This window comes from Diorhabda sublineata, chromosome 5 (genome assembly GCF_026230105.1).
Source record: "Diorhabda sublineata isolate icDioSubl1.1 chromosome 5, icDioSubl1.1, whole genome shotgun sequence".
Taxonomy (NCBI): domain Eukaryota; kingdom Metazoa; phylum Arthropoda; class Insecta; order Coleoptera; family Chrysomelidae; genus Diorhabda; species Diorhabda sublineata.
The window spans coordinates 28,228,756-28,350,694 of NC_079478.1; the positions used below are offsets into that span (position 1 = coordinate 28,228,756).

A 121,939-nucleotide genomic window follows, 5' to 3' on the forward strand; every position below is an offset into this window, starting at 1 on the left:
CTCATTACTAAACACTTATCTAATCTATTCTAATGCACCTTGGTTTACTTTTTTACTATCCCGATGTGTTCATCATAACATCAAATTATTTATTGACTTTTGCTGTTAAACCACCGTTTATTTATTTCCAACTGCTTTCTAGATAATTTGGATTCTTAAGCTAGTGGAAATGACTTTGAAACTGTTCATGAAAACAGTCACAACATAATGTAAACAGCCTATAAAAACAATACGAGGAATTGCCTTATACACATAATAGAATAGCAGCGGCTTCACGGTCTTTATCAGTGGACGAGTTCGTGCCAATATATTTCATTGAGAATTCAAGCAATCAACGTAACGGACCTATTATACTATATCCAGGCCAATGTAGCTACACCCTCAAGGGAGTTTTGAAATTGTAAACAGTGTCATATTATTTACTGAGTCATTCAATTATTAGAATTTAATATATAGGATTGGGAGAAGATAACTGAATATAGTTATGTCAATAGGAAATTATTAAATCATCTAATTACAGTCGAACAGTGCAAGCTTCAATGGAGCATCACTATGAATTATAACTAATTATTTCACTTCACAAATACCAACGAATTAGGGGGGAAAGCATGTTTTTAGTAGAATTTAGAAGATAGATTTTGGAAGAGTTTGATAATTTGTTTAATATTTTTTCACATCTTTATTTATTAGAATTTATTACTATAATCATACTTCACATGACTATTTACAACTTATATTTTGACTTATTTTTGTAGTATCTTATTTTTCCCCTGATTTTTGTGGACACGACGCGACGTTTCGCTCTTCTTTCGATACTCAGTGATTTCAATACCTAAAAAATCACAGAAAAGAAGGATATTTAGAAATTCAATGAAACAGTTATGTTCACCGTTCATTTCTACATTATGGAAACCATTTGATTATTTTGGAAAAAACATTCGAGTAGACTAGAAGTTTTTAGGGTAAAATATAAACTCCATACTAATCTATCAACATTTTTTTGAAAATATACATATTCTACTAAAATATGAACACAACTGACAAAATCGCGTAATTTTGATATTATATATTCCACAGTTGATGGAAAAAACATCACTGACACCTTTGCGTTACAAAAATTATTAAAAATAACAGATAATTCAATATTATTCAATTCAATTCATATCTTTTGTTTGGATGAAAAGCGTTAGATAATTCATGTACTAACGTTTCAAACATAAGGGTGAAATTAATTTTGCTTCATAATGCTGCAGGCTGCACATTCTAGTCTAACATCATGTTGAAGTAGGATTTTCTACAAAACTTTACAGAACACTCAAGGATTTTCCATCATAAATTACGGCCTTCAATCAGTCAGTTTTGGAGCGACTCTTAAAAGATTTACAAGCCTCCAAACTATATTATTAATAATGGTAGTGATAATGAGAGTAATTCATGTTGTTTCAATTCAATGATAATTTCTTGACATAAATTTTTTTCTAATGGATTCTATTTCACTAAAACTTTGGAATTAATAAACGTAGAATTATGCGATCATAATGATTGTATTTGTTATTGTAAATACTAATAAAAGCTAGAAATATATACTGTTTAACAAAATTTATTTTTGAATTAAGTTCATTCCATACATCTTCCTGTAAACAGAAATCTAAATATTAGCCAGTTATATTACATTATAATCAGTATATTTTTTATCAATATTTTTTTGAGAGGTACTTTTCAAATCAAGAATAATATTCAATAGAAAATAAAATGAAAGATACTCTTAAGTTTCCAATATACTTTTAGTATGTACCTTGGGGGCCTGGAAGCCACATTAGGTTTGTTTTTTTGCTAGTGCATTTAGAACTTGTTCATCCACTAGTTTGGATGTGTAAACAAAAGCTTTCGGAACCGCTTGGCTATATGAGATAATGTAGATGAAGTTTTTAGACAGGTCTCTATCCAAACACTCCTGAACACATTTGTTTATTGCTAGTAACTCTAATTGAATAATGGTAAGTGATGTCCCTAGAGATATGGAGAGCTTGTCCAGTCCAAGTGCTTGCGCTAGCTTCGAACCGTCTGTGTACTTCTTGGGTGAACTATCAGATTTCCTGGCTTCAGTTTTACTGTCTGTGGGAATCGCTAAATGCCTCTTTCTTCACTATGATGGGAAGAGGAGACAGGCAGCCTTTAAGGCTATTGTAGAGCAGGTTGACATTGCACCTGTAATACGTAGAAAAGTCACCCTATGATCCTTGTTTAGTATTTTTTGAGATGTTGTTTTTCAGTTTTCGACCACCAAACAAGCTCTGCATCTGCGATAATGGGTTTGATGATTGTTTGGTATATCCAGAATATCATTTAGGATGTAGTCCCCTTTAGTAGTTACAGTAAATATCGTTCCCGGATATTCAACGTCATCTGTGTTTACATGACCCTTTTAAAAGAGAGATCCATTAACAAACTATTTCATCAACTATCAAAATCGTTCTCGTAATAAATTATTGAGTAAATAACAAAGGTACTATGCACCTGGCAATGAAACCATTGTTGTATGTGGTGTACAGTTAATTGAAACTTATTAAATTATATACCTACTTTCAAAATACAAATAGTTTCTAATACAAAATATTTACAATTTATCTATGTACACAATATTCCTTCCGCCATCCCTGATATATACACTAAAAATTGTCATCCTGATGATGGACTTTTAAGACTCGAGGCCTTTTCTAATTATTCTCAAAGACAACTATTATTCAACGTTCATATCCTCAAGCATTTTCGCGCTTATGGTGTTCATGCATGGAGACAGATAGGACAGGATGAGGTTACATTAATTAATATATCAAACTCCAAACATAGAGATAGCAATTAAGCAATTACTAATTAATATTTTTAACATTTTTATCGTTTTAGAATGGAGTTTTACAATTGATTTGAAATATTTTAATACGAGGGCTGCTACTTAAGATGTACAAATTAAAACAAACATTTATAATTGGATGTGGCTTTATTGTTTTTCAAAATATTCTCCATCAAGATCAATACACTTTTACATGCGTTTGAACCAACTGTAAAATCATTTTTCCATTTTCGATCAGAGTACCTCCAAAACAATGCTCGCATTGTCGTGTCGTGATAGAGATTGCGGTTGGTTTCTTTTATTTTTTCGAAAACTTCTGGCAAATGCTGATATACATTCTGGTTAAATTAAAAAAAAACTCCAACTGAGTGCTATAAATTGTTGCAAAGGGGCCTATGGGGTCAAATATCTTGCGCGTGTTTTTGAGTGGTGTAAACGCTTTAGTGACGGCCTAGAGAGCACTGAAGATTACCAGGGCTCAGGACGCCTTGTGACTGTTTCAACTCCGGAAATAGTAACCAAAATCAACCAAATTGTGCGTGCAGATCTACTAATGAGCATCAGGATAATTGTCAAGGATCTAACCGCTGATAAAGAAACGGTTAGAAAAGTTTTACACGATGAATTACACATGACAAAAGTCTGTGCGAAGTTGGTGCCAAAAAATCTGACTCCTGACCAATGGCTCTTGCGTCAACGGGTTTGTTCAGATTTCCTTGAAAGGTTAGAAAAAGATCTACTTTGAAAGGGTTCTGATTCGAGTCGATGAAAGCAGTAAAGCAAAAAACGGCTCCTAATGGCCTCCCCAAAGAACATTACCAGCATTGCTTCCATCAATGGAAAAAACCTGAAGGAATAAGACCCTTTTTCATAACCAGTCTCGTTATTTAATAGCCAGACTTCATAAATCAGAGCTGCAAATAATTTATTACCAATACAATCAGCTAGAGTATACGAAAAATAGTATTTCCATTGTATGGACTGAAAGTACAAAAATAAAGATAGCAGCTTTTCAGAAAACGCGGTAATTGTTTATTTTAATGAGTAATGTAGAAAATTGAATTCCAAAGTCTATGGACACATTATTCAATTATGAAATCTACTATCTATAAAACATAAAGTAGACATATCTCAGTAACGATCGAAGATACAAAAATAAAACGAAAAATGACCGTTAGGGAACAATATTATGAAATCTCCAAGAAGTAAATTAATCTTTGTCCAAGAATTGCGTAGTTCTTTCTTTATAAGAAAATTATGTAATCGGAAAACGGAAAACAAAACGTAGGAATAAACATATTGGGGAATATAGGAAAATAAATTGTTACTTATTTAAATATTTCAAATCCCAATTAACCTACTGGACACTACTTTCGTCGCAGTTCTGCTACAATATTAATTGTTGCAGATGGTAACATCACTTCAATTAAGCGTCAGCGTGGATGAATATCCACGACTGTGGCCAGTAGCTACATTGAGGAATCATTCCAAAATCAACGTAGCCAATCAAAACTGTGAATTCGATTGAGTACAGCGAAACTAATAATGCTATAAACATTATTCCATAAACATCAACAATATCATGCACCAATACTGTGATACAATTATGTATATAAATCTACCTAAATAATTGTAAAAAAATAACTTCTGTGAAATTTCTATTTTATAACTCCCATAGTTCACATGAATAATTCTCTAATTACAACCCACTTCACTAAATTTTTAATTTTTGTTTTTCGTTATGATTGGTCGTAAAAAAAATAATGTATGCTTCTCGTATTCTATGGCTATTCATTATGACACTTGCCGAGGCTCTTGTAGTAATTTTCTCATTGCATAATATTCTAATTTAGTGTAATTTTAATAAATTGTGGCTTTCATAAAAAAATTTTTTTTATTCTTTCATCAACTGTACAAGATAATTTAATGCCACAAGAGCGTTGAAGGGAGATTGAAAAAACATTTCAAATAAAGTACCACAAGAACCTAATTTTAGTTGAATACAGAATTAAAAATTAATGCACGATTATCTATAAATATAGTAATATGAAGTGTATACTTTTTTCTCAGAATCTAATTTTCTCAGACTATCAAAGAAAAATTTCCATTACGTAAAAGAACATCCTCAGCCAACAATTCACATTGGGCACGGAACAGTTTTCATAATTGTTTTCCACGAAACCGCAGTGGCCATCTTTTTAATTTGAACAACGCTTTCCAATGATGCACAGCCTACTTCAATTCACTTCTGCCATTGTCATGCATATCGTGCTCGTGGGTATTGTTCTTCATTAATTGTTTTCTTTTTCCCCCGTTTTTTCTTTTTTTATTTTTCAATTTTTGATAAGGCGGATTCGACTGCTAAGCGATATCATAGATAACTGAAGGTAGGGTATATTGCTTTGATGGAACTGTTACTGAACAAGAATTTGTTGTATTATATCAGTTCGTTCTTTGATGAACTAGCACTAGAACTAACAATCTGCAATCATATCCATTCCTAGTGTATATCGACAACATATATCTACAAGAACAAGTACAGCATGCTTCCTAGAGACAAAAATAAGGTGCTAAATATATGTAATGCATCGTAGTAGAAATATCAAGATATATTTCTACAGTTTGGAAACATTATACTGATAATCATGAACGTAATTATTCTGAAAGGGGTTGACCATATCTTCTATATCATCATTCACCCCTCTGCAACAACTTGTGTGATTTTTCTAAGGCTTTTGATTGTGTTAATCATAATATTTTAACTTACAAATTGCAGTATGTACTACGGTTTCAGGGAAACACCTCTCGTATGGCTTAAGTCATACCTTACCAACAGAAGGGTTGATACAACAATGTCTTCTTGGAAGCCAATAGAATGTGGTGTGCTCCAAGGCTCATTACTAGGCCCTATTTTGTTTATTCTGTTTATAAACGACATCACCTATCTAGATATCAGTGGTAAAACATGTCTATTTGCAGACAACACTAGTTTCTCTAATCTAATCACTCTCTAATCACTAATCACTCTTAAATCATGGTGCGGTTCTAATCTTCAATGTCTCAACGTTTCTAAAACTAAAGTTTTATCATATAAAAACACATTGCTGCCTTTTTTATTGATTTAAATCATTGACGCCATTGAATCTGTGAAATTTTTAGGGCTTGCTGTGAATAATTCCTTGAAATGAGATTTAAGTATTGCTGCCTTATTCAAAGTTCCTTCTGTTTTGCGCTGAGATCAATTTCCAAAAAACTGAACTTATCCACCTCCTTAACAGTTTATTATGCCCTTATTGAGTCGCATCTTCCCTTCTGGGGTACGTGATGCGATTCAATTCGAGCGAATCTTGAAACTACAACAGAGAGCTGTTAGATATTTACTCGGACTAAACAGCAGGGCTCACTGCAGGGGCTTCTTTAAAAGATAAAAAAATTTTGACTCTTCCTTTCTTATTCATCTTTGAATCCGTTTGCCTAATTCGTAAGCACGCAATTTCAGAAAGGTCGTTGCACGGCTATCCACTTAAGAACGCGCAGCACAACCTTTACCTACCTACTCCACGTTCAGAATTAGTTGAGGGCTTAATATTTTACATTTAAAAATAAATGCATAATTACTTGACACGGCAATTAAAATCAAATCGATATCATTTTTTCTTGCATTCTGCAATAATTTAAGAGCATATTTACTGGAAAGTGCCTTCTATTCTAACACTAATATTCAATTCCGGGCATGCTGCATACTGGTTTAATTTTTGCTATGGACTCATATACTATTTATTACCTATAATGTTGTAACTCATTGTGATTTTCTCCTGTATATTGAAATTTTATTTGTATCTTCATTTAGTTATTTTCATGTTTTTTTTTAGTTTTTACAAGCTTTTGCCTACAGATTGTAACAATTTTTTTTTGAAAATAAAACATTTCTCTCTCTCTCTCTCTCATTTCAATAATCTCGTAAGCTCAAACGTTATGTGAGCGTTATTCCGCTTATTTTAGTTGCTCTATTGTGTCAACTCGTGGGTTACTTGCTATTTTTCATACAATGACAACATCAAGTAGAGTAGTTGTCTTCAGTTTTCCATAGCCAACGGAGTAATCGCTCTGAAATCGATTTGAAATGTTACTTAAGATAAAACATCTTAAGTGATGTTCACTCTGGTCCATTCGATGGTTCATCACTGAAAATTCTGTATTGTATATCTAATTGTTGAACATAACTTTGCCGAGATTTTATTGCTGGATAAAATTAACGTAATTATAAATTATCGGAGAAAACACATTCAAAACAATCTATTCAGAAATTTTATCAAAACAAACCTGGAAGAATTGTTTATTGGAAGACGCATCCATAAAATAATATAAACAAATTAGTTAAACTCTATATGAATATTGATATGATTATACAGTTATTTGATGTACACAGAGACCAACGTGAAGGTATTTCTCTTCGGTGCTATTGGCACAAATATAGCAGTTCATACAGTATGTAACATTAGTCCAGTAAAATAAGTAGGATATATTTTGAGTGTATTTGTTCGTGTGAAAAATCCCAGTGCTTATCATTTGTCTTCGACTTTTCCTGAGGACCATTTATGAATATAAAAAAAACATCCACATATTAGATGCATCGCGATCCTCGTGTTATCTCAACTGTTATTTCTATTTCCGTGAAGTTTTATTTCGCCTTGTATGTTTCCAGGTATCTATGAAACATATTTCACGTCTTTAGTCTAATCTCCATAAATAAGTATTGAACCACTATTCTCAATAATTAATTAACTCTAAAAATCCTTTCTACTGCTCTAGCTTTTTTCCATACCGAATTATTATCAATTTTCAAACCATGTAGTTGAAACAATTTACTTGTAGTAAATAGTTGTTGTAAAACTCGTAGTTTTGTTTCGTTTCTATTACAAATTGCGTTTTTGCCACTTACCAACATCATCTTTCTTTCTTTCCATCTTTGGTTGTATTTATGTCATGTAATTATGCAATGTTTAGAAAATTAGCCCCCTCCATACTGCTTTTTTCCACTCCATAAATCGTAGGTCATTTATTTCCAACATATTTTAGTTGTTCCTCAAAAAACTGACAATAATGTTTTCTCCTTCACATCCTAAACAGTTTTCATACTATATTCCGTGGGGGTATTGTCTCGTAACCACTAAAGTTTGCTTATATGACTAATTTTACTCACCTTAATCAATGTACTAATCTTCTTTCATTTCAATTGAAAGAAGCTATATCCTACAACATTCTGGGCAACTAAATCTACAATAATTTTTAGAAGTTACCTAATTTTAATACCAATAATCACTATGGTATGAAAATTAAAAAGCTCAACATATGGTTTTAATTTAGGTTGTACTTCTAAACATTTCCCTATATCAAGTCCTCAGGATAACTTCTAAAATAATATTATTCATGATATGAAGCGGTCAGAGCCACATTATATAATAACAAAATGACAATCCCATCTCTATAATCTCAACCAACTTCGGTTTGCGTCGTGTCCCCATGAATTATGATATTGCTCTTTAAAAGAGGGGTGTTTTAATAGCTCGCGGATAGTGGGTGTCTATTTGTTTTCTCTGGAATGAAGAAATATGCAGAGGACAATGTGTAATTGAAATTATAATTTGAAATAGCGAGAGAAATGGTGGGAACAGTTATTAATTCTTTTGAAAGCATCGTCGTATCTCGACGAACAAAAGTGTGGTAGCGCACGTTCAGAAACGTAATTCTAGAAATCGCGACATCGAAAAGAAAACTTCGCTTGGCTTCGGGGTATATACCAAAGGGGAACACAGAGAGGAATCAGTAGTAAACATAAACAAAAATGTTATTGAACTGATTTTCTCTTAACAAACATATCCTACATCACAAAGCCTGTTGATAGGCAAAAAATATGAGTTTTCAATTAATTTTTAAATTCTCATCGCTTTTATTGTGAAATTGAAGTAGTTAGGCATTGATTCTCACAGGGTATATATTTATAAATTTCTCAAATGGATAAAATAATACATTTCAATGGAACTTTTTTAATATTAACATAGTAAGATTGTCTTTGGGAAAGATAAATATGGAAATATCAAGAAAAAGCAAAATATCTTCCAAATTAATATTAAGTAGTCCACCCTGTACATTTTTACGATTTTTTCGAAACTACTAGCAACATCTTGATCAAATTTTATGCAAATATGTTTTGGTAGCTTTACACCCTATGAATTTGTTTTTATATAAGATTCTCATAGAGGGTTTTCATTACACGCTTTGTACAAAGCAGAATTAATCATAACTTTTTTTGAGGATAGATCTGAAGGCGAAGATCTCTGGCAGCTACAGCCATTCCACATTCTGAACTTTCTAAGAGGAATGGAATTAACAGATCAGCTGTAAACATTGGGTTTCCTAGTTTCGCATCAGCTATGAGGTGATTCAAGTGATATTGTTTTCTCTCTTCCAATTCTCTACCTTTGGCTATTCCCTTAAGATACGTAAAAAGTGTAGACCAAACGACCTAAATCGCAAGAACGAGGAGATCAATGAATCGGAGATTCTGCACCTCTACCAATCCATCGATTGGAAAACTGGTCACTTAACCAATTACGACACCCTTTATAAAAGTGCAGTGGAGCTCCATCGTGCATAAAATATTAGAGATCGTCACTAGTTTAGTGTTAAATTTTCTGATAACAAATCTAGATACGAGGATATATTGAAAAATTCTTATCCTACTATAGAACCAAAGAAAATTTCAATGTCAAAATATTTTATTACTCAACATATTCTCCTCTTAATTGGAAACATTTATTACAGCAAACCTGCAACGTATCTAAACCTAAAAAAATGTTTCATCTTGCTCTGCAAACCAGACCTCCACAGCTTTTATTACCTCTTCGCTGGAAGAAAATTTAATACCTTTTAAACTTTTTTCAGTTGAGGAAAGAGATGATAGTCGGATGGAACCAAATCTGGTGAATAAGGGGGGTGTTCTTGTAATTTTCAAAATTACTAAAACACGAATTTTTTTCATATAAACATGAGATTTGTGTGCAGGGGCGTTGTCCTGCAAAAACAAAACACCTTTGAATAGCTTTCTGCGTCTTTTCTCTCTAATTTTCTCCCGTAGCGTGGTCAGTAATGTTGAATAGTAATCTCCAGTTATTATTCTACCCTTATCCAAAAAAATTATGATTACTCCATGGCAATCCCAAAGAACTTTTCCAGCAGATTTTTGGTCACGAAACTTCTTAGGTCTTGAAGAACCAAAGTGTTGCCATCGATTGTTGTTTGTTTCTGGATCGTAGAAATTTACCCAAGTCTCATCCATAGTAACAATTCGATTTAAGAAATCTACATCGTTTTCAAATCGAGCACTGATCGAACGCGATGCTTCTACCCTTGCACGCTTTTGGTCCAAATTGACGTGAACTATATGATGAATGCTTTATGATGAAATATTCAGTGCTTCAGATATCCGTTTTAGCCCAATTCGACGGTCTGATAAAATCATGTCATGAACTGCATCGATATTTTCGGGGACTGACACAGAAACTGGCCTTCCCGATCGGTCATCAATTTACCTCTTTTGAAGCTTGTAGTCCAATTTATTACGGTCGCATACAATGGACATTGATCACCAAGGGCATTTAGTATATCTTCGTAAATCTGCTTACCTTTTTACCCTTCTGAATACAGGTACTTGATGATAGCTCGATACACCAATTTTTCGATTTTAACAATTTTGGTGGACATCTTTTTTCTTTTAATTTATTGCGTAACTCTGATTTACTATTCTGACGTCAAACTTTACACTGACACTTCTAATAAGTTATTGTTCGTTGCTATGGTAACGCAATATTTTATATTATATATATATATATATATATATATATATATATATATATATATTAGCACGCGATTCTTTGTTACCTTTTGTTACCTAAAGTTGCTGCCAAAATATTAACTTTGAATTAGTTCTACTGATGTGAGACCCTTTTTACTTGAGGATTCTCAACATACCAGTAGTGTGGATATAGAAGTTTAGCATATCTTGTCGCGTAAAGGTGCCTTTGTATGTGAAAAAATACATTTAAAAAAATTTGTGTCTGGCGGTTTTTTCTTTTAATGTAAAAATCCACTCTCACCAGTAGATAGTCTGGCAAGAGCGGTTGGATTTGTCTGTGATGATAAGAAGGCTACCGCACTTTAGTATCCTCAAGTACTTGAAGAAGTTTTTATTGTCATATTCCTTAATTGCAGGACCATGATCAAAATTCAGTGTCTGAAGACGATAACTTTGTTATCGAATCAACAGTGTGTTCAGAACAAAGAGAAAGTAACATGTTATTCGAAATTAATGCGTCTGTTTACATTTAGATATCAACTACCTTCTCAATGTTAGGAATCGTGATAAAACGTTTTCATGGAGCACATTCACCTTTTTCGGAAATATGCGGATGTGGAGAGGTAGGGAGAAAAAAGTTGTTGACAAGCCAAAATGATATGAAATTTGTCACTGCTTGTCTCAAATAATTATTAGATAGGTGTAGGGAATATGCCTAAGTTAAGAAGATCCTTCCATAAAACACAGTTAAAATCGACTTTTTGTTTCTGCTTGATACAAGAAATTGCTTTTATGACAGAAACAATTTTATCATTTTTATATTTTAGATTAAGCAAACTATGCACAGCCTAATATTTTTTGTTCATCTTAATCAGTATTTGCTCTTCCGCGTTTGTATGGCCCGTACTAAATTTTTTCTATGATGGTTCTTTTTTGTTTCTATATTTTTTTGCTTTTATATTTTTTCCTTGAAGGAAACCATCAATGATTTACTATTGATGGCCTTTTTCCTATTTCTTTCTTTCACTTGCTTTTTTCAAGTAAGTTTTGTTCTACGTTTTCTCTGCTACCACCACTCAATTTCTCATTCTCATATTGTTGTTCTGTCATATTCCATATTTTGTTTGTTTTACGATCTCGTTCTAAAATTCCTTGTTGAACTCCATCTTCTTCTCGAGTTATTTCTTCGTTATTTTTCATAGTTACCCTTTTACCTTCTATCTCCCTTTCTTCCCCTGATGTGAAAATTTCAGTGTCATTGTCAACTGTGTCATTAGACAAAGATACGCTATCGCTTGCACTGTCACTATCACTATCAATTAAGACCACATTTTCTTATGTTTTGGTTTTCGTTGTTTTGGTGGTTTTCGAAATATATTTCCTTCAAAACTTTGTTAGTAGCTCCTTCGCTGACGTGATCCTGAGACCCTGGCAGTAGTGAAATATATTTAAAGTTATCGACTATTCTCCTGCCATTAATTTTCGAAAACCCTGTTTGTTCCAAATTTCCAAATCTGTTTAACTTCTGGAAAAAATTTCTTCAATTGGTAATTCTGTTAAAATACTTAGAGTAAAAGCGAGATGGGGAATCGTCTCGGGATTAAATGGATATATCCCCGTAGCAGAAAAACCAGATGCTATATTTTTTGGAGTTATGTCTAAGTCCCAAATAAGCGAAAATATCTCACCAAATCTCTAGTTATACTTCTTTAGTTGTGACGTGTTCAGTATGAAAATACTTGCTTATCCCAATATTTAAAAGCTTCGAAAACTACTTTGTCCATGGGTCGTATTACTCGGAAGGCAAAACAGTGTAATGTCATATGAGTCATCGATAATTAGATCTCAATCGTCATGTTTCCTTTTTGCGTAATGAGAATAAGGATTCCCGGTGGTAAATGGTCGCACCGCTATAGTCTTATCCTTTGCTCTTCGAATAAATAGCTGGAGGAATTATTTGTCCACTAATGTTGACGTAGGAAACCACTGTGATATTTTCTCCGTGCTCTGTGGCCGTAAAGTGCATTTGATTTGCTCCTTTTTCAGCCAGAGCAATTTGTTCTTGATACAAAGTTAACTTACATCCCTTCTCATCTACGTTGTATATCGTTTCTGGCTTATCCATTCAATCGAACTCCCTTAAAAATTTACCAAGTTTGTCGAAGTTATTTTTTCAAGACGGAGTTTTATGACTATGGCTATTTTGAATGGTCAACAAAGCTTGTTGAAGATATTTCTTGATCCGCTGTAATCGAAGTTATCCTTCACAATATACCTATTCAACGTTTCAGTTCTAGCCGGATCAAGATTTTGCACCCTGCTAATAGTGATTTCCAAATGACGATTTTAGAACGCATTCATTTAATACCGACCAGATAATCGTTTGTCGTGTGAAAAGATATGAGGTATGAGGTTTTTCTCGCAGTAGTTGAGAATAAATTTTCGTAGAATCCGGTTGGTTGAAGAATAACCTACTTTAGCTAGTCGTATGATTGGGCTTCATTTTCGGCACTCAACACCGTTTTCTATCGAAGTGGCTGCTTTTTATTCATATGCTTACGCATGAAACGACTTGGAGTTTTTCTAGATATGTTAAATCTTTTCGAGACGGAGTTGACTCTCCATTTTGAATGGCCCATAAGGCTTGTTGAAGATTTTTCTCGGTCCACGGTAATCACAAACCCTTGCTGTTATGGAGCGACATATGCAAAAAGCTTTATTTAAAAAATGTTAATTTTATTTAGTCATGGACATATTAACAACTATGTAGTAAAGTAATATTTCCTCTTATTTTTAAACAAATTTTCAAGTAATGTTATGAAAAAATACACTCAAATAATCACAAGGGAACACACTTTAAAAAGCTGTTTTTACCATCACGTAAACACTTCACTACCAACTATGGTACTGTGGCAAAAATCAGATTTTTTTTTTATAATACACACTTAGGAAGAGAGCCTAGGCCACGACTCCCAGTCTCAAAGTAAATTAAGATCAGGGTTAAAATGCCGCAAATGGTGTCGATTAACACTTGCTATGCCATCTGTAGCACAAGCAAGTAGAAAATTACGAGGTGTCAGCATATAACTAACATGGGCATATACACTTAACTTATGTCATACTAGTTGAAATAGCTGCATCGTATGTAACATCAGTTGATGTAAATTTTGCAATGTGACATTAAGAATACAACGGAATTGAAAGATATAATAGATGAAGCTGGAACTCTTAATGAGTATAGAGAAGAAACTATCATTCCGAATCCACTCTGTAGAATTGAAAATTCTCCATAAAAAACGATGCAGCCCAGTTATAGAACCATTTTTCTTTAATAAGTCTACATGTACGTGAAATACGTATAACATTCCTTTCAAAAATATTCTATTGCCAATCAATTGAGTTTTCTACTACACATTGTATGATTTATATCATAATTATATTTGCTACTTTATTAAAATTTGCTATGAAATAGCTCTTCCCACTAGTCTTTCTTACGTTTTCATCTTTGTAAAAACGAAATTCCCAATTCCACTATACATAGCAGCATCTTTTTCATTTTCAACAATGCATTTCAAGAATATTTTGTATGAAAGTTAATAAGAGAGTATCCATTACAATCAAAAAGAAATGCATCATAATGGCGCTGAAAGGCGCCAAAGAAAAAGAATACGAAAAAATAAAAAGACCAAAATGATGCAGTAAGGCAAAACTTTCGTATTAATTCAGCCGATGGCTATCTGACTTCTTGTTGGAGATTTATAGATATATTCTTTTCCTTATACTTTTTTAAGTTCCTTTTTTTGTCTGTCAGGAGCGATTTTTGATTAAAAATCACGAATGCATACATAAAAGGACATTATGACTGATATTCAATCCGTACCCATAGCCTTTTGAGTTTTCGCTACGACAAACAAGGTGCGTATTAATTCTTTGAGGTTTGTTGAATAATTCCGTCAGATAACAGAAAAATATTTGATTAAAGTATGGATACCGACTGTGGTTCAATTGTAGTTGTTGTTTATTTTGCTTTAATTTAGTCACTCACAAAATATATGCTATAATAATTTCTCATTAGTTTTGACATGAACTCGCGCATTAAAACTGCACACACAAATTGGATCACTAACATTTTTTTCCTAACTTCTACCTTTTTGACGTTTGTCTAAAATATGAGGTAGTATGTTCAATGGAATTATGATTACTGAATCATTGAGAATGTTGTTTTGGGGAATATATTTTATCAATCTATTTCATCGCGAATGCCAGTATTTGTGTGACCCAAAGCAGTCAGTGAAGGTCGTGAAGTCAACCATCCACCTCCGTAAACAATAATACCAAAATTGAGGAAATCGTGTCGGTATCTCAGGGAGGCTCTAAAGATCTCTCATGAATCAACCCAAAATCTTTTCTTTTTGGTATGAAACGTATAAATGCTAGACTCGTACCAAAAAACAACTTAGCTGAGGACCCTACAATGCATCATAACTGAGGACAAGCCTTGGTTTTATAAGTATGATGTCGATATTGTTAGGGAATAGCACTCGAAAGTCGGTTGAAAATCGTGATGCTCATCGTTCTCTTCGATTAACGTGATTGGTTCACAGTGGGTCAAACGTTTACATAAAGAATACTACTTGGTCGTCTACATGTACCAATTCATCGTAAACAACCAAATTTGTGGGCAGACAATTCATAAATTGTTCACCGCTTTAGATTCCAGTGAGATTTTGACTATTTTTTTTTTGTCCAAACACGAAACGAGAGTCCCTGACCTCCAGAACCCTAAGAAAAGCAGAAAAACTTTTTTAAATTTTGAGAATAAGGGACTATAAATCAATATTAATAAGACAAAGTTCATGGCTGAGATCATAGAGCGCAGGGCTAGACATGTGGATGAAAATATTACAATTGGCCATTATACCTTGGAGCCTCGATAAACCTCGATAAAAGGGCGTATAATGCTTGCCTATCGATGTTATTTAGGACTGTCAAAATACTTACACAAAACGAGTCTCTCAAAAAGTGCAAAGATCAAAATCTTTGGAACGTTAGTTGTACCAATTTTATTGACCGGAAAACTGGACTCTAAAGAATAACGGGAAAGAAGTTTCGAGAGAAAGATACTGAAAAAAAATTACGGGGCTATCCAAAAAATTTATATCTGGAGGCGTAGATATATCTTTGAGCTCTACAACTTACAGATTAGGATTAGGAAACAGACTACTACAAGACCCTAATTCAATAAATTTTATAATGTGGAACAATGAATCACAGTTTATCATGTGGAGTTATTAGAAAGAAGTCATTCAAATTGACAAATCCGGAAGAAAATTTGTTTGTATAAGAGTTGTTTATAGTGAAATTGTGAAATTTATATTTTAGAGTACATATTAATACGATAATAGCATTCAGGGAATGAGATTTCTGCTTAGGATTTGGAGCAGAAAATTGACAATAGGTTAAGTTCCGCCACATATATTTTTGGAAGTATCTTAACATTGAGCTTGATCTCTGTCTTATTTATGATGCACCCACTATCAAATTGAAACTGATGAATACCTTTTTTGACCCTTTCTTCAAATCAAAATATGAATTCAAGAGTGTATAATTCAAGAAAATGCAGTTGCATTTCATTAGTTGTATAGCATGTGTCTATATTTCATTCTTACCAATCTCTATTCACAACAAAATAAATTATGGATCAATTTATGGAAGAGCCAAGTACATAGTTAGACTGTAATTACTGTTTATGGAAGAAGAATTCTTATAGTGTCGGTCAATTTGTTTTAAACACTTTCCATATTTGGTAAAAGTATTGTACATGCTAAAAAGTTATAAGCCTCTCTTTGACATTAAGCTATACTTTTCCCGAATGAGCACTAGATAACAATTAACAATTTGATTCCTCTTATCTATAAATAAAACCCATGTTTAGTGGGAGTACTGTATTTTCATCACCACGCTTCATGACTTTTTATCTTGAGTTTAATGGAACTTCTCCATAAAAACTCATCTTTAAACTTTTACTAAATACATTAACGAAAAGACGACAATATTAGCAAACTTTTTCCGCCCATTCACAACTCCATTCCCATTTCCTAGTTTTGATTCCTACGTAATCTTCTTCGCAACCATTATCGTCGGTTGGGGTTTTCTCTTTACCGCATCTACCATTTCTAAGTATTTCCACCAAATCTCAAAATTTACGATTATTATATTTTGTAAAGTGAAATATTTGCAATATACTAAATATTCTCAATATTCTATGTTTTTGTGAATCAAATCGCATTTTCTGTAGGTTGTTTATAAAAAGAAGTACGTGTTGCACTATTACCCTAAACAAATCTATCAACATATCTTTTAAACTGTACATGTCTGCATATATTTTCAGATTATCATCATTCAACCGTGATTACAACTAACAAAAATACTTAATTCAGTACTGAATCGATTTTTGAAAATTGAGAATAATACAAAATCATTTGTATGGAATATTTTTTATATGTTGATAAGTCTGAATCTGTTGAACCGTGACTAATATAGATATACACGAATTCGAGAGAGCCACGTCCCGATATCAAAATGGATTGAGTATAGCAACGCTTGGTGATTAAAAATTTGCGTTTAAAACAAGTCAACGCAAATTCACAAAGATTTAGACTGATGAAAAATCGCGTGGTAACGAATTTCTTCGAATAGTATAATGATATGTATGGTAAATCAGAGCATGAAAAAACTACTTTGTGCATCGCATTAAAAATGCTGAAACGTCGATGTGTTATGTGGGTCAGGGATGTGGCAAAGGGATTACCCTTCATATATGTTGTTGTATCATTGTTTCATATCTCAATTTTGATTCTGATAATTTTCTAATTATAAACGCTGTAAAATGGAAGATTCGACTAGGATCTTTGCTGAAATTTTTTAGTCAACACTAGTTAGTTAATTATTATTGCAATTTGGAAAAGGTGAAACACCATTACAAGGCTTCAATAGAATCAAAACAGTAAATTTACTTTACTTGTACATGCTTAATGGTGGAAAATAAAACAAAGATTCACTATATTGCTGAAATATTAGACAAACACGATATGAAACTGTACATAAGACGAAAATATGTTCTGGAGTTTTTTGTCAAGCACCTATCTATAGATCTCTATCCACGCTACTGCCTAAGAGGCGTTGTCATTGCCGGAAATCGCGACATGGTGTAAATTATTTTCGCGCCATTCGCCTCGAAAGCTTTTCGCAGCTTTCGCTCTATAATCTTCGATTAAGAATCGAGCTTTACAACTCGCGAATGAGTAAGTCCTTACTTAAAGCAGGTATATTGTCATCGACGTCTTTGAAAATCAGATTGTTAACGAATTGGATTAAAATATTATAGTCGAATTGAGAAAATTCTGAGAACACGCAGCTGCCTTGCTTCAAGTAACAATAAAAATATACAAACGAGAACAAATTATGATACAGTTTTTGAAATTACCAATAAGTAGTACTTCTATTTGACAAAACCATGAAAATGGGTGTTTATACATGGTATTCCGGGACGCGATGCAAAAAATTTGGGAGTGAGGAGGTGATGTTAAAAAGATGCTGTGACAAGAAAAAACATTTTTCTTAGGACCACTAGTTATAGGCATTTAAAGTAGCGAAATCAGTACTTATATTTAAGTATATTTTCTAGGTTATACATTCGAACATTATGAATTTTTAGAGGATGATTATGTATAAAACAAATGCTTCGACAATTGATTCAAACGCATTCAAAAGTGTATTGGTCTCAATGGAGAGTATATTATATATAGTGAAATGTTACTAATTGCTTGAGCAAAGTGTTAATGTCAATTGAGCAGGCAGAATGAATTAAGTTTGAATTTCTGGAACCGTTCTTGATTCATACTGAATACACTCCCTACATCACCACTACACCAACACTCACAATTACACTTACGCGCGTTTCGGTAACCAAGTTATTGTCTTCAGAGACTGAAGGTAAGTTATTCAGTGGTGGTGTAAACTGTGTATTCAGTATGCAGATTAAATTCAAATAACATTATTTTTCACTTATGTAAAAAGGTCGGAGTTTGTTAATATTACTTTACCATATGATGGATCGTTTTTATCATTTTATATCATTTATTTTGTCTTTAATTTACTTTTTTTGTAATTCTAGGTATATGACTGTTCTACTCCTAAGAAAATCAGCAATTGTCATATTTTTTTGTAATATTATTCTCACACATCAAGATTTTTTAGAGGTAAGTCCATAATTTATTAATATACAAATAAGATTAAATAGCTAACTACAAAGGAATTTCTTGAAATCTTTGGAGTAAAATGTCAATATAATATCCAATTTTCAGATTTTATTCTAAGAAATTTTCTCCAGTTTCTAATAACAACTTATATATTTGACCTCCCTCGCAGTAAAATGAAAAAAAAACAGTGTTTATAATTCACAGAAACGGGAAAGTAGCTGTTTAGTATATTCAACATTTAGAAATAAACTCCGTCGCTGTAGGTGGCTAGCGGCAAGCAGCGCAATGGCAGCTCTAGCGAGGCCCCTGGAGAAACCTTATCAATTATTAAACAGCCTCAGAGTCTTAAGTAAAACAATAATTTAGACGGTGGTGTAATAGGAAAATAAAAAGCCGTGGGCCCTATATCGGCGGCCGGCGTTGCTCGCCAACCGTCCTTTCGAATCTATATACATAGAAATTAATATGCCGGAGCATTTGTAGCACCAGATGTTTCTCTCTCGCCTTCTAATTTTTGCATAAACATTCTGACACTCGCTATGGAATAAGAAGGTGATTAAATCTATAGGGTAGACAAGTAAAAAAATTACACGTTCAACATGAGAAATTGATTTTAAAATGCTACATAATGTGAATTAATTTTCCAATTACTCATTCGCACAGTAGGATATCTTTGTCAATAGAGATATTTTAATGGCATTGTAGGCAAACGCCGCTCAATTGAGTACATATATTTATTATCTAGTTTTATTCATCAAAGCTAGGAGTTTACTGCTTTTGTACATTTTTAATTTCACGTATATAATGAAAAGTTTACAAATTGCAAATATTACAGCCGTGAAAATGTTTTTATTATATCTTTATCCATCATATAACAGGTCCTAAAGTCTGAATAGAAATTGAAATTATCAAGAAGAAAATATCCAAATATTATAAAAATACTCGTAAAGTATTGCACTCATCTTCTAGACTTGATGTATTTATTCAAAAATAATTCAGTGTCTCGTCCTTACTCTAAAGCTACATCAATAATATCAATATTTTATGCTAGTCATCGTTATTACACCAATTTCTGAATTTTTGGCTTGGAGATTAAAGATCGCATTTCGAGAGAGTATAAAGTTTTGTCAGTCCAAAGGGTTTTTAGATATGCCTCACTATAACAAACATTGTTGTAAAACTTTCCTAGTCTGTAAGTAGTCCTACGTCCTGTAAGTTGAAATATGCTCATGTTATTGTTTGTTTTATTGGTTTTTTAGATAATCAGTTCATCAAATAATTTCTAGACTTATCTACAGTAAATATTAGGAAATAAGTTACTAGCGGTTTGCTTTGATTAGAAAATATATTAATAGGAAAATAGTATTAAATTTCTGCAGTTGAATGAACTTTGAAGTGGCATATTGCTTTAAACCAACTTCCTAAAACATTTTTGTGTTCTTATAAACTCTGAGAATAATTTTTTTCTGGTGGTTTTAATGCAACTCCAAAAGATCTGGCAAGACACTACTGTAGCATTCAATAATGATTGGTATGATTAGAATCGTTATTAACAATGAAGTAATACAATGTATTTCTAGTGTGAGCATAAATAGACTTTAGTGTGGTAAAGTATACTACCAGGATTCATATGAACCTAACGGAAGAAAGCATCACAAATTTTCCATGTGCATCTTATCCCACAAACTCTTTCACTTACAAATGTTTGTTTATTTATCAAAATGATATATATGATTAAATAAATTGTTTCAAGGCAACGCCATATATTAAGTCATTGTACTTATGTTTTGCCGCCGAGACATTAAGAAAAAATTATTACCGTTTGCACACTATAAATAGTATAAATGTAAGTGACCCCTTGTATAATATCAATTCAGTATTGCATAATTCCTCAGTCTTTGTTTAAATAAACGTAATATTTGTTATATCGGTTAAATGGAATCTATCTAAATATTTGACCTTGTAGATGGTATTTGAATAGTAAGCTATCAGCTTACATTCCCAATTACAATTTTTTTTAAAGAGAACAAAAACTATCAAGCAATACCAGATAATTTTTGCAATTAATCACCGATTATACGAACTTCTTCTTTCAACTACTTGAGAAAACGGAACTTTTAAGAAATTATCTTAATCATACTATAAGGCTTTTAGCATAAATTTGAAAGTTATTTTACTGATGTTGAATATTTAATAAGAAGTTAATGAACCTTTTACATCGTCTAAAGAGTTGAGCATGAAAAGATCTAATTTGAAATGATGCGGTTATTTCTCGTACAACTCACGATTTTGTTGTATTTAAAATAATTGTAATTTTTTTCCACCTCGGAAAATGGTTATAGAGAATGAATTTTTTAAGGAGGCATTTTCTAACTTGCAAGGTCTACCAAAAATTTTCTGTGCTTTCAGCTTTTCATTATAATTTATTAATAGAAAAAAAGACGAAAAATTAATATTCCAGCAAATTATTATAAATTCAAATACCACTTTTTTATGTATACGTCGAATTTGACTCGAATAGGTATAGAAAATCATCTTTCCAAAATATCTGTTTATGAAGGAGATCTTGAACTGCTAGTAAAACGTGAACGGGGTGAGAGAGGAAAGGTTGAAGGGGTGGCAGTGGCAGCTGCAACGTGCAATTAAACCAGTGATTCTCAAAAGTGGTCTAGGTACACCCCCAGGGGTTCACGGAAAGCTTTACAACAGGAGTGTACTTGAATTTCCATAGTTTGATCTGATTTTTTAACAAGTTGGTAATTTGGTGCGAATGTATCAACTATAACTAGTAATAAGTATTTTGAAAGCGTCCTGTATATGTTTTCTATTTAAACGAATATTTGCTAAATGTACCCAACAGATGTTTTATGCTATTAAACTTCTGCTTGAGATTTTTTATTCCTTCCTGTAGTTAAAAGGTAATTAGATTGGAAGACTGCAATCATTATCAAAGAATTGAATAATTGGTAGATGTTGAGAAATAATTGAACCATGTACCAGTAGACATATTATGTGAAAAATTAAGTTAATCATCCAAAACGAAGATTTGGGTGAAACTATAAAAATAAGCGGAGGAATAACCACTATATGCCCATGAAAGTTGTTGTCAAAAATATGAAATTTCCATTAGGAAAAAAATTGTATCTTTTGAGGACAAGAATCTGATAAAGCAAAAGAAGCAGCGAAGTGTCTATTGGCACCCTTCACGAAAAAATCCATGACACTAATTTCGCCCATAGAGACACGGGCATTTTTAAAGAAATCAGCCGAATGAAGCTTTATCCGTGTCTCTAATTTCAGCCGTTAATGTTACAATAATGAACTCATGGATGAATTCTATCCACGGATAAATTCCATCCAAGGGCAAATATCATCCTCGGATAAATACGAGATAAAATCTCGGCGGGTGTAATTTGGGCGCTAACCATCCTTCTTTACCTGTCTGACCAAGAAGGGTAGATAATCTCATATGTATTTTCGGCGCTAAGAAGTTTCAGGTAGGTCGAGTCATAAAATAACCCAATAGAGGGAAAGTTGATAGATTTTTAAGTAGATTAGGTTAGTTTAGGTTAGATTAGGTTAGGTTAGGTTAGGTTAGGTTAGGTTAGGTTAGGTTAGGTTAGGTTAGGTTATGTTAGGTTAGATTATGTAAATCTCGTATTTTATATGTAATATGTACTTAAGTACTAAATAAAAATATAAAGAAATATAAAATTTACTTTATTCTGTACAGTGTTACAAAAATGTTGTGAGGAAACTTTATTAAAGGCAGATTTTTCATTAAAAAAAGTGCAAAGTAACCCCCTCTAACGGTAAATTTTTTCAGACCTTAAGTGATAATAGGTCATTCTCTTATAGGAAAATCTAAAAATACAAAAATATATCTTATTATAAATGTCGGTGATTAATAAATAACTGTATTTCATAAATCATGTACTTCAGTCGGTTAGCGCCCAAAATACACATAGGATTAAAATGACCCTTCGGTCTTGGCGCCTAGTTTACATGTTGTAAAAAGTACATTAATCCTTTAGCGCCCAAATTACATCCACCCATGAAATCTTACATACTCGTATATGCCATTTCTAATCCCAATATATTTTTTCATTCATTTAGAATGAATTATACAAAAAATTTATTAATAAATAATTGATTATAAAAATAACCTTAGTAATAATGAATTGATGATAGTGCTATGTATATCTCGTAATTTATTATCTGACTCTTATTCTAAGCTTGCTGATAGTGAACAACGTTACACGAGTGACTAATATCCGTGGCAATTGGATACGCATGATTAGGTTAGGTTAATTGAGTTTCAAAATTTCCGTGTTTTTAAGATGAAAATTACACCACGGTTATGTTCCGTGGAGGGTGGTAAAAATGACTGTAGTTGCAAAACTCATAAACAAATTGCTGGCATAACAGATTTACAAACACTAAGAAAAATATCATGTCAGTTGTTATTTGTTATAATTCAATTTAAAATTCTATTCACCTGATTAACGTTAAAAAAATTAGTCCAAGAATTGTAATTATCAATACTACAATGGAGCAAATATATAAACACATAGAAGAGAATGTCGACTGCTAATTCACCATGCAAGAGTTGAAAGATTTCATAACAAGAGAACATATTTCATATTAAAAGACTAGTAGAAAACGACTCGTTGACCGCTATCACGACACTACTTCCGCATTTTGTAATAAAGGGAAAATTAAGTTTGCAAAAACGTCACGAATTTCATGAATCAGCAGAAATATTTAAAAACGTCAATGATGACTCCAATCATATAATCCTAGCAGGTGTAGCATGTATTTTGTCTTTATATGCAAAAATTAAAGACTTGACTATATTGAGATACGATTTACAATGTGTTAATTTATCATCATTACCACCTACAATTGATACCTCATTTGTACACCTGAAAATACTGTACCTGCAGACCCAGATGTGGTTAGGAAAAGACATAAATATTTGAGATTGGGTGTGGAAGTATATCAATAACATTTTCATACTAATAATGATAAACTGATTACCAGTACCGTATAATCTACTGCAAATGTTATTTTGTAATTGCAAGAAAAGGTGTGGAGTGAGGATGTCCGAGGAGTGGTAGCATGTTTGCAGTGTAACGAAAATAGTTTCCTTAATACTTTACCCACTATTAAAATAACTGAAATGAAAAAGAATATTTGATGTAGATCAATTATATAATATGCAATGCGAGGTTTGTATGATTTTGACGATCCAGGCGCTCCAAATTGCGTCTCATATTGTTCAAAGCATAGTACATTTCGGATGATAAATGTACAACTGAATTCTAATTTCGGGAACCTTTGGTAATATTGAACTGACACACTGCTTACATTACCATTACACCATCACTCACAATTACACTGGCTGACAATAAACTTATATTCAGTCTCTGAAGACAATAACTTGGTTATCAAAACGCGCGTCAAACAGTGTAGTGGTAGTGTAAATAGTGTATCAAACTGAATGTATAGTAATAAGACAAACTACACACACTATTTACTGCTATTACTATTACTTACTATTTACTAAGCAAACTCAAAATCACAAAGTCTGACGCTCGCTCCGATTACCAAGTCATCGATTACGGATTGTGAACAACATACGGCTCTTCGAGAGTAAGACAGTGTAATTGTAGGAATGGTGTTCTACTGATAGTGAATAGTAATCAATAAATAAATACATTTCAAATTCGTAAATTGGATTGTGTGTGAAGATTTTCCACATGTTTTATAGGTGCTACTAAAAGGTTAATCCTTTATTTATAATTCGAGTATGAATGTAAAATCTATTTTTAGAACTATAAACCAAGACCTGGTCTACCAAAACCACTCAACGATTGGTTAACGTACGTACAAGAGCATAAAACCGATTTCAACTTCATTAATAACATAGTTAAGAGACGTGGAGAGGAACTAGATTACTACGATGAAACAGAAGAAGTAAGCAATAATAAGGTAAGTGAGCAGTCTATTGACAATCAAGTTTAGGTTCTGTTATTAATATAAGCTCATTCTCCTCGACATCTTCAAATTAACAATTTTTTTTTCAATAGGATTGTCAGTAGCAATAAAAAAATTTTTGTCTTTGAAATAGATAATTGTTGATAATTGATTAGAATTCGATTCCACGAATATATTTTGCAACTGTTTTAAGTTTATTTTTTGTTGCAGTATTAAGAGTATTGAGATTTACTGATTCTACAGTCAAAATCTGTCTGAGGTGCGTTTTGATAACCAATTTATCGTTTCCAGAATATAAGCGCATCAGACAGTGTAATTATGGTGTTTGTTTACTACGGAAAGGACTATTTTCATAAACTAGGAGGAGATTGATTGAATAATTGGTTAATAAAGACAAAATTGCTATTGGAAAGTTATCGATTAAATAATGTCTCAACAAAAAAAGAAGGTTTTAGATGAGGCCTAATCTTTGAACTTATCGAACACCTAAAATCCTACGATGTATTACGTAATTGTGGCAGATCTACTTCAGTTTAGACCTAACGTGGTACCTGCGCCCCACAGGGGGGGCAATTTAAAATTTGAGTCGATGCTAGATTTCAGTGCGAAATTAAATTATTAGTTGTAATCTGGCTTGACGAGACCAAAATATCAAATGGATATTTGACGTCGTCAAGTAATCGTCCATGCGACAGACAAAGGCTCCGCGAGTAAACCCAGACTTTTCGCTGTAGTATTTCACAGCTTTTAGTTGGTGTTAATTTGAAATAAGTGTCCTTGAAAATTGTTATAAAATCTTCTTTATTCAATAAATATCTATTGTATAAATATAATTAGTATGTACTCCATTTTGTTTCTTTATCTTAGAAAAACTAAATATTTTCTGTTCGACAAATATTTTTTGTGTGGATCAGTTCTTTGATTATGAATATTTCGGTTTTTAGTATACAATTTACTTTAGAGATATCTACTACACCCTATCAAACGTCTAGTCTAACAACTTTTGGACCTCATTATCAAAGAACTATGCCTCTTGACCGTTAAACCAAATAATTCTTTTAAATTTAATTTTGTCACTTTTAACAATATCACTAAATAACTTCGTCACCGTCCTTGTGATAATGCTCTGAAAGGGACCAGATATGTGCTATTCGCTTTCTTCAGTGATCTACTGTCAAAACTTTCAGCTGCCATCTCGTGCACAGTTTTTTTGTAATTTTTTGTAATAAAGCCTTTCAATAATAATTTAATAAACTACATATCTTGAAAACTGTGGTAACTCCATCGTCTAAAGTGAAGCGCCTGGTCCAGTGAATTTCCTCATTAACTTTTTGGTTCGATACTTTCTGATAAACCTTCGACCTTTATTCATTGACAAGGATAAACATGCACTCTCACAGACACCATATTAGTCGATTACAGATTGACTTGGCGTAATGGCGATCTTGTGAGAGAGTAACAAAGAGTAGCCGAATAGCAAAACGTGTCCAGCTTAGGGTTTGGCCTCTCTAGTTTTTCCCAGTCTTCTTCTAAGTTTAGTTATAGTTTGAATTTTCCTGCGATCCCGATAATAAATGTGCTAACAATACTTCCAATAAAAAACTTCTATAAATTCTACAGAAATCTTAGAAATCTCTATGTATAAAAACAATAGTTGATATATGTAGAATAATATAAAAATAATTGAAAACTCGCTTATAATTGTGAAAGTTCTATTTTTTTCAATCAAATTGATGCTATCCATATCTCATAATATAATATATTGTTTATTTTTGTAGCTGTTGGGAAGTAATGATGACGAATATAATGATGATCCGCCTAAGAATGACATATATCCACATAACAGCCGAGAAATAAAAGAAAATGCATCCCAAAAATTTGCACAAACCCTTAGTAGAAATAACAATGACAGAAAACAGTTTAAAGAAAAAAATAAATCTAACATTTCCAACAGAATGAGAAGAGAATCTTCTAAAAACTCATTTTTCCAAAAAAGTAACAAATTAGAAATAGAATCCAATGGAAAACTTGGAGAAATTGATCGAGTTGGTGACAAATATCCTAATCAGTTCAGAAACAAAGATCAAGAAGAGAAACGAGAAATACAAATAGACATTCTAAATAACGGGAAGTTAATAAAATCTGTTAAAGAATCTGACAAAGATTCAAAATCCATTGTACTAGATATCGATGCGTTACGAAGTCCTCAAAATGAATTACTTGAAACTGGGATTTCCACCAAAAAACGCAATAATGCAGTCATAGACATGCACGTTAAACCACTTCAAAAAAGTTTAATTTCAGATAACTCACAGCAAGATATAATAGATCGCGAAGGAGCTATAAATTATAATAACTTATTTACTGTTAATAAAGATCTTAATACTGACAGAAGCGTACCTAAAAATACACTCGTCTATCATGTAACTCTATCAAACATCAACGAGGCTGTTAAAGATGCGGCTGCCGCTTCATCTCATGACTTCTACCAGAATAATTTTAGAGATATGTCCAAATACTGGACTGATTCAGAGAAAAATCAGCTTCGGAATGGCATTCAATTTGCCCATAACACCGTTGATCTAAAAAACATGATACAAAGTATTCCAAAAACTGATTCAAAAATTAATGATGGTTTTGAACCTGTTAAAAGCATTGTAGTAGATCACAATCGAGATAAAGAGGTCCCCAAGCAAATACAGCTACATCAATCATATGTGAAGAGAAACTCGCAAACAGTCACTGCTCAATATAAAGAAAATACGGGAATATCAGAAAGTAGTATGACGACCTTAGAACTTACTGATATGAATCAAGAGAAAGGAGAACTAACTACAGAAGCAGAGATGAAAATACTTTTGAGCCAACATCAAATGCAACCTCATGAACATATCAGTAGAGATACTGATGAAATAAGAGTGGATACAAAAGAAGCAGAAGAAGATGATCATGCTATGGTCATTGAACCAGTGAGCGAAGAGAGTAATCATGAATTATTTCATCATCATAAACAACCTGAAACTGAAAATGTTCATCATGGCGATGAAAATATCAATAACCACATTGATATTAATATAATACAACCACAGCAAGAAGAAGATAAACTTATAAATCGACCAGAACATACACATGGAAATGACCTAGAAGATCAAAAAGATACTAGTATAGAGGAGAGAATGGAGCTTGAAAAAGAAATTCCACTCGAAGAAGAAATCAAGAATGAAAAAGAACTTGAAGGGGAAATTACCAATGGAGATATTGACACGGATGAAGAAAATCTCAATGGAAAAAGACTGGAAGAAGAAGTTATTAGGAAACATAAGATAAAAGATGAAGAGAGTCGTACAGGTAACGGCCAAGATAAAGCTATAAGTAAAGAGGAAACGATTGAAGAAATAAAACAAGAAGTTTTAAATAATGAATGCAGTGAGGAAGGTAACACAGATGATCTCAATTTTGAACAAGATCATATTCAAAGCGCCAATGAAGGGGAGCTTATTGGGAAATATGGCCATAAGCAAAATAAAGGTAATAAGGGACCTAAAGTGAAAGTACAGGTGGATGTTAGCAAATATGCAAACAATGAAGATGAAGCTAAAAAAAGGAATGTGAATAATCATTTTCCTCATCATAATACACATCACAAATATCAAAATAAATGGCCCAACGATTGCGAAGGTAAAAATTGTTATACGCATTCCAGTAAACTGAATGAAAACCAACAAATGGAAAATGATAACAACAATAAACAACTCCCATTCAAAAGTGTGCGTTCAAATAAGAAAAAAATCAAATCTCATTATTCTAGAAAACTTAAATCGGTTAATTATATTTACGATACGGATATAGAAGCTCCTAGCGATGAAGAATATGTAGAAGATGAGGTTTCTTCAGAACAAAGTCGGTTAGCAAATATCGATAAAAAAGATGCAGTAGAAGGTGACTACGGAGATGAGGAAGATTCGTTTATCACGAGAAGAAATGATACGAACAAAATTGTAAAACTGACCAAAAATTCATTTGCCAATCCAAGAATTATATCTTCACATGAAGATGATTATGATAGTGACTATTACGATGAAGAAGCCCCAACAACTAAAAATAAGAGTAACATCAGAGATAACTCTCATGAAAGCACTGCAAAATATCGATCAAGAGAACAATCGGCGGATTTCGGAAGGCGAAGGCAGCACAAACTAAAATTGATACCGAAAACAAAAAAAGGCGGCGCCAAGCATCATGATGCGTACAACGATAAAGAATACTATGTCCGAGAACCAAGGTCTCAAGCTGGCTTCGAGGATTTTCAGCAGTTACCAAAATTCGTAATGAATGACCGATTAACAGAAGAAAATTTGAGAAAACGATCTCTAAATTCCAAACAAGAAGTTACACCTAACAAATTTCCCTTATCATCAAAAGGTTTTTTCACAGGAAGCTCCAAACAAAACGAGTTCAAGAGGAGTGATCTGAACAATGGAGATATTTCAGATAAAATTTCTGTTGCTCCTGGTATAGATAAAGCTAGTACGGATAATTTAGCTACTATTACAACTATTGGAAATAATAGTAATAACGGAACAGACAGTGCCTTGACACTTTTCGATTTCCATGATTTACCAGGAGTAAGTGTAACATCAACTACTGTTTCTACTACTACAATTACAGACTGTGAAGACAGTAAAATTGCCGTTGGTGGTATTTGTGAAACGGAAAAATTCAATAGAAGTAATTTAGATATAACTACGATGTTGTCCATTATACCTGAAGTCCAAATGGAATTGGTGAGTTGAACAGTGATTTGCTAATTTTATATTGAAGTATGTGTAAGAATATTGAGGGCAACAGAATTGCGAGATGTTTTTTTCTCAAACACAATGAAAGTCAAAGTTTTACAAACTACATTTGAATATTCATTTTTAAAAAGACATAATTCACATTCAATAGTTTTTCAGAATAAATTACTACCCCTTGTAAGCAAAAAAATGAGATTACAGCACACGGGGTAGTTTTACTACAAAAATTCAGGGATAATATAAATTGAGGTGAATAAATTTTAACATTTTCCAAAAATTACTGTCAATTTATGTTCGGTTTCATCAAAGATTCTAGTATATTATCAAAGAGTCACAACAATAATAGAACATTCGATAACTGCGTAATTATACAGGAAAGAATTGCCCATGTAATAATATCAAATTTCATACAGAAGTATATACCAATATTTTATTATTGCTTTACAATGTTTTCTATCGATTGGGAGTATCAAAATTTAGCATACATTTTGAGTTTTTTTGAATCTTAGTATGTAATATGGCTGATATTTTGGTAGTATTTACATTATTGTCAGATCTTTCTTTATTTGCTCTTGATTGTTTGAAGAAATCCAAATGTTACTGCACCTGAGCTTCTAGATAGACTTATTCACTAAAAAAATTAATAGAAACTTTATCCTTTAAAAGTCCCTTTTCTAATGGTAGAGAATAGAGCATCTCTCTAAGAGTGGGCAACTAAAGACAGTATATGGACAAACCCCAATTTGTCTAACGTGTTATTAAGTACTCAATATCGATTTGGACTAGTATGTTTCAATCGTTTAACGGTAACGATTCAGTCATTACCAAGGAAAGAAGTCATACGATTTGAGAATGTGTGAGCGTTGGCGAAACAATGACCTTATTTTACTAGACAGTTTCATAGAGATATTTCGTAAAGTAATACTATCCAACAACCAATCGTTATTTCGTACGCCACAGCTAAAGGTCCTGGGTTGTTTCTGCACTATAATTATCGTTCGCAGATTCGCTTTTGACTTCTTAGATTAGCATGGCATTGATATTTTGCAAGAGCAGCCAGTTCAATCCCCGGCTCTTAATTCTATAGGACATATATAGGATATTTAGGAGTTCCTATTCTAAGGATAGAAAATAGAGCATCTCTCTAAAGGTGGGTACTAAAACACATTTTATGGGCAAACACCAAATGGATTAACGTGTTAGGACTCAGAATAATCTTTTGAAATGTAAATTCCATCAGAAATTTCTTAACCATATTCATTTTCGTAGTGAAAGAGTTTAACAAGACTACTATGGTGGTATGCACATCTAAAAATTCAAAAATTCAAAGAAGATATAAAATTGATTAGTGAACAAATTAGGCACTTCGAAAACATAATATAGAAATGAAATCAGATACGATAAGTGATCCTTTTGTTCATGACAACAAGCTATGAGATTTTCCAAATATATTTTGAAGCATCCCCAATTGCTCAGTTCTTCCAACCTGATAGACAATTTAAAATACTGACTTAATGAACTCACGTTTAACACCAATAAATTTAAATACGCCGAATCATTAAAGATTCCTGCTAAAGAAGAAAGACCAATTATTTTGTCATCTACTATTCCATTCAATAGATTAATCTTTTTTGGATATTGGATGTGGAATTCTCTCATCCAACGGGGATTGTTTTCTGAGAGGAATCTACAGTTATGCCGAATCACGTTTCCATCAATAAAAATAGGGGAGCGTATAGTAAAACATAACCTTATTTCAGAAAATTTGGATCGTCACGATCGTAAAATTTTAGAACCAACATTACTATAAATAAATAGATGTCATTCTCATTACAGGTGCTTGCGAAACATCCATTTCTATGGACATTTGTCTATCAAACATTTAACGATTTGTTATTCTTACAATTCCTAATTTTGATAAATCTATCAAGGTAGCAGCTTAGTTAAACAAGTAATTGTTGATCTTTTTATGGGATTTCGGTTATGATATAAACGTTTTTGTTGACTATCAATAAAATCTCAATTTGTTCTTCCTTGAATAAACACCAATATTCATGGTTATTCAAAACTTTCATATTGTAACACTATCGATCTATTATTTCAACTTCGGCGAAGACATTTTAAGATAGCTATAATTCCAAAAATATGTCAAATAGTTGTAGGAAACATCATACCAAATATTCAGTATTTTTGAGGATTTTGTAAGTGATTAAATACATGCCGATCTCTAAGAGATAACCGAGTTTATTATAAGTAAACTGAAAACTAACTGACAACAATGTAAATACCAATTTAATAAAGACCTTATTACAAAGTCCTTACAAACATAAATTCATTAAAATCTTGCAAACTTTTTCCGAGGTAATTGAGGTGTTTTATACTTAAAACAAAATAAATAAAAAATGTTGTACTACGTTGTATAGTATAGTGAAATGCTGTAAACAGATTAACTTCCTATATTGCACCTTGTTCTTTATTAATATTTTTATAGACATAATTATAGATAATTTCAATTATTTCCACTTTTCATTTCTATGATTATCTAGTATGAAATAAAGACAATAACTCCATGGAATTGTTTAATGTTCAAGGTATTTTCCTGTACTATTTTTACTATTTAACAGATCTCGAATATATTAGCGGAAACAGTGCTGTTAATTTTAAAAATCGATATATGTTACGAAAATGCTATTCTGTATGGTTTCAATACTGCTTACGTCGATGTATAACATATTCGCAAAATAGTGAACGTTAGGAGTGTTATGCCATTGTAGATAAAATTAATCATTTTTGGAAGATTAAGTGAAAATGCATATCATCCTACATTTAGCATACCGGTTAACATGAGGCAGACTACAGTTCAGTACTAAAATGAAATATTGGCAGTTCATAGAGTAGTTAAAACAAATTATACAAACACTTTTTTTTGATTTTAGAATGTATTTATCCATATTAAAGTTTAAGTGTTCAAACTTATATTATGGAATTTCGAAATTCATTTTATTTCTTCCAATTTCTAACTCAATGTCTTTATAATTTTCGGCTAATTTTTTATTTGAAACAGCAATATCCTTTCTTTGGCTTTATGTCTTTTCAATTGTCTCCAATATATTATTTATTTATATTATATATATTTGCTATGTCACTTAAAAGAGGTAGTTATCTAGATTTTTTTAATTTTCTTATGAATTTACATTTTTAATCCCAGCGTTACTTTTTTCTATATTTTCAATGTGAATCGATGATCCTCTGTTGAACCTGACTATGTTTGGTCCACTACAGACATTACACCAGAATTTATTGGAAGCTTAGCTTCTACAATACCTTCAAATCCGGTTAATGTAACCCTTCCTCAAACAAATCCATCCCTATCTTCTAATTTTATTATCGAGTAGAGTTTATCATTTATTTAATTTCTGTAATCATGCATTCGTAAAATATATACTAACACATTTCCCAAAAAAAGTATCCTCCTCCATTCTTCCCCATTCTTCCACAGTCAATTTTGGTCCATTATCAGTGACTTCAATGTATTTGTAGTGATTTCCATTTATTTTCCAATTAATTTTCGCCCAAAATTTGATTGATTGCTCGAAATCTAAATACATAATAACTTTCCATTTCTTCAAATTGTTTATCAGGCGTTTTTTTTTGTAGTTTCTCAACAATATGTGTATGTATAGAAAATAGAAAAAAGCCGATTTTTTATTATACATTTAATATTCGGTACTTATCATTTGATTGAGGCATTACCAAATTCATCCATTCTTTAAAATAAATAAAAATATTATATAAACAAACCAATGAAATATATTTGAAACAAAGAACCTTAATTGATAATATTTTACTATCTACTAATTTTCTTAATATAAGTGAAACTGTTGACAACTTTTTCTCATCCGATTATTCATAATACAATTTTTAACTAGTTGTTACGAATAGTTATACAGAATAACCCCATAAGGTCGTTTTTGTCTCGTAAACTGATGATTCAGGTTTTTTTATTAAACATGATCTGCTCAAATTCAACGAGGTAATATTTTTTCTGTTTTAGATAAATAATGCTACAAATACATCTGAGCCAAAAGAAAAGTTTGAGAAATTAGATGAATCGCTTTCTGGAGAGTTACCAATTTTTTTAGTTAACAGTATATATGATCATATAAAAAATGATGAAACTTTCAAGACACGCTTGTATAAAGGAATGAAGCGACGTTATGAAAAAGTAAGAATGAATTTGTTTCAAATTTCTTCAAGATTCTGGATTTCTGGAGCACTCGCGCCTCGAACATTTCTGGCATATTTTCCAGAAATTGTTGAAACTATTATTGCGTTCCCTTTAGCTGACTTTATGCGCTCTAAAAAAAGTAGGTTAATGTGCCATTAGTTGCTGAATTACGAAAGTGCACCGGTAGAATGAGTAAAACTCTCATTGGGTGAGTTCTTTCAATCCGACTTAGTTCTTTTGACGTTGATGAACCTATGTTTTTTTTGCAGTAGGTCTTCTTATTTATTGCGTGTCTTTTATAAAGAAAAATGATTCGCGGTCATAAAACTGTTAAGTAAGCTAGATTTGGAATTTCTATAGAAAATGATTTCATATTAAACCCGCCGTGGATAGACCAAAGATAAGAAAATATAGAAAATATGAATGGATATTTTAGATCGTCGAAGTGACGTACCTAGGGAACATAGCTTCCGGCTATGCGAAGATTTCGAATCTTTGGTATGCTTAATCTTCCGTACTTTGCTGCAATTTACGTACACAAAGTTTCAATATTTTGAAACACATACCTGGTGTCAAACTAATTCTAAAAAATGCGAAAGACCCAGGGAACACTGAGAAATATTACTCGATTACGGAAGAGAACAGGACTGTTGGCCAACTGATTTAGCAGAGATACATACCCTTATTAAGATTTTGTATTTGGTAAGGGTTAAAAAGCAAAATATCTAAATACCACATAATTGTGAAAATGTGATGGTTTCGCTCCAAAATATTTTTATTTGAGGAAGTCGAGCGGAAAATTTCACTTTTTGATGCGAAAGTTTGTTATTTATGTTGTAAGTCCGGGAAGTGATTTAGTACGGTACAAGATGTTTATGGACGAAGGATATTTTAAATTAAAAGCAAAATTATATTAAAATATGAAGTGTCATATATGACCATTTTACTGAAAAATAGCTCCTTTGATAATACTCTTGTTATTTAGAAAAATTGAAATCAACAAAACTATAAAAGTATTATTAAGAAAACGTGAATGTAAGAAACAAATTACTCATCAAATAACTATCCTTAGTGGAGATATTGAAATGAATGTAATAATATCTGTGAAATAAAATCCCTTTATTCAGATGTCCCTCTAATAATGTCGTCAGAAACATGTATTCTGAAATCATTTCAATTTCAATTCATTAGAAAAACTTGGATTTGATCTCAGATAATTGCGGTTTTGTGAAGAAATTATTCATCAACTAGGTTCGAAAATTCTAATGCAAAATTTTATTTTATGATGAGAATATGTTCACATCAAATCTTGTGGTGAATTAAAAAAATTGTGGATATTTAAATGATAAGAATTTACGTCGAATTATCGATATCGAATGACCACGAAAACCTTTAGACATCAATTTTTCAACTTCTTCATATAGGTACTTGTAGTACTTAGCAAGGTTTATAAGAGTAACTTCGCATATGATTGTAAATTGATTCCGCCATAAGTCAGTAGAAATGTTCGCGTTTAGGATATTGTCAAACACGCAATGAACAACATTAATATTTGCCTCCTCATAACTTCCTTATTTTTAATTATTTTGGCTTTGAAAAAAAAATTATTTTTGGCAATTATGTACAACTTCAAACACCCTATAAAATAACCAACAAAGTACGGAGACCCTGGAACATATATGTAAGAAGTAACGATTGGAATAATTTTTCTATGGGTCCTAACATGTTCGAAAAATTCTAAGAAATATTTATTTCAAGTTACAGTTTACTGGATTAAATGAAAATCTAATAATTTGCCCATGGTTCATCATTTATAATTCAAATTCTTGTTGACAGTTACCACCACTTAGGTCAGATGATATACAAGTTGTTACGCAAGAGCAAAACAGAAAAATGCTTAATATCATGGAAAATATCATTAATAAGCTCGAATGGAACTCAAATTGTCAAACAATACCAAAAAGATACAAACAGTATTTGAAATCCATTACTAAAGTTCAAACTTACGATGCTCTTACCAAAACGAAGCAAATGGAAGAAATAGATTTTGATGATACTCAGAATGCTAGGAATTTCCTGTTTCCCCACGATGGCGACGGTATTTTCCACATATGTTTAATAAATATATACTGTGCCGCCAGATAGGTGAAGCGAATCTTGTAAAAGATAGAAAAATATCGATTTAAATGTATTTTTTAGAGGGTTCAGCCCTCTTGATTAAAAAATAATCTCCAACATATTATTCGTTGTGAAAAATTAAGTATTTGGAAATGATAAAATAACTCACTTGCTTTCATACAGTAAAGTTATGGCAATAAGCTGTTCATAATCAATATTTATACTATAAAAAACTTCAAATATCAATTTTCAAATGATTACATAATTACAAATGAAACATTGATATTTGTAATAAAATGGAAAGTTAAATCCATAATAATAATAATAATCTGTGAGAATAAACAATCAAACACCACTTTATTAGGCTTGTAAAAACAATTTAACATTAGAGGAAAAAGTTTTTGTTATTCAGTTATTACAGTTATTTAGTATTTGTATTCGATGAAAATTGTTAATGCTTTGTTTATTGAAATGTATCCAAATACTCCAATTAACAGAACTGCTTGCCGTTCGGTTAAGGGATTTATGATAAGAAAGATAAAAAGCTTATGTTGAAACTTATCTGAATACTTCAAATGTTTCAAATTCATAAGATGCAGATCCAGAAATGTAAATTAGAATTTTTGGATAATTGATAAAGAAAACGGATGCCCAGCTCACTTTACACAAAAGATCACTGGTCCGCTTAATTAATAATCAATATGGTGAAATATGGTTTGGGAAAATGAGTGTAGAATGTATATCACCAAATGTATTCCAATAATGTGTATTTTTATATGAGGAAAAGTAGAATAGTTTATCAAGACATTCAGAACGATACTGAAATAATAAAAAATAGAATAACTCGCGCAGTTCAATAAATTACACTATAGAATAAGTACAGGCAGTTTCGGGACATTTTCTTACATTAAATCTGAAATTTTTCATTCACTTCCATTCTATCATCACGATTTTGTGCCAGAGCAGAATAATAAACACACTTGAATTTTTTATACATTGAAAATTTCAAATTATCATATTCAAATCAAATTTTGGCAAAAATAGGGGCCTGGATACTGCTACTAAACATTTTCCCAATAAATGTTCCTCATATTTGTCACATAAAAGACACTTTACAGCAAAATAGGTATTTTGGAACATTTGTGAGACATACTTGATTTTTCAAAACTCAAATTATTGGAATTAGTCGTTTCACCTAACTGAGAATATTATATATGTTTTTATACTTCGTTGGTAACAAATACTATAGTTCAAATCAGAAGCTCATCTCACTTTTTGTCTATTATTATAAAGGTATCATCAGTGTAATCTTTATTTTACGTAGATTTCAACGAAAACCACTTTATGTGTCCATGAGTTGCTTTACTTTTTTGTGCCTTTTCAAAACTTATAACAGTCATAAGTTTTCATTGATATTTTTATTCATGTATATTTACATCCAGATTCGTTTCTTTCAGGAACTTCAAGCAGCGCTCTAGCACAGAAAGCCAAAATACTTAAAGATATGCTGGATAAATTTGAACAACTACCTCCTGATTGCAAAGCTCGAGCAGAACCTGTAAAAAAATATGTGGAGGAACATTTAATAATGTTAGATCACGTTAATAATCTTATTAGATCACAAAAAGTGAAAACTGAAAAAGGTAAAATTTTTCATTTTTACTTTTCACTGGTGGCGTTTATTACTACCGCGTATTACACATAAATCAAAGTATAATAATGTTTTCATGGTATATTGAAAGGTTTTGCTACAAAGTACCTAATCCACATTTGGGATATCATTCACCCCAATTATTCCAATTTATTTCTACCGCATTCATGTTACCATTGTCTGTCAAAAATCAGAAAAAAAACAAAGACAAAAACGAATTTGAACATGTTAAGATTAGTAGGAAACGCTATCAAAAACTTTTAATTTTTTTAAACGTTTTAATTCTATAACTTTTCTGCGATTTGCTCAGAAAGGCATCTGCCTCCGATATATAATAACTAGAAGAGTTTTCAGAAAAACAACTTGGAATAAACCATCTAGCACCATAGGTCAACTTGATGGAATAAATATTTATTCATTCGTAGAAATTTCAATTTAATGTAGCATCTGTAAAAACTTTCGTATTGTCTGGGACGTTAGTAATGAAAATTCATGGTTATATTCGAGTAGCGACTAAACCAACTTCATTCGAAGACTAGTTTTCCCAATTATAAATCAAAATAATTTGAACAAAACTTTTGCTTTTCTCTTATAATATAGAATATTCAGGAATGGGCACATGACCGTATTATGTAATTAAGACGCAAATTCACGTGAAAAAGGAGAATTTTGCTTCTTATTCCCGTGAAAATTTAAATTAAATGAATTCGAGCATATCTAAATAAATGGCATCGAATCCTTAAATTATGCAAAAGAACAGAATGTAGCTAGTATCAACAGGAGACTTTGATGTCGAAACTATCGGATCGGAAATCCAGTGAGTTTTATTGAAGAAATCGTAACACCAAGTGGGTACACTAATAAACAATGATTTAAAATTGTTAAAGAAGAGTTGGAGAAGGCTATGAGGCACTACTGCAGATAATAAAATGAACCATCTTATTTAATTAGAATAGACATAGAAATAGAAGAAAATTAGTTCTGTCCCAAATCCACTCGTTTTATGAATAGATTGCCATGTATTTATAGTTATCAGCAATATTTCTTCTTCTAACACGCGAATGGTAGACAATTAGATTTTGAATAGTATTTGATATATTTATAAGTGGTATCAACGCAATAAAAATAAAAATAATAACTATTTTTTTCTCATTTCCCATAAATAGATTTCATCTTACTAAGATTTTTGTGATGATTCACATTTCTCTAAAACGCTTCATATCATTTTGTTCAGATTGGTTATTTTAAGCTATAGCCTTATGCATGTTAAAATTCTTATTTCTATAAATAACTATATACATATATATATATATATATATATATATATATATATATATATATATATATATATATATATATATATATATATATATATATATATATATATATATATATATTGATGTCTAAAAATTATTTTTGATACCTAAATATACGAGGTTTAATCGAATTTCTAATTGGTGGAAATAATTACTACTCATTGAATTTATTAAATGTCAGTACAACGAATAACATCATAAAATTACAACTACAATTGCTCGAATCGAATTTTTTCTGCAACACAAAGTGTAAACCCAGCATCTCTTAAAATTTCAGGTTTACCTGCAGTAAACACGTTCTCGATTCGTATTTCCACATCCTTTGAATTACTCTATCATGTACTATACACATACTATACATACACACATAAAATGAAATAAAGATCAAATCTGACGATACTGGTAGTATGGAGCCCTCCTCACATCCAACTTCTTGGAAATTTTATATTTAGATAATTTCTTACAATTAATTGGAAATATCCAGTTACATTCAACTGCAGTCACATAATTGCTCTGATATTTGAAGGTATATTTTCGAACAGATCCAAAAACAGAACATAATGATCTAATACATGACTTTCCACAATCCCACCAAATATATTTGTGCTCCATCGATTTTGACGCTCCACAGTATTTAAACCGTACCTATTTTCATTCTCATAATACTGAAAGTTGAGACTATTCACTAGACCATTATTGTGGGAAATAGATTCGTTTTTTTAAGAAAAAGTCAAAAGTCTTATTCCTAGTTCGAATTCTGTCTATAGTATTTATGCTTTCTAAGAATCTAAAAATCACTTGACTATATCTGTATGTCTTGACATTTGTCTTGTGCTAATGCTCGGATTTTCAGCAACTGATCGGTGATCCTAGGAACACTACTTGCACCACTAAATCTTCCCAGCATTGTTTCAGAACTTATCTTTTAGGCATGTTCTTGTTCAGGATATTTTTGGAAATATATTTGATGCTAGAAAGTTGTATTCTATTGTTCTAACCCAGATAATTCTTTTTGGAAGGGAACAGTGTTTCATCTTTTCAAATTTCACTACAATAGTGTACTTGCATTTTCTGAAAAGTATATTATTTGTTTATTTTATAAGCTCTTGATATGAAATATTTAATTAAAAGTGAAAAAATAATATCTAAATAATTGATTAAAAATAGCAAAAATTTCGAATTTTTAACTACATATGAAAACAATTCTCACTGGTTTTTAATTTAGATGTCATAGGTTTAATAAAAACATTGAACAGTTGTCTGCTTGATGAGCAACATAGCGTGAGATGTTATCATTTTTCTATATATAAGAATAAAGTGAATATACCTTTTATAGGTTAAGTTCTCTCATTATTACATAATCACGTTAAAAATTAAAAGCATAATAAACTCAATTACTATAAAATATTAAGATAGGTTAAATTTGTATCTTACTTACATTAAAACGATCCTGGCAACAAAAATATTTACATCTCGCATACTTTCAAACCATTTTTGTTGTGGTATATTCGAAATTCTTGACATAACAAAAAAAACTTTATCAGGTTTTTCAGTCGTGATATTTTTACATCCTGGTACGAAACACGATTAATAAACCATTTTTCAGATTGATCAAAGTTTAATAATAACGTTAATTTTAGAATAACTGTCGTATTTACTTTGTATCATATGTTCAGTGTTTATTTTATACCTATGATCTCACGCAATATGGCGGCAGTACTGAAATGTTTAAACTACCTACAAAGTCTTGAATTTCCAATAAATTTATAATAAGAGGTATATATAAACTATGCAAAAAATTCTTTCCTCAAACCATGCAAGTACCCTATTGTATTATCGTTAGAATGAAAACAAAAAAAATGAAACGATCCCGAAAAACAGAACTTTGTTCAAATTTTGCAAGTAGAATTTAAAAGTATGGTCAAACATACGGTGCTTCATTCATTTAAAAATCGTCTATGTCAATTACATTTATCAATTACGTATATAATATCGATATTTCACCAAAATTTTCACTGATAGTTACTGAAACCATCGGAGAAGTTACTCTTCAGAGCCATCAAAAACCAATTAGGAGAAATGGAATAATGCCAAAAGACGATTTAGTTGAAGAACAACTTGAAAGTTTGGGCCTTGGTAAAAATCATAATTTCAAGCCAAAGTTCGATCTGGATGAAATGATACAAAAGTCAAAAGATAATATAAAGCGGCAACATCAGGAAGGTAAGGTAAATACATTGTTTAATATATATTCACCCTACTAGACAGAGTGGTACAAAAAAATATATAAGATGGTCACATTTTTCAGTAAAAATTATCCAATCTAAAAGAATAATATCTAATGCTAAAAACTTCACTTAGGAGAAACTTTAGTAATTTTCTATATTATTTGAACATTTGAAACATGGTAGCTATCAGAACTGAGGAAATATTACCCAAATCAAATCCGTTAGAGATCTAAACCCACTCAAACCTATTTCCCATGTCTTGAATCTACTTGAATCTAATATTTGATAAATGTGTTAATCATAATATACAAATGTAGGTGACGTCAACAAAACAGAAAAAAAGTCGAAGAGAGAATTAATCAAACAAGGTTCTGAACAGTACCAAAAACTTATTGAAGCAGTGAAACGAGAACGAAATAAAAGAGAAGAAAAAAGAAGATTAGCTGAATCATTCGGTAAACTTGACTTAGAAGATTATAAAGATGAAAGTCCCAATAATGTTATTAAAGGAATTTTTGACTCGCCTGTAGTTTATACTATATAATTTTTATTTATTCATACTTTGTCTATATTTAAGGTTTTATTTAATATTTAATTGTAAATATATTTTTTTGAAACCACAATGGTTGTTTATTCAACAAATAATCGAATAGTAAATAATTATAAATTAACAAATCGCGATCTTCATTTGTATTTTTTAATTATCTCCACAGATTGAATATTTATTCCCCTAAATATCAGCTACTTTGGAAAGTTGGTAGAAGCATTAAAAAGTTGCAGAAAACAATTCAAAAGTGAGTAAAGTGCAAGTAATATTTCTTGTATACTTGAAACTCTGGATACGGATAAAACGGGATGTATACATAAAGTAAGGACTAAAATAATACGACTATAACCAAATAATCTCCGGGAACGCTTTTAACTCGCCTGGAAATTTTCCAGAAATGGGAAACCAAGCAAAACTTGGATTTATCCACTTTAGTTCATTTTCTAAAAATAATACCAGAGTCTCTGGAAACACCTGGGTCCCGTTCATCCTTATTCCATAAGGATATACCGAAGGAACGCTTTCAAAAATATTCTTTTCGTTATTTCTTGGTTTTCATTACAACTTTGTAGAAAGTTTTCGATAAACATTTTAATTTATTCACACAATTTGTGGCTGTATTACGAAATTTATAGTGACACGAAAAAAAATTATATTCCAACTTGAAAATTGAAACTTCATATAAATTCTAATTGCTTAATATATTCATTTAAGTAATCAAAAGCTATCCTATTTGTTAAGTTCGAAGTCTTGGATATCAAAAGTTTTGTATATATGGCAACATTCTTGTATAGTTCTAGCGGTAGCGGTGGGGAAGCCAGTCTTCCATCAGCTCTGCACGTGGTAACACGTAGTTCTTAATAAATGAGAAAAATACAGTCCACGATTTTTATCATAAAAAATTAAAATGCCCACGGAAACCAGCCCAAATAAAACACCATTGAAATAAATTCATGAAAAAAAAATCAATGCTAGGCTCAATTATAAGAACCACGGAAGTTGGTCACCGAAAGTGTAAAAATTTGCATCAACTAAATACAATGGACATTTTTTTATCAGTTTCTTCTTCTTGTATAGAACTCTTCATTCTCTTTCGAACGTCAGAGCATTGGGAATTTAGTTTTCATACTCCTTTAATCCATTGTTTCCACTTTTTACATTCTTCCTTCTTACTTCATCCTGTGCTACTTATTCTAACCAAGTTTCCTTTTCCTTCTTTTCATTTTTTTTGCTTCCATCACATTTCTTAATCCCTAATATTGTTTCATTAAGAGCATAGTGTATTTGAATCCCTGTTGTTCTTCAATTTTCAAATCTTTCCCTCTTTTTTGATTTACTATCACCATTTGCTTTTCATGATATTTACTTCCATTCTTAGGTCTTCTAATCTCTTTTCCATATGTATACTTTTTCATCCATTATCTTAAATGTGTCTGCATAAACGAATCCGTCATTTTTGTTGGTTCTAGATTTATTGTCTCTTCCATAATTTTTATCATTCTCTCCATGGCAACTATAACTAGAGGAGGGCTAAGACTATTCTTTCTATCAAGCTCCCTAATATGTATATGCAATCTAGTTTATTTCCCTTTTCTGTGTGCACTCTGCTCTTCCTCCATTTCCTCATCAACGTATTGTCTCATATTTGTCTCGATGATTACCGTAAATGTTTTTAACCCAACTAACGATGAGCACATTGCTTTATAGTTTTCGCACATTAGATCATCTCCTATATTTTCTAGTACTTAAGTTAAAAAGTGGTGGGCTCTAAACTAATCCTTATCTAAAACCCAATCACCGGAAAATAGCATCTTATGGGTTTTGTCGTTCACTATATACAGTAAATAAAGTACTTAATCCCCTGCAAAAATTTGAATTGATTTGTCTATGTGGATGTAAAATGCTTCAGTTTCTCATAAAATTTGGAAAGAAAAGAAAGGTAACCGCATATTACATTTAAAACTATACTTTGGTGTCATAACCTGCACTTAATTGGAAACAAATTGTCAGGTTAGTGGTGCGTGCACGTACCTGGTACTTTTATTGTAAAACTGGGAGAAGAGTTATGCCCAAAAAAGTAGCTGACGATATCAGTTACATCCAGTACACATTGATAGATTATTGTAAATCCTAAATCTTGCTAAAACTGTTTCGTACAACTGCTAAAATACATACCATCTCATTCATTTCCCGATCTGTTAGCTGTATCGGACTCATCCACTTCCTTTTCGCATTTTCCACTTCAAGAATACAAAACACGTATTCAATAGATACCGACTGGTTTAATGGGTAGCAACTTACGTTGTACGTACCTCACCGATTCAGTGGCCACTCCGCCTAAATAATAGATCCACCATATAAAGAAATTTGGAAGGAATCGTACTGCTTCCCAAACTTTACCATCTACAACTTCCAAATCTATCGAATCTAATTGAAAAGCCATTACATAAACGAACGAAACTCTTCGATAATTCAGGAATTACCCTTGTGAATTATTAAATATTATTCCTATGCAAACTATTCCGTGCTATTGCTTGTATATATTGATGTTCTAATATTCTACACCCAAAGCCATTCGTAATTTTTTTATTCATATAATTTTGCGCTGACTCAGTTCCTCATTGAATGTCAGAAAAAAAATATGTATATATATATATATATATATATATATATATATATATATATATATATATAAATGGAATAGCTTTTCTACAGCTTTCCACTTCAGATCATCTCTCCAAGGACTAAACAGGCCGTGATACAATTATATGGAGTTAAAAGATTTAGACGTAATACCTGGCATCGATCCCTATGAGAAATCCATCTGTGATACAAAAATAAATGAAACATAGGTTCTAACATATATCATTTTGTTTTCCACTAAGTATGACTTGTGAGAAAAATTGAATTTTAATAATAAGGATATGAAATTTTTATCGTTGCTCTAGAAAAACTTTTGTATGCTGCGGACGCAATATTATATTAATAATTAACTGTCATATCAATTGTTAATAGTATAATTTAAGTAATTTCAGTACATATTATTAATACATAAACAAAATCAAATTGGATTAAAATATGTGTGTTGTTCTGATAAATTACTAGGTTGAATTTTTGTCTAGTACGGTTTCCCAAATGTCACCGGTTTTGATGGTGCTATGTTGATTTTTCATGATTGATACAATCTTAGTAATAAATAAAAACTACCTGAATTTTTATTCTGGTTTTTATTTTTCTTTAATTGACAATTGTGTTGATATATTCAAAAAATATATTTTCCTACGACCATTTATGGAAATGATAGATTACACACTAATTTTTACCTGAGAAAGTAGCTTATTTCAAACATGTTCTAAAAAATAACAAAACATACATGTATTGAACCCCCTTTTCCCCTTAAAACATCCAAATGATTCAGTTGTTCAATTATTCCAATGTAAGTTTGATATATCAAGTGAAAATTAACTATCACTACTTTATAAAAAAGACAAAATTTTAGGTTAGAAATACCGGCTATATGTCGAATGTGACAATATTCCCATAACTCCATAAAAACTATTCATTCGACTTTAATTCAATCGCCATAATTTTCTTCTTGAACTCCTTTATCACTGTAGTCTGATTCATAAAGGCCGCTTAACATTATGCAAGACAACATGCAATGCAATGCAAGACGCAATATGTCTTGATCAAAAGCATATGCAGATGAAGTTCAACTAATTGTTTCATGCAAGATATCGTACTTGCAATTTTATCAATTTGATTCTATTTTTATTACGTGTAAGTTGCAATTTTTAAGAGAAATGAGTTTCTAATCTGACGATATCAAGTTTTATCTTTCTGAGGAGTTTTCCAAATGTTTTTCCATCTATTCTTAACTAATTTTTTCATGTTTTCTCGTCCAATTCTTTAGCTAAACTGCGAGACAAAAGCAGATATAATGATTGCCAGTGATGTACCGATCACTTTTTTCTTGTTTATTTAGCTTTGTTATTTTTCTTTTTAAAATCTCTACAAAAAATCAAACGAAGTTTGAGGTTAGGAAATTGTTTATTTTTACTTTATAATGGTGAGAGACTTGCATAATGTCAAACGACGTGCAATATTCGTCTATGCAATATTTACTCGATTCAACATGCAAGTAATTGCATGCAATTCCTTGTATATTGTCTCGCATCATGTCAAGCGACCTTAAGAAACACTGAACAATATAATTGTTCAAGAACAGAGACTGTATTACACCCAGTCGTGTATACCTAGGTATCCAAAGAGTTAGTCTATGGGCGTTGCTTGAAATTTTTTATAGAATTATTTAATTATCCACAAAATAGATGTCGTGTGTGTAATATATTCAGTCTTCTGTTTTTAGTGAAGCTAGAAGATCGTTCGCTAGTTTATTGAGATGATCTGATAAGTGAGCAGTGAAGTGATGGCATCTCTTATCGTTCTTATATGGAGGTCTCTAGGTAATATATTGTTAGAAACGTACCAAGGAACATTGTAGATTTGTTTGTCCTAACACTATTGACGGCAAAAGCTTTGCTTTATTTGCATATTTTATTCGCTTGCGGTTCCCACATTTGAACTCAGTATGTTCAAACAGGTTTCATCACACACTTATAAATTAGCAGTTTATTGTCTAGTTAGAGATGGGAGTTGCGGTTCATAAGCCAGTACATCTTTCTGTATATTGAGATAAGTTGTAATATTTTTCTCTATATATATTCGTCATCTCGTATAAGACTACTCCATTCTTGCAGTCGGCACAATTCCCTTCCCGTCATAGCTAAAACCATGCTTGAAGTCTGAGTAGGTGGTATTGCAACAAGAACTTGGTTACAAGCCACGATGACGGTATCATCGGCATAGTTTGCGATAGTGGCTTAGCCTAATATTGGCAATTCTGCTATATAAAGGAGGTATAGTGTTAATTGAAGAGCACTTCCTTGAGGTATACCAGATTATATATGACTTATAAAGGTGTATGCTTCCCATGATCTAACTTAGAAGAATCTCTCGGTAGGAGTATGCTGATTAAAAGTGGCATTTGTTTCTTAAGTATTGCTGTTAGCACTTTGTGCTACACCTTGGCACAAAGGGTTGGAAGGCATCGATAAATACCGCTGTGCAACACTTTTGAGCTTCTAGCACTTTTTTGCGATGTTGACTATTCTGTGGCCTCTTTAGTTTGTGCCGTATTGTTGTAGAAAGCCAAACTGATGATTGGGTATCAAATAAAAAAACTCTTTGAATGTATTTAAAGTTATTAGATCGCATCCCGGTGATTTTTTATTCTTTTGTATTTTTATTGCTTATTTGATCTTTGTAATCTTAAACTTAGTAATAGAAAGAAGAAAGTGTATGTTTTTCTTCTTAGGCCGAAATCAACCAAAGCTAACTTCCAACTAAAAACTATTGTTATTCTTGTTGTGTGATGTATAATTGTTGTGAAAAGGTAAATTAAAACATTACACTTAATCAAATAAAGCATTTCATTATTCAAGTTTTTCTAATGAAATTTTTGAGTGATTTTAATTTAGACACAAAAATTAATAAGATCTAAGATTTTTCGTATATTGATGGCCCAATATGTCAGCTGGTAAGTGGATACAGTTGGCAGATTATTCGTTTGGATATTTTTTACTATTTCTTTGCCTCGATGTTATTCTGGGTTATTATTCTGGACCCCCATTGAAGGTGCATCGCATTATTAGCGATGCCTCAGTGTACACGTCCAAGATGCTGTGTTATGTGAATGGAGTATTTTGATAACTTAAAGTAGCTTTCCTTTATCATTCGTGTTTGAAATAACAAAGTCATATTGTTGATTAAACAGACTAACTAACTAAAAGTTGCTTTTGCAATATTCCACACATGTGTACACATCCTCATTTTAAATATCCCAATAGTATTCACTAACATTTATTTTCTTTGATCCTTTGACTTTTTACTGTCATTTTCAACGATTAACACAGATTCATAAGAACTTGATTAATTAGTTTCAGTAGATTTTAATTATTAGTTTTTATTTGCTGGAATTTTTGGAAAGCTCTTAAAATACAGATTATAGATCCAAAAAGTTCAAATGCTTGAAGATACACTTGCTTTGTGTCCTAATACACCCCAATCTTCACCATTCGTAATGAAGAAATCAGCGTGAGAGAGATTGCTAACAAGCAACTTAATATCAATGTCAATGCTAAGTTGCATTGTAATATTTGGATAAGACTCAAATTGTCCGAATAGTGACAATCTTGTACATACCTGTTCAAGTCACAAAATTAAGTAAAAGTGAGGTAGGCTCATAATAAAATGAGAATCTTAATTATTTCATCAGAGCTTTGGTACATCATTACTTTGCGAAATGTCAAAGAGGAGTGTCTAAAAGACCACTGTTTACAATAATAAAGAAAATATTGAAAACATAATTAACATTCCCACAGGGGATTCGGGCACTGTCAGTGGGTGAGTGGCTCTATGCTTACTTAATTCGACGCTAAAACCATTGCTTTTGGGTGCTTTTATCCAGGGAACTAGTGCAGATCTACCACCCTCTAGCTAACCAGCTCACAAAGTGCCTTATTCATTCATTATAATACCATTTTTATCTCCGCGCTGTCTGTGCAGATATCCAAACTAATTTCCATTAGTAACAAATTGAGCCGCCATCAACCTCTTTGCTCTTTCATATTATGCCTGATGTAGCCAGCGTGTTAACCATATTTTAGTCTCATTCTTCTCTGCTAAGGAACTTCACTGTTGCAAATCTGTCAAGTAGTTACGTCCATGGGATCCTGTCAGGGATATTAGAATATATTACATTTTATCAATATTTCGTATTTCATGGAAAAGTGCCTAATACATAAATTATCTTCAGAGCTCAGCAGGTACTAAAAAATGCGTATTTCCTATTTTTGAAAAAGTTTGTTCAGTGACAAAATAAAGTATCACACAACTTCCATTTGATATTTCAGTGTTTGTGTCCGCCACCGCTAGAGGGTTGATGTAATTCACTTAAAAACCAGCCTCCAATTTGACCAGATATAAGTAAGTCTGGCTTTCCCTTATTTTCAATTTTCTGTAGAAACCTCTAGATAGAGAACGGTATACTTTCAAACTGACACTCTGTACACATACGTTGCGATTCCAACTTTAAGCATAATGAATATTAGTCATAAGCAATATTAATCAAACACATCTTCATCTCAAATATTATTTTCCCATTGAAAATATATTTATATTTGTGATATTACTTCGAGAAAAATGTATATTTTATTTCTTGAATATATAATACAAAAGCAATGCTACAAACACAAACTAAATAGGTGTGGATGGTAGGTGAGTTCGAATTTTTGTAAACAAAGCAAATACAGCCCGAGGACCGCATAACCTAACCTCACAAAGGTAAGCAAACAAAAAAGTAGAATGGATCGCGATGCGGCTTGGTATGGTGGTTGCAGCGTCGATTCTCAAGTAAGACAAAGAGAAAGGAAATGAACGTCGTCTCCTATCTGACAGGATGACAGGAAACGCTTTGTAATGGCGGCAAAACCAACACTCCGCTTCTCTCGCCATCTGCGTTCCGTTTTGTGAAGTAAACAATAACTACGAAGTTTCGATTGTGTCGAACGCGGCTATTTTTAGGGGAAACACAGAGTCGGAATTGAAGTTGATGGAAATTTTGTATGTATTCAGTATTTTTGAGTTGAAAATGGAGATAGCATTATTTCCATTACAATCAAAATAGAATGAAACTGGAATAAATTCATAAAATAAAGCTCAAGCAAAAAGTTTGAGATGCCAAATGGATTTTCAAAATACTCTCAAGTGTGTGTTTAATCCTGATTGATGTACTTTGAACGCGAATTATTTTAGTCCAATAAAATGTAAATTATACAGTGTAGAAACAATAACCTAAGAAATTGTGAAACACATCAAATTTCTATTATAAAAGTGCTCTTTTTCCACAATAATTTTATCATACAGAGCAAATTACGCAAGTGATCATAATTGATTTTTCGTATTTAACAACCTATGTATTTCTATATTTTGAAGCCTGTTTTACCAATTATATTTTAAATAATAGAAAATGAAGTTATTTCTCATTTCCTTCAAGAAATTGAATTTGTGAAATACCTGTAGCAGTTCAATAGTCATTAATATTACCAGTTTTTCGAACAGTTTTTTTCCGGAAAAATAAAGAACTTTGATATTTCAAAGGATCACCCTGTATAATTTTCGCTTTTGAAAATGCCTATACCTAAATGCCATAATTTTGAAGTTATAGCTACATTTGCGTTATCTACGCCGAAGTTAAAATAATAATTTAGGTGGATATAACTGCTACAGTAACAAATTTGATATTGTTGAAGTGTATTGAAATTCACAATGGATCGTTCAACTGAAAAAGAACGAATGATATTAGGATATGGTGATAGGCGTAGAAGTCAACAAGAAACGTGTAATCTAATGATGGAAAAATATTACAATCAAAACTATCCAAATTTTCTAGTAATGTTATGTTTTGCGATGTGGCTACTTTTCGTTTAAATGGAAACGTAAATTGGCATAATAGTAGAAACTGGTCACGTAACAATCCTCGTTGGATGCGTAAATCCCACACCCAAGATCTCGAAAACATGAATGTATGGGCTGGAACAATAGGCGACAGATTAAATGGTCCCTTTTTCATTGAAGGTAATTTAAATATTACAGTGTATTTAGATTTATTGAAAAATAGTATTATACCTGAATTGGTTAGGATATTTTCAAATCCAAGTAAGTATTTTCAATTACATTTAAGAAAAAATCCTTATTAGAAATTTTCAGACAGTAACGAAATCCCAAACGACAATATTTGGCTACAACAAGATGGTGCCCCACCTCACCATGCGTGTGTGGACTAGACTATTTCCTGTGGGGTCAAATCGTTTATAAAACACAGCCTGCGAATATTCAGGAATTAGAAGAAAGGATTACCACGGAGATAAGATGAATTGAGCAGTCAGGGATGTTGCAAAATGTACGAGTATTGCAAAGTTTTAAAAATCGCTTGGTTTGTTGTAATGAATTAAATAGACAACATTGTGAGCATCTGCTGTAATCGCCTTCACTGTATGTTTACCAAAATTCGTAATTTTTCTACTTCACATATGTGGATCGACTTCTAACATGGCACAAACATTTAAAAATTTCTCTTCAGTTGTTGTAGATTTTATGTACCATGATTTGGATGAATATTTTACTGCACCAGTTTCGTTAAACTTTTCACTAACTTACTGACAGTAGACCTTGTTACGAGATTTGTATTAGGACATAAATTATTAAAGAATACTCAAATTAAACGATTTATTCAATCGTAGCCATCTAAATGTACCTACAATACTTATTGTGGAGATACTGTAAATGTAGCTATAACTCCATACATAAAACTCACTCTATATAATTTGGATAATTTAGAAGTGATATAACAGTATAGAAGAAATATATAATATATTCGGTTGACGGAAGTTGAGTTTGTAAAACAAAGAGCTTTAAGTAAAAAATTTGAATGTGTTAGATGATCAAAGGACTGGATACTAAAAAGAAGGTAACTTTTTCGGGCAAATGAAAAAGTTGACAATGAAGTTTTCAGTGCTGATATTAGAAAAAGAGCAGTCGACATTTTTCTTTATTTCAACAATGTTAAACTCCAACATCTACTAGCCATATTAATGATCCAATCAAAGTATTAATATTTCAGTGATGTCGTTCCTAAAAGGCTGGACCTACTTTTCTGATGCACAATAACTATTTATAGCAATGACCATATCCATTGATAAATATCAGTCAAAATGGAGTAGATGCCTCGAGAGCTAATTTGATTGAGTAAATTTTTCTCATATCTGCATTACTTTCGACGGTGAACGCCCCTGTTGTTCCTGATGAGCGACATTTTCACCATCAAAATCCACAAAATACCGCGAAATATACGCTATCAGTAGTTTTCGTTTCCCGCTGTTTTACCGAAAAGTGTAAACTTTGTATTATATTGGCGAAACAAGCAGTATCAGAGCAGCACATCAGTTATTTTGCAGTTTAAGCAAAAAAACAGCTTTTGATATGCGCTGCCATATTTTAAACTAAAGCGTAGTAGGGGGAAAATGGAAAATTTGTTTGGGAAACACAATGATGATTGTTCCGCTTCTGATGAGTTTTATACATTTTCATTGAAAATTTACAGAATATTTTGAGAGAAGCTTGATAACAAATTGAATGTATACTTCACTTTTGAGTCTATACTTAATGCTCGTACCATACTTGTAACAAGAAAAATGATAAATTGTCATAAATAGTATTCGTGTGATGGATAAACATTTAATATATTACGAAGGATAAATGGACATATATTTTGAAAGTAAATAATCTTTTGAAATCTATGAATGGAAATACGATTACAGGATCATGGATACAAATAATGAGAAGGACAACCTGTTTAGATTAAGGTTACAGCTTCGTTGATGTCCTCTACCGAACAATGATGAAGTATGCTTCAATTTGAAAAATAAATAAATCATAGAGGACTAGATTTTGCAAAAACTCTTACATAATCAAAAAAAAATAAACCAATGCGTTTTAGTGGTTCAAGATCCAGTCTGTATTGGCGACTTCGGGTGGCATATAGAAAAGGTATGTGGCGCGTATGGCCAAAACAATGGGTGTCTTCAGGCCACATCTAATTTCATCAATGGTCCAATGTTTCCACTTAGGTGATTACAGAGAAACTCCATTCTCTTAACAATACATTCAACTACATTTTCAACATCTTTGGCATTAAAATTTCCTCGTAGACTTAGCGGCAAATCCTAATTCTTCCTCGATACGAAGGATCTGGTTGTAGTTAGCTAAACGTTCTGAACTTCAAGTTTCACCGGATCTATGGGAAACCATGGTACCCCAACTGTTAGCTTTGGCGAGATTATGGGCTTGGATATATTCCGTCACTATTTCAATTTGGTTCACCTTCAGGAGTAAGCAATTACAGGCCTTCTTTTCAATTGGATACGTTTGGATTGGTGGCGGTTAAATCATCACCGGCTATTTGAATCCCAGTGACTCCGATTATTTTCGTCCAAGCTGGCCAATCGTCTTGATCGAAGAGATTATCAATGAAAACAATTGGATAATCTTTAATAAACTCTTGGTAAAGCTCAAGAAGTTGATCGGGTATGATCCATTTGCTCTTGGCAAATGGGGTTTTTAAAGTCCAAGTCATATTTGCCTTCTTTGAAAAATTCAGACCTGCATACCAATTTCAATCTTTCCTGTGTATCCATCTTTTTCAATGGCAACCTTGATTAATTCAAGCTATCAATCGAGCAAAACATTTTATATATTCCTTAAATTACTTAGGACGAATAAATAGTCATTGAAAAATCAAAATACCCAAGTATCTTTTATCCGACATCATAGTTCATTATTGACTACTCTCTACACACATTCTTAAATTCAAACAATACCACATTGCTGTGGGCGATTCTTGATCATGCAGTTTCCTGGAATAATTAATTCATTATATGTGTGTTATTCAATATTCTGCTTCATGTACAAGTTTCATAACATTTCTAAGGATAATCTAAAGAGAGCCTATATGGACATAGATATTAAGTTAGAAATACAGGAGGAAATACCTTACAAGGTAAACATGGGATAGAACTTTTTAATGAAATAAATTCAAAGATATTTTTCCTGGAAAACTACCAACTGAAATAATGGATATTATAGTCAAGAATTATCTCATTTACCAAATTTTCCTCTCACATTAAGAATTCTCTCAGCCTTACCTTTGACTATGGCATCAGGCTAAAAAAGTCCCGTTATTTGATAATTTGAAAAATTACATAAGAAGTAATATGAAAAAATAAAGGCTTATAGATTTCGCCACCATCTTATACCCCTTATACTTCGAAATTCTAAACCTGAATAACTTAATACTTACAACCACACTGAATGATTTCGGAAACAATGTAACTAAAATATTTACAGATGGGTCCAAATAATAAAACAATGCTTATTATGATCCAACTAAATCCAGTTAAAACTGTTACTTTAATACTGACTCAAAATCAGTTTTAGAAGCTATCTAAATGTCCCCAATAAACATTTATTATCATGAACTGATTTTTGAAATAAAAAACTCATTGTATCAATTGAAAATTAATGATGAACGAATTATTCTCATTTGAGTAAAAGGAAAAGCTTGCAAATTAGGAGAGTACTCAAGTTGTTTCTGCAATCCAGACAATCCATAAGATTCCTAACCATATCAGCTAAGAACTTCTCGTAATGACCACAAACGACATGAAAGCGGTGGTTGGTCTTCTGATCAGTCCCATCCCCTTCAAATTGCACCTTAAGTCTATGGACAGGACAGAAGACGACAATTGCAGATTCTGCGAGCAAGCTGTGGAAATGGCAGAGTATCTACTCTCGAATGTACTGCAAAAAAGGCTTAAATACCTTGAAGCGGTAATACTAATGCCTAGGGTTGTGGAAAACTCTAAAACAATATCTTCCTTTGGGAGGAGTCTTCGTATTTAGAAAGCACAACAATAAGATGTAGAATTTTGTGCAAAATATTTTCTAGGTATTGGTTCATTGTGGCTGTAAAGCTAAATTAAAATATGAAAGATCCAAAAATAAAAAAACTAATATTATGTATCAAGTACCCTGTTTATACAGTACAGACATTTCAATATTTAGGAAATAGATTAAAAAGTCATCAATCAAAATACAGAAAATAAATCTGGTCATGAAACAATTTGAGTGAAATTTATAATTCTATTTTATAACTTTCATTGCATTTGTTAGTGATAATAATTAATGGCTGCTACTTATTTTTGAGATATTATAAATTAGGATATTGATATTTATGTTGAGTTGCAATTGTCTGTGTCAAATTTATATTTGTATAAAAATCGAAATAAGTCGAAATGTCAATATTTTTTCATGTCTTAAATACTAATTTACACACAGAAAAGAACCAAAATTAAGAAAACTTATCGACATATGCATATGCATATGCATATATTTACATATTATATGTGTTTGTCACGCTTTGACGCGTTATCAACTATGCGGGATATACTTATTCATAAATATAGCCCATATGTATGATAACGGAAATTTACGTGATTTTTCTTTTCAGTACAAAAATCTCGAAAAAGAAATTTGTTGTACACTTTTATTAGAAGGATAGCGGACAATTATAAAAATTGTAAAAGAATTTAATTAATTTTTAAATTAATAATCCCTGATTAATAAACAAATTAAATGATTTTCCAACTCTGGAACAGGCAGCATCTAATTGAGAAAATCACAGAGTTTATAAATCAAAACCATAAATTTTCATTGTTTGACCTGTGATTTAATAAAAGTCAGACAAATTTTAATAACGTACTATTAAATCAATTAGCTACACAAATAGATTAAAATATCTCATTAACGCACGTGTGAATTCAATAGAAAATCAAATAAAATACTGACTTCTATTGAAATGTATAGTAAAAAAAAATTCATTATATAACGACATAGAATTCTATAGCATTTATTACATTCCATAGTAGTATTTACTCTTTTTCTATTAGCGTCTGTCGCATTAGTTTTTCTAGAAAGACAGTAGAACGATTGTTTTTGGGATTACTCAACTTTAATACTATAGTCAGTTTGAGATTCTAGTTTTCTTGTTGTTTCACTTGACGTAAAGGTAAAAAGGAGTTTTTATTATGTGAAATTAAGTGAAATTTCATCATCAAAACAAGTATAAAAAATTTCGTCTAGCAGCTTAGTATTTTTCTCTCATATGGGTAGTAGATTTTATTTTGTAGATCTACACTTGACATGACATGATTGTAATTTAGGACAGGTAACGGCTTCATCACTGCGTTGTTAGTAACTTCCTGCATTCGCAAATTGTCTTAAATAAAATCTATTTCTTTCGTCTTTTCATTTTTCTACATGAATGCCGTAATGCCGTTTCTTGAAAATCACATGTAATTTATTATCGTTGAGTTCCTTGTTTAATGTATTAATAAGGCAAGTATTTCAATTGTAATATAAGTTATATATATATATATATATATATATATATATATATATATATATATATATATATATATATATATATATATATATATATATATATATATATATATATATATATATATGCCATATATATATATATATATATATATATATATATATATATATATGGCATTAATAGTATATCGTGCAACAAGTGGGAAAAGTTCAAGTTTCCAACATGTTGCACACTATACTTTTTCCACAACTGCACAAATTGAAAGAATAAAAGTAATGGAACTTAATTTTTATTTTATGATTAGTAAAACCAAAATAATACTAAAGTATCCTCTTAGCTGTTAATTAATATTTAATTATTAGCAACGTTAATTTTATTTTTAACAGACGTATCCTTCTGCCACGGTACTCCATGGCACTTTAAAGTTAATATGTCCCCTCCTGCATTTACTAAAATTGTTGCCGAAGAACGTCTGAGTCCCCTCCTGCATTTACTAAAATTGTTGCCGAAGAACGTCTGAAGCAATAACCTGTGTATAGATGGAGGTTTTCTAATTTTCAAAAAATTGCAATTATCTTAGCCATACTACCGAATTTGTTTATGCCAACTTCCTTTCTAGTACAATTTCCGTGTTGGTAATTTAAAAAGAAATGTTTTTCTGGCAAATCAATCGATCGAAGAGCAGCATATTTTTTATAAATTTCGTAAAATTCTTTCGTTGCAGTAAACGTTCTTGGCTTCTTTGTTTTCGTGTTATCTAATTTCATAAGTAAAGCTGAATTTAAATCCTCAAAATTATCTAAATATTAAAATTTCACAAAAAAATTCTTTCCAACCCAGAATATTGAACTCGGGACTACTGAGTTCCAAGCGGACACACTATTATCCACTGCACCATTAACCATTGATTTGAATGTATTAGTTAAAAGTACAAATATCTATCTACCATAATTTGAAATAGAATTTGTAATGATTATTAGATTAGAAAAAATAAAATTGAATTCCAAAAATAGTTCCTTCTAAATAAATTTTCTTTTATTAGTAGATATTCCTTGTCTGGAGCTTCGTTTAAAAATCTCTGCAATTGGTCTCTGTAATTATAGAACTTTCTTTTCAAAAATAAACGTAATTTATGATACGTGGATATATCAATGTTATTTTATATTCTGATAATTCTTCGCAACATTGAATATTGTGGCCAAAGTGTAGACGCCTTTAAAGTTTCCGACAAATCTTCAAAGTATACCAAAAATAAAGTTTCCGAAAAAGACCTTTTTTAAAAACTTATATAATCTGACAGTTGTGTTATTTATTTGAAGCCCACACCACATATAAATGTATTTGGTGTGGGCAAAGTGCCATGAGAAATAATATTTCTCACTGTGTGAGCAATATGTGGTTTTGAAATTAATTAGGTATGAGAAATACGTCACTTTTCATAGCAGTTGAAAAAAAAATTATTTTGCAATAACTTTCCTACTATTTTCTCTGTGTGTCTTTTGTCAGCAGGTTTTTTCATTGTGCTAGCAAAAACGTGAAACCTAATCTTATTTCAGATTACGAAAGCATGACAGATAAATCATAACCTCTCTTATCACATTTATTCTCAATATTGGTGTTTTGGCAATGGAATATAACAAAAAGTATTTTGTAACTTCTCTAAATACAGTAAGCTAGTCAGTAAAAAATTTGTATGATCGATTTTATTATAAGATATGAAGTATGAAGTTCTGATCACTTATGAGCTCAAAATTATACAGAGAACAGCATCGCAGACATGAAATTGATTGTTGACAGATAGACCATCGAGCAAACTTCTGATGTGAACACCCTCTATGGCGTTTACCTTTTTAAATATTTCAACAATCCATCAAGCTAACCGTTGGTCAACCCTTCACCGTTAACGTCAAAAGCAGAAACGACAAACGTCTATCCATATGCATCTGGCCACATGTAAATACATATTAATAACAGCACCAGATTAATGAGCGAATAGAGCGAATAGTTAAATATCGAGCGCACGGTCTCTCTCTACTAATAGGGCCTTAATTGAGCCCTATCTGGTTATCGCTAGACTATCTACTAGTTATATATCGGGTGACTGTAACTGCACTGAATGATTGTAAAGTTCTAATCAATTCATGATGAGTGTGCTCATTAAAATAAAAAAAATATGCATATTTTTTGAGATTATATATAAAATGGAATTTAGAACGAATATGGAACTGATAAATGACATAATAATTCGAGATTCCACTGCTTTATTCAGCAGCTATCTGCTGTTTTTTTGATGATATTTATTTTAAATGAATTTCGAGTGAATATGAAATGAATTTAGTTCGGGAGTGGTCAATGTTGCCGTATGCAATTATAGGACTAAAGATAAAACAGTGGTATTCTTATATATTTTAAGTCGCTGAATCCAAATATACACTGCGTTTTTGCGAAAAACTGGTACGTTCTGTTTAAATCGCAATTGTTTAAACAAATTATGAACAAATAGTTTTTTTGGTTGAAACAATTTTTTTTATAGAAATATGGTCCATTTTGAGAAGATAAAGTCTCTTGTCATTTTTCTGCTTAATGCATATTTAAAGATTTATAAATCGTTAAAAGTCGAAAAATCGACAAAATGACAACTTTCGATGTTAATAACTTTTCACCAACTGAACATTTTTTAAAATTGAAAAATCGTAAGTGCTTACTTTTCGAAACTTACTCTACAAATTAGTATACCTCGATATTAGTGTAGGTCCGGCGTTTAGCCCTTATCGCGATTGGCAATTAAGCGCTTTTCTTAACTTTGCAGCACGTCGCGATAAGCCTCGATCACCGCCGAACGCAGGCGGCTCTGTTCTGGTGCAGCATTTATAACATAGAAAATATCACTTTATTACATAATTTCTCTAATTACAAAACCAAATAAATTACAACCTGAATTATTGTAACCGAACGCATAAAATGAAGTATTAGTGTCATTTTAGGTATCTCAGAGGAATTTATAAATCGTAGTGTAGAATTATCTGAACAGTACCTCACTAAAGTTTAAAGAAAAATACCGTATGTATTTTTGACTAGATCTGTTTTTGGAATTATCACGACCAAAAATGTGATGAATTACCTACTACTTCAGCAGCTACCAAATTACATATACTTAGAGCTTTCTACGTAATATATCAACAAGTTAATTGTTTAAATAACAGCATATCAGCCCAATTTACAATCATTATAAATTCTAGTTTTGGCCATCTTTCGACAGTATTTTGTCGATAGCTAATCAGATTGAGTCACCTGTTATATGTACTCATAATAGAAGCTTTGCTGCTTTCTGTTTGATGCTAAATTTGTTAACATAAGATTGGCTCTCTGCCTATATTATTGATGCTATTTTGTGTACTAGTATCAATTTGCAAAATGTTTGATTTGATATTACAAGGATATTCAACCACATCGTACTCAATGTTTGTAAGTTTTTCTGTTTCTCCTTTGTCCATGAATTCTAGACTAAATGCTATTGGAATGAAAATTGTAAGTTTTTTCTTTAGAAAATGAAAGTTTTAAGCAACATTTTGCTACCAGCTTGTCACTTGTCCGAGACAGATTAAAATCGTACTCATTTGCTCAGTTGATTTATGCCGTGGAGAACTGTAATTTAATTTTAATATGCGTGACAATTATCAATTTTACCTTTAACCGTATTAGAGGATATCCACTGGAACATTAACTGTTATTTTTGAAGCGCTTGTGCAACAGCATCCAAGCAGATTTTCACGTCGAGCTCTAGCTAAATTAAATTTTCCACTCAAATTACCACACACTTCTGTCAATGATTGTTACACTTGCTGTTTGATTATCTATGTTGGATTAATTTAATAAAATTTAACTTTATTTTATTCATAAACGAACATAGCAAATATGCTGTTTTAATTTTGTTGTATGAAACATTAAATAATAATAAAATAAAAGTATTTTGATTACATTTTTCATCCATTTTTCAAAGAACGTGAAAAGAACTATCCACAAAATTATCAAGGTATTAGCTTGATGAGTGCAGTACAAAAACTTTTCATAAATTTTTAGATGAAGAAGTGATGTTATCTGGTATCTCTGAGGAACAGCACGGAGTCAGAAAGAACAGGTCTGCTATAGATGCTATTTTTGTGATCCGCCAAATTACGCAAAAGGCTATAGGCTATCGATCTCACCTAAGCATTTGATTGGGTACGATTGAGGGATATAACAGCTCTATTGAAGAGAAGAAAGATTCTCTCCAGCATAATAAAAGTAATCAAAGACCTGAACATCGATAATTACACATATATCAGAATGGAAAATAAACTAAGCAGTAGAATGGATGAGATTATAAACGAAGTAAAGCGAGCTGGAAAGGGATGCCAGATGGGAAACAAAGAAATGAAAATAGTATATTGTATTGATGATTATACTGATCATCTCAGAAAACGAAGAGAGCTAACGAAGGCTATAGTATAGGTTTGAACAAATAGCGAAAGCTTTTAACATGCAAATATCCCTGAAGAAAACCAAATCGTTTACAGTATGCAGAGAACCGAGAAGATGTAAGCTCGCAACATATAACCAGAGTGTAGAACAAATGAGATCATTTAAATATCTAGGAGCGAACATTATAAATAATAGAAATCTAACGAATGAAGTGAGGGCTCAAAAGCGTCTTAACATCAGGGTACCTGAGAGATTTGATTTGGCGGAATAAAAATATGACTACCAGGTGCAAAGTCAGTGTACAAGACCTGTGTGAGACCAGTAATGACATACTTGATAGAAACCAGAGCAGAGACACCATAACTAACAAGGATATGTGACATCCAGGATGTAGTAGAAGAGAATGGAGAGACCACGTGGACAGAATGTCAGATGACAGGTTGGCAAAAATTGTAAAGGAAGAATAGAGAATAGAATTGTAAACCGAATACATCCCGACTAACCACCTACAAGTTGGTGTAAAAGCTGGTCTTCATTATCCCAGTTGCAGCTAGGCAAACGTTGATGCAAACACAGGTCGATGAAGAAGAAGAAGAAGAAGAAGATTAAATAATAGAACGTAAGAATTGTTACATAAAAGTATCACTAAAAAAATATGTCTGAAATTAGGTTTGTATCAATTAACTGTATAAATAATTTTCAAATATTGTCGAATATAATCTTAATGCAAAATTTCGAAGTGAACGAAAAATGTTTTTAAACCGTGCTGCCAATGTCATACGATCTTTATCAATATTTGCCAGATTCCGTCTTGGCGAACCTTTGTTGTTTGGTGATTATCTATTATATTGAAAATAATTGACTGATCGTTAGAACGCCCAAAATACTTAAAAAATACAAGTTATACAATATTCGTGAGTCCTATTTAATTACACTACGAGGATGGTGTGAAACATTTCCAATCTACTATAAAAACATAATCTTTATCATTTTCCTTTTAAGTATACACACTTTTTTAGCGACACTCTAACCTTCCTATAATTAGGCGGTCACGTATGCGATAAAGTCTCGTCTGATGAAAATCTGTCTGTTTTGAACAGTTTAAATCAATGTTTCCCAACCTTTTTTGTACTATATCCCACTAAATCCCTTTCAAAATTCTTTTGTAATTCCCTATGTAACATTTGCATAATTTATAATATTAACGAATTGAATTTTTCATTTAAGCAAATCAAATGAAAGGTTTTGAGAAGAAATCACAGGAAAACTGTTAACGAAATACTATACGTAAAAATATATATAATGAAAAACTCATTTTTTCTATAATAATTAAATATTTTAAACTTAGTAGGATCCTTGCGTTTGCTCCTTGCTGCACAGATATTTTATGTTGTTTCAATTTAGTTAGCTCAAGTCTCAAGTCTCCTCGTTCCATTATATCCAGACGATTATTTATCGGTAAATCATTTACAGCACTGAATCCATAATAAGCTAAATATAAAGATGGAAACGGCAACAATAATTTTCATCTACGTTTGGTCAAATTTGGGTATTTGATATCTGTTTTCTCACAAAGCCAAGCTGACTCAACTGGTTCAGAGCGGAGGTGCCCCTGCGAGCTTTTTTTTTTGGAAGGCTTCATCGGTAAACAGACACTTTACGAGTCGCCTCAGCTTACTATCTTCTTTAATTGAAGTTCTTGGATTCAGATGTGAACAACTGCGTTGTTTAGCAAGATTTTAAAGCGTTTGTGGGTCCACACGGAGCCTGCCGTGTGCCGCAGGGAGATTAACTTGACGACGCCAAAAACCCATATTTTGGTATCATCAAACGAATTTATAATATTTATTGGCCGCAAATATTTGAGAATTTACTTTTATCTTTCAATTTTAGCCCCATAATCTAGTATTGCATTTGATAGCCCAGAGCAATAGGGTTAAGCTTATGCTCAGTGCATTTTCGAATTGCCTTCCTATATAGCATGAGCACCACGTTAAGAAACACAAGACGATTCACTTAGAATACTTATATAGTGTACGCGTTCAATTTATTGTCGTTTATAATCACAATTCATTCTTCTCATTATAATTTTTATAATTAGTTAACACGTTCTAATTGGCGAAATTACACTATGAAATATCGATATACAATACAAAAGAACAAAGGATTTTGGTTAACATGGTTCTTACACATAAACCTTCATAATTTGTTTTCAGAATTGCGTTAAGAAGAGGGTTAACAGAGCACATAAAATTTCCATTAAACGTTGTTAGAATATTCCATTGTTTTATATTTATATATTAATTAATTTCTAACAGCTTTACCTACTAGGTATTTATTATTGCAAATTAGTTACATAGTTCGGACCGGGTTAAGTCACACGACCATAAGGTTGATCTGTTAGGGTGCTAATATTAATAGAAGTGAACCGTTAATCAATGTACACAATGGAATACCCAAAATTTAATCAAATATGGGTCAATAATTTAATATATAGGATGTGAATATTTGAAGGACGCTCTGTTGTGATTTTACGTCAAAATATGAAAATTGGGTTTGTTGGTTCAATATATGATATTGAATAATTGATGATGGATTTAACACGTTGAGCCCAACCAAAATTGAAAAACTTTTCCCTGGTTCCAAAATTTTTTTGTGTCTTCCAAGGAAAAATAGAAAAAAAATTTATTTGGAATAAAAAGGGCGAAAAAATTGTAGTATATTATTGTGCCACTGATTTGGACCAATAACGATGCCTCGCCGCGGTTACGCCCGGGATGTTCATATGCTAATCACGCACTGATCATTGTTTTGGTGTGCTAATTATCTTCGATAAATAGAGTTGAGCTTATGATGTTCAATAACCATTTCGTAATTAATAATTAAATATGTGAAATTTGTTATATAGATGGTTCCGATAACAGTTTTTGATTAAAAAAAATCAAAGTTATACTAGCACGTATAGCTTTTTGTAATTGACGAAATGACAAATTTTATTCATATGAAATTCTGACTCATGTTCCCACAATACCTAATCATATTTATTACATTTATATATCATTGAAAAATGTTTATTGCACACACATCTTCGTATAAATAAGGTAAGCTTTTGAGAAGCGGTTATAATTAGTTTTGCAATCAGGGCATGCCGCAAAGCACCTGAGTTCCATTATATTGTCTCTGTCCCTTTAGATGTAGATCGTTCGGTGTCTCCAGGAATGCAAAAGGTCTTTGTGTACTTATTTCGAAATATGTTGTGTAAATACCACCCAATTTGATGAAGTTGGCTCAAGGATATATAAAATTCTCTAAAATTTAGATATTAACAAGCGTAAATTACCTAATATTAATTAAAATACTTTTCGTGACTATTTATATTAGAAGGAGTAGAGGAAAGTCATTGTTAAATATTAATTCTTTGTTTATAGAAAATAAAATTATAACATAAATCATACCATAAGCACTTTCGATGATTATATCGTAGTTTCCGCGACGTTTCTGATGTTATCTGTCAAATTTTTGTTCTTATACTCATATCAATAGAATTTTGTTACGCTTAAAACAGCTCTTAAGAAACCGAAAACTTACGGATGATTTCAAATATTCGAGACCCTAATTTACTGAAACTTTCATGCAACGATTTGCATAAAAATTTCACATTTGAGAAACTATCCGCTATTTAATGAATGTTTGGACATCTTCAAGCATTACTCAAGTGAATTTTTCCGTCGATGTGTCACAGTCGGAACAATAGATTTCATCTGAAGAACTTGTTTCCAGAAAAAGACTGATATACCGATTTGTTAACACGTTTCAGTGCTACGTGGTTGGAATAAGCTGTGCCATTATAATTTGTTTATGGGCCTATTCTATTTGGTTGCAGCAGTTAAATATTGAAAATCTAGCTCCCAACTACAGAGGTGGTCTGCAAGCATGAAACATTCGTCTGGACCTACTAAAGTGGGGCATAGCACGTCGGGAAAGTATTACTGTCCCGACTATAGACGGTCGTAGCAGGAAAGTGGTTAATCCCGATCTCAAAGAAAAATGACCGTATTTATTAGAGAACAGATTTTGTTACATGAAGACAATGCACCTGTCCATTCATCCGCCATTGTTGCTGAAAAATTAGCCGAGCTACGTTACGACATATTCCATCCATCAGATTCATCTGATCTGGCTCTCTTCCATTACGTTTTGTTCCCAAAACAAACAATAATGACTTGGTTAAATCTACAACTATAGATAACGGTTACTTTGAGGATATTGGAAGTAAAAATCTACAAAATCCCCAAGTTTTAATGTAAAGCTGTATACTATTCATAATAAAACTCGTATCTTGCATTTAAAATTGCATGATTTGTTGAAGAAAACATTTAGAATAGTTTTGATATCAGTGTTAAAGATATTTTCGATAGTAATGTGAATATTTATTAATCAACTTGGTAAAAATCAGCTCTCATGTTAAAACACGAACTTAAAACTTTATGAAATCTCGAAACAACTGTATATGTGTAAATATAAGATACGGCGCTCTTTGATAAACTATATTTTGCATTATACAAATCCACTAACAATTACAAGAAATTACATAAGAGGCGACAAGAATTTTTAACTATTGCAAAGTTTCGTCCTCAAAAATTGATGATAGACGTACCAGAAAACTTCTTTGTGGATGTGGATGATGACGATTATGCTGTAAGGTTGGATGAAAAAAATATTGACACAATTAATGTTCCTGAGATTAACAACCCAAACGGAAGTTATAAATAATTTAAAGAACATGATTCAAAGTTCATGGACTCAAGATTATTAAGTTTATATCTTCAATTATTATAATTCTACTAATATGTTTTTGTTTTGTTGATTTCTTTAATATAATTAATCGTATTTTGTTTTGGTAATTTTGTGACGTTAATTTTATTAAAAAATAATAGAAATGGAAATAGAACTGATTTTGGAACCGCTGCTGTCATTCAATAATTTCTAAATGTAATTTGCTAAGTATGAGAAGGCGTAAAAAATCATGAAATTCGTGTGATGTAATTTATGGATGACCCCTTAGCAGTTTTTAAAAGTTTGAAGGAAGGTGTTCTTTCAATCTTTGCATACGCTTAAACCAATTCTTCAAACATCTTTTCCACTGTGTGGAGTCATCACTGAGGTGATGAAAATCACTGTCCACACATCTTTGGTTTGGCAGTGAGGCACGAGAAGAAGTTATTAGGGGATAAATAGGGTGAATATGGACAATGAGGCATCAACTCGATGTTTTTCTCTTTAAAATATTCATTTGTACTACTCTATTGGAGATGGCATGCGGAATTCATTTGGAACATATATTTCCCACACCTAATTGTTCATGTAAAAACGATTGAACTGCGACACACAGATTTCTTTAATCATGCCGAGCCCAGCTTCGATGTTTCTCGGAATATAAAAACAATTTTGAACGACCTTCTCGAAATTTGTCACTGACGGACGCACGACTACGACAAAATTTTGCATTTTACATAATTGTAAACAGTCTTCTATTGTGCTTTATTAGCATAAGTTGCACGAAATTTTATGGATTGTTGTTGAATAAGATTTTTTTGAATCATAAGAATTATCCAAGGTAAGCCTTTACCGGTGATTTTCAATTCTAACAAACTTGCTTCTTTCTAACATTTACGTCTGACAGCCGTTTCGGCAACTAAATTATCGTCTTCAGAGACTGAAGGTAAACTGTTTACTTACTGTCTCTGAAGACTATAACTTGGTTATAGAAACATGCGTCAGATAGTGTAATTGTGAGTAGTAGTGTAAAAAGTGTGTTTACAAAAATTCCATTCCAAATTTAACTCCACCTATTGTTCGATTGTAAACACTGGAACCCCAGTAATGCAGTTAAAACAGTGATATATGGTGAAATACCCACCGAAAAACGTATTCATAAATATTGTTACAAATATCTAGACGTAGACAAAAGTAAACGTGAAATAATTCCGAAAATGTAACGCGATACATTTTAGAATGAAATTCTGTGATTATTTTTAAAAATTTCTATGAATTGGAATCATGAAATTTTACTCTCAGAAATAAATAAAATTAGTGAGTTGTCAGTCAAAATACTAAATACTTGAATCGTCTCAATCGAACTTAAACTTCGTCTGAATTCAAAATTATACAAAGAAACAAAGCTTATTGCAATCTTTACTGAAAGCTCTATTTAATGAGACAGTTCTAATTAATACAATGTCTACAATAACTTAAGAGCTGTAGAGCTCGTCGTTATTTTCAGTTATTGATCGGTACATAATATTTCATTCTAAAAGTAAATAAGATTTGATATAAAAATCAGTTTTCCTTAAGTAACTTTTTTAAAAAACTTTCTCTACTTGCTCGTTTTCACAAAAGTATTAAATTTCATGAACATTTTCATTTAAAATTTCGCTAAAACGCACCTTTGTCCTTTTTATAAAAATGGTTCTGTCAATGTTATTTGGAGACTTTTATAGTACGAGGTGTGTTAGGTGAATGGTAGGGTAAGGTAAGACGGGGTACGTAACTTTTAGAGGTGAATAAAATAGTAAAAACTCAGATTCATGAAATATCCATTGAGATGTAATCGTACATGAGGAGTGAAAAAATTTCACTTTAAAAATACACCTTCTTAAAGGTATTATCAAAAATATTTCTCCGTTTACAGAACAAAAATTTATCTTAACCTACTTGGACGGGCAAAATGGGGTTTCCAGTGGAGTAAAATGTAGTAAATGAAGTATATTTTTCCCTTGCTTCTCCGCCCATTGAAATGCAAATATTCTCAGATCATAAGAGGTTAGCCAGAACAGACTTTCTTCCATTGTAAATAAATAATCGATCAATAGATTTTCTTCCTCTGCGCCTAAAAATTAGTGCGATTAGGTCAAGGTTCTTAACTAAAATAGAGCTACTATTTTGTGAAGAAATTATACCAGCTGTGCCTACTTTCAATACATCATCAATTTATTCGTCTTTTTGTGTTTACACGACGTTCTAAAGTAGATTGCGGCACTGCAGTCTGCTGCTCTTTTAAAGCTCAGTTTACTGTTCATAACAACATCCACAGAATTTTTTATCAGCTCAGGGCTCCATTCCCTTTTATATGTCCAAATGTTCCCTTATAGGTAGTCTCGCCCTAAAAAAATAAAATACTACAGTAAAGAATGAAATGATGAAATGGTAAACATTCGGCACAAAAATACATATACGGGACAAACTTTTCACTAAAACTGGACCCACCTATTGAAAGCTTTTTTCACTATACCCTAGAACTAATAGTAGGGTAGTAATTTCACGCTAAGCTACTGCAGTTACAAGGTGTTGTCGTACAACAGAACCCACATCCTAGTCTTAGCAAGCATTTCGTTTCTCGTATAATGCGGCGTTCACAGTACGACCCTGAATTCCTGATATGATTCCATCGTTGCGGAATAAGACGACCCACTTAGAATCCGTAACAATCTGGTAGCACCAAGTCGCTTTCCTTGTTCAAAGAAAGGATGGATCTAGATCAAATATAGTAATGAAGTTTCCAACTGTTTGCTATCTTTATATCTATTTTTTGTTGTTTTTATTATCCTATTCATGACAATTGTAAATAGAAATGGACCAAGGCTATCTCCCTGCTTCAATCCCATCTCCATCCTAAACTCCTTCGATCTTCTTCCATCTATTGGAATTTCCCCTCCTACATTTTTATACATTCCTTTTATTATCTCTTTTATTTTTCTAGGGATTCCTATTTTTCATACTATCCCATACCATTTTCTATCTATTGAATCAACTGCAGCTTCCAAATCGATAAATGTGATATGTAATTATTCTCACTGCTCTAATTTCCTTTCTATTAAGCTCCTTACTATGTATATGTTATCTATCATTAATTTGTTTCCCTTTTCTATACATACTTTAGTCCTTATCTATTTCATCATCAACGTATTCACTTATATTCATCTCAATAATTCTCGTATGTTCTCAAAACAACTACCGTTGAATACTTTTCTTGTAGTTTTCGTATAATCGGTCATCTCCTTTTTATGCACTGGTAGCAGTTGATTTTCTTCCCAGTTTCTGAGTATTCTATTTGTGTTCCATGGTAAATTGAGTATCTCTAATATACATCCCTCTCCTGTTTGTCCTAAATATTTTATCATATCCACTTCTATGTTTTTTCCTCCACACGCTTTTCCTATTTTTGTTTTCCCTAACGCTTCTTCCACTTCCTTTTCCGTGATTTCCTCCCTTGTCAAGTTTCTACCTAGAACTCAATTTTCAACGTTTTCTATCCGGGAATTCCAATCTCTCATTATAATCATTCTTTCGATAAATGTATACCAAGAACTTTCATTATAACTCTCCAAAAGTATCAACAAATTCATATTCATTCTCTGCTATTCATTCTTCATATCATAACTCTTTTCTCGCAATCACCGTACATGAGCCGATAGATCAGGCTGGTTCTCAGGTGTTCGTTGTTCTGCTCTTAATAACGAAGCGTATCGCGTATCTTAATTGCCGTCACTATTTCTGATTAAAAAGAACCAACCACTTAGCAATTACTTGCCATTTTGATTTACACGAAAATACCGAAGATTTGTTAGTCTATTAACGCCATCAAGGTGCACATTTGGGCCATTAGCGTTGGTAGGGTTGTGAGGAGAAAATATTAGAAGGAATTTAATCTAAAACGAGAATAATTTAGTGCTTTTTGAAAGGTTGTTTTCAACTTCTACATACTTGTTATTATTTATTTTCGTTTGTTGATCAACAAATAGAGGTAAATTAAATATTATTTGGTATACAATCTCGCAACTGCCATGTTAATAACGAATGAATGAAAGTAACTTCCCAGCTTCGAGTTGCTTTTGTGTTTTAATTCATTAAATAAGGAAAGTTGTTAGTGGTATCTTATGGTTTTTCTACGACTATTTATGGCAGTAATCATGAATAAAATGATGCTGTTTTCAATGAATAAAATGATCAGTTTGTGAGACATATTGGGGAATTCCCGAGCGTAAAAAATATTTGAAAAATTTCATGTCCAAATTTCACATTTTTATTGTGAGTAATTATTATTTACCTTAAATTTTTAAGCTCCAAATCCAATTATATTCCATATCTTTCCATTATTTTCAGATAAATGTTATTATAATTTAGTGAAAGGGAGGATAAAGAATTTCTGATGTGCAGACGGTTGCATTTATTGTCGTGTCTAAACGGGTTAGAAAGAACAGTACTATTGAATATATCGCACCTTCGGTGCAAAAAAGCACAAGTATCTGAAACTGCAAAATTGAGTTAAGTATGCCAGATTATCTCTGAACCATGTTTATATTTGGGGTAACAAAGACATCCGCGTTAGTTATGGGCGTAGTTATGCCTGTAAGTGTTTGACGTGAGTTGGAGCTACAGCCACACAAAGGTATTTATGACCATTTTTAGTTTCACTTTTTGTAGCGACAAAAACATATCTATTTTCAAGACCTCAATTTTTTTATAATTCACAAAAATGTTGGCTAGAAAAACGTTTTTGTTCATCCAACATTATTGTATTTAACTACATTAATTGGAACTACAAAGTCACTAACTATAAAGCCGTAAACAACAATAATGTTATATAGGTCCAATATTATTATTTATTACACGATAATAAAAAGACTTTTGACTATTTAATTCCATTTTTTGTATCATAAGTACTGACTGTTAAGTTTAAAAAAAAAATTAGAATTTTTTACTCCATAATCATTTATTCAATATTTCATTTTTTTAACAAAGTCGACCCAAAAGTAGTATAAACTACATTGTTTTGAGCTGCAATAACACTAAAAAAGTAACTTCGGTCGAAGTAAATTTTGATAAGTACTTCAAATGCTACTTTGATGATGATAACGATGATCAGTGTGAGTATTAGTATCGTAATACATGACTTCAGCCACTTTGACTCAACAAAGTCCGAGAAATTTAATTTGTCATTTGTTATAATTCGTAATTATTCATAGGGTATCCGGTTAATTTAATTAATCAACCTTTTATAATTTTCTGGATGTCAAAAGAGTAATGGCATACCTAATGTTGTTTCTCACTTCAGTCGCGTGCGTGCCTTTGCAGTATTGAAAAAACATTAATTTGATTTATAAATATCTTTAAAAATCAATTTTATTTCAGTGAGCAATGGGCTCCCGAAGTAAAAAAATTATTTCCATGGTTCCGATTGAAGAAAATAATTTATTGGAAAACAAAGTGTCAATTGAAACATGGTTATCGGACTTTCATCCTGAAGATTAAGACAATGATCATGAATACAATGTAGAATCTTCACGTACTTCAGATGGTTTAAAAAATGATCTTCCAGTTACTGAAGAGAGCATAAAATGTTATAATGGCGTGGACACAGTTTTATCACTAGGGCAAGACACCATCTTGAATGCCAATGTAAATGTGTTTCTAATGTGTCAATTGTACATCATAATGCAGCTTCTGAAACTATTCAAGCAAGTACTTAACAAGCGAGTATTGTAACAACAAAGTCTAAAAAAAGACCAAAAACCCAAATCAATGGAAAAAACACCAGAGAAAGCATTTAAAATCAGTGGTCAGGCATATACCTTAATTAGAGGTAAAGCCATGTCGGAAAAAACTATTCGTCCACCTTGTACGAGTACCTGCCAATTGTCTTGTCTTGTGCAAATGAATTTTACTCAGATGATAGGAATATAATATTTAAGACATACTAGGGCCTTCGTTCTTTTCAAAGGAAGCGTGACTTCCTTGCTTCTTGTGTAAAGCAAGTTCAACCTGAATTCCGTACCATCAAGATTCGAAAAGGTGGAGACGTGAATAGAAAATGTAGAAAACCAAACACATCCTACTTTCTCATAAATAAAAGTAGTGAAATAAGGGTTTTTAAGACGTTCCTATTGAATACATTGGCCATAAGCCACTACGTACTGTAATTGAAAATAAATTTGCAAGCATAAGTGTAATTCCAACAGATAAACGCGGTAAGCACGGAAAACAGTCAAAGATAGATTCTGAAATAATACAATCTGTACGAGACCACACCATAAATTCTATCCCTAGGATGGGAAGTCATTACATCATTCATCGTGAAAATATATAGGTGGTGGTTTGACTGTAGCTGAACTATACCGTAATTATCGTCAAAAACGTATATCTGACAACAAGGAACCAGCAAATTACGACGCATACCATCGAATTTTCAATACACAATTTAATATCAGCTTTTTTATTCCTCGTAAAGACCAATGCGACGTATGCGAGGCCTATAAGAATGCTGTAGATAAAGAACCGTTAAGGTCCAGCTATAATCTACATCAGGAAGAACAGAGTCTAAGTAGAATAGAAAAGAAATAAGATGTAGAAGAGTGCAAAAAGCCTGATAGCAGCAACATTGTGGCTATATACGATCTTCAAGCAGTATTGTCTTGTCCTATGGGTCAATCGTCGGCATTTTTTTATAAAAGTAAATCAAACTGTTATAACTTCACAGTCTTGAATATTAAGGATGAGAAAACATTCAGTTCTTTTTTGGCATGAGGGTCTGGGTAAGCGAGGAGCCAATGAAATACGTTCTTGTGTGTACAATTTTTTAAAAGAATGTTCTTTGACTAAACCAAATTCAGATATATTTTTTTCTCGGATAACTGTTGTGGTCAACAAAAAAAACAAGTTCGTTCTAAGTTTGTATTATTTTGCCGTTTCAATCTTGCCAATTAGATCTATAACACACAAGTAACTAATTCATAGACACACGCAAGACGAAAATCTGGACCCATTTACACCCCAGATCAATGTGTGGCTCTAATCCGTAATGCCAAAAAGACTGGTAATAGTTTCAGTGTTAATGAAATGAACTTTGATAGTTTCTTCGATTTAAAGCTACTTTCTAACGATGTTAACTTGAACACTGGCAAAAATATTGATGGCGAAACAATCAGAATTTCTGATATTAAAGTCGTGAAATTCATTAAAGATTCTGATACCTATTTGTACAAAACCACATATAAAACTGAACAATGGAACGAAGCTAAAATTAAAATTAGTCGTGCAGGCAAAAAAAATATAGCAGATATTAATTTGAGTGTAGCTTCTTGTAGCTCTAAGTTGCCAATTGCAACCAATAAAAAGCAATTTCTGCTAATATAGTTCCAAACTATTATGAAAACATGTTTAACAGTTTACTTGACTAATTATTTACAAAAGCTTGAGTTTAGTTAAGATGAAAAGTTTGATTTGAATTAATCCTAAGATAAACTATAAACTAAGATAAACTAAAATTTGATAAAAGTTCATCTTTTTTAATGGATCGTTAAAATTTTTTTGGCAACTTTTTGAGTAAAAATCTTAATATCGTTTGTTGTCTGATATAAATGTTAAGTACAGCTTATTAACTGATAAACATGACAATAAATTTGAAGCATTTTCAACAAAAATTTAACATCAGATTATTTTCAATTTATTTTTATAGATTGGTTTTTCTAAGAATGTTATTGTTAAGTTTGAACATTATTATGAAACCATTTATAAGACTCATTATAAGACTGCTCATACATTTATTAGACTGAGTATTGGATAAATCTGCCCTAGAACTTAATTACAACTCTAAAGAGTGAAAATGATGCCAAATTATTTTGTAGTTTATAGTTAGTAGTTGATTATTTGAGAAGAAAATATACGATATATTGATCGATTGATTCATTGATAAACTTTTTATTTAATTTAAAACCTTATCTTGAAGAATAATGAATACGTTAAATTAAACATTTTTTTAGTAATTCAAAATAAGCCTTTTGCGTGAAACTATATCAAATATAACAAATAATAACAAATAATAGCTTCTGTTATATTTGTTGTGAAGGTTTATTTTGCTTACTTCAAATTAATACTTGGTGATCAGAAAGTCTGCAGAAGGAATGAGAAACATCTGCGCTTATGTTAGAGGGTTAGAAAACTGCATTTCATTTTGTCATTTCTATGATATGGTGTGAACAGAAGCACCACACAACCGATTGTTATTTCTGTTCGGTAGACATGAAATGATTTAATACGAGAAATAAAAAGAAAATATCTCACCCTAACTTTAATTCAGCTATTCCTCCAGTATCCCATAGCACAGTCGTCCTCATATTTTTTTCAATAAAGATCAAATGTGAAAATGGGTAGGCTCTTCCGCTAAAATTATTTTTCGCAGGCGAAGGTTCATTGTCAGGAACATTTAGTATATATCGCTAGGTAAACTTAGTAAATTTTAGTTAACCTCCAACCTCTTAAAACAATAACTTGATTATCGAAGCGTATGTCACACATTTTAATTTTAAGTTTTTATGTAGTGGTAGTAGTCCATCGTATGTTCAGTATAAATATCTACAGAAAGACCAGTTTAGTAATCATTGGGCTTCATGGGTCTCATTTGTGAGCATAAATGTTACAGATTTAGAAGGATGGTGCCACACGATGATCGAAACAGTCAACTTACTGCATTTTACCAACAATTGATTTCATGAAATAGGTCTGTTAACTGAGAAAGTTGGAAAAACCTTTCTACTTTTTAGACATAGTTTTTATGTATGTAACTATTCACTGATCACCTCTGACGAGACCCAAATTTCAAATTAGTTTCTGTAATAGGACTGGTAAATGAATCTTCAGATTATTCACCAATCACTTATAAATGAAATTTGTTTGTTCCAATAGTATTCGAACAAGGCATTAATGTGAGTCTAGCTTCACTCACTTTACTACATCGTGTACTTTTTTCCTTAGACGATACGATTGTTTTATTGCCCAATATTTTCCAGAATAGGCCACTCTCTGCACTCTATTTTGTCATTGAAATACTGGATAAATTACTGCACTGAAGATTCGGTGATTGAGAATTTCTCTCCCGATATGGCTATAACCTACCCTACCAACGAATATTAAACTGCTTTTCAAATTGAAACAACCATCAACAACTGACAGGAAAATAATTCTTTGATATTTTCCCCTAAAAAGTTATTCAGATACAAGAATATGTTTAGAATGGTATTGAATAAACTACATGTAAGGAGCATTTTTATCCTGTATGAAATCAAAAATTTTTAATAGTAGAACGACCAACTCCATATTCTTTTGATAATTTGCATGCTTAACTCAACTTCTTTAATATGTACATTTTATTTAATAAAGCTGGAGTGTTGTGTTTTAGCTTGTTCAAAATTTTGATCTACACTTTTCACACTTGATAACGGGAAGAAAATCCGTACAATTTTGAGGTTATATGCTTGAAGATATCGGAGCGTGGCGTAGGAGAAAGTTCGAATACAGTATTAAAGATATTTATACCTAGTTAAGTATATCCATATTTTGATCATTATTGCAAAACGGAAAGTTAAATGTGAGTGGTCATTCACTAAATAATATATTTATATAATATTTTTTTGCCAACAAACTTCTACCGCATTCTCAAAGAACGTCACTAGTTAATAGCTATAGCGGAATATAGAGAATGTATTAACTGTAATGTATGCCATATCTCTTCTGACACATATTTGACGCCTTTGCAAGAGCAATGTATCTTCCTGAATTCCAATAACCGATAGCCTCGGTCCAAGACGGGACCGGTCATGACCGATTGACAGATGAGCTCGCTTACATCTCCGTAAGCCCTTTGTAAAGTTCGCTAAAGGGTTTCATAGGCGTAGAGAGAATAGAGAATTATATTTATTACAAAGAGGAAATATCAACATAATACATTTGCCTACATATATTGCTGTATATAAAATTGACTGTAATATTCTACCCTATTTATATATATATATAGCTTAGCAGAAGATGATTCAATTGAAATATGTTAAAATCGAAGATCATCTAATCAGGGATTTATAACGAAAATTAACTTGTAGGAAGGATAGTTGTTTTCTGTTTGTTGATAAATTTACAAATATTTCATGTACATATTTTTTCATAAATTAAGTATCCAATCAAATAGATCAATATCTTTCTTATTTGGTACAAAAAAATAGCAAAATTACACTTCTCTATCTATTACCTTTCAATAGACTGTAGTTTTACCTCTAGAACATATCATGGTTATGCTCTGTAGCATTGATTCCTAAAGTAATCCCAGTGAAGTCCCAAGAGTCCTTAAAAGACTCGACAGGGATCTACGTCAACTTCCATCGTAAGATCTGATATTCACATATTTTGACAACTTTTATAAATATAATAGAGCTGTATTATATCCATTGAAACTAGTAATTTTGTAATTGGTCCGCGAGGAAAAAGGTTTGAATACCTCTGCTCTACACTATCTTTTAATAAAGTTGCTGGTAGCGGATGTGGTTTTTCTACTGTGGAATCATTTAGATTAACAAAATATCAAGAACAAACATAAGAGGTTTTATTGTTTCAGATGTTAAATAAGTTAAAATCAACTCTAAATATTTTTCTTGTAAGTCTGAAGTGCAGAAATTTCACTCCATCTTGCTTGTAACGATGAAATGCATCTAGTAAACATAACAATTTATTTTTGATGTTTTTTTCTTGGTTTATTTATTTATTCCATTCAATTACATAATAAGACACGTTACTCTAAAAAGATAAACAAAATGTATCTTTCCCTCTTCTAATGAGTTTTCTTAAATCTTCAGAAGAAGCAGGCAAATGGAATGGAACAATTACATTGAGGAAATACATATTATTTTGCAGGTGGTCACCTTACTGAATGCTTTTTATTTCTATATAGATGACTATCAAAATCGAATGAAAATTCAGGAAATGTGAAAGGCCCTTCCAATTTTTTTTCATATTATTCGAAAACAGAAATCTCATGAATTATTGATGAAATTATTTATATTTTTCAAAAAATATCTATAATATTACAATAGGAAGTACATTATTTTTTTAACAATTTATTCTGTGTGCGGCTCCTTTTCGAAAATAATTTATTTGATATTTTAGAAGATTCTAAACGAATATTTTCTTATGCATGATGAAATTTTTGATTAAATTCATATAATTGAAAAATATTCTCATCATCCAATTAATTTTCGACATTGCCTTCAGTCCTATCATCTAATTTTTTATTAAACAGCATTAAATTTTTCTAACGCCCTAATGTGCTGCGTTACTTTCCGTATTTCTAAATGCTTTAGCATTTGTTCCTGGAACATATGATATTTTAAAAAATTATACGCGTATTGATATGTTTTGTTTTACTTAATACACACCTAGGAGGAGCTCACCTTAATATTGTTTATTTGTTACTGGATAATACCAATTCTTTTATTTCACTCAATACTTTATTGCTAGTTTGTTTTTATTGTTCGGTTCCATTGAACTTATTAACTAGTTTTGATAGTTTCGTTAACGTGAAAACCTCACTTCTGTTTAACTTTGGTACGTTTCTTAAACGTTGTATTGAGCTACTTAAACCTTGACTCCGAAAAAATGTCTATAAACTAAATGTACTGTCATGTATACGCTTCTAATATTTGCTTAAAGCCTACACTTGAACTTTTTTAACATTGTAATATACGAGTACTTCACAATTTTTGTGAATTTCTTTTTTTCGTCCGATAGGTAACCGCTTCTCTTCATTGTTGAATTTATTCTTTTACTTTTGATGCTTTTTTCCGGGTTAAATACGGTTCAAAAATCATAATTTTGACGGGTTTCTACGTTATTTGTTTTAAGAAACCACTCAACAATTATTATGACTTCATAAAAATAGATAGTAGACTACATTTTATCGATTCCATATTAAAACCAAAAGCTTATACATAAGAACATTAGATTTTCAAATGTCTGTACAGAAAAAGAACACTCCCTCACTTTAATATAAAGAAATTGGTTGAATAACTAATATTTAAAATCATTGGTGTAGAAACTCCAATTCATTAGAATCCACATTCATACGATTCCAATTCTTTGAACTACACAGTTTTATGGTATGTTACAAAGATGAAAACATGTTATTACGTGCAAGATAGAACATCACAACATAAAATCATCTTATGTATTCCAGAAATAAACATTGTTTACACTCTAATTGAATTTTCATTCATATCAATTTCATTTGCCTTTTTCTCAATTTAAAATATTATTAGCATTATAATAATGTTTTTGTTTTCAATAAAATCATAATTGTTTTTATAAATGGAATAGATGGCATCAGCTATTACGTGATCAAATTTGATGTCGATATTCGAACCGCGCGCGTAAATTGAATCGATAAAATTATTTTTTCCTGAATTGGTACACCTTTATTTGATGTTCGTGAGACGATTGGGCGCAATATCCCCCAATTAGACAATGTTTATCAATTTATTGACTAAGGAAAAAGAAATTAAACAATGATTTTGCTTGAATTTTTGTGTTTCCAATAAAATTGCGGATCAGAAAGTCAGATCAGAAAGTCTTTTCATCACGAACGCAAGTATTTGGGTGGCACAAAGCATTCAGATAAGATTCAGAGTCATCCATCCACCTCTGTTAACGACAATTATATGGAACAAGTTGAGGAAATGGTGCTTTCAATATCTCTTCTGGATTTGGAACTATTTTGGTTAATTTTTTCAATATGAAGCGTGTCAATGCTAGTCTCCAAAAATAACAAAAGATGTGAATCTTTTGCAAAAACAACGTCGAGTATATGTCGCAAGAAAAGGTTAGCAAAGTAACTGTGAATTTTGCATTCACTAAACGCATCATTATTGACAACGTGACGACGTTTTATGAATATGACATTAAAAAGGTTCATCAATCTAGAGAATGGCGCTACAAAAATGAGACGAAATGAAAAAACCCTGTCAAAATCTATCAAAAATCAAAGTGATACTCAACGTTTCCTTCAATTACCGATTTGTCGTTCATGATGAATTCATTCCAGAGGGTCAAGAGTAATAATACAGACAATTCATAGACTTTCCTCGTCGATAATGCGCCATCACATTCTAACATAATTGTAACTGGATTTTCACAAACGATAGTCATTGCTCAACCACTATGTTCACTAAATTTGGCTCCCTGTGACTTTCTCTTTTTGAAATTCAAAAAAGGATTTTCTCAAAATACTGAAGGCTATCTCAGTCGTGACTTACAATAAGTGTATGGCTCAAAAGGAGTCTAGTTAGAAGGCGTCAATAAAGGTTGTATTGAAATACTGAAAAATGATTTAATGTCAGTCCAGTTCAAATTTTATACAATTTTACATCATTTTTAAATCAAAATATTCCAATAAAATTATACATTATCAAATTTTATCAAGACTATTTCATTCTCATATTTTTAAAACCGATTCTATTATGATACTTACTGAACTTGTATTCTACCCATCGCAGTAATAATGCCATCTTTTTTGAATAACATATATATACGTATAAAACATACATGAATTATAGTAAAAAGAAGAATGTCAATTATTGCTTGCATGCTCGAAGAATTTCATTTTGTTGTTGTTACTGATCCCTAGACGAAAATAGATGCACGCACTCATGAACACTCACAATTGTAATTAATCTTATAGCAAATCGATTTCGTTCGGGACTTTTTCCCAGAAAATTCATTCGTTAACTTGTTGCAAAATTTGTTTTTTGTCGACGAGCACTTTTTCGCAGTTTTCAACAGTTTTCCACTCATTGACGAAGGGATGTGAGAGCTATTTGAAATATATCCGAAAGGTCCTTTGTCTTCGGTTTCGAAAAATGTCTGTTCATCGTACGAAATTCGAAAGTTCCCGTCATTCTGGTCAAGTTGAGTTCCATCATTTATACCAATCAGCATTTCTAAGTAACTTTATTTTCATTAATGGATAAATACGAGTATTTGGATCACATTTCAATTAATTTTTTTATATTGGTATTATTACGTTCGTTCATATCAAGCTTAGTACTGTCTTTTGATACAATATATTTCTCATTATTTCTACTGCTCCCTCATTCTTTAGCGACTTATTTTTGTTACCTTCTGAGATGAAACCAATAAGGTTGTCACTAGATATAAATTTTTAAATTTAAATTTCTCAAAAATTATTGATTTCATCTAACTAACAGAAAAAAATGTGTAGTTAATGGAAACAGAAATCCAGATTTTTGCTGTATATACAACGGCATCCTTCAAGGCTCTATTTTGGACCCACTTCTATTTCTCATTTAATCAATGTTAAATCAACCACCAAAAAATATAGGATAAACTTACCGTGTTGGAGGTTAAGTTGTCTTTCCCCACAAACTTTTTTCCATTCGTTAAGTGATTTAATATTTTTTGTGGGAAATCTATGGAATCTAAATATCTGTACCTCTACAATTCGTATTGTTATTTGTGCATGAATGTACAGAACAAGAAGGCGTTTTAATTTCAATAACTACTCTATACACTCAATGAAAATGAATATAAATCAGCTGGTGACAGCCAATATGGCGGAAAGTAGGACTGCCAGTAGAGGTCGTAAATTAGTCTTCGGTAAGAACACACCTTGTAGTCTTTACATCATGATTTCAGTTAATAATTTCTTTCTTAATCTTATTCATAGATGATACCGCAACCTCACCACATGGTATACAAGTTAATGATTATACTTTTTAAAATCAGTGGTTCGTGGCCAATTTCCACCAATGACCACCTTTGCTCAAAATTAGCGAACCATTCGACAGCTAAGATTTTGTGTACCTACTAATTTATTGAAAACTGAATATAGCTCACGCATGAATATACATTTTAGAAATCTTAAAAAACACACAAAACCGATTTTTTGACGAAATGACTAATTTTTAATTCAAAAACTGATAAGTCTTTACATTTGAAATGTTGCTGAATTTTTGAAGGATCTGAAAACCTAATCTTGATGTAAATAAATATTCTATTGGTGATATCTGTCCATTATTTATAAATTATATATTCTAATTATATCATAATATTTATATATATGTTTATATTTGGGGTCAACAAACTTTTTGTCTATCTATAGTATCCTTAGTACATGGTGAACATACTTGATTTCAACATTCTTTATGTTTCTTTTTATGTTTAATGGCAGTTCTACATCATAGATTTTATATGTTGTCAGATACTCATTGTAAGTGGTTATAACTGATAACCTGATTGTCTTTTATCCTGAAGTTAACATACTACAGCAATCTTTATACAATAACTTAAAGAATAAGTTCGAACTTGATCCACCGATTTATACACTTCCAAAAAACTTTAACCAACCAAACAAGCTTCATAATTTTTGAAAAAGTGTGGTGTGGTGAATCCAACTACTAAATTGTTGAAACAAGTTCAATCATCGTTGTTGCAGACTGTTAATATTATCTCATATTTGCTTGGAGAGAGTATTGATATTTCTTTTTTTAACAAATTTCAGCTTTTAACATAACATCGAAATACAAATCTTGAGTCTGCTGCAAAAATTTATCAAATGTGACTAATTTCTTAATTGAAACTGTCTCAATCACTTTTTGACTACTACTACGTTTACTTAATATAGACTTGAATCTATAAATAACTGAATTGGAACGAGTTCACCTTAATAATGAATGATACCGAAGTCCCCAATTCTCCTGCTTGTTTTATTTTACGAACTTTATTACTTATTTTTTATTTAGTTTCACGGTCCCGTGTACTTTATTAACTTGTAATTTTCTAAAGTCCCTTTCTTGAATGTTCTGTTAAACTAGTTAAACCTTGACGACTCCGATAAAATAAACTTACTTTTGTGAAAACGCCCCAAATCTTCATGGGAAATGACCCTAAAATTGTTGGTAACTAACTTCTTTGAACATTGTAATGTTCTCCACGTTATAGTTTACGTGAATTTTTTTTTAGTTTGATACGTTATCGCTATTTTATTCTATTTATCGTACGAATTTCGCAGCACTTATAGCTCTTTTACTTTCATTAATTAATAAATAAGAATATTTGTATAGCCTCAAACTGTTTATTACCATGTTTTACTGAGCAGACAAATTTGCATTTCCTATGATTTGATGTAATATACTCCAAGAATCAAATCTAGGACGTCTAAATTGCACTTTTTCGTGGGTGTACTCTGAAGACGATATTTTTTATGTTTGGATCATACTATATTACTTTTAGCAAGTCCCTGTAAAACCTTTGTTATGACTTAGTTACTTTAGAACTTTAATATGAGAGCTTCCATAGTCCATGATTGTTGATAACCATCTAATAGTCTAAATAATAATTCGTAACTATCTACTCATCACTTATATGTAATCCGATAGCAGACAATTTTTTGTGATTATCCTGTTTACGAATACATGTTCTTTAACCGAATTACAGCATTGCAGATTTGTTGTTTTGAAAATATGTGAAAGACCTACACGCTACCTATAGCTGTAGGAATTTGACATGACACTAAAGCCAATAGAAATAATTTTTGGTATTCGAGCAGTTTTTGAACACTACTTCAACAAACAAATTATTCTGCACGCGATCGGCTATGGAAACTTGGAAAAACTCTCGGAAACCCCCGGATAATTGGTATTATTAATGGAACGTGGAAGGGACTGGAAATTTTGAGACAATATATATGAGAAAACTTGTAAAACATGAAAATCTGCACAAGAAAGCTCTCCGCATATTTTTTCAAAAAATGCTTGCTTTATAAGATAAACAGCTACAATTGGTAATATCAGAACAAAATCTCTATAGCCCCCTTAATTTTGAGTAAAAAGGCCCAAAGTAAACAGGATTTGAAAAAAAATGCAATCACATGTTTCTGAACACGTTGTTTTTTAGTTTGCACATTTTTTCTTATCAATATCTTTGCAATCGACTTTACGATTCCTGAGGTTGAGACCATTTGTCATTCTAGTCCCAAGACCTTGCTCTTGGGACTAGATATAGGATATAGATCTAAAAATATGTAATGAGAAATTTTTCATTCATTTTTTTCACACATTCCGGAAATTTTCCAAAACACATGGGAATATTCAGAACCTGTTCTTTCTTGCAGTGACCTTCATTTTTTTGTTGGTAAATTCAGGCCAGTTTTATTTTGAAATATCAAGCAACGATTTCTCACACGGTGAACGAGTCCACAGGGAAGTCTGCGAGGGCCGCTTTGAATAATTAAATAAAGATGATATACTTCGGTTGATTACTTACCATTATTTAATAAATTAACGTATCTTCAGTCATTCTAGTTTGTACTAGTAATTTTTTCCAGCTTTTTCTCTGAATCCAGTTCGAAAATTTCAATTTCAATAATCTTTACTCGGTCTACATGATTTCATCCTTTCTCCCACTTTTAAAAAATTTATTTCTTTTGTGGAACTATCGATAATAAAAGATTACATTGCAATTTTTTGAAATACTTTTTAGTCATAAGTAAATAATTCGAACTGTCAAATCTGTTTTCGGGATCGGGGAGCGAATTCAGAAATATCAATTGTGGATAGCCGGCAAATCAACTTTATAACAATTATTTTGAGAATCTGCTTCCAGTTTACTCAAATCACGAATCCACACAGTTACAGCCAAATTAACTTGAGGATGCGCGTCACAACTCATGCACCAGGGGTCCATTTCTGAAAAATAACACTTCAGGGCTATTGGACTACTTTTCGAAAAAACGAAAAAACATCCAGATATTTTGTTATGAGATTTTTCGTGCTCTAAATACTTCTTTCTATATATTGTATCGAAATTTTCAATCCTTCACACATTATTGACGAAATACCAAGTTTTAGAGTTTTCCCAGTGGTTTTCACCATTGTTTATGGCCCTTCACGCGCAAAATAATTTTTTCTCAGAGTACTCTTAAAAACTACTTGATTTTAATTTCAAGTTTCAATAAAATGTTGGCTGCAGCGACTGTATTACTGTTTGTATTGAGAGACATCAATATAGTCTAGAATCAATTATATTTTTTCTTTTTTTTAACAGTTTACAGGAAATTAAAGCTGTTTATACTGACGTAAGTCTATAGAATTTAACATTTTGATGTTTTGGTTTGGATTTCGATAAAAAGAATAACTTAATCTATCAAAAGCAGTATGCGTCATTACTATAACATTTACAAGGTTAAACAAAATCAGATTTAAAAAATATAGAATTAGAGTATAAACTTATTTTGAAAATTAACTGTAATGTGAAGAATATGTCGGCAATGAATAAGTAAAGTAAAGGTTTTTTTTTATTTATTTTACTGAGAAATTTCACTTTTGTCTTTCATAGCATTACACAACAATTCCAATAATATATATTCAATATTTGCTAAACTATGAAGCAGAGAAAGTTGTGTTTCCTCTCGAGAAAATAGCAAATATATCTATTTTTGTATAAATATTTGTTGGTATCCACAACCCAAATCTGTTAAATAGAAAAATAACAACCGTAAAAAATTTATATATTATTTTAGGTTTTAAATTACTATCTTACCTTGTCGGTCTTGATTGTCTGGGTAATATCTTTGCAGTGCTCCTAATCTCCCTTACCTTATGCTCTTCAGAAGCCTCTTCCATTAAACAGAATCTTAGGATATACCTTAGTAAGACCTTGACAGTTGCTGAGCACGCAGATCATAGTTTCTGCCTCTACTCCACGTAAGCCGCTGCTCAGATCAAGTGACTTTTACGTGTCCAGCAATTAACCCTTCCAGAATCTTTTTCGCACTTCTACTTAACTGCCCCCAAGTCTGAGAGATTCTATTATTCATCTGTAGCCATGCTCCGGTTTTCCTTCTTATATAGCTTTAGGTCGCGTCAATCCACGAGTAAGGGATTTATACTGCAGGTTTGGTTGGGTTGAATGATTGCAAGCTTGACCAGGTTGTTGGCAATTTCATTGCTCGTCAAAAGATTATGTCTACGGATCCAAGATAGCTAAGTCGCCTCTTTAAAATCGAGCTCCGAAACTAGATACTCATGTCACTGGATCAAGATCATTATTTTTTTTTCTCAGATAGAAATCAACAATTTTCAATTATCAATTCATATATCAGCCTTCACGTATGTATAATTGAGTAGGTGATGGCAACATGGCAAAGGTCACTATACATTTTTCATGCAGTTTTTCAAAATCACTCTTTCACTGATTATGCTCGTAAGTCTTTCATGTTCTTTCCAAGTTCCTGGTTCTTTTTCACCATTTTCAATTCTCCAAATTCTTTTGTAATAGCTCCAACAGTGTTAACAGCAGCGGTCTTCAAATATTTCTTATTTCTACCAAATAATTCCAAACAACAACCAAACACCTCTCGAATAGGGGTCCAGACTCTATCACATTGCCCCCAACAACTAAAATTGGCCTGGCTAAAGCCTGATTGAATTTAAAAACCTCTGAAAGCTTCCTTACATATATTAGGTAGGAAACCATACCATAGTAAGGGAAAATGATTACACTTCGTACACTTTTTAGATTTTATTTTTTTAATATGTAATTAATTGTAATTTATCTAGTTCTTGTACTTAAATGTAACAAATATATTATGGTTTGTTACAAAAAATCCGAAACAATTATGCCAAAAGGCTAAAAGGTTATATCTATTTTTCTACGATAAGATATTTGTACGAATATACCCCACGTACAGTAGGAGGGTTACTTTCATACATTATGGGGTGGAATCATACAGGGTTATTGAAAAGCCAATTAGAGTCGTTGGATTTTTATTAATTATCACAATAATATTTATTAATTGGAATGAAATTTTAAAATTCGACGAACTTGCGCAGTGCCTTTAATCTGTTGATGGATGCGCCTTTGATGAACTTTTTATTATAGAAGGGGCTCTATTACAGTATTTCTTCCTAGGAAATGCTATTTATTGATTCCATGTGTTTCTTTTTGTTCTAGAACTTTGTAGAATCCTATTTAGGGTATATAAATAAGTTTATGTACCGCAGTAAGTTCACTTTTAAAAAAATAGTCGTAGTGAAAAGAAAAAATTGCAGAAATTATTTATGTGATATTTATAAGTAAATTATTTTATGTGTGTATTGTATAGAGTGTAAATAAATCAATAACGTAAGAGACAGTGTTAATTAATTCACCCCACGAATAGAAAGAGTGTAAATAAATACGAAGAACGTTACAATATGTGACTTGACTCTTACTTACTAGTGAGATGTTTACAATCATTTTGTATGTTGCACAGTCTTTGACAATTCAAACTTAAAGTAGGTAATTATACATTTGGTTGTTACTTTGGAAATTATTGCACATTATCATAAATTATATAAACTGAAAAGTGAGTCTTGTCTTTCTACCTGTGGTCGATGATTAGGGAAAATCATGGCGACTTTGCTGATCTACAGAGTGTCTATATCTTCTATATCAGGGAAAAAGAATGATCATGATAATCCTATTTTCTTCCGAAGACAAGATAATTTAATCTCTGTACCCGAATAATGACCGAGAACTTTTCTCACGTAATAAACAATAGTCTTTTTCTAAAACTTCACTACAACATAACAATTACCTTCAATATTCTCTTGTATCACTCTTAAATTAACTCGAACGCGAGGTAAATTGCGATCCTTCAAATTCCTCTGAATCTTCATCGCTTTCTATCTTCTTATCTTCATTTCACTTTTGTCCTGAATTAAATTACTTCAAACCATTTTCCACTGCTTTAGCTTTCGTTTCATGTTTTTTTTTCAATTCTTTCTGTCTATGTTTCTCTTCCAGATCATAGCTCAGCCGCAAAGGTGGATGGTTCGCCAGTTCTCGCAAAAATTTCTTGAGGATTTTGGAGCAAAGAAGGTGACTGCTCCCAATATCTGACTCATTTTTATCAGTCGATGGCACGCTGGTGGAAGGTTGTGGTTCTAGAGCTACAGTAATTGTTTTCAGATCTGGTGGCATGTTTACCGAATGATTTGAAGCTCACGCGTTAATAGGAGCAGAATCATCGCTGAAGGCCATTTTATTGTACAGCTCTATACCTGGCTTTTGAAATTTACTTGTAATATTTTTTGAGGTGAAAGATTCGAAATATGCAAATTTTACCAGTAATACGGCCATTTAAACGTAACCTTCCAAGGAGAAGACTTGTAGACTCGTGAAGTAAGAATGAAAAGTTCTTGAGGATCCATATGCGCTAGAGCTATCTTTAAAACTTTTGACTCTTTTTTTATAGCTCTGATGTTTTGATGTTGTATTACGCCGTGGTGTTTCTATACGACAACTGTCTTGTATTGTATCATCAATTGATAAACTCATAGACTATTTTTTCAGATTTTCACACCATGATTCTGTAATAAAATATTAATTATCAAGTTAACTGAATAAAAATATTTCATTTGTTAGGAGTAGAATACGTTATAAAAGAAAAAACATGTTATTGTACATTTTATTCCATAAGAAAATAATTTTGATATACTGGTGGTTAATAAAATTTAAGGGGCACATTCGTACGCGTACGAATGTGCCCCCTGTCTAACTGTTCGAACGCACCCCATAGTTTTGCATAAAATTAAAATTAAAATTCTGAATTATTTTCAGAAATATAACAACTAAAGTTCAAAATAAAACATGTTGAAATTAATCAGTAATCACTATTTTGTCAAAAACAAAACAATTCTACTTACAATTAGGAATTAAACTTGAATAAAAAATTTACTCACCGTGCTCGAAAACATGTTATGTCTTGTCAGCTGGTATTCTGTAGTGCAACTGGCGCAACACTCCACTAGCAACGTGGTAGCCGTATACAAGCAAAGGCGTGTTTGTGTGCTGTTAGTTTTTCGTGTTATACTAACTGTACGAATGTGCCCCACTACGAATGTTGACCTCTTTCTCCTATGTTCTACCCCCTCGTAACGAATTACAACAAACGCCTAACTCTATAAATTGTTCTCAGTGCCTTTATGACACTCAACATTTGAAGATTGAAGCATCTAAGATGATCATCATTTGTTCAAAAACAAATTCAATCAACTGAAACTTGCGATTTTTCTTTTATTTCAACGCTCTGTCCAAGATGCGTAACTAAATAAATTTTTTAACATACCCATTTTTGATCCCTTCAACAAAATATATTTCGAATATTTTCTGTCTGTGGTACTAGGTTATAGAATAAATATTGACCAAGTTGGTTTCTGAATAAAAAAAGAAAGTAATCCCAGATAAATACGACATAATGTAATTTGTCTGTGTAAATAAAATCTCTAAATAAATATATGCACACATTACCATATTACTCACATTTGGGGAAACCCATTCCGTTTTCAGATAGGTGCAGTACCAGTGTCTTGGCTTACTTTAATTATAATTGTAAATGCATAACATACTTTGATATAATAAATGAGTAACGTCATGTGTTTAGCAATTATGTAATTAATTGTTCTTCAGACCCGCATTGTAAGGTAGATAGTAAACACCGGGAATTCCAAAAGAGAACGAATATGGTGTCAACGTTCTTTGCATGAAAAATAAAATACAGTAAAACAATTAAGTCTTACGGTTAAAAATTTCGGTATTCCGATCAATTATCAGCAGATAAAAGTCACATACCGTGTTTTTCAGCCTATTACTACTTAGTACTCTTACTAAAACAAAAAAAAAATAAAAAAATTGTGTGTGTCAGCTCCGACGCACGACTGGAGTTTACTCCTTAAGTTCGATAGTCTAACCAGACGCAAAAAGAGTTTATTTAACTTAAAATAGATTGATGCTGTATAAAAGGGTAAATTTGTTAATTAATGAAAATAATATACATATATAAATATATATTTATTCAATTTATTCATTTCATATACATTTATTATAACTAATCGACGAAATATTTTACATTAAACTTTTTACAATAGTCAATAATCTCGATAATTCATATTGGGTTGATTATCTAATTTTATGTGTTGTTTTCAAATATATATTTATATGAACTACATCGATAATTATTAAAATATTTAATAAATACAAATTGCACATGCTCATACATATAATACATGAATTATAACGTACGTTGCAACCACGTGTTTGTTAGATGTTCCGGCAATATCATCTACACCTCTTTCTGCCATAGTTATTTGAAAATACTTTTAGTTCACTTTAGCGGAACACAATGATAATAAAACTTCACAATGACAGCAAAATAAGTATGTTGACACTGACAAATTAGAAAGTTGCGCATCATAGGGTGCGCACCAAAAACGTAACGAGGTCATTCATCGATAGATTTTACTCCTCACATTTTTCTCATACCGGGCCCCTTATATATGCAAATCGATTCTTAAGGAGTAAACTCCAAAAACTATTGTGAGTCTTATACCTATGATCAAGAAATGTGATGATTGTTATATATTCAGCTCATTTTACTAATAATATCTATAATAATAAGCTTACTATTTATAGTCTTGTTATTTGCAATATAATTATTTTTTCATATTATTTTCTTTTTTTTTACACTGAAATGGTATCCATAAAAAATTTTAATAAATTAATATCCTTCTTCTACGTCCATTAAAATATTCATGTTTTTTTCATTCATTTGCATTCATAAAGAATGTAATTTCTGAATCGGTCAAAAACCGTGAAAAAAATACTGTAGCAGCTCATTTTTTCACGCTTCTGGGTTAAAAAAATGCCGTCACGTGTCATAACAGTATTTAAAGATATATAATTCTTTTATGGAGTGGCATAAACAGCTTCACAGAAAAAGCGTAGCTAGCTTACTTTGAAACTAAATCCAAAATTTGGAAGTCTTCAATACTTCGGTTGACTTATTGAAAACTGAAAGGCACCCTAAATGTAAATAACGACGTAGACTTAAGTAAATACTCGAAACTCATTGCATATGGCTACTCGTGAAAAAAAGTAGTACTTTACTCACTTGTTGCATAAATAACTGTTCCATGTCAGATGATATATCACCATATTCGCAAGGTTGAAACAATCTTGATTGTATCAAGCTTCCATATCGACCAGTTCACGCTCGTAAATAATTTTTTTGGTAGAGTTCTTAGAAGAAAGCCGCGATACTTGATAAATCTCTTTCTTGTCTTCATTCGCTTTTCCACCGTTTAATTAAAACGGATTTTACTGTGAGGTGAATTAGTAGATGGCAATGTGATCTTATTATATACCATTCTGCTAGATTTTATCTCATATTCCTCTTAGCACTGTACTAAAAAACTAGTGTGTCCTAAATATAGTTTTCAGTTCTTTCTTCTAGCACTCTGTTGTCCCAATGTATTTAGCCAAGTTCTACAATAATTGTTTTAGCAGAGATTTTTACGGATACAAAAAACGGTTTTCACGTTTCGACAATTTATTTGATTTAATCTTAAAAAATCAAATGAGTACGTTAGTTCATCGAATAATGACATTAATACCTATAAATTGAAGGTATAAAATATTTTAACTTTACACTTAATAAAAGAAGGGTATGCAAGTACATCAAAGTCGTATTATGATTTAAATTTGAAGTATATATTTCATTGTCTAGCCGATTATGAAGAGTATTCTTTCAAATTTTAAATTAGCATGATTCATAATAACAAAAAAGAACTTTTATCCTGGCTAATGCCGTGACGAGTATTGAATTGCATCTCCTCCGAAGAATGTGACCTCCAACAACCGTTTCAACAATACCTATACCTCGGTTTGCGAGGAGACACACGTAATCCGGTGACCAGTTTCGATTTTATTACGTTATTGTAATTGTCCAACACCCATTCCGTCGATTTCTCTAAACCGAACTGAAAATAAAACAGTCAGCGTTGTTATTTGGTCGGTATAAGTTAAGCACTTTCCTGCAAATTCCTTCTGACACAAATCTTACTTCCAATTGCGAACCATCAGTCAAATATCGAAGCACATTTTCTTCGAAGAATATGACGTCCATCGACTTTTCATCCCTATCGACATATCCTCTAAATAAAACTTTTAACGAGATATTTGCAAAAAAACTATTTACTATTTACTGTATATATAATCTTCAAATTCTCTTCTTCGAGCATGTAATCTGGTACTCCAACAGATTCAAAAACCCCCTTTCGTCACAAACATTCAAAGTACTTCACGTAAATACTTGTGAATGATGAAAGAATCTACTTCATCCATATACTAATATTACCTATTATTGTCAAAGATTTGATTGGAAAGGACTTGAAAGGAAATTAGCTGGTCACTATATAATATTGAAGGATGTTCAACAAAAATGGATTCTCCAGTATCGCAGCAATAAAGAGGGACACAATAGATTCTTTGGGTCGCAGTGTATACTAGACCCCAAATCCATACATACAGTCGCTTAGATAACTTTCCAGAAAACTTTAGGACATTCAAGGAATAGATTAACAATACTAAAACGACTATTGTTGGAATCATCAAGGAGACTACCCTACTAAAAGAAAAGTTATAAGTGATAAGTGACCAATGTGAGGAAGTTTGGAGATAAATACTGGAATCCATGAGCTTCTGATGATGAATGTTTAGTTCCCTGTGTTTTTTCCTCTAGCAGAACGAATGGTTGGAGAGAACAATGGATTCAAAATTAACAACAAAAAAATTATTCTGGATATAGCATAACTCAAAAGATAGATCTGATGGACAAAATTTGAGGAAGGATTCTACTCTATATTGAACAATTGAGGAATAGTCGGTACGAAAAATGTGTGTTATCAATATTGTTAGCAATTAATCAAAATAAATATTTCTGATTAATAAAAGTTTGAAATATAACACTCCATTTGAGCATTCACGTCGTTTTCATGAAATTGTTGACATTTTGAATTTTTTGTATCTTTCCATGCACATATTACAAATATATGTTTATTGTTATAGTTACTGACTGAGTGATTGATGGATAATTTCTTTATTCCAACAGTATTACAATACAATTTAAATGAATCCATCATATTTTTGTTATATAAGGTGGTTTGTTACCTACGTCATTAAACTTGATTCATTATCGCTAAGAGTTTTCACCGCTGCAATATACCTGCAACATTTTCCAAAGACGTAAGCGATGGCACAATTCCATCAATATTGTGCCATAATCGATGACATGTATGGTGAACAGGTCAGTACTCAGTATGAGAAGTAGCTGATACATACGAAATTCCACCTTCAAGAAAAACATTGAAATGTCTCAAATATATTGCACTGACAGTTTCCAATTAACTGTTTTCAAGATAAAACAAATAGTTATTATTGCTCATTAAAACATGACAGTGTGCTATCTAGAAATAAAAAGGTGAAACTGTTAGTAACGGAAAGGTCTTAATGCTATTTTCCGTTATCGCTTTTCCTTCCTTTCAATTAAAAATTTCTCAACCGCTATCAGTAATTCGTGTTTCAACCTTCAGGAAATTTATGATTATTTGAACATTTTCCCCAGGATGGAACAATGAGGCAAACATCTTTATAACACTAGTAACAAACTGTGGATTATTGGAAATATTATTTTCCTGCTCAATTTTCATTACATCTTGAGAGTAATAATATTTTAGACGATTCCAGGATGCTACGAAATTTTATATTATTTCTCAAATTGAATTTGCTAGATACTGTAACGCTTTTCCCTCTTACTTTTCGTGGGGTTAATTGATAAACACTGTCTCTTACATTCTTAATTTTTACACAATATATGCTACACTTATGATGATTCACTTATAATTATCACTTAAATATAACTTAAATAATTTATGCAAATTATTCGATCATTTTGCTAATTCTCTGTTGACTACGACTATTTATTACATACTAACTAAATGCGTTTAGACAAATCATTTATAAACATAAATTAAATTCTATAAAGTTACCGAACAAAAAGAAACAAAAGAAATAGACGTTCCTAGAAATCTTTAGAAGAAATACTGCAAAGAAACCACCTGCTACCAAAAAAACTATATAAAAATAAACAATATTTTCAAAATTCCATAGTAGTTGGACAGAGCTGACCTAAGGAACCATTTTGTGAACTTATTCGTAACAATACCATATTATTTTCACCGACCATTGGTATTTGAAAGAGTATAACAAAAAAGTTCTTATACAAATCTCTGTATAGCAGTTAAAAACAACATACAAAAGAATATATTCAATATTTTCACATTTGTAGAAAATGTAAAATATGCATTTGTGCAAGTTTGATTCAAACAATAGATAGTCATTCTTGTCGTTTATCTGAAAAGAATGATATTAAAAAGAAAACTATTAGAAGAAGTGACTTAAACAACTACGGTAGATTCTGACAGTTGAACCTCAAAAAAGTACGATTATTTTAAAGTCCGTTAGGTGTATATTAGTGGAGCAAAAGTGCTGTCCAACAAACAAATCCAACAATTTTATAGCGAAAGAAAGAAAAACGATTCAATCCAGAAATCATAGACTGCTGATCGATTTAACGAAGTGATCGAAAAAATTAAAAGCGGTAAATTAGTTGAATGAAAAGGCATTGGAAGAAGTTAGAAACTGTATCATTCCGTGATAAAAAGAGATGTACTGTCTGTTGGTAACATGAATTTATAGTGCTAAGACGAAACACAGTTGATCAGCAACGGAAGAGTATTTTGACATATTAGTAGAATGTCTACAGGACATGGTGGGCGAGATAAAAAAGTTATTCGCGCTGAAAAATAAATATTACATTCCTAGAGCTGCGATCGAAGCTTTTATTCCACGTTGCAGGGAGTGCAATCTCAAAAAGATACAAGCGAGTTTCTATTCTTTCTGAAGATTTTAATACTCGAGGCTAGGTGGACGTAAAGGATTCTCAATCTGCCCCCTATGGAAATTATTAATGGCTTTTTGGTAACTGCGCCCCTTAGAGACAAAACGCTCCGCATATATTACACAGCTAAAGTGGTCGAAAAGAAGGGAATGAAGACACATGTGAAAACGATTCTAATTCACAGTAATAATATGAAAGCAGTCCGTTTAATGCAGAAGAAGAATCGTCTGATGGAATAAGCGCGACGCCAAGTGATTCTGCAGTGTGCAGTTCCAAGGTCGAAAATAAGCGTCTATCTTCATCACAATCCGAAGTTATATGTGCTCTTTATTCAACTGAAAACGTTATCGACAATGGAAGGCAAAACTGTTTTGCTTATCAGAAAAGGGCGGCTGAAAAATTGTCAGAGACATCGAACAAGAAGTTTAAGCCTATTGAAATAAGAGCGTATGTTTCTTTGGCAGCTCCAAAGGTCGATCGGGATCCTCTCGATTCTCAAAAGTGATGTATCTCTGAAAATGATATACATGAAGAACTGGCACTAGGTACCTCAAGAGGTATTATAGAATCTTAGTTTTCAAGATATGAAATTCAAGATTTTCTCGACGAGTTTTCAAGATAAAGTCACTGATAGAGTAATCACATTGAGACAGGCAGTTCGTTCTAAATTTAATGGTCATTGTTCCCAGAAATGTCCGTTTAATAATAAATAGTGTAATTGAAATAAAGTATGCCTGAATTTATGTTACAATATGGTCGAAGTTTGTTTTAGAAATATATATTTATGTATAAAGCTATGGTTAATAAATCTATTTCTAATTGTGACTAGAAAATAACAAGAAAATTGTAAAATGTCTCAAAATAATTATTGTCTCCCACACATGTTATGCCGGTCAAATTTTCTACAATTATCCAGTAAACGCAAGAAAGCTCTCGGGATCATGTTTAGCCGATTTTTTATAAAATGCCTGAATTTAACATGTAGATGAATCAACTTAAATTCAAGTTATTTCCTATTATTATTCCAATTCATATATTTATTGTAGGAAAAGCGATACTTTTCAATAATAGAAGTTTCCAAGCAAAATAGCACTATAAATATTGATATTTATTTGATAATTAAATATTTCAATCTACGTAATTTAGTAATGAACAAAAATATAAACCTATTAACTTCACACAAAAAATTATGACGGCCCATAACTGAAATTTGGAAGTTTGTCACGGAAATATAATGCATATTACTAAGTTCAAAACGGTTTATTGGAGTAGCGAGATATTATAACAAGATAATTAATTGAGATACATTAAATTCAATGAAACAACTTCATTCTGATATTGGAATTACATATAACAAGTTCATTGACTATCTGTGTAAACATGGAAAAAATTGGTCACCATTATGTGATACAATACTTTTATTTAAAATGCCTTATCTCAACCAATATAAAAGCTGAATTGTATTTTGGTTGAGACTACTTCTTAGTTATCAATAGCAAAATATTGGGTAGCAAAGTTTAAATGATGCCATACGACCTGAGAAGACCAACATCGGTTGACCAAGTGAGGTGACGCCTCCGGAAATATTGAAGTGATAATGGTTGATAGTTGACTGAAAATGTGTGAGCTAGGAGTCATAGTAGGCATTTCAAAAAGTGCGATACATCGCATATTAACTAAAAATTTCTCTAACTTGATCTTCCGGTCTTATTTTTGGCCATTTTCTTGGTCTACCTCCATCGGTCTTCAATTTTTTTATCCGGCTGCTGCCTTTCTAAGCGTTAATACGTCACTTCAAACTCTGTAATTTCATGAAGTTAATTTTGTTTTCTCCTCTTATCTGATTCATCTTTTTCCTTTTGCCTGACTATTCTTCTTAGTCTAATGACCGCTATGTAGAACCTTAACTTAACTTTTGTAAACGATATGGTCACTATGACATCAAATAGTCCCTATAAAAACGGCACAACATAATGTAAACAAATTACAAAAAAATTAGCCAACATATTATAAGTATATAACACTGCTGACACAAATTGTTTTACGACAAAATAGCTGAACTTTAATAATCTTTCAGTTTTTGAAATATACCGAATCAGCCAGCAAACTTATTTATGTCAAATGTTTCTACAGAGGATCTACCATTCTGGTTATTTAAAAATAGTTTGATGTGGCATGGGGTGGTCGCAGTGAAAAATATGTTCTACAATTTTCGTAAACTTCGCCTGCTAAACGATCTAAATGTCTTTGTGTTCGTGACAAGTAGATTGACTAAAACACAGTAGAGAATTTAGCAGCTGGCTGAGTAGGCTGTAGCCTAGTGCGGCAGATTACAAGGGGCGGCAAAGTTTGTCCCGCAATGTTTTATTTCAGTCTACGAGATTGGATATAATTATTATTCACACTGAAAAGCTGAGTTTTCATGATCAGCATAAGAGAATTTTAAGTATTTGAAGAAAAGGGGATGAAAATTAAACGTATAGAAAATATATACTAGATAAAAAAGAAGATTTAATGGAACACTTAAGCAAGATATTAGAATGGCTGCTAGTGATTACTTCAGAGTTAATACGTTTCTCATTGTCTCATATCAGAACTACCAATAGACCTATAAAGAAATTTTTATTTCTTATAAAATTCGAGTTTTTTCCATAGGTTCTAGCCGAAAAGATAGTTTCCTCAAAAAACTGTACACTAATGATTTAGAATCGAAATTAGTTCAGGAACGCGTACTCTTTCAAAGCTATTAACTTTTTCTTTGTATTGTTCTGTGTACGTCAGCATAGATTTATTCAGATGATAGACGCTTTTCTTGAATTTTCGTGAATCGTATGTATCAACGTTACTTGTTGTGTAAGTTTTATTCTTATTAGTGTTGAGTATAGTTTCAAAACATACCTTACCTTACTTTGAAAGTACATGAATCAACTTTGATTAAAATAATGTCTTTCAAAAATTCTTTGCAGCGAAAAAATTTGGTTTAAATAATTGTGAACTGAGGTATCAAATTTCAGAAGAAGATGAATAGCCTACAGGCGGCCAATCTGTAAATCCGCCACTGCTAAAAGAGCTCAGTTATCTATCTATATCTACAATTTTCATAGAATGTAACTGGCTCGTGAGACAGACTATCATCAAAATCATGAATTATAGAATCTGTACAAAATATTTTCAAATATCGTTTTCAATTACTTACTTTAGTCAGAAAAAATGGATGCTATAGTCTCACTTCAAAAAATTCATTGAGTTCCTTAGAGCACTCGTACTATTCTTTGTATTTATATTGTACGCAAAGCAAACAGAACTCAAGAAAGAAATTCACAAAACGGCACATTTATTGTTTGTAAAAACGAATGTCATCACAATATGATATTTGGATAATATCATTCCATCGAATTGTTTAATTAATTAGATCAAAAAGAGTAAGAACAATCATACATTTTTAATATTCTCTTAGTAAAAATAAATATGTGATGGTTGTATATGAACGATATCCCAAAATTGATGCAAAATTTAAATTTGCCGCTATTTATGTAATGGAATAAGTGTTGACAACCCTAAAAAAATAAATTATCAGCTCATAGTTTCGGGTTAGTAAAAATGGAGCATTACACCATAGAATAATGTGTCTTTATTATTGAACAATCTTTCAAAAATAAGGCAAGCTTGGCGGTTGACAGTTCAAAAATTTCGTACTAAATATGATCGGAATAGTATCAAATTCCGGAAGACAGGATGTGTTGAAGATACCAAGTACACTGGTCGTACAAAAAGAAGTCATTCAAATGTTAATATCTAAGCAGTACGGAGTCGTGGACATGAATTGCAAATTTCAAAAAGCTCTCTACAGCGTATACTCACCAAAGATCTGCGTCTCCAAACTAACAAAATTAAAAAAAGACAACAATTTTGAATCAATCACTGAATATCAAAAAATGAATGTCCACATGTGATTGTCAGAAAACGAATGCATCCACAAAGTATCACTGTATGGGCTGGAGACATAATTGGACCATACTTTTTTAAAAACTTTAATATCAAGCAGTGACTGTTACTGTTGCTGGATATCGTGACATGATAATACAGATCTTTTTCCGAACCTGGATGATATTGATGTGGCCAAAATGTGTTTTAAACATGAACGACTTTAATCAATGCATGATACATTTCCAGGTCATGTACTTTCTCGTTTCGATAATCAGAATTGGCCCCTTGCATCGTCATGTGATTCAACATCATTGAATTTGTTTCTATGGAGTTATTTAAAATAAAAGATCGATGCGTGCATTTAAGGAGGAAATTCTTAGTTGGATCAACGAAATTCAACCACATTTTGTAGATTGGTTATGCAAAAATTTGGACAATAAAAAAAAGACTAGGAACTGTATTCTTAAATCTATAAATACAAATAAATCATGTTAACGCACAAAATTGAAGTAAGAAATGTTTTTTTTTGGTTAAATTTTAAATTTGAAATTTTCACCGAAAAAGGAATGCGACGTTCGGTAACTTTCTGGGCTCCAATCAAAACCTTTACGTTTGATGTGGAATCGACAATTAATAAATCAAATCCGACATTATCAGTTTATTTAATAATACTAATTCACTATTAATACTATGAAAAATATGGATAACTATTGATTGATATTGAACCATGAACCTTACCATTATCTTCCAATTTTTTACTTTTTGTTATTTAATGGTGTGTTATAATCTGTACAACCTCTGAACTTTTTAATGTTTAATCATCATTTGTCTTGAGAAGTAGCATTTTTCAAAGTGAAATTGAGAGATGTAGTAGACATCTAAAGATGTCTTCTGGGTGTGTTTATACAAAAATTAGAAACTATACCACACTTCTAGTCCAGTCCTGTTAAGAATATATCTTCTAGAATATACCACCTGTATGTAAACTTTCACCTTGACAAAGTATACCTTATCTAAATGCGACATACGTATGTTTGTACCCATATCTATAGAACCGAGTGATTCCCTTTATACCTCCGAAGCATTTTTGTATATATATATATATATATATATATATATATATATATATATATATATATATATATATATATCGGATGAAACTTAATTTGTTCCAACAGATTTATACAGTAATCGTTGTGTTTTCGTCGAGAATATCCTGTGCAAAATGTTTGTCAAATTTATAGTTTTTGTGATATTGTTCATAGTCACTATACAATCCGTCATTTGTAAACCTTATATAAAAGGTAAGAATCATTTTTAGATAAAACAAAAAAATTTGTTTAGACGTTTAATAGTAAATAAAATTTTTCAAATAAAAAGCAAAAAGAAATTATCCGTGTTGAAGTAAAAATCGTAGGTATTAGAATCCTATTGTATATTAATAAAAACGTCGAAAAGATCAATATTTTCTATATGTATATTGTTTTATATAATTTTAATATTCTATAAGAAGTAAAAGTACTTTTCTGAAGAATCTCTCAGAAGAAAGGTGCACCTGAATATTTTTTTCACAATTGTATGTTTTTAAAATTTACCTAACAGTGTATTCTTTTGAAATTTTTGCTTTTTTAATAAAATATGTGTTACATGATCCCGATCTACCTTTTGTAGCTATTCTTTGTCGAATCTATTTCTTTATTTTATTAAAAATGTTAATTTCAAAGCCTAAAAAAGGAATTTTTAGCACAATAATTTTTTTATCAAACAATGTATAACCCAATTCCCATTTTAATTAATTTTTTCTTAGATCTACCATGATAATAGTAATTTTTTGAAGAAAATGTTTCTCGTCGCGTATAAATTTCGATCTGTGAACCATAGGATTGTTAACGTCGTTCACGAACCATTGAGCTATCGAAGCTATTTTAGATTTGAAACCTCATTTGATTAAAGACTCTATAAAATCACAAGATAAATACATTTTTTTAAAGATGCACTACAATTGGTCATATTATATCAGTTAAATCGTTTACCCATTTCATAAAACAAAAAACTGATCAGTTTGGTTCCAATTCTATATCTTACATCCAAGTAATATACGACATCAGTTCATATACTTTGTTCCTCAACTTGAATATCCTGATTATTCTTAACAAGTAACAAATCAATGGTTTTTTTCTCGTTTCTACCTTTTATGGATACTTTCATTATATTCTACGTTCAATTAATATTTTATTTAATGGAAGTTGATGAAATAAGTAGAGTGTTCAGTCTTCAGTATTACCCATTGAGCATACAACTTACATAATGCATTTGTTGTCGGTCGACTTCATTTCAATATTCTTGCTCTATCAATTCCATCACCTCATTCAATTTTCCATCTTACCTAGAATATTTTTATCATGACCTTTAACGAATGTATTAATTTCGAAATGCATTTCAACAATAGAATATAAACATTCCCTTGCCGAGTATATCTATTTTGGCACATTTACCTCTTTTGTATTTTCAAACTAAAATAATTATTGGATTAGTATAATGTACAATAAGTGAATAATATGTCATTCTCATTGTTTTCTCTTTATTTTTTCAAAGCGAAGTTTAGAATTGAAATGTATAATAAATTACAATTATCAATTTTCATATTCCACTTTAAATTCTAATTAACGGTTATTATTTAAGGAATTTTCTAAGTGGTTCTGCTTCAACATTCTTGTTGATTTAAATATTAGCAAAAGTCAAAGTTGAGGTTCATGTAGAAACGGGTTGAGCTTCCACAGCTTTGTTGTATTCATGTATAAATGGAACTGCAAGCAGCATCGATTCTACTACACTTTTTTCCAAACCCCATGGCATTTCAAAGTTGTAAGATCGGCTCCTAGAGTGAATAAAATTGTTGTAGATGACCTCTGGAAACATTGCTCTATATATAATTCCGTACTCGGTAATTGCAAGATTGTCGCGACAGGTTAATTTATTCCTACGAGCTTTTTGTACATTTGCCATTTGAGTAATTTCAAAAAGGATATCTCCTCCGTACATCATTGAAGCTTAGCATATTTTTTGTCAATTTGGTAGAAACTTCTTGATACTGTAAAATTTTTAGGAGCTTTAATCATTCAGTTCATCATAACGGTGTTCCAGTATAATCACAATCACAGAGCTTGAAATTAAACCCAAAAATGCAAAATTTTATCATTTTCATTCCAAACAAAGCTTTATCAGTTTACTTCATATCAAGTGTACCTTTCAGAAATTATTGAATTTTTCCAAGATTTAACGTTTTTGGCTGTATTATATCTCCGATTTTCGATCAAGCATGCACGTAGTTTTTATATATTAACGCAATTTTGAATATTATGGTACTATTCGATTATTGAGATCATGAAGCTGATGCTCTCAATATCGTTGAGAATTTTCCTTGGCTTGCATTCTCTAGACTTTGAGTGATTCCATATTTTGTCTTGATGTGCTTGGCAACAAATTATCACAAACATTGAATACTCTTTTAACAATACCTCGAATTCGAAATCTTCGTATTCCATTATTACCAATATTCAACAAATTTGAATTGTTTAAATATAAAAATCAACGATAAAGCTATTTCCTATAATTGATAGCAATAACAATTGTGCTTTGTTTTGATCAAGTTGTTAAGGCTCAACTAGATATTGTGCACTAATCCTTGGCGTTGCGAGGTCATCATGAAGAACATACCGTATTAATTTGCAATGTAACAATTCGTGATTGCCTTGAGTTATCATAATAAGAGTGAGAAATTATTTATCTCTATAACGATATTTTCCACCGCGTGAAAAAGTCTCCGTTTGGAAATAGCTTCATTGTTTCTCAAAATATTCTCCATTAAGATCAATACACTTTTGCATGCATTTGAACCAATTTTCGAAGCATTTTTTCCATTCCGATCGAGAAACCTCCAAAACATATTATTTGAACGCATGAACGCTTCATCAGGTGTAGAAACCTCGCAATTTATTTTTGATTTGCTGTAATAATAAAATGTGTGCCAAATAAGGACTGTACGGCGAAAAGACTCATACAGTCCATTGTTGTTTAGTTTCAGGTTTATATACATAGATGCGCGATTTAGTTCAATTTTTTGGCCATGATGAACATTTCAAGTAAACAACTCAAATAGCATTCGTATGACAACACTTCCTTGGTACGCTCATAATTAAACTTTATTATGGCAAAGTCAGATTTGACATATTCATATCAGTATTGCCATACCTCAAAACTTAGTAGCAACCCTCGTATTGACATCAACAAAACATCAGTCATTCATATAATTTATATTCAAACTAAATGAGTGGAAAACCAGTCGATCCGATATGGAAAATACTATTGAAATCTGAAATTATGAATAATTCGAATACAATAAACGAAAGGCAAAAATAAGGACGTGATTAGGGAAAGTAATAGGTTTTGTTGAGGGATTAATATCAAAAAAGGAAAATATATTATAGAAAATTCCCGACACAATTGACTAAATACGAGCAGTGAATTTAAAAACGTTTTTTCCCTCTCTATATTCAAAAATATCTAGAACATCACAGTTAAACATAGATACTTCGATTATTTTCAACCAATTTACTTAACCTTATATCGGGAGTGGTCGCCAAAATCTTAAAACCTTAAATGGAAACGTAAGTTAACTGATACCTTATATTGAAGGTCGTCGAATTACCTTTTGTCTTTGTTTTATAATTCACTAGGAATCTGATGAAAACTGTAAACTAATAGTCTTGTCCTCAATTGTCGCATTTCTTTGTTACTCTCTTTCCATTACTGTCCGTCAGAAAGTGATCACTTTATATCGTACCTCTTCATACCCTTATATTTGTTATCTTCTTTGGTGTGCTTGTTTCAACTAGGCAGAGGTCGATAATCGATTAATAAATAAATTTATGATGTAACGTATGAAAAGGTAGATACTTAACACTCACATATTTTTCTGTGTAACATTTCACACCATTCTCATTTGCAGTTAAATATTAGAAAATATTTTTCGCAATAATAAATACTTTCAGAAATATATAATCCAAATAATTTCAGACAATTTGCCCATTATGTGTCACCTTCCTGAAGACAAAGGACGTTGTAGGGCGTTAATCCCAAGATGGCGTTACGATCCCGATTCGAAACAGTGCAAACTATTCAACTACGGTGGATGTGCTGGAAATGTTAACAATTTTGTATCTAAAGAAGTCTGCATAGAAAAATGCAAAGGTATTTATGTTCAAAATAGTCTAATTAACAAAAATAAATATGTATAAATTAGAGCTAATAATATATTTGAAGTAGATCATATTGTTTTTATAGAATGTCAAAAAATTATTTTAACAAACATTCATAGCCTTTCCTCTCTCATTACTCTATCTATTTTTGGGAGTTTACTTCTGATACCATGCAACTTTTTCTGATAACTTATTTTCAGATTAATAATTGTATTCAATAATGTTCTTTAAGAAAGTTATTGAACTAATTTTGTACTTGCGCGGTTCCTTCTTTTTTAGCTCTAGAAAATCGAAAAATCATCCGATTTTGATGAATTTTCTTAAAATCTCCGTTTTTACGTCGGATTTGCGAAAAAAATTATGGGAATAAAAAAAATTAAAACTTATATTGGTTTCAGGGCTGTCAGGGCTTTAAATGTTCATGAAAATGTAATCATTCACATATAATTGTTGATAACTTTTTTCCAAATAATCAAATGAAGTTGTTATGAATTTTTTTCATAATCCACATAAAAAACGAACCAATTAAGAAAAATAATACAAAAATGTTGATTTATCATGTTTTTACAATTAAAAATAATAACACTTTCTCTTGAAATTGACCTTTTCTCACAATCGTTTGTACCTTTTTTATTAAGTAATCATTAAATTTATATGAACAAAAACATTCTTAAAACCATTTACTGTAATGAAGGGTACAATATTAAAAGTTAACTTTGAAAACTTTCACCATCAAAAAAATGGTATCCTACTAAGGTTGACTGCTAGAGATAAAAAATGAATAAACAAACATTTCTCAATTTTTTGTTCCAAAATGTTCGTTTTTCTGTGTATATTAACAAAAAAAATATATCAACTGCTTTTGATGCTTTGTAAAAAAGTTATGAACGATTATATGCGAAGAAGTACGTTTATGATAACATTTAAAGTCATAAAACTATATGAAATCTCCAGGTGAGATATTTCCCATATTTTTTTCATAAATCCGCCGTAAGAATGAAGATTTGAAAAAAAATAATTGAAATCGGATGATTTTGCCATTTTCAGCCAAAAAAGGGGACCGCGAAAGTATAAAATTACTGAACTTATAGATCATTCAAGTCAAAGATCTTTCACGACAATGAGAATTTATATTGTAATATTTTTGAATGAAACACAAATGCTGATATAACGATTCTAATATTACAGTAGTCAGAGCCCAAAGGTGGTTGATGTATATGTAGAGAATTATCAAAAGTGCTCTATATAATGGAATTTTTTAGAAAGAAACTCGTTTTCAAACTAATTAGGTACTCTTCATAACGAGTTATTCATTGGTTCTGCATTATTGTGACTTTCCTAGAACTGATCAAAAATGCAAGTTAATTCACAAGAACTTTGTAATTGGATGATTTAATTATTATGTTAGCCTGGATAGAGCTACCTTGAATTTCACTGCAGCAATAAGAAGGGAAAATAGTTTATCTAAATTAGTCAACTGATTGAAGAGATAAATTTTTATTCAGTAAAGAGTTGTGGAAAATGATCCCAATTTTGTTCAGTTACAGTTGTAGAGATGTTACATATTCATATTTACGTAAATGTTAATATAATTGATGATTTAATACACGGAATTTTTGATTATACCTGAAGCCTCATAACCATAGCTGTTAAGACCAAGTGCTATTATCTTTTCTACTCAGTTACCTTTTTCTCCTTTTGGTTCGACGAGTCGAGGCATTTTTGAAAAAAGTTTGGGCGTGACCGATACCAAAAGATCTTGTTACAAGTCTTGTTAAACTTTTTTTTTCAAAGTAAACTAACTGAAATTTCGTCATCATGTATTTATGTTTATATAATATTTTTGAGGAAAGAGTAAAATATAATATTTTAAATCCTATTGAACCATTTTCTTTCTTGCTCATTTTCCGTCAATATTTTTAGACTTCTGTTTCTTGAAAATTCGTGGTTCAATCATCAGGACAACCAGTTTAAAAATTAGTTACATATTTCATAGTTTTCCTAAATTCCGTAGCAAAGTGAATTAATATAATGATTCTAAATCTTGAGATGCATTATTCTAATATTTGGTAACGATACTTGTCGAGACGAAGAAATAATTTGGGTACGGATCGAGTCTTAAATATATCTTGTTTCAGTCTATTCTCGTGGCCATTTTTTCTAATTAAACGTATCGAATTATTGGAAATGTTGCCATATTTCGTTTCGTGTAAAGCCCTAGTTGTTGCAATTGGCATGGAATTATTCTTTTTTTTTATCATAGAAATCTACCACTCATATATATTGAATTTAGTTTAATATTTTAAAAAAATTAAAATAATTGTTTTTTTTTATTTCAGGTACCTAAAGTTACTAGTTTTGTAATACCTACTTAAAACCAAAGTGATAACTTACATGATTTGATGTACAAATTTTATTTATTTTTTTGTATAAATATATGAATTTTATTTCAATTCAGTTGTTTTATTCAGTTTCATCCCAATATTATACGGTCGTAAATGATGAGTCTTTTTCTTTCCTCTTTGCGTAGTCATATTGCCTTTCAAAAACGAATGTTTAATGACAGCTCAATACCCAATTGAATTGAGGACTGAAACTTTTGAGACAACTCTTGTATTATCTATATGCACAATAATCTCCATCAACTCACACACCAATTCCAACGTTGCTCCCAGCATCAAAATCATCATTATAGTTCTTCCAATATCAATTGCAGAAAACACTTAAAAAAGGCACAGCTATCAAAGAATTGCTTACTCTTCTTAAAGGTCTAAGCTTAGAGCAAATTCATTATTCTGACAAGCTGTGCAAAGAACAGGGCTCTTCTCAGACTACCTCCTTACTATTGCATATTTAACCCTATAGAGTTAATATGGGCAAACTTAAAATCAGAATTACGAAAATGTAATCAGTCTCTAGAACTGAGTAAAGAGGTTGTAGAAATCGTAAAGAAAGCTCTTGCAACAGACCGCCTTTAGAAAAACGGTGTTGATTATGTTATCAAACAAGAAGGTGAGTATGTGGTATCACCCTCTTTGCAACCCATCATAATTCAATCAAATGCTGGAATTGAAATGATTTTTTTCTTTTGTTTTATTTGCAACCATTTTTTTTTCTTTATTGTTTTTACTTTGAAATTTCTTTTTCCATAAAACGAACGAATGAGGTTCAAAAGGGGCTTAGTTCACGTCTGGTACCCTGTTTAAGCTAAACGCCCTTACAAATAGGTACTTGTTACTCGTCTATTTACGTTTTGTAATTTAATATTCAGTTGTAACAAGTTTAACGAGATATAATAATGATTTTTTCTAGGTTACAAGTAGGACTTGAATTAAGTGCATCTGTTTAAATAATGGCGTATAATGCCGTTCAATTTATAATGTTTCGATTGCCTTGTAACAAATACTTTCTCGCATAAGTTATATACATTTTTTTAAAAGTATTTATAAAAATGATAAATTTATAAAATTATGTACCTACGCGTATGGTGGACCAAACAAAATTGTCGGCATAGGTTTTTATATCTGCAATTGATATTGAAAGATCCATACTAATACTGTGTAGTTAAAAACTGTGGGATCTTGTGAAATAAAAAAGGTGCGGGCAGTAACATGGGTACTATAGCGTGGGTGCTACATCAATGATAAGATGGAGCATGATAATGTACCATCGATCAAATAGGATAGGGGATAGGATAGGATAGTGGACACCATAAATCGTGCTTTTGAAAACTAAAAATAAAGCCTTCATAGAAGGTTCGACACCAAGATTCAGTTCTTAAATTAAAGAAGCATACAAAATTAACCGCATATTAGAGTCATATTTGCAATAAAGGATATTGTTGTATATATGCAGGAGCATATAAACAACAATATCCAAACAAAATATATGGGAAGTCAAAATTAATAATGCAAAATAACATTCACAAAATATAAAGGAGTTACACCTCTAGTAACGGATAATCCCTATCACAAAAAACAGCGTAAAATACGTAGGTATCCATCTTTAGTCAAAGAACTCACGTGGAAAACACATATCCTTACAAGAAGGAGACAGTAAGTAATTAAATTCTGCAAACACTACTGATTACTAGGCTGTAAATTCAAATGATCGTTGCAAAATAAACTCCTAGCTTACAAGCCGCCTTCAAGCCAATATGAACCTATGGGATACGTGTTATGGGGGATAGCAATCAAATCCCATAAAGAGGTTTCAGTCTAAAGTATTACAGACAATCACCGACGCACCGTGGTTCATACCCAACAGTGAAATCAGGAAGGATCTTAAAGTGAATTTTGTCAAAGAAGAAATAAGTTAACGCTCTTTACATAGACTTAACAATTACCCGAACGAGCTAGCAGTAAATCTACTTGAGACAAAAGTGAACAAACTCAAAGATTAAAAATACCAAAACCATTGCAGTTTCCGTATCTTTTTAAATGTATATTTATATAAATTAAGTTACATCAATTCCTAAATACATATACTAATTATCAAAGAAAACAGTGAGGAATGATGTCACTGGACATCAGTCAATATATAATAACAAAATGATAGTGTAAATCTACCTTAACGCGTTCACTATTACTTACTTAATTTCTCTCTGTGAGATACCCAAACAAAGAATATTAAGTTTAATATTTTCAAACAAAAATAATATACATAAATATGTTTATTTTTCTAACTATATATCATATTTGTAATAATTAATAGGTTTTAATGTTTCAATGGCTTTTCGGAAACTAAGATATGAGATCAGGAAGACCTTCTAGCAGCTGCGTGTGGATCCTAAACCAGAACCAAATTTCAATCACAGATTCTGAACGTCGCGTTCAATTTTCGGTGGAAATTTCAAATGTTAAACAAGGTCTAGAAGCGGTTTGGATTTTCATTACTTTTTGTGCGTTAATTCTTCCATGATATTTATATAGTTGTATAATAGATGTTTAATAATAATTATTGAACAGTTATAAACAATTTACCCATACACTGCTATTACACTAAAGTTTAATACTAAAAAGCTATTTTTAAGCTAAAATATTTAAAAGCATGAATACTACAAACAGTTCCTTTCATCATGATTGGGTTAAGCCGATCATAGTTTCCGAAGTCTTTTAGTCTAGAATTTCTCTTAAAGCAAACTTTTTGTCTGCACTGAGAATACTGATTCACAAATATTTGTAATTTTTTAAAAAGTAGTTTTAAAAAGGAGTTTCTTTGAACCGCTTAACATGGTTTTGTGGCTATCATTTCGATTATAATGAACTACCGCATATAATGCACATTCGATTTCTATAAACCAGTATCATCGATTATACTCTTAGAAATCATCCAAATTTTATATGAATCTTATATGAATATTTGGTGAAGCTGTCTAATGCCAATTACTCCTAAAAACTTTGGTGTAATCGTTACACAGTTTATTCTTTCTCGTATCTACTTCTTTGACGCTTAACATTTATGGTGTTTGTTATGGTATGATGCAACTTCACCACATTTCAATATTTTTTCCTCGCTTGATAATATTTTCTTCTTCTTCTTCTTCTTCTTCTTCTTCTTCTTCTTCTTCTTATTTTAAGACTGTGTCTTGTATTTTCAAAGAGGCAGCCTAAGTTGTGACTGCGAGGACCAGCTCTCATACTAGCGCTTTGGTGGTCTTCCAGGCTGTCTACTTGTGTTGGGTCTCTCTTCCTTTGCGATTTTCGACAATCAATCGTTGTTCATTCTATTGACATGATCTCTCCATGCTCTTCTTCTAGTTCTGGCCCATCTCACTATATCCCGAACGTCACACATTCTTCTGATTTCATTGCTCCTTATTCTGTCTCTTAGTGTTTTCCCTGTGATTGAGCGTAATGTCTTCATCTCGGTCGTTCTAAGAATCCATTTAGTAGTTGCAGTCTCCGCCCTCGTTTCTATGGCGTATGTCATTACTGGTCTGACACAAGTTTTATATATCCATGTTTTGCTTTCGATACTTAAAAATTTCTTCCTCCATATCACGGTTCGAAGGAATCCTGATATCCTAGATGCTGCTGTTGTTTGCGTTTTGACTTCTTGTTTCAAGTTCCTATTGCTCGTGATGTTTACCCCTAAATATTTAAAAGACATAACCTGCTCTACACTTTTATTATAAATTGCCAGTTTGAATCTTCTTGGTTCTCTCGCTATTGTCAAGGATTGTGTCTTTTGTTTCGATATGATCATATTGAATTCTCCTGCAACTGTTTCAAATCTGTGTAGCAGTTTTTGCAGATTATTCTCATCTTCAGATATCATAACCGCGTCATCAGCGTAGCAAACTATCTTAAACTCATGTTTTCCCATTCTGTATCCTCTGCCTGCCGTTTTGACTTCTTTTATGATTTCGTCCATTATAATGTTGAAGAGTATTGGGTTGAGACTATCTCCTTGTCTGATCCCTGTTGATACTGGCATTTTACTGGAGAGTTCGTTGTTTACTCTTACATATTTGCTATTTCCGTTGTTCATGTCCCGAATGATGTCTATCGTCCTTTGGTTTACGCCTCGTTTTTTTAGTAGCTCAATGACGTCATGTAATCTCACTCTGTCAAATGCTTTTGTTAAGTCTATGAAGCACATAAACGCGGTTTTATTGTACTCTATGGCCTTTTCGGCAATCTGTCTTAAGATGAATATAGCGTCTATGGTTGATCTATTTTTTCTAAATCCCTGTTGTTCTTCGCTCATGCCGCTACTTGAGATTTCTTCTGCAATAATTTTTGTTAGTAATTTTGAAGTCGTGCTTAGGAGGCTGATCCCTCTATAATTATTTGGATCTTTCTTTTCCCCTTTTTTAAAGACGGGGATCGTTATGCTTACTTTCCATTCCTCTGGTACTTTTCTCTGGTCGTATATCTTGTTGAACATGACATGCATTTGGTCTATTAATTCATTGCCACCATATTTAAGAAGCTCGTTATTAATGTTATCCAGCCCTGGTGATTTCCTATTTTTCATCTTGCGCATTGTTGCTTCAAATTTGTCTTTTGATATTAATTGTTGTTGGATGTCTTCTCCTTCCTCAGATATATTTTCTTGTTTCTGTTCTGTGGATTGGCTTGTTATTATGTCACCGTAGAGTTCATGGAAATACCTTTCCCATTCTTTTAACGTTATTGTTTTCGTGTGGATGTATTCATTGATTGGTCTTTTGATGTTCCTTATCCTATTCCAGATCTTTTTTTGTCCCCCATATAAGTTGTTTTCCATGTCTGATGAGTATTTCTCCCAGAATTGTCTCTTAATCGTTTGTATTTCCATATTTGACCTATTCCTCACGACTTTGTAATCAGCATATGTAATTGTTTGATTTCTATATTGAAGATATGCTTTCCTTTTTTCTTCCGCAAGTGATTTGATTTCGTGTGTGAACCATGGTTTCGTGTTGGGCTTTCCGTTTTGGTTCACCTTTCGTTTGCCTAATGCCTCTTCTGCAGCTGTCCTTATATTAGTACTTAATCTTTTCCATGCTAGTTCTACGGTATCATCTTTCAAGATCTTGTTTTCATTTATTGCCTTCCTTAGTCTTTGCTGGTAGAGGTATTTTGTGGTATCATCGCCAAGGCTTCTATCTTCAGCTTTTCTGTCACTTTCGGTTTGTTCTGGGTTTTCCTTTGTACGCAGTTCCGCATTATGGCTAGCACCATATGGTGGTTAATCCCTGTGTTTACTGAGGTTAATGTTCTGACATCTAATATTTTTGAGGGATGAATATTTCTGTTTGTAATAATGTAGTCTATAATCGATTTATGTCCTCTTGTGTTCTCGAACGTATACTTGTGCTGTTGTTTATGGGGATAAAACGTGTTGTTAATGCGTAGTTCATTATGTGCACAGAATTGTATGAGTTGTTCTCCATTGCTGTTGAGTGTTTCTTCGTTAAACCGATTCTTAATTCCACTAATAACCTCTTTACCAATCCTTCCATTAAAATCTCCCAGTATCATAATTTCGTCTTGCTTCGGTATCTTATCCATGGTGATCTGCAGTTCATCATAGAATGAGTCTGTTTCTTCTTGACTTTTACTCGTATCAGGAGCATACACGCTTAATATATGGGTTTTAGTTGTTTCTGTAAATTTAAACGTGGTTTGTAGCAGTCTGTCGCTTATATACTTTATGTCTATTATGTTTTTGTCGTATTTCTCGTGCACTAATAGGCCTACTCCCGATGCTGCTCTTTCATCTTTTGGTTTCCCATTATATATCAATGTATACTCCGCGATTCTAAAGTTGCCAGCTCCTTTCTTTTTCTTCTCAGACAAGGCACATATGTCTATTTTATGTTTCTTAAGCTCTATTATGGTTTCTTGGTCTTTGTTAGCAATTGATGTAACATTCCAGGTGGCTATTCGCAATTGTTGTCGCTTCCAAAATCGTTTTTTCCTTAACTTTGCCGGGTCGTTATAAGTTTTATCAGTCCTATCCGAGGCTACTTTCTTCGTTCTCTGAGCAAATGGCTGTTTTACATGAGGTAGGTAGCTAGCCTTGCCTTACAACCCTCCTCTTTTATCCGGGCTTGGGACCGGCAGCATGGTCGTTGAGCTACTCAATCCGCCCAACGGCCATACTGGCAGAGATAATATTTTCCACTTTTTCAATTGATACCAATTCCTTATGCAAACTCCTGTATTTTTGTCAAATGGAATGTATATAATATATTTACACCGAATAATATGTAATCAATAGTCAATAGTCAAGGCATGGTTTGATTTATTAAAGTTTTTTCTAAAACTATGTTCATCTATTTATATCATTTTAGAAATACGTTCTTGCATTGTTAAATATAATGTCTTGCATTGGTAGGTAAAACGTTAAAAATACAATTCACTGCAGTGAAATATTCAACAAACAATCAATTAATTCCGTTTAATTAAAACTGAAATATTTTGTTTGTATTCCAGCATCGTCCATTTAACACTTGATCAAATATTACCTTTGAACGATCGCAAAAACATCCAGAATCGAGCAAAACCGTTAAAAACCGAACGTCAAATTTGAATTGATGGGATGGTTTGTGTATTCTATTCCATTAGAAACATAAAACTTATAATGAGAATACCAAAATGGCTGCTGCATGTGATGAATTATCTCAAAATACGTCATCTTATTGAGAGAAAATAGAAATATTCAAAAAATATCTATTCTCCAAATTCTGAAGATGTGAAAGATTTTCAGATGAAATATGATTATACGGGATCTAATAAAAAGATAGATTACCAATTGAGCCATATATTCTGGTCTCTAGAATCAGTCGCGAAATTCCATATTCTAGGACAATAGTCATCTAGGATATTTTGATCGATTGTTAAGTGATAAGGAATGGAGCTTCTGCTCCTTCAATCTCTTCAACATGTAACTAACATCTAATTTAGCTATCATACTTTGCTTTTCTTTCGCCACTTAAAAATCAAAACAATCATTTATCATCACCTTATGTATGGACTGTTGAAACGTGTCAACAGTATTAGACCGGATTCGAAAAAGTTATATTTTAGTATTAATCGTGTTAAACAAGGTGTGGTTATTAAACACTTGCGTTTAAAAGAGTTAACTTCGACGAACATTCACAAAGATTTCGTGGATAAATTAGAGATATCTACATTGTCTATATGTGTTTTCGTTTGTGTTTGAATATTTTTTTAACAATAATAATATATAATTAATTATTATAAATTAATTTCATCAATCGTACTATATTTTCTGGCATCTCTAATATCTTTCCAATTTACAACTCGTGGTAAACCTCATGTTAGGTCTATCCGCCACTCTTTCCTTAGTCGTTTGCTGTGACTTGATACTAACACTTCTTAGTTAGTAGTTTTGGTGTTGGGATGATTTTTTTATTCTTTCTTTCATAACTTTTTGAATATTTGGTACATTTTGATCTACTTGTGTGGTTCGATATAAACCCTAAGACATCTATTATTATTTGACGGAATTTATAAATTGGAACTTTTTTTCTAAGATTTCTCCTCCATCAGCCAGTGTTGCTACTTTGCTTTTAAACCCAATAGTTTTCTCTTTCCGCCGATATGTTGTTTCGAATTGAGTCTTTCATCCAAGTTGATGCCTAGGTATTTGATACTATTTTCTTTTGGTATTTCTACATTGCTTAATGAGACTATAGATCATCGATCCTTGCGAAACGTGAATGTTATATGTGTTGATTTGATTTTATTAAGTTCAATACTCAATATTTGTAACTATTGCCGTACCTCGTTTAAATGAACTTGAACATTTGTTGATGTTATTTGTGAGTTTTGATGAGCCAAATGAATGGTTGCGTCGCCAGCGAATATTCTTGTTGTTGTGTTTGTGTTTCCAGTACGTCTAAGAAGTATATAAAGTAATGGACCAAGTACTTTTCCATTTGGTACCCTTAATGCAATTGGAAGAAGATCAGATCAACCTTCATTGATTTTTGTTTGGAAGGTTCTATTAATCAGATAAAATTTCAGGAGCTATATATAATGTGAATAAAACTTTTTGGTGTTCTATTGTAACATACATTCTATAGTATAAGTACTTTAACTCAATATTATTCTTTGGTTTAATGTTTTTAGGTACCATATTGCTCGTCATATTTGTTCTACATTTTTGTTACGTGACCAGAGATTTTGTTATTTTTTCTTTTTAATTGGAATTCTGTACAGTTTCCACGAAAATATATTTTCGAAAGTCAGTACAGTACAAGTTGATACATTTGGAAGGGTCTTCTATAACCATGTAATTCCAGTATGTCCTTGTCTTCTAATTCATTACATCAGATTGGATTTTACTGCTACTCAAACCATGAATTGCAGTTTGAGATTTTTGAAACTATTTTATTCTTTATTTGACCTAGCCCAATCTAACCAGACTACCTTTCACCTTATTAATTACCGATTATCACAGACTAAGCCAGACAAACAAATCAAAGCCAGGAAATCTGACATGTCAGATTTCTGTAAAGCTAGAAATGAGTGGCAAACTAATGAGCCAAATGTATAGCTTGATGGCCACAGGCATCCTATTCGAAATGTTTAACCACTAATCATGGGTTAATGAAGACCTTCCGCAAGCTCGAACTGCATCTCAATGATACACAGATAATTCGTAGCTAACGCAAGGAGTTGAATAGGGCATTTTTGGACCAAAATACAACCTCTCCGTACTACTAGCCCCTCATGATCGGCTTTTGTATTTCTCTGATGCTAATGTGAATCTACTCAGTTTTTTCTTTATGTACGTAGCTTTAGTCCAGCTACGCCGTACAAATAATGGCATCCAAAATAAATACTCATCTGGTACCAATTGGTTTATATTAAATGTGTTTTCGATTCTGCCGGAATGCACAATTACCACTCCTATAAACATTTCGTTTCGAAAGATCATAGAAAAAATGATCACAAAAAGGATCTTATCTTAGCATTTCTGTTTTAATATTAAACGCCAGCTACCTATTAATTTGGATTTTTAAGTAACAAATATACAAATGATACTATATTCTCTCTCCTAAATAATTTTTAATCCAGCCCAAACAACAATCACTCCACTGTAACGATTTTTGTTATTGTTCAATTGTGTAAATCAAAATATTTTAATTAACAAATTGTAGTACTGCTATTTTAGGGGAATACCTCTCGTATGGTTAAGTCATACCTTACCAACAGAAGTCAGTTTGTGGGGGTTGATACAACGATGTATTTTTGTAAGCCAAATAGAATGTGGAGTGCCTGAAGGCTCACTACTAGGTCTTATTCTGCCTATCTAGACATAAGCGGTAAAATATGTCTTTTTGCGGACGACACTAGTTTCTCTTGGAGCAAGCCTGATATCACTGCACTTCACAGAACCATATCTAGTGAGCTAATTAGTAATTACCCTTAAGACATGGTGCCTGTTTTCTAAAACTAAAGTTTTGTCGTATCAAGATACGTTGCAATTTTGTACTAAATAAGACCACCATTGACGTCGCTAAATCTGTAAAATTTTTAGGGCTAATTATATACAAGTCTTTGAAATGAGAGTTACCTATCGCCACTTTATCTAAAAGATTGAATTCTGCCTGTTATGCGCTAAGATCAATTTCCAAGGAACTAAATTTATTAACCTCTATGACAGTTTATTATGCCTTTTTTGAGTCACATCTCCGATATATGCAATTTGCGCGAATCTTCAAACTGTAAAAAGAGAGATATTTACTCAGACTAAGCAGTAGGACTTCTTTCTAGGTTTCGAAATATTGACTCTTCCTTCCTTATTTATATTTTAATTCGTTGGTCTAGCTTATCTACTTGCTTAACGTTCAAAATTAGTTAAAGGCTCAATACTGTACAATGCTAAAAAAATGCACAATCATTTGCCAATTGATATCAAATTTATTACATCTTTTTTCGCATTTCGCAAGGCGTATTTAATGGAAAGTGCCTTCTACATTGTGAACGACTTGATTTCTTATACTATTCAATTCTGAATATTCTGCACTCTAGTTTAATATTAATATTGATTTATTAAATATTTTTACATATTTTAGGAATGTCGTATATTTAATTTTATTATTTGCTTCTTGACATCATAGAATTTGTTTTATTTTGGTAATGTATACATGTGAATATTACACAACCAATTTTAACATTGCACGTTTTTAAAGATAATATCGTTTTTTATTGTATTTTTCGTGTGTATACTTTATATTTAGATTTCATTTTATTTGTGTATTCATTTAGTTACTTGTGTGTTTGTTTTGTAGTTATTCATAAGCTCTTGTCTACAAATGGTGAATATTTTTTTGACATTAAAGCATTCTTCTCTACTCTCTAGTTCGGTTTTAGATTACTACCTTAAGGCTTGTTTCATGCAGCGAAACTGTAGAAAAAATGGAAGATAGCGAACACTCGCCATTACTTGGATTTGTTCAACTAACAGCTAGTAATCACTAAAAACTTTGTGTTTGTTGTCGAAATATTGAGTTCAAAAATCCTACTCTTTTAAGATTTTATACTTTTCATATTTTAAGTTTATTATAATTCAAAAGTGAACTTTGTCTATTTGAATAACATTTAATGAATGTGTATTATAACAGATTTTTCATTATATAAACTGTATTAAACTCTGTATTTACGAAGAAATTAGTAAAAAAGTTCAATGCTTTGAATTAATATGCTTTTATCTGTCACAATCCTATGTAAATTTATACCTCCTGTTTTTGAATTGGATTAAAACCCTAAATTTTTAGCTTTAACTTTGGAAAAAAATTATATATCAGATAAGTAAATTTTATTTTCAATTCATAACACATGTACACTATAATTTACAGATATTATTGGTCTTTCCAATCTAAAGTACCTTTTTAAAATAAGTTCTAAATGATTCACTTATTTTTATTTCTTCTTTTGTAATTGTAATGTTTCTTTTGTACTTGTATTGCTTCCAATTCTATATACATCATTAAATGCATTGTTTTTGCTCGACTTAGCTCTCCAAGAGCATGTTAAAAATTCATCACTTCACAATTAAACAGGTATGATTTATTGTATGTTATTTTCATCTCTTATATCTGCCAACTTTGTAAACGCACTGATGCTTAAACAACGAACATAATATTTTTAACAGACGTATTAATTGGTTTTCTGAAAATCCTCCACTTAAAAACTTCTGGATCTTCCTAATCTAAAATTAAATACTCGTTTCTGATACAAGAGAAGGCAAAATATAGCAACAATTCCACTAGTTTTTCTCTGTCGAAAAATTATGCATATCTTTTTTCAAAATAACTTTTTTTCTTCTTAAAATGTAAAGATTGCTGCCAATTTTCTTTTTCTACATAATTCATAATAATCAGGAACAATCGGTTGAACTAATAAATTTGTTGATTATCCATTTTGCTTCACGAAATTATGTCCGCCACATCAACAATCACTAACCAATTTCAAGCGAATGACCAGAAATGACCGCGGTTATAGCTGGTCTTGTCCTTGGTTTCAGTACTTTGGAAGTAACACAGTAATAACCAACTTCCGCTTGAATACACTAGCATTATATGCCACAATTTTCATTAGTATAGGTCATGGTGTTGATATCAAAACAAACACATAACTTTTATGAACGTTCTGTGTGTGAAGTATTTAATTGAAGTTCATTTTTAAATAAATATTTTATAGTTGTTTGCAACTGTTTTGCCAATCGTGTTTCGAATTATTAAGTATACTATGAAAATAATGATAGTAAGTATCCACACGTAATAATACTTTTATATTTAGAAATAATGCTCATACTAGTAGTTTGTCATATTGTCTAGTATGAAATAATTGTCTCAAGAACGTTATTGATACTTCATTTATGTCGAATTTCAAATTACAGAGAATGATGTAAAAATACCGTTAAATATCGAACTTAACCTCACTTCTTCCATAACCACAAGTTTAACTCAACTGTCGAGTTTGGTCATCTGCGGTCCAAAATGGTGACGTTGAAGGGCTAATTTATGACATCATGATATAATGACAAACAATTACCGAAAGCTCTTGAATATACTTGGTTCTTATTGGTAATTACCAATAATGACCAGGTTATTCGCTTGGAATCGGTTACTATTTTCTAGCAAATATTCGATGACAGCTGACATTAGCGATATATTCACAGCGAATTATTCGCTGCATGAAGACACGCCTTTATATAGGATAATTATATTGCACTTATTTTTAAGTATGCAAGCCTATGTATGATTCAATTACTCACCATTATTGTCTAATTTTCTCATTAAAATCTATTCACAGTATACGAGGTCTGGCTATTAAATAACGAGACTGCGTGCCTAAAGGGCGCACTACACAATGGGGTAAAAAATGAATAGTGCGTTGGGTATATAGATATCTTATCTATACACGTCTCAAAACACGTTTACGTCACTATTATAGTATTTGTGTAGTAGCGGTTTGAAACGAACGTGTTTTTTTCTCATGCCGAAAACCATGTGTGACGAAAAACAGGAGCAGCGTATCAATCTCTAATTTCTCGTTGAATTGAAAAAGCTCCGACTGAGTGCTATAAATTGTTGCAAAAGGCCTATGGGGACAATTATCTATCTCGTGCGCGTGTTTTTGAGTGGTGTAAACTTTTTAGTGAGGGCCAAGAGAGCACTGAAGATGATCAGCGCCCAGGTCGCCCTGTGTCTGTTTTAACTCCGTAAGCAATGACCAAAATCAACCAAATTCTGCATGGAGATCGTCGATTGAGCATCCGGATGATTGCCGAGGCTGTAAACGCCGATAAAGAAACGATTAGGTTAGGTTAGGTTAGGTCACAAGGAATTACACATGACAAAGTTTATGCGAAGTTAGTGCGAAGTTGGTGCCAAAAAATCTGACTCCTGACCAAAAGCTCTTGCGTCACCGGGTCTGCTCATATTTCCTTAAAAGGTTAGAAAAAGATTTGCTTTGAAAGGGATCTGATTTCAGTCAATAGAAGCGATAAAGCAAACGGCAGAGCTCCTAAAGGTGCTCACCAAAAAGGTCTTCCAGCACTGCTTAGATTAATGGAAAAAACGTATGGAAAGCTGTGTGGAGAGGGAAGGGGAATATATTTAAAGGGAGTATAAATTGTTTTCCATAATCAACTCGTTACTTAATAGCCAGACCTCGTACTGACCAAATGAATTACGTGTTTTTTGTGAAAATAACTAAGTGTTATGACTGCCAAATAAATCTATGAATAATTTTCAATTTAAAAATTTAGTAGCTATGTAATAAATAAATTAGCTTTTGTTCCGCTTTTATTTTATTAGTATTTTAATTTTCAAATTATAAACTTTTTGTCTTTCTCATTATATACCAATTAATAGAAATTGAAATTTGGCACGAATATTGAAACAAATATACGCATATTGTTGAGTATGTTTTTATCGAATATCCAAACGGTCGAACATCGGTCATAATCCTAGATTAATATCGAAATACCACATGCTAAAACATCAGAGTCGTATTTACGTTTCGAAATATAATAAATCATAGAAATACAATACAATTGAGGCCTTTTGTACAGGGTGCCCAATGAATCAGATTACCCCGGCGCTGTACAACAGACATAAGTTGCTAAGTATGTTATTAATCGCCCATTCTCAGAGCAAAGCTGTTGATACTACCAAAGCATCTGATAAAATGCACTAAAAGTCCCATAATAAAATGATAAACTTCATATCAAAAAATCTGCTCGATAGGACATTATACTATATATGCTCCTATACATTGTATGATTTAAACAATCAAAAGCAATATTCTCACTAAATTATTGTTTCGTTTTAAGATTATTTCAACAGACCCAATAACCTCTAATAAATTTGTCCACCTATTCCGTCCCTGAGAATTGGGATAAGTGGGGAGGTTCGATAATTTTTTTCTCAATTGCAACAACGAACGACCAGCAACAGCACGCGGCAAACGTAGAGAGCGCGGGGGGAAGTCGAAAGGGGCACATCTGATCCTGACATAGCGACCGCTCGTTAATCACATTTCATTTCAGCGCCGATGGTTTTATGTTGGTAACAGATCCCCTAAACTCCAGGCCAGAATAACTTCATGTAATCAGAAAAATTCCTTCTGAGATGCAGGCCATTTAAAAAATAGTAACCATATCGCATAACTGGAGCAGAGAATTATAAGAAAAATACAAATTATTTCAAACGAGTTGCTAGTATAGACCATGAATAAAATGGACTTTGAGCAGGAGCGGCTAGTGCATAAGCGCTGCAGTACTGCAATGCTTTAGCAAAAATTAAAAACTTGAAAAAATTATGATTACGTATTTGAAATAATAATCCATTTCTTTAAACTATCTGAAACACATTTTTTAACACTTGGAAGACGCCTTGTAACACCTTGATAAAACAACTGCAGCGAAGTTCTAGCGAATGAAGTTTAGTAAAGTTGGCCAGATGAAGTTTAGTGCATTCAGTCCAAAGCAATGCGTAATGCAGTGGTTAGGTGTGGACTAATTAGCTTTATTTTCGTGACTTTCCGAACTGTCTAGTTCTTTAGAACGATTTGAGCTGAATCAATATACCATAATAGAGTGTGATTTTGTAATTATTCATACTGTAACGTTTTTCCTATTTTTTTACACTCTTTATGTTCGTGTGGGAATTGATAAATACTGTCTTTTACGTTCTTAATTTATTTACCCACTAGACAATACACTTAACTTATAATAATTTACTTGTAAATATCACTTACACAATTTCTGCGATTACTTTTACTAATTCGTTTTATTAACTACAACTATTTATTTAAAACTAACTTACTGCACTGTATAAACTTATTTATATAGCACATACAGAATTCTACAAAGTTCTAGAGCAAAAAGAAATAAGGGAAATAAATAAATACTTTCCTAGAAATTATTTAGAAGAAATACTATAAATAGCCCGCCAACTATAATAAAAAGTTCTATAAGGACACTTCAAAGGCCCTTCTGCCATTTATAAAAACTGTTAGAGGCGCCGCGCGAATTCACCAAATTTTAAAATTCCATTGTAGATGCGCAGAACCGGACCAAGAATCCATTTTGCGAGTTTGTTCGTAATAATACGAAGAGTTATAGAATTAAAAACGAAATATTATTATAGAAAAACTGTTCTGAGTAGGGGAAAAATTTACTCAGGATATTTAAATGATCAAATTTGTGGTTCTTACTAAAAATTTGCTCCACTCACTTTTTATTTGCGAAAAAGCATGCACGTCAAAAGGGATCACCAATCTAAAGCATTTAAGTTTGAAAATAAAAAGACACGAAAACTCCAAAGGTCGTCTTTATAATTGTATGAAATACACGTTATTAGGATGAACCCAAGCTATGGTTCAATTATATCGTGTTAATTGATTAAATATACAAGGACATTATGAAGAATAGGCATATATTGTCGAAAATATTGTGGGTCATTGGCTCCCTGTTCAGCAGATGGAAACGTTACTTCTGAAAACCGTGACATATTTCTTAGCCTCATAAATATTTCGGCTGAATTAGATTGGATCTAAGTTAGCACCTAAAAAATTCGTCGATACTCATAGGAACTTCCCAAGAAATACAAAGCTATCTGTTTCGATACATGCTCGAAGTCTGTCATGAACAATTAATTGAGGAAATGAATAATTTTCTATTTGGACATTCATGTATTGAAGTTGCAACACACTTCTATTTTGGAGGGCAACAAAAACAATTTCAATCCTCAAGTCTTTCAATATTTTAAACATTATAATATTGTTTATTTTGATTGCATTACTATATTTGAAAGGAAGAAAATACTTTAATATTCACTTAAATAGAGGAATATAACGTAAGTTAGTGGGAAGGATATATGAATAGGGCTGGTATTGTAAAAATATACGAGATCAAAAAAATTTGGTGTAGCTAGCAGTAGCTAGCAGCATTAGTAGCTGCATTTATTTCAACTAGTACGTATCTGTTTATTATCATATCTGCTTTGGTGACATTATCTTTGCAGTATCTGTCTTGAAATATTGAACTTAAACATTGCAATTGGTAACTGGAAGTGAAAGCATAAAAAACAAGTGATCCACTAAAAACATTCCTATCTATACGCATTCGCTTCGCTCATGAAATTTAGCACCATGAAGCTTCTGGCTCCCATCAAAGATAAAAAAAGGAAAACGTTTTAAAAATTTTACTCTCTATATCTAAACATACTCCAACTACACCACAAGCCTTTGCTGCAATTGGCACTCAATTACATTCTATCAGGGAATACGAGTAAACTTGTATTTAAGAGATTCAACAGAAATATAAGGAAAACTGAAGACTCATAAATAGCTACACAAGGACCGAAAAGTATTAATTGGAAAACAAGAAAGCTATTTCTCTAAAAAGATTAAGGCGACCAGAATAAAGAATAGAAATAAATCAATATTAGTTTCCCATTAACAGTTTCTTGGTGGAAACTGAAAAGTTGTAACAACACCTGCAGTAAGGTCGCCTAAGAGTACGCGCGATCCAAGAGTACGCATCATGAGTTTATTGGAAGTAAGTGCTTACATACGTTTTTCAATTTCTCATATCAAAGGTAAGTTATATTGAAATGTTTTTATGTTTTGACTACCTTCATTGTAACTTTTTATACATTTAATTCAGTTTACGCCAGTATCCAGAACCGTGGAGCTGGCGTATCTTGAGTTTGACCTTATGCTCTCCACAGGCTCCATTAGACTTATTTAGTGTCTATAATTCAGCTTTAATACGAAATGGATTGAAATCCAAGAGTTCGCAACGACGACTTCTCCTAGAGTACGCGTGCGTTCTCATGGAAGTTTATTTTTTACGGCTTACTATTTTTGAAAATTGAAATTTACACAGTAAATTTTGAATGAAGTAAAAGGAAAAATTAACAATGGACAGTCCAAAAGATCCTTAGCCAGATAATACGGTATAAATGAAGCAACACTTAGGAAACGGTTGAAATCAGGACATATTCCCACATCTTTAGGTCGTTTTAGGTCCGTCTTTGATTTAAAGAAAGAACTTAATTTAGTAAAAAAGATAAACAGTTGGATCAACATTTTTACCAGTTGCAATCAAGGAATTACGAACAGAGGAATTAAAGTTAAATCATCCTTTTTATAAGACAACGACAGTTGTTGGGAAGAAATGGATAACAACATTTTGCCAAAAATATAACTTAGCTA

At 31.8% G+C, this 121,939-nt stretch overlaps 2 protein-coding genes and 1 pseudogene across 2 annotated transcripts; 1 reads left to right on the forward strand and 2 right to left on the reverse strand.

Moving 5' to 3' along the window:
• Positions 1–52,750: 52,750 nt before the first annotated feature.
• On the reverse strand, positions 52,751–86,243 carry LOC130444702 (enolase-like; annotated as a pseudogene).
• Positions 86,244–98,026: 11,783 nt separating this feature from the next.
• LOC130444150 (kappaPI-actitoxin-Avd3c-like) lies at positions 98,027–104,651 on the forward strand. Its single transcript, XM_056779191.1, has 3 exons — positions 98,027–98,288; positions 102,061–102,234; positions 104,582–104,651. Exons 1-3 carry the CDS (start codon positions 98,210–98,212, stop codon positions 104,587–104,589), a joined length of 261 nt encoding a protein of 86 aa, XP_056635169.1. The 5' UTR covers positions 98,027–98,209; the 3' UTR covers positions 104,590–104,651.
• A 5,135-nt stretch (positions 104,652–109,786) lies between these two features.
• LOC130444703 (craniofacial development protein 2-like) lies at positions 109,787–111,647 on the reverse strand. Its single transcript, XM_056779979.1, has 2 exons — positions 111,630–111,647; positions 109,787–110,713 (listed from the first exon to the last, which is right to left on the reverse strand). The coding sequence occupies exons 1-2, from the start codon at positions 111,645–111,647 to the stop codon at positions 109,787–109,789; spliced, it is 945 nt and encodes a 314-aa protein (XP_056635957.1).
• Between the last annotated feature and the right edge of the window lie 10,292 nt (positions 111,648–121,939).

Bases quoted from the DNA above. Each gene is read 5' to 3' on its own strand.
- LOC130444150 (XM_056779191.1), top strand. From the start codon at position 98,210: ATGTTTGTCAAATTTATAGTTTTTGTGATATTGTTCATAGTCACTATA. The intron at 98,289-102,060 runs GTAAGAATCATT...AAATAATTTCAG, and splicing joins TTGTAAACCTTATATAAAAG to ACAATTTGCCCATTATGTGT.